Genomic DNA, 138,802 nt, shown 5'->3' with positions numbered 1-138,802 from the left:
TATCAAGTTCCAGATATCCTGATAGAGGAGTGATGTGCTGCGCTACTAATGCTGAAGGACAAGAATGCTCCCAGCTGTATGACTATGGTAATTAAATACTTAAACATATTAATTAAATACATCATTAATAAATGATTGCCAAAGTAAGCTGATTTGCTCAATTTTGGGCTTCAGCCACCTGCTAAGGTTGGAGGAAAAGCAGTTTACAGCCCAGGGACTATCTCTACTTACTCATGCCATTGTAAACTATTTAAATAGAAAAAAAGAACTGACTGTTATGTCTGTTGTGTGACTGAATGCCCTCCTGTGTGTTTTAGATCTAGAGAGTGAGTCAGTGGCAAAGGATGAGGTTTCTAATGTGACTGTGAAACCTGGTCAGCCTTTACTGCTTCGCTCCCGAATCACAGTCTCCAAACTGTCTCCGTCACCTGTGTGGGAGAAAGACGGCAAAACATTGGCTGCCACCTCACTAGTGTGCTCTTCTAAACCTGAGGAGAGGGTAGAGTCATTTTTTTTCATTTTCACAATGTCTTGTATTGACCGTCCCCATTCAAATAATAACTATATATTATTCCTCCAGATCTGCATTAAAAATGACTCACATGACCAAAGTTGGATGGCCTACCTGTTCATCAAATCAGTTAGTGTGGAGGACAGTGGAACATATACCTGCAGGAGTCCAAAAAACAAAACTAAGTCTGTCTACATTCAGGTCCAGGGTTAGTAGAGCTAATTTAATTTTATTCTGTATGTGTGTGCAACTCTGAATTATTCTTGCTTCTGTGTAGTATTTAGACTCAGTTGCACCACTTGTACATGTACTGATTTTATTCTTGTATTGCCTCAGCCGAAGGTTTCCTCTCTGTCCAGTTGGATAAGAGCAAGATTTTACCAGCTCAGGATGCACCCACATCCTGTTTGCAGGCCAGTGTTTCCTACCATCCTGTGCTACAGCACTGTTACTGGGAGACTCCTGATGGAAATAATACTAAATGCATAAGGGAGGAGTGGGTAACAAAACACAGGTAATTCCATGAAGTGTCTCTCAACTTTTATCAGTGGACGTCTAAAAATGTTGAGAAAAGGCTATCAGCATGTAGAAATGAAAAAAACACAAAGGTCTTTCATGAACAATGTTGGCAAACATACAATTAAAAAGGCATGACTTTTAACTATGACACGGTTTTCTCAGGACTGTGAAGCTATGTGTTCCACTCAAATCAGGAGATTACAAGTTACATTTGGAGGCTGGAGGACGAAAAGAAACAAAAACTATATCAGTGTGTGTTGCTGGTAAGAGAGATGTATTGTGTGTCTGATATATCTTTAATAATATAACCTCTGCATAATCATATCACTTTGAAAACATTTTTCTAAACATTATTTTTCAGTTATATTTTAAATGGTACAAAGCTTCTTATTCTGCTGATTTTGTTTCAGACACACCAAAGTTCTTTTTCATGGGTAACCCATTTAATGATACCCTCACCTTTGAGGCTGTGAGTCCTGTACCAGCAAATTATACCTGGATGTCTTGTTCTTTACCCAATGACAGGTATGATTACTGTCAGAGGTTCTCAGTTCAGAGAGAACTATAGCCCTGGTGTGCAAATACAGACACATGCTCAAATTCAGATGTTTTTTTCAAGTCCACATTCTTTGTCTCTTTGCAGCTGTGAAACAGATTCTTCCTGGAAAGAGATCCCAGACACCTTTCAAACAGACACAGATGTCTCCTGCAACAAAACAATCAAGAGTTTACTGAGAGGAAACCAAGTGGAGGGACACCATTTAAAGTTTTGCCTTGCAAACTCACTAGGCTCCTGGTGTCACCAAGTATACCACCAAGCTTCATACGAGTTCTCCAGAGGTAGCAAAATCTAGTTTACATTACAAAATTATTCAATGACATTTTCTTGTCTATTGATGACACTGATGTCATTAGAAACCATTCTTCATTCATCACTGTTTTTAGGTCTTCCAAATACTGACAACAACATCCCCATGCTGCTGAAAGTAGGCTGTTTTGTCTTGATTCTGGCTTTGGCAGTAGTCAGTCTGGTGCTCGTGCACTTTGTCAAAAAGAAGGTATGTATTAAATATTGGCGCACACACAAACAAAGGCATGCAAGCACAGACACATGAAAACATAACTGCAACCCCCTTTGCTTCCAATAGAAACCCCAGTATCAGCCCCAGCTTCAGATGATCCAGATGGTTGGACCCAATGACAATGATTACATCTACATCAACTTCAAGGACTTTGAATACGACCGGAAATGGGAGTTTCCCAGGGAGAACCTGGAACTGGGTATGAATTACACCAAAAATGAGACACGATTTTACAGTTCAGTGGTGGACAAACTAGTCAGATCCTTCACTTAAAAGTACCAGTAAAAGTTCCAACAATGTAAAAATAAGCCCTGTATTTAAAATCCCACTTGAATAAAAGTACAAAAGTCTTAGAAGCTGAATTTACTTTAAGTATAAAAAGTAAAGCTAGGTGGAGCTAGTTTTAACTGCTTTTTCTGTTACTGTTCTGAGTGTCATTATAATGTGCCAATAAAGTTACAAGAAAGGTCAATGTAAAAAAAAAAAAAAAAAAAAAAAATCAAAATAAAGTCATACTTGTGTCATTTGTGTCATCCACAGGTACAGAACTTGGCTCTGGGGCTTTTGGCATGGTGGTTCAAGCTACAGCCTATGGCATCAACAAGCCTGGAGTCTCCCAGCAGGTGGCTGTCAAAATGCTTAAAGGTATGTGTTTCATACAGTTACTCCAGGAGTGAAATGCAAAATGTTATGGACCCCACTTGAGAGGCTGATGTGGTGTTTGATCCTGCAGAGAAGCACCAGACGATGGAGAAGGAGGCGCTGATGTCAGAGCTCAAGATGCTGACTCACATCGGTCACCACACCAACATTGTTAACCTGCTTGGTGCATGCACAGACACAGGTACACTTGCTACTGCTAATTACACACATGCACAACTAACTGGGTTTTCTCAGAGAATTTGAATTGATACCTAATGCTAATTATTATTTGCTTTCCTCATACAGGACCTATATACCTGATTTTCCAGTACTGCTGTTATGGAGACATGCTGAACTACCTAAAAAACAACAGTGAGCGCTACCACAAGTCTGTGACCGATGCTTTCAGCAAGGACCGTTTCAGCAGCATTTACCACAACCTGCAGCCTCTGAAAAGCTCCAGGTGGGAACATGAACAAACAGCAGGAGCAGTATTGGGGATATTTTAGCAAAGAGCTCAACACGGGATAAATCAAACTTAAAAAATTTCTATATAGGTACAGATATATTTGTAAAATTATTCTGTTGGAAGTCTGGTTTAAGATTATAATATCACTCACATCATGTTTTTGTTTTCACAGTGAGCCAAAAACCATAGTGGACGATTATGTGCCCATGCATTGCGCTACCACCATGGGGCAGGAGGACATCGCCCTCCTCACCCTCAGCTCCATAGATATGGACAACTATGAAGGTCAGAAAATACTACCTAAAGATAAGGGAACATACATGCTGTCAACAGATAAACTGAAATATCTACATGAAGAGTTAATTGAAGTGAAAATGGGATCTGCTTGAGCAGGAGTAACAGATCCCACACATCTGTACTGATCCTGACTCAACTTGTTTTATCTGCAAACTCAGAGATCTATGACAACCTAGATGATCAGACTGAGGACCTGCAAGCCCTGACCTTTGATGACCTGCTGAGTTTTGCTTTCCAAGTGGCCAAGGGCATGGAGTTCCTCTCCTCCAAGAATGTAAGAAACAAACGGGCCACACAGTGGAAACTGTCAACAGTTAGATCTGTCAAGCCCTCAATTATTTGTGCTCAAGTTCATCATGTCCAACTACAGTTTTGGATTTGTGTGATGTGATAGAAGTAAACATATTGGTAACTGGTCCTGTGTATCTGCAGTGCATCCACCGAGACCTTGCAGCTCGAAACGTGTTGGTGACAAAGGGCAGACTGGTGAAAATCGGTGACTTTGGGCTGGCCCGGGACATCGACAACGACAGCAACTACGTTGTGAGAGGAAATGTATGTGAAATGTTGAGACTGCTGCTTGTTTTACATCATTCTGAATTCGGTCCTGTCTGTCTAGTATCACTTCCCTTACATTATGTGGGCAACATGGCTTTGCTGTGCTCCAGGTGCGTTTACCAGTAAAGTGGATGGCACCGGAGAGCATCTTTCAGGGGATGTACACCATGAAGAGTGACGTCTGGGCTTACGGCATTCTGCTCTGGGAGATCTTCTCACTTGGTAACTCTCACAGACAAGTACTCTGCACGAGCAGCACATTTAAAATCAGTCCCTCCACAATACGAAACATTAAATCTCCTTTGTGTTTTTTAGGTGTCACTCCCTATCCCGGAGTGAAGGTGGATCATGCATTCTATTCAATGATTGAGAGAGGATTTAAGATGGAGTGTCCATACTACGCCAACGAGTCTGTGTAGGTGTCCTCAGTCTGCATACAAGCCTCATGTTTATCCAGTAAATGGACATAGTATTTGGGACTAAAAAACAACATGAGATGGGATAAATATAAATCTTGATGGATGCTGATGTAGGTCTGTACTGCTATAGATTGTGCCTGCACTGAACAATTTCTAGGTACTTTTACTTTACCTCAGTATTATACTTTTATACTTCTACTTTACTACATTTCAAAAGGAAACTTTTTTTTATTTCGCTACCATTATTTAGTTATGTTAATACAAAAAAAGTTTTTTTTTGCAGTGCAGCCTGTTTTAAATGCAAATCAAACAGTATATTAAAATTAAGTTTTACATTTCACAATTACAACAATGCACCATTTTTCAAGATAAAACCATTATTTTAAACAGGTTCATCATCTGTCAGAGATTGAAATGTGAACTGTAAATTAACTAACTAAACTAGTTCCACCTTGACCAGATTACATCGGTAAAGTGCAACTTACACATTAATACATGAGCAACATTGATCACAACATACTTCAGTCAGCTTTGGTTGAGAATACTTTTATTTGTATTAAAGTATTTTTACACTGTTCTACTTTTATTTTTACCTAAGTAAAAAAATCTGCATATTTCCTCCACAACTGTCTTCCAGACCAAAGAAATACAGTAGCTTCCAGCTACATATCCAGCTGCCCTTAACTTCTAGATATGATGGATCTATGAATATCTTAAGTCTTTCTAACTATGACAGCTATGCATAAATATCCTTTTTGCTTGTCTTTCTGCTCCAGGTATGGGATGATGTGTAAGTGTTGGGCTCTGGATCCCTGCAATCGCCCTTCTTTCTCCAAACTGGTGTCCTTCATGTGTGAACAGCTGGCAGACAGAGAGGAGAAGGTAGGCCTGTAGAACGAGGTCAACATATTTTGTACAGAGCCCACTCAAACACTTATGTAGCAATACCAGTCTGTCAGAAGCACAGATTTAACCTTTCCCTTCCCTCACTGGACAAAGAATGTAAATACCATATCTGATCTCAAAGTGGCATTATTTCCAAATTTCCTTCCTTTTCCAAACCAACTTCCTTCCTCTTTCAGCTCTACCACAACATGCTTGACCAGACCTCCAGCGACTACCAAAATGCAGCAGCCATTTTGGACAGTTCTGCCTTGACAAAACAGGACGAGAACAAGACGCAGTCAGGCAACGACTACTGTCAAGCCCATGCAACTGAAGAAAGCAAAGCAGAAATGTGTGACTCGGATACTGTGGCGGCTGATGAGAAACTTCTGAAGCCAGCTGATCCAGAGTGATCACCTATCACTGAAAGCATTGTTGATGTGCAAACCATTTTATCTGTAAATGAAACATTTATGCAGCATTAGGATTTACAGGAGAATGTGCTTGTTTTATTTTATTTTTTTAAATGCAGGCATTTAACATAATAAAACATGTAGCATGTATTTAATATACTTAATGTGATGTTATAAGTAATATAACATGATTTTTCATTATGCATTAATCTCCAATTTCAGCAAAATACTATGATCATGTGGCCTGGATGTAAATACAATATTTTTGTATTCTGTCATTTTTCATTGTGCCACTGAAAATGAAAAACGGGTTTCATAGAAGGAGCCCAAATATTCTCAGGACTATTGTAAAGACATAAGCTGTGAGCTGTGAGTTGTTTATCTGCATTAGGTTTATTCACTGGTGCAACTGGCCATTTTTTGGTTTTAGATTGTATCATATATTACATTGGTACCATGTGGCAATATAAGCATTTCCCTTAAAATATTGTGTATCATCAGCAGTTCAGAGCGGTTTAAACACAGTTTTGGTACTTTATGTTTTTTTAACCAAGCTTTCTATATTTTTCTGTATTCTTTAACAGTGTAATGAGAAGTTTAAGCATTATATACCTGAAATAAAATATACTTTTATTAAATAAAACACTGGTGGACCCTATAATTCTAAAAATTATATTTCATAATGATTAGGATAAAGGAGATAATATGTTTGCAATTACACATTAACATGGACATGGTCAGACATTTTAATAAAAACATGAATAATATAAATAATAATTGTTAGCGCTATCCTCTTCCCCTCAATCACCTTGTGACCCTTTGGTGGGGTCCGGACCCCCAGGAACCACTGTTCTGAGACCACAGACCAGCATTCCTGGTAAGAATACGCCAGACCCGACAAACTGTGTAACAGCCAGTTACTGTCTTTAAGCGCCAGGTGACGCCAGAGATCAGGGTTTACACTTTGAAGAGGTCAACCCGCATCTTAAATTTGCATCACAGCTTTGCACTTGCTTGCAAACTCTTCAATAAACTCGTCTTTTCATCATCAGATGTTTGAAGGTTGATATGACAAATAAATGATTAACCACAGCCAGGCTTCGGGGCCTGGTTCTGGTTGTCCACAAGTGCGTTAACCCGTGTTGCAAAGTATTGTCCGAAGGTCAACAAACTCTGCCAGTGCAAAAACTAAAGACTGTCCCCAAATAGAGATGGACATCAACGCTGTAAATGCTCTTCCTTACGAGGATTTTGTGAATATTTTTGGCAATGTGGTGGAGAAATGTCCCATTATAACAGCTGCTGTGTGGTCAAGGCGTCCCTTTGCGAGCTTGCCCGCTTTGGAGGCCGCCATTAATGAGTTCATCGATGCTTTGCCAGAATCAGGTGAGACACCGACCCACATTTTATTAACTCTTTGTTATATTTTGTGTTTCAGCTCTGTTTGGTTTGGGAGCCTGTGTTTGCCCCTGCAAATGCCACTTACTCTGTGCACTGATGGACACTGAATAAGCAAAATCGTGTGTGTCCAGGTAAAGAGGGGATCCTCAGGTGTCACCCTGACCTCGCGGGTAGGGACCTCCAGAGAGGCACCTTGACCCGCGAGTCGCGCGAGGAGCAGGCACGAGCCGGACTGGACGAGCTGGATTCCGCGGAAGCCTCGCGCATGGCCTGGCTCAACGAGGACTACAAAGAGCGGTTTGGTTTCCCGTTTGTCATCTGCGCCCGGATGAACGACAAGGCGAACATCTTACGGCAGCTGTCCGAGCGGTGTCGGAACGAGCGCGCGGTGGAGAGGGCGCGCGGCATCGAGGAGGTGAAGAAGATATGCCACCTGCGTCTACAAGGTCTCGTGATCGCTGACGCTCCGAACAAGTTATGAACCACCTGGACGTAAAGACTGTCATAGCTATTAGACCTGTACAGGTTGTGAAATTTATTTTATTCCAAATTTATTATGTGTGCTATTCATCCATCATACTGTATAATTAATTTTTTAAACAATAAAATATGTGGACCATTGATTATAGTTTTTTTCTGTTTGCAAAATGTAAGCTTATATACACATGTGAGCACTGATAATATCGCAAATACATAATTCTGGCAGTCATAATATGTATATTTACATTTAGAAGCATGGTGGTAAACTACAGGCCTTTTCACATCTCTGAGGTGAGAAAACAAGGCGCTGCAAAGGTTGATTAGATCATGCAACAGTTTGTGCAACGGGTGGGAGGGAGGGCAAGGCTGGGGATGGGGGGTGTGGGGAGCATGGCATGCTGTTGTCTCAGCATGCCATCTGGTATCCAAAGAATCTCATAGCATGCATGTCGAAGTAAGACGAAGAAATGTCCCTTCAGTCCAGAAATGGTACACAGTGATATCCAATAAAGGGGCTTAGATGAGGTGCTAGAGAGAGTTCAAGGAGATCTCAGTAAAAAAAAAAAAAGGGGGGGGGGCGGGGGGGCATTAGTTTGAAAATGTCATCTCACATCCTACATTTAGGAGAGACTGCTTCACTCTGTCCACTGTTTGCAGCCTAATTATGAACCACACAGGCTGTCTAAAAATATAAATCCTCTCAAATAATACTGCCTTGAAATATGGGTCTTGTAGCCTATTTCTAACGGGTGTCCATCTTTTCGGGGGAAAAGGGTCCAATATTACTTTAGGTCGTAGTCTAGAGGATTAGTGGCTGCTTCTGCGGGCCTATGCGGGCTCTCTGGATCCAGATGCGGAGAGAGAGTGACCGTGCAGTGGTGAAACAGGCGGTGTAGTGGTGTGAGGTCCGTTTGTAGAGGAGACCCCTCCCGCGGCCTCCCCCTGGTCTCCAGAGGTGATGGAGGAGTCCTGGTCTGGGTCGACCCCCCTCGCCTTCCTCCGGTCCTCCTCCTTTTTCCACTTCATGCGCCGGTTCTGGAACCAGATCTTGATGTGGCGCTCGGTGAGGCTCAGGGTCAGCGCCAGCTCCACTCGGCGCGGCCTCGAGATGTAGCGGTTGAACAAGAACTCCTTCTCGAGCTCCAGCAGCTGGGCGCGCGTGTAGGCAGTCCTCGTGCGTTTGTTTTCCTCAGTCTCAGCCATCATGTATGGCCCTAGAGACAGACAAAGATTTAGTCCTAGTGTCTTTACTAATGAGATGTTGTTAAGGTATTTAAAAGGTTTATTATCAGCTGTTTGGACTAAAATGAGTTTTGTAATTTTTTTTTTTTTTTTAAATGTTTGTTTATTTACTGGAAATGACCTATGCGCCTTATTAAAAGTACATGGGTTTTTGACCAATCCGGCAGGCTCCAGCAGAAACCACAGTGCATATTTGTCTTATGATAGCCAGTAAGATCAACATTTATTCACTTGTAATGTTACGGGGAAATTACAGTCACTTGAGATTTACTCAAAATATACGTCTTTAGTCCGAGTTGAAATTTGGAAGTAACAGATGACATGGGGATATTCTAAAGCTGTAACATGTTCTTAGGAAAATTTGTTGTTTCTAAATCACAGAATTCACTTTTGATGTAGGTGTAGGGGGGAAAGATTATAGGGTAAATTATTTGGGAGATTAAGATTTAGGTGGAGGTCAGCCATAGGTCGCTGTTTCACTTTACTGCTGATTAAAGTAGTGATTAAAGTAATATTTCCCATCTTTGTGCATATGATAACCCAGACCTAAAATCCATCTCAGTGGTCAGATATTCAGAATAAAAGCGACAAGACGATAAAAGTGGTTTGAATTTAGAAATGAGTGCACTCTGTGATATCTGAGGGCATAAACAAAGAATCATTTTGATGTTGTTCAGTCACTTGCACGCTAAATTTGTTTTCTGTGGCTGATTTGCTGAACTCTGTTCTTAGAAGACAAAAAGTGAGACAATTTATATATAAATACACAGAACTACTCTGGACCTGGACCAGATGAGGACCACGGTTTGGTGAATCTCACCAAAATCTCACCTTAAACACATATCAAAATAAAAACAGTCATGGTGTTAAAAAAAAACAACAACAACAATGTATTCCACGATTATTAGTTGTGCACCACTTGCTTGAAAATGATGCCAGTTATCTTCTAATCATGCAATTTAACATTCTAATTGTAACTGTATTTTTTTTTCTGGATGCAAAAAAGATTCACATACTTATTTGTCATGGCACAAACAATGCGTCCTTTTCTTGCTTTGGACATGTAGTTGGTCTTTTTTAGAAACTTTTTGCAGTTTCCCAGTTTCCCCAGCATCTTTGGTATGACAGCCCATTTTAATGCCATCTTAACCCTTACAAAACTGCTTGCGCCGTATTTCTAAAATTATGTGAATTAATGTGTGAATGTTATGTGAACAATATATGCTATATTTATCACGGAATCCTATCACAAACGCTGTGCGTAAAAGTTAAACGTAGGCTACAATGTCACAGGAGCGGACTCTGTATGTGGCCTACACCGTTTTCAAAGGGAATGGGTCAGTGATAAAATGTCCCGTTTCTAAAATCACTGAAGCAAAATAAATGTTTCTTAATTTTAGTGAGAATTTTCTCTGATATGAGAAACCTCTGACAATTTTATCGCTCCATTTTAGCAGAAGAAACTCTCAGGACGCACTTTTCTCTTACGCAAACCCCCTCATAGGCTACAATTAAAGTTTAATTCTGATAAACTAAACGAGTCAGTAACTTCACTTAAGCTGCAAACTTTTGGCGAACAAGACACTGTTAGTGTAAAATCCCCGCAGGTTGTTTCTTCTCTTCATGTTGCCAGGCCTACATCAATCAAAAGCGACTGTGGTAGATTTGAGTGTTTTAACAGCTTATAATGCTCTGTAGTATCCAACCATTGATGGCTTAAGATATGGCGATTTGTGAAAATGTTTTGTACAGACAAAACACGATAAGACCTGATTTAAAAAAAAAAAAAGCAAGCGCTGACCTTCCGGGCCTTTTACGAATTGACTGACAAGGTAAACTGAAACACCCAGGATCATATTGTTGGCAGCATGATGTCATTATAGGCCTCAGAAAGACTCGGTTGAAACTCACTTGTTGGTGCTATGACTACAGAGTAATGTTGTAAACAGAACTGTCCGTGTATTTTACATTAAAGCCGTGTTTGATAAGCAATTACAATGTAATCAAAGACAAAACCTGCTCTGATAAATTCCCTATATTCAACCTCAGTTTGTCTCCATTTAGTTATTCTTCACAGGAATTAGGATTTGAATCAAATGTTATTAACTGATATGTTGGCGGCTTGAGTGTTTACCTGTCCACTGTCCCTTCCAGGTGTGTGAGTGGGATTTTGTGGTTTTCATCCAGGGGAAAGGGAGGTGATATCTGCTCTGTTCCCCCGCGTCTCCATAACCTGCGGCGGGCTGGAGAGCCTGCTGGTGGAGCCCCTGCGGGTGGTGGAGCTGAGGCACACCTGGATCCTCTCGCAAGTTTGGTAGACTGTAAGAGGGGGCAATATCAGGAAGACTGGCCTGCTCCAGGGCTCCCATAGACGGCGGTGTGTAAACGGAGTGGACCTGCCTGCTCATGTAGAGGCAGGGCGGCGGGCTGTGGCTGTAGTCCTCACCCTGTGATCTCTGATAGGCACAGGAGTCTTTAAAAACCTGCGAGGGGTAGTAATGATCTTCCCGATTCATGGCTGCCGAGGACCCGAGGCTGTGGGGCAGTTTGCGCGCACATGTACCGTACCTGCGCCCTGCCTCGGCGTGGACCTTCTGCTCTACCTGCCTCTGGCGCAACTGCGAGGCCCTTACGGCTCCACACAGGTGTGTCACTCTGTCACCATGTGACCCTGCAGCGCACAAGCCATTGGTTTCACTGTTTGCTTAAAACGGCAGAGTAGCCCCCCAGTTTCCAGGATATTCTGCAGCTTGTGGGGTTTTTTTCAGTAAATTGAAAGGCTGTCAGCGCGTAAATCAATGTCCCTCTGTGTACCGTAACGTTTACCTGGCATCCACCTGTGTTTGCCCCCTCCACAGCAGCAAATGAATCTGTGGGAGCCTGCCTCCACACAAAGAAGTTGGTTAAACAGGTCCTTTTCTTTAGTCTGGAGCGCACGACAGAAACATGTTTCTCATGTAGGATATGTGGGATTGTCCTCAAACACTGTCGCCATCGACAATTTATATGGATAGATCTCTTGTCTGCACACTGCGGCAGATAAATCGATACGGATGGGTGCAAACATTGGTTGACCTGCGAGATAAGAGACCTGGATGGAGAGTTGTCTTGGAAACTCGGGCGAAAAGCTCAAACACCACAGCCCATTTCCACACCCTCTTTTTTCCCCCTTCCTACCCTTTTGTCTACACCTTTCTGACTTTTAAAATGTACCCATTACACTTCTGGAACTGCATCATTTAACACCATTTAGCGCCTGTGGCCCCACAGTCCCAGCACGATGGGCCCTTGACGATAACAAACAGAGCTGCAGCGGCCGCTTTGCCCGCTTGCACTCTCGCCATGTTTGCCGGCCATTAGCCTTTAGCGGGCGCGTGTTCGCCCCATTAAACAACAGCTCTCGTGGTAAACCAATTAGGCTGGAGTGAACAACAGAACTCAATTAACCGGCGTGCACGTGGAGCGTGTCTCCACAAGCCGCGAGCTCACCTGCGCCTTTATGCAACACTTTTAGCCTCTGATACAAGATATGTGTCATTTGCCTATTTTTCAGGTAAACTGTACAGGACCACGGAGCTTTTACCTTGATAGCGTGTATCTATAGACTATTTACACTGAGTTCTTCAAAAGCAATTATGGCACTTTCCACGGTATCTTAATGGGGCACTCAGCGATGCAATAAAGTTCAAGTAAACCAATTCTATACAAATCACCCCCGTGCACTATGGCTTAATGGTGTTTATATTTGATCATTGTTTCAAAGAGGAAGGAAACAGTTAACCGAAGCTATTCCCCACTACAGTGGAGAAGGACAACGTGATTTATGATGCGTGAGCGGCGTTAAACGCATTTTAGCCTTTTTTACAGACACAGACTGTTTTGTGTGTGTGTGTGTGTGTGTGTGTGTGTGTGTAATGGCTTAAGCGAGGAGTAATGCTGCTTAACTTTGCTATAATAGACCTACGGGTAATCGTGAGAACAGGGACGGACAGATGCCACGTTTATAAACGCTCTGGATGTGGAACAATAAAAAAAAGTGTGTAACCTTAAACACATGGACGAAGGCCAAATGGAAAGATATAAACAGAATTAAAGCTGCAAGCAGCGATGACGGGCCCTCGCACCCCTTGCGACCCGCGGGAGTCGCAGCCGGCGCAGCCAAGTACCAGAGTCCCCCTACGTCCTCTCCTCTTCTCCCCAGTACACGTCATAGTACAAACAGGTTATTTCCTGTTACCAGCAGGGGGCGCCACGAGTAAGGCGGGAGTTTGACATATGGAGCTGTTCAGGGCAGAGCCCTCATCATGCTCATAAAGTTTGAAGATGTTTGGATAAAGTATGTGGACGTGAGAGCCATTCAAAATGTCATGGCAAATTCACCAAACGCCACCGAAATTTGGCGAGCCACAGAGGCCACACCCTTTAACTTAGAGAAAAGTCTGTTATAACTTTTGATCATCATGGTCTTGAGGTGAGGTCCACCAGATATGAAGTTGATCGTGTGAAATCCCTAGCACGAGTTCATCCGCATACCATTGGTGGAAAGCACTCAAATTTGGCCGCCAAAAACAAAATGGCTGACTTCCTGCTGGATTGAGGTCATGGTGTCAAGAGACTTTTTTGTGCGTCCCGAAGTGTTCTTTATGTGTACTGATTTTCATCTTTGTATTCCAAAAAAACCCATATGGAGAGGGGTATTTTAAATCTTCAAGGGGGCGCCGTTGAGCCATTTTGCCCCGCCCAATTACAAAAACCCCATCAGAGTCTAGGACCAGCCCCCAAGAACGTGTGTATGAATTTTTATGATCATAGGAGGTGGTTAAGGTCATTACAAATCCAAACGTAATTTCACGGCGAGGGATCGTCAGTTGCCGCGCCGCCACACAGATGCCATTGCACCCAGCTTCACGGCCTTTATAATGTAGCTTCACCAAGTAGTTGGGAAGGTTGTAGAGCAGAAACCAAGCCGATGGTGTCAACTATTAAGGAGCAGTACACTTCAGAGTAAAAATAGGTCATTTCCTGTTACCAGCAGGGGACGCCACGAGTAAGGCGGGAGTTTGACATATGGAGGCGTTCAGGGCAGAGCCCTGATCATGCTCATAAAGTTTGAAGATGTTTGGATAAAGTATGTGGACGTGAGAGCCATTCAAAATGTCATGGCAAATTCACCAAACGCCACCAAACTTTGGCGGGCCACAGAGGCCACGCCCTTTAACTTAGAGAAAACTCTGTGATAACTTTTGATCATCATGGTCTTGAGGTGAGGTCCACCAAATATGAAGTGGATCGGGTGAAATCCCTAGCACGAGTTCGTCCGCATACCAATGGTGTAATTCGCCAAAATCGCCAACTTCCGACCACAATGGCGGACTTCCTGTTGGGTTGAGGTCATGGTGTCAAGAGACTTTTTGGTGTGTCTCGGTATGATCAACATGTGTACCAATTTTCATGCACCTATGACAAACTAAGCCCAATGGGAGGGGGGTTTTGAAAATTTCAAGGGGGCGCTGCGGAGCCATTTTGCCCCCCCCATTTACAACGACCACAAAATATCAAATTTTTCACCAGACCTGATGACTGTGCAAAATTTCAGGCGTTTTAGAGCATGGGAAGGGGTTGAAAAATGCAGTTGTTTGGGAGGAATAATAATAATAATAATAATAATAATAATAATAATAATAATAATAATAATAATAATAATAATAATAATAATAATAAACATTACAAAAACAATAGGGCCTTCGCACCACTCGGTGCTCGGGCCCTAATTACAACACTTTCAACGCTTGAGCAAATGTCCATCAGTTTTCCTAAGACCCTGATAATCCCACTAAAACATGCATAAATAGAATTATTATTATTATCATTATTATAGTAATGGCAGCTATCGTTTCTGTTACAGCCTGATTAAAATACTATTATTCAATTTCACGCTGTAGACAACGTATTCCAGGACAGGGGCACCAGTAGGAGTGTCAGGAAAATATATATATTTTTTCTCCTTTGACAAACAAAACCGTTTCTGATAGGCGGTATATACATGTCAAAAAGTTGGACAGGCGATAAAAACATGCTTACCCAGTGGCGACAGCAGCATGGCTTATGTAAACATTATGACCGGTGAATAATGACAGAAGAATGGTAATGACATTATAATTGAAATCAAACCTCCTCTGCTGTAGGTGAAACAGAATTACGCCAACCCATGAGTCATGGGAGAGAGAGGGGAGGACATGGGAAGAAAAAAAAATGTTGTTTGTCCATATTTCCTGAGCTAAAATGTCCATTTGATTGTTTATTTACTTCAACTTCTGTGGACAATTTGGGAGGAAAAGAACATTACAACGATTTTATTACAACTACTGGATGTGTGAACCATTTAGGGAAATCAACTAAACCTATAATATGGTTTTAACTTCAGGAGTTAATTAACAGTTAACAGTTAATTAACTAACAGTTAATTAACTAACTGGGGGGGGGGGGGGGGTCTTTTTTTATTAGAGGAGACATAAAAGTTAAATCAAGTTTCTGGCTCCTTCTAACATGGCAGGCTGAACAGGACTGGGACAGCTCTATGAGGTCTGCTGGCTGGTCAGAGAACAGTTTCAGGAGTGTCCACCTCTGTGCTCACAAGAAAAGGAGTGGCCTCGGGAAAAGCACTGTTCCACCCCTAACCAAAAGTGCTTTATTCATGTAGTCTGTGTCTCTCCTGTCCACCTTCACCGTGTCTCCTGTCTCTGTTGTCTCTGTGTCTGTAACTCCCCTCTTTGTCTCTGTCCTCTTCCGTGTCCTTATTACTCCTGGTGTCCCTGTGATTATTTTTACTGTCTGTGTGGCCTCCTTTGCTCCTGCGATCTCTGGGAGGTGATCTGCTGCGGTCGCGGCGTCTGTCCGGGGTGTCGCTCCCCAGGCGCCCTCTTGTGGCGGAGTGTCCGGCTCTAGGCTCGCTGGTGCGCCGCTGTAGGCCGGTAGAGCGCAGGGTGTTGAGGAGGAAGCGCTTGTTGGTGCTCCGCAGGGGACACTTCAACCTGACAGAGGAGAGAAACCAAGGGATGTGATCACTAGCATCTAGAAGGCATCAGCATACATGTGTCTTCATTAATAAGCCATTGAGGACGCTTAAATCATGTCCCCTGCATGTTTTTAGAATCTGGGGATTAAAGACACCTAGAAATAGTTACACAATGAGCATTTCATAGGTCAAATTATTTAAGGCATATAGACACATAGTAATTCAAGTTGTAAAATTAAATATAAAGAAACTAAATTAAAAGTATTTTGATGGACAAAATTCTGCTTCTACTAAAATCTATATTTGCAATAATTTTGTGATTGCTTTTATGAGAGTCTCTGTGCACTGCTTTGTGCAACTGATGTATCTGGTTTGGAAGTTGCATATGTGTAATCTGTCCCCAGATCACTCTTATAAAAGAGATCTGGACGTCAAGGAGCGTTCTTGAATAAATAATGCTTGATAGAAAGCCATTTCATTTGGCTTGATTATTTTAAAATTACACAATCACCAAGACAAAATGAGTAACAAGGGTAAGTAAACAATGCATTTGGCTAGATATACTGGCAAAATAAAAACCTCACCATTTATCAGTATTGTTATGAGTATATTTTGGGGTATGGCCAATACTATCTAGAACCATGTAGTAGTATTAGAAAATGTATAGTATAACAAACCTTTTCCTGGCTCTGCGAAAGAGCTGAAACACAGTCATGTGATACAGTACTGACACACAGAGAAGTAAACACGGTTTAATAAAAAGTTAAGATTGTATTTATTTACACAAATAATTTGAGGGAATAATACTATATAGCCTATATATGGGTCTTATTCTGAGCATGTTCCATTTTCACAGAAATGTTCTAAATACAGAATATAGCATAGAAACAAGAAAAGCTGCGCACAGACTAAATCTAAACACTGTACTTAAGCTTTACACTCAAAAGACAAAAATTTCCTCCTGTGCATGTACAGCTAAGCTGATGAGCAGCAGTTAAATGCCCACAAATGACAGATATGTGATACAGATGGCATATCACACACAGTGCTCACCATCCTGCAGGGCCCATGGTCTCTGCTCTCACCCGAGCCCTGTCAGTCTCCCTGAGGAGCTCCTCTACCGCACGCCTAGGTGGATAAATAAAGAAAAGCATCAGAAGCCGAGGACAAAGATGGCACAAAACCTCAAGGGGGAGCCAAGGGGAGAACAATTTAATTAAGCGAGAGAAAACAGAGTGATGCAGAGTGTAGAGGAGAAAGTGAATCATTAGTGAGTGAATGAGGGACAGCGGCAGTGTCCTGGTTTGACCCGACCTGCTGAATCAGCAGAGCCTCAGCAGAGGAGACGCGCTAATTTAGCCGACCTTTAACCGCACAGCACGGGCAGCTAGTGCTGTCTGTTAGAGCGGCAGGGTTTCCTTACAACCACTACACACCCACACTCGTCTTACAACACAACAAATGCAACAGCTGTCGGCCAAAAATATCCCCTCTCTCCTGATGGACGGGCGTTAAGGGAAAATAGCTAGAATGTAAATATGTGCAGCTGGATACGTTCATTCCGATTAAACAGCAAAATTGTGACATACTTTTCCAGCTCGTTATCCTCTGCCATCGCGTCGCGATCAATTACACGATGCAACAAAGTTAATTCATCTAAAAATCGATGATTGCGGGTTAATTAACGCAACATCCTTTATGTTTACGTCTCCGTGAGGTCCTTCTGCCGAGGACCCTGTGCTTTTAGGTGTCCTGGATGATGCCTGACTGTTTCCAAAAGTCACCTAACTTGACAGTTAAGTGCCAGAAATATGTGATCAGAAATAGAATTGAACCATTCATACCTTTTGAGTTTTGAGTTCTGTTTGTTTGCACGGTCTAAATTCAACAAGTGACAAACTGTGGTGGAAGAAGTATTCATTTAGTAAAACGCAGCGCGCAAGACCTTTATCTTACTATTTTCAGCAACATGTGCTTAAAGTATCAAAACTAAATTGACTTATTATGCACTATGCACTATTCGTGATAGATGGTTAAGTACTTTCTACACAACACTATTTGGGCAGTTTAATCCGTCTCATCACTGTCTTATATTTTGAAGGTTGATTTCATTTGCAAGTATACAAATAATCTGACACCTCACAATTTAAAAGCTCTTAAGAGATGCCTCATGAAACAGCGTGTTACTGGCATAATCATACATTATAAACTTTAACCTCATTAAAATTTTCAACCCTTTATTGTACAACAGTTTCTGGCAGTACAAAATAACTTAATCTTGAGATGGCATAACCATTACAAAAAACAAAACAAAAAACAAACAAACAAAAAACTAATCCGCTAAATTAAATTTAGGGCTGGGAGTGGGGGAAAACAATGTAGCAGGACATGTATCTAAAACAATAGACACTAATATTTCTGTGCAGGCTATTTGAAAGCCACCGCTCATTTTGCTCAGGACTGACAGCCGCAGACCCCGCCCCTCCCCGTTGACGGACAGCTGTGGGCGGGGCCAGTGCCGCCAAAGGCACGGGGGCGTTTTCGTGCGGGTTTGCGGAGCGGTCCGTTGCGGTGAATGCGTGATTGAGGTCCCGCAGCTAATAATCGTCCCCCCTTTTTGGGGCCGGAGTGCGCGGCGCGGAGGAGCAGTAAGAATAGGTAATATTGCATCTGCATATATTCACTGCCTGCATGAACGGTGTCAGTGTGTGGCTGGCTTTGCATTGATATTGCCATTGTCGCTTCATCTGTCCTAGCTTTTCCGCTTGTGGAGGGTGGGATGGAGTCAGACAGATGGGAGCAATGATTTTAAAAAAGGCTCTTGTCTAATCAAATGTGTTCAACGCCTGCGGGTTGCTTATAGATCATGACACTGCAGTTGGTGCGTTGCCAGGGTAAATTAGGACTATGACAACTGGGGAAAAAAATATTGCAAATCTCAATTAAATCAGTGTTAGTTTTTGTTGTTATCTCTACATGTCTGTCTGGGTGTTGTGAAAAAAGCAGCCCTTTGCAACAGACCTTGCAGAACAGAAGCAGGCCTGTTCTTCCAAGTGGCTAACAGCCTTTCTGGATTTTTTTTTTTTTTTAAGATAAGAGACGACGAGATGGGGTTTTATGAAAATGTAGGCTAAGCCGACAGGACCTGAGATTTTAAATCTGTGGCCTAAAACATCATCTCATCTTATTTGAAAATGTCATCCCTGCATGTGAGGTAGTCTATGGCTTGTCCAGTGTGGTAAGATTAAATTGTCATCTCTAAAAAAAAAAAAAAAAAGAAAAAAATGAGCAGAGACAGGTGCAGGGGCCAAGACTGTTATTTATTAATATAGAAAGCAGTGCAATGACAGTAACAGCATGGCCTTGGACTCTCACACAGACACACACACACATACACACTGAGATTAAAAGAAAGATATTTCACAAGCATTTGCCAGTCTTCATATGACTTGTGTAGAGGAATCTGTTGCTACAGAGTCCAACTATGTTTAAAATAGATTTAAGTGCTTTTCAGCCTGGGCTCTAAACTGCTGCCACAGTGAAAACCTGAAGACTTTACTTATTGATAAAGACTATTCGGAGGATCTGGTACCTAAAAAGCTCTTGTGCATGATGTATGTGTGTGTGTGTTTGGTTTTGCTTGTGCAGACTTATACTTGCATGTCTACAAGTCTGTGCGTGTGAGTGTGTGTGTGATGTGGTGATGTCACAGCTTTGTTATAGGAACAGAGAAGCCTTGTGTCCTCATGATTAATTCATGTCCAGCTGCGGGATAGAGACAGAAGCAGCCAGTCACACACAGACAGGAGCACGTACTTAAAGGAGACTGAAATAAGTAACTACCGGTCCGGTAGCCAAGGAGACAGGAGAGACAGGTTGTCACAAGAAATGGGTAGCAACAGAGACAAGACAAAAAAAGCAGCAAAAAGGGAACCAAGGGGGCTCTCATCATCATCTGCGCTGTCTGACAAGCGTTCAAGCTGTACCAGGGAGGAGCTGAGCATCCTGCTGAGAGAAGTGCATCTGTTGTGTGGCTCCTCTGCATCCTTCGCCGGCTACACTCTGAATGTCAAGCCCCACTGAACAGAACAGGCTCCAGGTCGTCATGGAGACAGGAGCAGACCCTCACTGGAACAGAGGCAGGTAGTCACTGTGGCTTGGCTGGCCTGCTGTGTGCTGAGGCACGCCCTCTGCTGTCCGCTGATAGCACCAGGCCCACGGGGGCTCGGCTAATAAGAGGGGCTGAAGGTCTGAATGGCTTTGGATGTGAAACGCTGTGGAAATGATCAGCGCGCACAGAGTGCATTAGCTCTGGGGACTCAGGCTGCTCGGCGGAGTGCTATATTTCAAGACTTTGCTTTAGGCATGTTCTCTTTCTGTTGCAGAGGAGACTGAGTGCAGCAACTGTACATGGCCTGAACCAAAAATATCAAGCTTGCTGAGGGGAATGTTTAAAGAATTCCTATCTTCTTGTCTTTTTTGTTTTCTTTTCTTTTGTGGACTTCCCTACTATCCTCTCTCCTGGCTTATTTTCTTTTTCTTGTTTTATGCCTCTTTCAGATTGTTACATCCCATTAATTGCTTTCACCCCTCTTCCTTCCCCTTTCTCTTCTTCTTCGCTCTGTCTCTGCTCCTTTCTTCCTCTTTCTGGCAATATTCTCCCTCACTGTTGCTTTCCCAATCCTACTTCCTCTGATCTGTGTCCTCTCTCTGCCTCAATCCCAGATAATTCCCTCTCTGTGGAATTGGAAGATTGCAGCAGGCGAGAGCAAAAGAGAGATTATACTGCCAGATTAGTGGACAGGAGCAGCAATACATAATCTCAGCACACTCGCTGACACACACACACACACAGTGCCACTCTATCCCGTGTAGACACTGCGTGCCCATGTGCACAAAGCATTTGCCACATGAATAAATGCACGAGCACATAATCAGACACTTGTTGTTTTTCCGAAACAGCTGTTTAACCCTCTTGCTTTGCCCTATGACCTGCAGGGTGATGTGCCATCAGCCACTGGGGGGCATCTGTCCTCTGCAGCCTGTTCATCCTCTGAAGCTTATGGGATAGGAGTGTGTGTGCCCCTTCCCAACACTGCAGCCCCACTGGAGTCATTTGTGCCAAAGCTGAGTTGTGTTGAAGGAGCAGAGATGGGCAGCCCAGGCTGTGAGGTGGGTCTAGCTGGGCCGGTGGAGCCAGCGCTGGAGGCTCTGTGCCCTGAGTGTGGCCAGATCCACCGCAGCTGGGAGAACCACCTTTACAACTACCGTCTGGAAGTGGACGACGACCTGGTGTGCCACATCTGCCTGCAGCCGCTGGTGCAGCCACTCGATACGCCATGCGGACACACCTTCTGCGCGCGCTGCCTGCGTAGCTTCCTGCAGGAGAGGGACTTCTGCCCTCTGGACAGGACGCGGCTGCAGCTCCAGGCATGCCGTAGATCCAGCATACTGGTTCACAAGCTGCTGGACAAGCTGTCTGTGTCCTGCCCTTTGACCCCCGTCTGCTCCCTCAGCATGCCACGATGTGACTTGGAGGCGCACCTCAAACACAGGTAATAAACTCTACATGTAGACATAATGGATGCATGCAGGGTCTGGGCCTGAGACACACCCCCACACACACACATTCACAGATCAAGCACTATACATTCATGACTGGCAGATTCCCAAGCTTTAAACAGGTAATCCAGCTTTACTGTACTTGTTGTGTTGGAGTCAGTCAGATGATTAGCAAGCACACCAGCTAGTTACTTACAAGTATGTTAATCATTAAAATAATTTTTTTTAAAGCAAAAACCACATAAAGTTGCTGTTTGGGGGACGTCATTAATCCGAGTCCAGGTCAGTTAGACTTTCCTGCCATCCTTGACCTTAAAGGTTTCCCGCCGTCCACATGCTTTGGCTTTTGGCCCATCTGGACCAGGTGCTGCGAGACCCTGAGGGGATTATTGGGCTGTAGGTCATGTGACGGGGGATTAGTGGTTCCCTACCGCAGTCATGGGTTGGCTGACCAGGAGCTCCATGTTCTCATTCTGCAAACATGCTGAGCAACTTCAACACCAGAGACCTTTTCAACCATTTCTTCTGTGAGACAGCCAAGGGCAACCCTGGCCTGTGGTGAGTCGAACACAGTGGGATGTGAGGTCGGCGTGACTTGGGATGACAAAATAATGTTTCCCCTCCACGTTTTTTCCTCTGTCTTTCCTTTGGTCTCTCTCTTAATTTACTTTCTTTCTTGCTTTCTTTGTTGACCTGTCTGGTACAGAAACAGGAGGTGTTGTGTGTTTGTGTATTTGTTAACATCAAAAAAGGATGTTGCTGCTGGTTTTTCCATGAATGGAGGTAGTGTAAGTTCAGTAAATTTGGATTTTGACACAACACATAGATATTTTACTTTTCTTTGGTTGAGATACTTTACAAAACAGGCTTTAAATGTGCAAAAACGTAGCTAAAGTTTAGGGGAGCAAGACTATTATCAGTGTTATTGATTTAGGAGCAGGGATCTGTAGGTCTCAAGATGGTGACTGTTGCTAAGGAACCATCCAGTGGTGTTTTGACAATAACGTATTGACTGGTTATCCAGTGACTACCTAACACCTTGTTTAAGTCGAGGAGATTTTCCTTAACAAGCTCACACTAACAAGCTACTGCTAACAAGCAGTTAAAAGCTTTTCTGAGTCAGATGTTTTTACAGGAGACCCCTGTGGTAGGCTGCTGTAGGGTTTACATCTTTAAAATGAGACCATGTAACTTTTGCTTAGCGACAACCACATTTATGTAAACACTAATGACAACTACAGGACAATGATGAATGGTAGAATGTAATGTAATAGTAGCACAAATAGAGAGGAGTCATAAAGTGTGTGTTTTATTGCTTGTAAATTCAATTTTTCATTTGCGTAATAAAAAAAACTGTTCATCAGCTTTCAAAAGTTACATAGTCGCACTTTAAAGTGTATCCAAGTCTGAAAATAGTCCAAAAAAAGGGAAACACAGAAAGCTCCTGAACTCTTTGGTAGTCTTTCTTTGTTATTTCATAGCTGCAGCCCATTTAAACTTTTTTTGCCAACGGTCTTTTAATCAGTCCCATCAGCAGATGGGTACATCACAGCAAAGTTTACACACATTGTGTCGTGTCAGGAACATGGGGAAAGATGATTTAGTGAGATCAAACGAGGCCACTGTGAGAACTATCGTGACATTCTTTAGTAAAGATTAAACCACGGTCCCACGTGGGCTCGCCGTGCCCCTGCCCTGCAGACTTAGGTCTAAGATAGTAACAGGAGCCTGAAGTCTGCTGTCGCTGTGTGACTTTGTCAGTCAACATTGTTTATGGTGAAGATTAGGGACGGGACACTGGACATTAGATTAAAAGGTGAGAGTGCCAAGCCATGGTGGTCAAGGTGGTCTGGTTGATCTTATTACTGATGGTGTGTATGCGTATGTGTGAGAGCTCAGCTACTTTAACTGTTCCTTAACTGAAGTAAAGCTTCTATATGAGCTTAACCTGTTCAAGTGTTAAGTATTTATTTAGAAAAGTTTACCCTTTTTCCTCTCAAAGTTCTTCTTGCTCTTGATGGAAAAGGCTGTGTGTCAAAGAAAGAAAGATACCCATAATGAGCAAGATATTACAGTTGGCCACAACACTGGATGCTGAGTGTTTTCTGTTTTGAATATTGCAAGAGCAAAGAATCATCGTGGGGCGGCAATCTGTTTTCCAGGGTCCTGTTTTTCTTGGGAGAGAGGAAAGGAAGAACAGGAAGCAGAACGTAAATTATTCAACCACCTCATAGCTGCCACTTACAGTAAATACCTAAGAGTCAGTTAAGGGTGAGACCACATTGATCCCTTGAGTCTGTCCATGTGTTTATTTTTAATAGTTCTTCAGTTAAGAGTCTCTATTTGTGGGACAGGATAGAAGCTCCCACCTCCAACATGTTTGTTCTGATGGAAAGAACACCTTGAACTGGAGTGAACCTTTTGGTGCAGACTTATATGTTATTATCTAATCATCTAAGTCATTTGTCGGGAAAAAAAAGCTTAATTTTCCTTTCCCACCTCTTCAAATGTGATTACTTGCTGAGTTTCTCTGCTTTGTATCATGGCTGAAATTGAATTTTTGTGTCTTTTGGCTTTGACCTGTTTGTGAAAACAAGCAAACTCAAGAGCCACTGTGGATTTTGGGACGTTGTGATGGATGCGATGTGATGATGCAGCAGAGATAGCGGCCTGCCCTGTTTAGTGGATGGTGTTACATGAAAATAGTGAGACCTGAGCTTATTTGTCTGTGCTGAGGCCGTTGGAGATTCATGAAGAAGCTTGATCCATGAAATAAATGTGGAGCCAAAACCAAACCTCGACACGGGTGAGAAGAGATAATCCCTTTTAACCCTGTCAAAAACCTTTTCTGCACCTAAGGATAGAGTAAGAACTTGAGTTAGATGAGTATGTAATATCAAATAATCTGTGAAAATTAGAAACCTTTTGTATATTTTTAATAAATCCTGTCTGATCTCAGCTGAAGTTTTAGCGTCTACATTTAGCAGACTGACTAGTCTATGTGACGCTGGATCAAGTGGGTCTTTAAATTTTTGATGCCTCATAAATTGTCGCTGGAAGACATATATAATCTTTAGAGCTGACCCACATTAAAAGAAAAAAAAAAACAGCACTGAATCCCTCCCAGCTACTCGTGACCCTGCATCCTGACCTCCTTTAAGGAGGGGACAAACAAAAAGAGAAATTCCCCATCGGGATCATCTGCGTCACTTTAAAGCAACTGATGCTGAACCTGATTTTCTTTACACGTCAGATGGACTAACAAACTGACGCCTGTTGCTTGGTGAAAGGTGTCCCGGGACGCGGTGTCAGCAGACCAGCGTGGACGGTCCGAGATGCGAGAGTGGGGATGAGCGAGCGATGGTGACCAGCCCTCCCAGGTCCCCCCACTCCCCACAGACAGACCTGAGGGACCGCACACCCTCTCCGCCCTCTGCACCTAATAACGCCTGCGGCAACGGGCCCGTGTGGACAGATGACGCTGGCCTCGACAACCCTGCCTTTGAGGAGAGCACGGAGGAAGACAGTGAGTCAATCCACTGTTTTTTTTTCCTATATTAAGAGATTAAGATTCAGCGCAGTCAATAAAGTTTATATTGATAAGAAAAAGAACTGATGGGGGAAAAAAATAATCTTTCCTTGTCTTCAGGTGTGGTAGGGTTAGAGTGTGTGGTCCCCAGGGTGAAGCGGCCCCTCAGTAATCCCTGCATCCACCTCCTTCGCTCTGTCAGCTCCACATCCTCGGGCTGGGACTGCCCCGAGTCCCCGCCCCTCTCTGCTGAAGAGGGTATGACATCACTTCCTCAATTTTACTGAGCATCTTCTCAGAGGGCTTAGTGCCACAGATCTGAGATATGAAATATTGCAGCTCATCTTCCTTTCCAGTGTAATCTTAGACAACAGGATAATCACATTCAGGGAATATTATGATAAAGATGTGGAAATGCAGCTGTGTAATGTGATTTGCGTGTCCATTAGGCTGTGTGAAGTTGCCCTCACTTCCTGAAGGGGAGATAACTGCCATAGAGGTCCATCGGGCCAACCCGTATGTCGAGCTGGGCATCAGCATCGTTGGAGGAAACGAGACGCCTCTCATCAACATCGTGATCCAGGAAGTGTACAGAGACGGGGTCATTGCACGAGACGGGAGGCTCCTGGCCGGGGATCAGATACTGCAGGTGAGAGACTTTTAAATTTTCAGTGTTTTCAGGGAAGAATAAGTGGATGAGTTCACTAAACACCAGTTTAATTCAAAATATTTTTTAGCCACTTTGGAGCTTGTCCAGTTTTTTCTAAATCAGCTTTAGCAACATTATAATGTCTGTGTCAAAACCTGCTAATTTCCTCTACTGTCTCTGTCCTAAGGTGAACAATGTGGACATCAGTAACGTGCCCCACAGTTTTGCTCGTTCAACGCTGGCACGCCCCTGCACCACCCTGCAGCTGACTGTGCTCAGGGAGCGTCGCTGTGCCTCCCGGGCGCCTCCCTCCTCTTCCTCCTCCACTCCGGCTGTGCCCCACGCGCCCTGCTCCACTCCCGAGGGCACCCCCTCCAGCCCCGCCACACTGAGAATCACCCTACACAAGCGGGACTCAACAGAGCAGCTCGGCATCAAGCTGGTACGGCGAACGGATGAGTCAGGAGTGTTTGTGTTGGACCTGTTGGAGGGAGGCCTGGCAGCAAAGGATGGCAGACTGCGGAGTAATGACCGTGTTTTGGCAGTCAACGACCAGGACCTACGCCACGGTACCCCGGAGCAGGCTGCGCAGATTATACAGGTTCATTTGTGCTAGATTTCTTTCGAAAATATTGAAATTTGAGTGAGGAAATAAGAAAGAGAAAATACTTCAGATTTGATTCTAAAGAACTGACTCTGATGACTCTCTAGGCCAGTGGAGAGCGAGTCCACCTGCTCATTGGCCGACCCAGCAAACCAACTCCTCCCCCACCGCCAAAATCAAGCTCCACCAGAGACCTCTACTGCCTTGATCACTTCCTGCCTAACCACAGCTCCACCCCGAGTCCTGTGCCCATACACCTGTCCCGCACCAGCACCCACAGAGTAAGGAGAGATCTTACATATGTGTGTGTGTGTGTGTGTGTGTGACACATTTCGTGTTCAGGTGTGTGTGTTACCTCTGTATGATTATATTCCCAGGACCTTTCCCAGTGTGTGACCTGTAAGGAGAAACACATCACTGTGAAAAAGGAACCGCACGAGTCTCTGGGCATGACTGTGGCAGGAGGGAGGGGCAGCAAGAGCGGGGAGCTGCCCATCTTCGTGACCAGCGTGCAACCACATGGCTGCTTATCGAGGGATGGACGAATCAAACGAGGTGAGCGTTTCAGCTACGTCACGTGTGCATTATATTGCATTGAAAACAATTTGCCTGTTGCTTAAGCGAAGCAGTGTTATTTTATATAAAGTTCATCAATCGCAGGAGTGTCTCCTTGCTCCTTCAGGTGATGTTCTGCTGAGTATCAACGGGCAGGACTTAACGTACCTGAGCCACAGTGAGGCCGTGGGCACCTTGAAGGCCAGCGCTGCCTCGCCCTCGGTCCAGCTGCGAGTGCTGGAGGTCAGCATGGTGGAAGAGCACGACCATGACGAGCTGCTGCCTCACACTCATGACAGCGACTTTGATGCCAACTGGTCGCCCTCGTGGGTCATGTGGCTGGGCCTGCCCAGGTAAACAGACAAAGAGGAAGAATCACACAGGGAAATATCATAACTCTGTATATGAATTTAACTGATGTACCGCTCAGATGCAGAGCTGTGACCGGATGTGTGAATACATCTGCAGACCTTACAGAATAAATCTGTAGCTCTTCTCAGTCAATTTGTATGGGATTATTTCCACTAATTGATTAATTAATTAATTGCAACATGAGTAAACTAAGATCAGTCAGAGGTTTGTAAGGTCGGTGATTCACATTGTCCAGTCATACTTTTTCTCCTTCATTTCCTCTTCGCTTGTCTCTCCAGACTAACTTTACTCCTCAAAACAATCCCAGAAAAATACATTTAAGATTCACAACAGATATTTTTAGAGATATCATCTTTCCTCAGCGGAGGATAAAGTCATTCCCTATATCGACCTATCTGTCCAGCCCTCCTTCACTCCACTCTTTCGTCTTTTCTTGCAGCTACCTGCACAGTAGTCATGAGATCGTGCTGCGGAGGAGCCATCCCGGCAGCTGGGGCTTCAGCATTGTAGGGGGATACGAGGAGAGCCACGGCAACCAGGCATTCTTTATCAAGACCATCGTCCTTGGCACACCTGCGTACTACGACGGCCGCCTCAAGTGAGTGATTAGTTGTTCTTGCACATGACTGTGGCTTATGTTAGCAGTGATATAGTGGTGAATTACAAGGCAGATAAACTGTGATCTCCAGTTGGTGATTGATAAGAGTGGTGTGATGATAGGCCACTCCTTCAGAGTACAAGATTTAAAAAAAAAAAAAAAAACAGCTTCACTTACTTTTAATTTTTTGTTAATGGTTTATTTTAGAAATATATGAATGTAGTTAATTTTCCATACGAGCAAGTCTGTTCGGTATATACTGTGCTCTGTTTGTCTCTCCTCATTTTTATATTGAACGTCATAGGCGTGGCCTTTTTGCTGTGTCATCAGCGTCTTATCTATTGTCATAATGAAACCAACTACCAATAAATCAGATTTCATTCTGTTTGACCCCATCGTCATACACATATGATATAAATAAAAGTAAAAAAAAAAAAACATCTATTGTAGGTTGAAAAAAAACAGTCAAGTAGTTCAAAAGAAAAGGTGGGACGTTTTTGTTTAATGGGCACCTCTGCTCTCTGGGGTATCCAGTAATTAACTTGTTAACGTTTCAGAACGTGTTCCAAAGATATAATTTCTGTTCAATTACATTGCCCACAAATGAACTGGGGTTAAACTCTATTAGGATTTTCTGTTTTCTGCCCCCTCGGCTCTCTTTCTCTCTACCTTCTCTGTCCCTGCAGTCAAAAGAAAATAATGTTGAGGTCATTCTCTACTGAAAGAATTAAAGGATAAGCCTGGTGATATTCTATATTCTTCATAAAGTCAACAAATCCCATAAAAAAAACAAACAATAGGTTAATCCTACTAACAAAGCCAGAAATAGCTCATTCCTCTGTGCCGTAGAGCTCCATTGCCGTCCTAATACAGTACTATTAAAAACAAATCTGTGAGACACACCAATTATTTTCTTGATTAACTGAATAATGATTTGGTTTGTAAAATGTCATAAATAGTGAAATATGTCCATCACAATTTCCCAGAGCCCAAGGTGAAGTCTACAGATTGTGTTTTTGTCCAATTAATTGTCCAAAACTCAAAGATATTCCATTTAATGCTGTAGAAGAAAATCATAAAGTTGTCTAAATTGTATCTGATAAATTTTCTGTTGATCAATCATTTCAGCTATAGTTGTATAGTTTTGTTCTTTCCATGGGAACTGTTGATGGTAAGAAACATTTGTTCCAGCATTTTAACCACATTATCAAACTTCCTGTGTGAGCCACTGTCTCATCTCAAATGAACTGTCTTCCCATGATGCTCTATAACATAGTGCTGTTTGAATGGCACATAAGTCCAGCTGTCAGGTCCTATTTATATTCCACACTGACTTGTCTCTTGGTGTCATCCTAGGTGTGGTGATATGATCGTGGCAGTCAACGGCCTGTCGACAGCAGGAATGAGCCACTCTGCTCTGGTGCCCATGCTGAAGGAGCAGCGCAGCCGGGTGGCGCTTACTGTGGTCTCCTGGCCCGGCAGCCTGGTATAGCTGGGTCGGATCAGAAGCAGGCTGCGCACCACGCTGAGTCCACCCAGAATGTTCTATATTGGGAACGACCTTGGCCAAAGTGAACTGGTACACGCTACTGTACATCGCTCCATACCAGGCTTAATCCAGGACCAAATGCATTCAGAACTGTAGTAGACCCAGCAGGACTAAGCCTCTCCTGACCAAGTGGGAACTGATCCAGATCGTGCCACGTCACTCGACAGACTGCACTCACAAACACACTGCTGTGTTCATATGGTCATGTTGTCTTCACTCCTGCGGGGAGAATGGTACTGCAACTGTTAACAGGCGATCTGTGCTGTATTCACCTCACCAGGCAGTTGTAGAATCCAGGGCTGTATTCAGGTGGATGCATCGTTGCAGGTAAAGATAGAAAATTAAAATAAATAAATAAATAAATGAAAGTAGTCTGTGATCCTCTGTCATCTAGGATAATGACTTATAATCACTTTAATCGAGATGTTCTGCAACACCAGCGCTGTATCCAGCTGAATAAGCCTCAGGCCTTATTAGAAAACCTGCCGCACTCTGGGGGTTGAGGGGGGGAGGGGGCTCAGCTACCCTTAGGACTCATCACCATGACAACCAGCTGTCCCATTAGCTGGAGTTTTATACATGTGTGTGAATGTGTGTTCCGTTTGTTTAATAAATATTTCCTTCAAAAGGATTAAATGCTCTATAGCCTTATTTTTCCACTAATGCAAATTGACCATTAGAAGGCAGTTTAACATGACTTATATGAGCAAGAAGCAGTTACTCATATTTAGACACAGGCATAGAACAGGCACTAGTATAGTGCTGTATTAATGAGGCTTTATTTTATATTTGAATAAAGAAAGTAATCAAACAGAAATATTTCATGATCTGCTTCACCACTAATAAACACTTCCAAGCAGATATTTATATAATGCAGCCTCAAGATTTGTTATCCTTTAAAGTTGTTTTGCGCAGCTTTGCAGCAAGCTTGTTGGCATCTGCTTGATTGGCTGCAGCTGCCGGTCTGACCTGCTGCGCCATACGCCAGGGCTGATTCTTTTTAGGATGCAGTTTCTGGAAGGAAGAAAAGAAAATAAATAAAATTAAAAAAAAAAAAAAAAAAAAACCCAAACAAGGACAAGATGGAGGAGAGAAAAGTTTTCCGATCCAAGAAAGCAGGGGAAAAATAAAAAATAAGAGTTGACAAGGACACATTACCTTCAGCTTTTTCTTTGCTGGGTCATGCACCACTCCATGTCGCCACAGGCTTTCCTAATTAACAATGAGACCAGTTAACAGCCGCACTGTATCAGCATTTCATGGAACAAGTCTACCCAAAAAAGAAAAAAAAAAAAATCTCAAAATCATCTCACTTCCAGTGGTGTGTGTCCAGCTGTGTATATTGTTTGTTTTTAATATACTCTTTTTTTTGCCACTACTGCCAAAGAGACTTGCCACAGACCAAGTATAATAAATGGTACTGGAACAGAGTTTGTGCAGCTCAAAATACATTTGAAAACTTCACAGGATTCATTCTGCTCAGATTCCACTGTGACCATTTCCTCTATAAGGAAAAAAAAAAAACACTCCAGATGAAACTTATCATCCATACATCAAGGTCTAGATTTTCTGTAGCAACTCATACATTGATACAAGAAACATCATTTGCTTTTTCTGCTCTGAGCAGTGCAAACAAAACCAAAGTGAAGGTTTACCTTCATGGCGAAGCTCTTCCCACAGCCAGCGTAGGCACAGCTGAAAGGCTTCTTGCCCTCATGGTCACCCAGTACATGACTCTCCAAGTTGAAGCGACGAGTGAATTTTTTGTCACAACCTTTTCTGGGGCACGGCAGCGTCTTCTTCTCCCCGGAGTGGACACGCAGCTCGTGCTGGTGCAAGAACCAGGGGTTGTTGAACAGCTTTTTGCACTCTCCACACGGCACCTTGACTGAGAACACAGAGGTCATTAAAACACATTTGCCATTTGTGACTCAGCAGCTCATCAGTAACAAGGTATGCAGTGGACCAAAACAGACATTAACACCTTCCACAGTATGACATTCATACCTTTATGTTCTTTTCTGTGCTTCAGATATTCTGTCCACGTCTTTCCCTGGAAAGGACACGCTTCAGCCTCACAGGGGTAACCTGCGGCAGAGAGATAGTCTTTTTTTTTTTTTTTTTTTTTAACTTAAACACACTCATCAAAAGACAAACAGTACTGCAGTTACCAACAAACCTTCATGCACTTTCTCATGATGCTTCAGTTTTCCACGAGAGGGAAATTCTTTTGCACAGCCACTGAACGTACAACTATATCAAAAGACATTTAAAAAGTTAAGATTTGACCAAGGAGAGATAAACGTTCCACTTATTCTTGCATCAGATTTGTAGCCACTTACTGAAAAGGCAGTATCTGTTGATGCTCACATTTGTGGCCTTTAAGTTGATTCCTCTTGTTGAAATCCTTTCCACAGCCGTCATGGTTGCACTAAAAAGAAAAACAACAAGAGAGAGCAAAAGAAAAAGCAACCCAGGAAAATCCCAACATGCTCACAACAAAACAAAAGGAAAACAAGACATTTCTGAAGGTTGTTGTACTCGATATCGGTTCTCCTGGTGCTGGTGAACTCGAGCCATGTGGTTCTTCTTGCCGGTATTTGTGACAAAGGCCTCAGAGCACCCTTCAGCCGAACACCTGGAGAACACAACAGGTAGCAGCTCAGAACGACAAAAGGCAACTTGAGAAACACCACGAAGGTAATGTTTTAGTTTTCCGAATAATTTCAAATACGGACATAGTGGCTTACTTGTGTGGTTTTTCCCCACTGTGGCTGAGCTCATGTCTGGTGAGCTGATAGCGAGTGCAAAAGCTCTTGTCACAGCTCTCACAGGAGAATGGTTTCTGAGGTTAAGGAAACATTTGACATACACTCAACAACATTTACTGGTCATTGATAGAAAAAAAAAAACAGCAACAAAACATCATAAGATAAACTGTTTTAATATGCCACCTGATCCTGAGCTTGATCATGTTAACTGTTTGCATCTATTCATTTTGGCTCCTTGCAGTTCAGAGCCACTTACCAATCCTGTGTGTTTGCAAAGATGAGCCTCTAGCTTCCACGACTTACTGAATGTAGCTTTGCAATCAAAAAATGAGCAAACATAGAGTTTTTGACTTTGTAACCTCTCCCCCATCTTTAATAAGAGATGTTAGATGTGGTGTTGTGGTCACAGACAAAACTAGCAGTAAAGAGGCAGGACACTGAGTGACCTACAACTAGCAGCTCACCTGTGCTTAATTTATCCCATTGGGATGTACCAATTGGAGGAGGAAAGGGGGTGTCCTACATCAACGAAACTGAAAAATATGAAACACTTTCACAGCAATAAATCAAACTTTTTTTTTTAAATGAACCATTTTACTCACTTAGAAATTCTCCTGCTGCTTAAATGGCGACGTTCAGCAGTCACAACACACTCAGCTGTGCAGGATTGCATCACAGGTGATTCAACAGATGCTGGAAAATAATCTAAGCCCCCAAGTTTAATAATGATCCCATTGATACTCAAACATTATAAACGTCCGTGACTCTTCCCCTCATGTTGATTGATTCAGGCTTTAAAAGTGTCACCTAAGGCTCCTTGCAGTATGTGTCCCTATCTGCTGGTCTGCTGTGTGTGTGTGTGTGTGTGTGGCGCGCAAAGCATGGAGAGAGGCGACTGTCTGTCTCCATTAATCACGCACACACACACAGAGAATTCACTGCCCTAATCTTGATCTTATCAACCCTCCAATATTGCTTTCTGATAGGTGTGATTTATTGTTGTCAGAAATTAGTCTTCATTGAGGTCCTTTGTAACCCACAAACCAGAAACTAAAGCAACCTTTCACGGCCTTTAATGGACTTTAAAAGACTAGTTTAGAGACAAGAAATGTCACACAAGTGGAAAAATTAAATCCTAAGCAATAAAATACAACAAAGTTCATTGTTCAGTAGCCACTTTAGCAAAGAAAGCTAACTCACAACTGACTCTTTTACACATCGGGTGAGTCTGAAGGAGCAAAATTTCCTAATTGTATTTAACTGAGCCATGGTGAACTGTATGATTGTGAACTCAACTTTTCAATTGTCAGCCAATGCAAATGTTAAAACGATCATATGTGGAAGCAGAAATTAAAGTATTACAGCTCATGATTAACTGCTGCAAGTCAGGCTATGTAACTTTTTTATTTTTTTATTTTTTACTGGTAAATACTAAAACGCTGTGTAGCAGTAGCACAACAAGAGAGGAGTCATAAAGTCAAGAAAACAAACAAACTGCTTTGTCTGTTATTTAGCAGTATCAATTTAAAGTTTTCTAACCTTGGCCAACGTCAGTCACCATGAGTTAGTGCTTATACTAGACCCTAACGAAGCCTGTGGCAGCAACACCCCTGGGAGTAATGAACTGAGCAAGGGTGCGTTTGTTTGTTTATGAATTCAGCTTTTCATTTCAAAGATAACGTAGATTACATAGTAATGCTTTAAAAAAAAAAAAAGAAAAAAGACAAAATTTTTAAGGCTTAAAAAAACAAAGTCAGAGCCAATAACAATCCAGTAACACTATCTGCTTGTCTAAACATGGGAGATGACCCTCTGTGCCCATGCCATGCTCTCATGTGAAACCTTTGACTGACTTTTGTGAATAAGGCCTATTGAGAGCCTGTCGGGCGTTAACTCAGTGCCCTCCCATGCTTCAGGTGAGCATGCCTGGGTCAGTTGACACCGTTATCAGCCTCCTCCTCTTCTCATCCGGTCCCCCTTGCCTCCCCCTCCTTCTGCTGTCAGGGCCGGGATCAATACAGCTGGCCCAATATCCACATATATGACCATGCCCCCCCCCCCCCCCCCCCCCCCCCCCCCCCCGCCCCCATCTCTGATAACCACACAGACTCTATCACCCCGCCTATCACACACAGAGATACAGCATGCACTCTGTTTGGCCTGAGGTGGGATTTCCTTGTGCCTTTGTGAAAACCTCAGGCCTATCCCAAACACACACAAAGATCATGTGAACACACGCTGTCACACCCTAGAACACTTGCACCACAGTCACAAATATTATTGAAGGAGAGCAGAGTTTAAGGGGTTGGATTTTCATTCACTCCCTGAAAGTTTTTTTTTTTTTTTTTTAAAGACTTCACCCCAGTACAATGGAAATGAATGGAATTTCATATGTGCTCACAGCACAATGGTGGAAGTAACTGATTATATTTACTCACGTCCTGTACTTTAGCAGAATTTTTAAAAAATCTCTCCACTAGTGTCACAACACTGAACAATTATAATTTTAATCTTAAAGAACAACAATATCTCTTTAGAAAATCAGTGAAAATTCAGAAATTTCATGGACACGTTAATCCCTGGTCACGAAAGAAACCAAAAATATCCATGTGACTAGATAACACTAGTGATAAGCGTGAGAAAATACTTTTAGTTATTTGGATGAATCTGCCCTTTAAATGAAGTGTGATCCAGGTGCAGTGTGAAGGTTGATAATTGTGAAATTGAATATCATGCAACATTTTCACACACAACCCTTCTTGCATCAGTGGTGCGAGCCTGTCAGTGTCCATATCCAATTATCTACTGTTGTGTATGTGTGCGCGTGTGGTTAATATGTAACACACCGAGTCGATACAGCTGCTCAGAGCTGCTGGCTGAGCTGACAGACTCAATCTGTGTGTGTCAAACATGTGTGATTAAGGAGTTCATAGTGCTCCGCGGCTTTTATCCGCAAGCCTCGTCTTTCTGCCCTCCTCCCTCTCGCTTGCTTTCTCTCTCTCCCTCTCTGTTTACTTTTTTGTTCCTTCAATCAGTAACTTCCATGAGTCAGTGCCACACATGACACTGCGGTGTATCTGTGAGAACACACACAAAGGACCTACTGTAGATGAATAGGCAGGATTTGAATAACATGCAGAATATATATTCTGAAAAAATGATCAGAAGAGGTCAGATACATGAGGATTTTATTTTTCATCTTTCATGGTTAAGATGTTAAATAACTTTCTCATAGGACAAAGTGGAAGAAATACACATCCACTATGTTCAGTTAACATAGTCAGTGTGTTGGATCAGTGCTAAAAGCTGTGGGAATATACAAAAATGCATAGATACAATTTCCCTTATCTAAATACTCAGAGCGAAATCCAGACCTCGCCGATCAATACCAAGGGCTTTGGCTGCCAACCAGCTCATTGATTGATTGCATTTTATTTTTCCATCTGTTTTTCCTGGTTTTATCTCTTCAGGTTGTTGGATACTTATTACTCTGCCCTGATAAGACCCGTGTCTGAATTCCCTGACCTCAGGCCTACAGGGTTATAAGGGTGAAGACAGACAATGTCCACAGCCTGAGCTCTGAACCAGTGTCCATGCTGGGATTTTTTATACCTGATTCCATCCTCAGCTTTACTCTTTCAAGAAAATTCAAGTGATTCACTCACAGAAATGAAATCTAATCCTCAGACTGATTCACTGTTGGCTTCCTCTCTCCTGATTTCTCTCTCTCTCTCTCTCACACACACACACACACACACACACACACACACACACATTCACACTTCATCCTGTCAGCTGCTGGCCCTATCTCTGTAAACTGGTCCTAATTCGTGTAAATATTGGGTAAAGTACTGAGGTGGGATGAGATAACCTATTTGTCACATAACCAGCCAGCCATTCAGCCTCCACTGATTAAACAGCACACATCAAGTGCTCCACACATACACACACACACAACACACATAATGCTGCAACACCATGGCACGCAGTTCACACACACACAGAGGTTTGACTATAATGGCTATATATTTTTATTTTTCACACAAAGGACAATGCAAAAATCAAAAGACGGATTTTAAAAAAAACAGTAATTCTATATATGCCACCTGTTGAATGCCAAACATATATCAATACTTTGACTAGTTATAAGTGAATATAATCAGAATAAATTACCATTCTCAATGTTCAAAACCTTAGACTGGTAATACTGAAAATGATTTTACAGATAAAATCTTGTCAAAATTGTAGATTTACCTTAACAAATGTTTCTATCAGTACTTACAAACTGTTTTTATTTTCTTTATTACCCCTGGAAAGCAAATTTTGCTCCTCATTTAGAAAGTACAATGCAGTTAAAATTATTAGTATTACTGTATTATCATCATTGTAAGATGTGAAGTTTTTAAACCATTATCAAATAGCTACTCAACCACTGACGTCAATGCAGTGCAAGTCTTTATATCTACATCCCTTCCTTAGAGACATAATGAAATAGCAACAGAACTTCTCTACCTCAGTAAGTAAATGTTCTTGTGAGAAAATGTCCTTATCTGCAGGTGAGAAGGGGAAGTCAAGATCATAGTGGTTAAGTTAGGCAGTGTTTAAGGGAACTGCTGAATCATGGTCCGTCTTAAAGCTTAGCACCCAAACACATAACTAAAATTTTGACTACATAGGTAACACTATCTGTGGTTACAATAGAATTGGTCAGAAAGAATAAAAAAATTATGACAATTAAATGAAGTACAATAATACATATGAACCCCATATATTAAATTAACTGCTATATTTTATGGTCTTCCAGTAGATTAGAAAAAAAAGAAAAACCTGATGCTTGTTCTACAAAGCTCAGCACATATGCTGGTGCATACTGCCACCTACTGCACCAACAGAGTAGGAACTCTAACCGTAGAGGCATCCACTGCAAGAATGGGACGAGCTGCACAGCACCACTTTGTAGGAACTCTCCTATGGACAGGACAGTGACTTTCAAGGAAGAGGTTTCCCTATATGCTGATTGTCTTTTTGAATTGGACTAACAAAAACGTAACTGGACTGGGTTCCTCCCAAAGACCCTGCACAGCCTCATGTGTTTCCAATTTTTGTATCTGAGGGCTACACAAACTGTAGATGGGCAAAGCAATTCTGGCATTTACACATAATGAAACTCTGTACCAAACTTCAATGATAAGCAAGTAAGTTAACCTACTTTAACAGAAACAACTGGAGGGATCATGTTAAATAATCCCACAGAGGCATTTATACTCTCAAGAAAGCTTGAGACCTAATGTATGTACTCTGGTGTTCTTTCATATTCTCGCTCATTTTAGTGCAGTGGTTCTGTGTCTCAAAAGTCTTGACTGAGTTTGTCCTTGTCAAATCAGTCTAAGGACAACACCCACACATGGTCTAATCAGTAAAATTAAGTGGGAACACTTGGGTACATGATGGATGTGTAGAGGCCTTTCATTGCTGCCAACCAGGGACCAATCAGCCCAGGTGACAAACAAACATCACACCAGACATTTGACTTGTTACAGAGGATAAAATAAAGGCGATATTAATACCATTAACGATGTCTCTGTTCTGTTCAAGTGGCCCAATAAGCCATGACAGTGATACAGCATGCACAATACCAGGACCCTAAACCTTAAGCAGTTACATGCAATTCAGCTCTAATTTGTACACTTATTTTGTCTACTGTACATAAACTATCCTCTGAGAAAATGGTTTAATTTACAATTAGCAAACTGGCCAACTTTAACAGGTGCAACAGGAGTAAGTATTGTGTACACCCTCTTTCCAGGTCTAAGAAATCCTGCACACACACAAAACACTTGTGTAGGACATTTGATTGCTGGTATTCAGTGAGACTGTTGACACAGATCACTGACAGTGCAAATGGGATAAACCTCAGCTGATCTGTCAGGTGTGGTGTACAGGTGGGATGCTTGTGACATGTGTGACAGTCGCTCTCAGATCGCCGGTGAAATGAAAAGTGCTTTTGATTTCATTTTAAGCAATCAAAAGAGGCGAATCATCACTGAGTGACAGCACATTATGACACTTCGACATGGATCCACGTGTGTGAAAAGACGACAACATGACAAGTGGTGTGTGTGTGTACAAATATTTTTATTCTGGTGAGCACTTTATGCCATGAACTCGTAGGGGATGGGCTCCAGCAGCTGTGGCTCGTTCTTCTTGGTGCTGACGAAGTGAGCATCACGGGGAGGAGCCGGCTGTCGAGATGAGAAAGTGGGAAAATCAGATGAAACATGAAAAATGTGCAGACAAATCCTGCTGGAAATACAATTACAACTTTGTTTCCTGTGATAGCTTAAAAAATCCCAGCCTATTAGAACCAATTCATTTACAGCATATACTAAATTATAATTTATTTTCCCATTTAAAAATTCTGGACGTCAAATGTAATGATTAAAAGTTTGGAGCGTTTTAAATGTTTTCACCAACACATTCCACTTTTAGTCTGAAAATCACTTAAAGTAAACAAATCATTTTCAGTTGGTTTGTACCTGGCGTTTCAGTTCCACCCAGCTGCCTTTCTGCTTGGCCTCCAGCTTCTTGCTCTCGTTCTCTTTGACGCGCTGCAGGAAACTGTCTCTGCTCTTTGAGTGCTTCACGTGCTCAATGCGCACATTGATCCTCTTGGCCAGGATCTTGCCCCTTTGAGAGCCCAAAGGATAAACATGTTCATATCCAACACATAAATCAAAAACATTTATGCAACTTGCCAGGCAGCTTTTGCTCAAAATTTAAAAAGCAATGCTGCTTCAATATCTCAACTCCTCTGCTGTCTCCTCAATACAACCCCAGGGCAAACAGGAGTTAGCCTGGGGTGCTTAAGGATGAAATGCTTTTCCCCACATGAATGACCACTGAGGACATAACGAATCCTGGTGGCAAAGTGAAGATGGGGTCACAGCCCTGCTATTATATAAAGCATATGAGCAAACGCACACAACAAAGATGAACGCCAAAAGGATTCCCAATGTGCACTCCACCTGACAAACATCGGTCAGTGCAGACACTTCTTTCTAATCAATCTTAAACTAGCCGAAACTCAGGTAAACACCTGTCAATTTCATGTGATGGAACATGTACATACTTTTGTGGGTTTCACAACCGACAAACTTGTTGAAGGATCAACAAGTAGACGCTTTTAGTTTGTAGGAGTTTTAAGTTGTTTGGTGTGTGCCAGCTCAAAGATACATAAGCATACACATTTAAACATAAAGCCACAAAGACATTATTTTAAATGAATGCCTCTTCCTACTTACTTGACCTGCTTGTTGACAATAATGCCAACAGCATGTTGGGTTACGTTGTAGACACGGCCTGTCTTGCCATGGTAGCACTTGTGAGGCATACCTTTCTGAATGGTACCTGTGCCCTAGAAAGAAATTGCATGTAACAATATATTATATGACAAAAACTAAGTTAACCCAAGAATTTAAACATTGCCAGGTCACCTTTTAACTTTTCACTGTGCCAGCTGACAAAATTTTGGAAGATGACTTAATGAACATCATAAAAGCATAAGATTAACATTCTTGTATGAAATTATTGTTGTTTTTTGTGAGTGGACAATAATTTCAACAGTTTAACTTCCTGATCACACAAACAAGGATATTTGTCAACACATATGCTAAGTCTTACCTTGATGTCAACAATGTCACCTTTCTTGTAGATGCGCATGTATGTGGACAGGGGGATTGGGCCTGTAAAGTAAATACAGCCATTTAAATCAAGTTATTTTTCAAAGCTTTGACAGTGATTTGAGGCTGGATGAAACCAACTTTCCTCCACAGCATTAACAATATTTGAAATGCACTTTAAGTGTGACCTGATGTTTAAAAGGTGCACTTTAAATTTGTACTCACCATGCTTGCGGAATGGCCTGCTGAACATGTACCTGGTCCCCCTCCTCTTGCCTCTGGTGTTCGTCATGATGCCTGATTACTAAGAGGAGAAAAAAAACCCCCAAACACTCAAGTTAGACTTGATAGAGCCTGAGAGTTTTTTTTTTTTCTTCCTTAGTAAATATATTTCACATCAGTTTTAATGACGGAAATGGTACGTCAATAACAGAATATTGATTATTATTTAATATTGACTTTATTTTCATCTCACTGTGACACATGATAATAGGAATTGGCTAAATACAGTGCGGTTTTCAGTATCACAAAACTTACAATAAGATTCATTATAATGAGACAAAGACACGCTATAGTTGCAATGGCAGCCCATATACGTCAATAACCTGTCCAGACACTGCAAGCTAGAAATGAGCTAGTCCTGTCTAAAACATCTGATCCAAGTGAATGACAACAAAAAAGGCGACATATATTATTCTCACTTTATATATGTATATAGATAAGGACAAACTATAATGGTTTCTGATGAATGTGAGTTAACGGAATATAAATTGGGAGCTCATTACACCGACTGTTCTGAGGAATATGCTCAACTGCGGGATTTCAAGAACATAGGTAACACTGCGTTAGGCAGAACCGATAAAAAACCACTGAATATCCACGCCAAATGCCGCGTTGATCTGCATTTTAGCAGGGACAACGGGATGTCACAAAAAAATAGTATTTCTACTAATCATGTCTCTGCCTGCGAAGCCCACATGGGGAGCCACGCTACTGCTCCTACTCACATTACACGGACAATGTCCATCTGTGGAACGCCTTTTAACACTATATTAACCAAATGGCGTGTAAAGGTAGAGCTGCGATGCATATATACATGTAATTGTGCTGGGATGCCAAGTAAATAGATTTAAAAATATGATTTAACACGGAGAGGATCTTACCCCCGGTCTCTACAAGATGGCGGGTACGGCGGAAAGGGAGATCCCAGGCCCCAAAACTCCGCCTTGTAAAACACAGTTCAGGCAGTCCGCGATATTGCCTGAACTAAATTACTGTGAGACTAAAGAAGTGAGGGGACAACAGACTTTGGCACATTTTTGGAACTATAGATTAACTGCTCCTAAATCGGGTATAGTCAATACCATCTATGTGGCGTGTTTGACACCATTTTACACCTGGAACAATTGATATTTTAGGCGATGGTGCAAATACATAACACGGCTATTGTAGTGATGAAGATACGCATGCGCAAAACTTGGACAAGCTGGCTAGCCTGAGATTTCTGTAACTACATGAACACCTTATTAAAGGTTTCGCCATTAATTTGGCTTTTAGAGATTATCCTTTTTTCATAAGGCTGAAGGTGTCTGGATTGTGACACTCAATCGTAGTAAAAACGAAGCAATCCGATTTGTCGAGCGTGATTAAGCGAAGACGGAAGTAGCACGCAGTGAACGCTCTCGTTTTCTTGAGCTTATTGGACCTTCCGTCGCGAGCCCAGCAGAATCGCCTGCCTGCCTGCGCCTGCCCTCACGAGGGGAGTCAGCCCAGTCGTGTCAGCGCGCGGCGGTGTGGTGGAAGATGGCGCTAGCCGAATGGAAATCCTAATGACAGTCTCCAAATTTGCCTCTTTTTGTACCATGGTGAGTGCACGGCGGTCTCTTACTGACATCAGACAAAGTATAGGGTGATACGGAAATCGCGGCTGCACTGTTATTGGCTTTGTAAAGCGTGGATGTTTAAATAAAAGCAGTTAAACGGGTCTCTGTGCTAGCCAAGCAGTTTTCCGACCATGGCAAAGCAAGCAGCCACCCACTGCCTTCTCCGCTCTGCTCTTTTTGCTAACGGCAGTACACGTACATTCCTGTGTTGACTGTTTTTGACACACATCTTGCCGATTTTTTAGATTATTATTTATCGCAGCTTCTTTAAGCACAATGACAGTGCACCTGCTCCTGCTAGGATTCACTGCTAACTAGCTAATGTGAAGGTAACTAAAGCTAAACCAGCGTCACAGCTTTGCCAACAACTGGAGCACAGCTGGATAATGGGTGACTTCCGACTGAGAGACGACTAATCTGCAGTATGTGTAGGGAAACCGTGAAAAGGGGCTAAGTTGGCGTGTTGGCCTTTGACAAACTACCAGACATTATTAACGCAGGCAATGACGACATGGTTTAACATTAGCTACGCAGTTGTGGACCCGTTCCAAGTCCATGTCCACTCTGCACAGTTTGTTGCTGTCTGCACATCGTGCTATAGCCTATTAAGCCTTACAGAATCTTACGAGAGGTATGTGCATTTCCCTAAACAGCAACCCAGCCCAGTGCTTACTTCAAAAACATCGGAGCTTGAACATGTTCTGTTTTGACTCATGCGATTTTGCCATCTCAGCCGAGTTTTGCGTTTAAAAGCTTTTTGTGATGAGAGTCAGCCCTGGCCAGGGTCAACCCAACTTTACTGTCAGTTATAAGCGATGCAAGCTTTTAACTCTAATGGCATAAAAAGGCAGAGTGAAGGTAGTATGGGGGAAGTGCCTAGTCTTGGAGATTTTAAGCACCCATTAGTTTTTTTCTGTTTTTTCGTTTTATCCCAGCAACAAATGACCTTGAAAATGCCAAGCAGCTGCCTTCTTATTTGGCAGTTGCTTACGGATTTAGAGGTAGTATTTATGAGTTTCTGTCATTGCTCTGTTTGGAATAATAGCTGAAATTACAGTGTCTCTTGTTTAAATAAAGTAACAGATTTTCTTGGCTCTGTGCATATACAGGGCGCCAATGCCTCTGCTCTGGAGAAAGAGATTGGATCTGAGCAGTTTCCGGTCAATGAGCACTACTTTGGTCTGGTCAATGTAAGTGGACACTGTATACACTGTGTGGATTCGGTATTTTGTATACATTGCCACCCAACTCTCACCCACACTGATTTTACTGTATGTTGTATTTGATTATAGTTTGGAAACACCTGCTACTGCAACTCGGTGCTGCAGGCTCTGTACTTCTGCCGGCCATTCCGGGAAAAGATTTTGGCGTACCGCAGTCAGCCTCGGCGGAAGGAGAACCTGCTCACCTGCCTGGCTGACCTTTTCCACAGTATTGCCAACCAGAAGAGGAAAGTGGGCGTCATACCACCCAAGAAGTTCATCACACGACTACGCAAGGAGAATGGTGAGATGAAAAATGATTAACTGAGAAAGATGGGTGTTTTAGCACAGTCATGACTTAAACAGATGATTCAAAAACTCTTATCCTCTTGGCCTACTGACTCCCACTGAGTTGGCAAAGGACATGATACTCAGAATATCCTGAAGTGCTTGCTGAACACGTAGAACGGCTGAATTCCAACTCTAAAGTCTCTCTCTCTATATATATTTTCTCCCTCAGAGCTGTTTGACAACTACATGCAGCAGGATGCCCACGAGTTCTTGAACTACCTGCTGAACACCATTGCTGATCTGCTACAAGAAGAGAGGAAGCAGGACAAGACCAATGGCCGCCTTGCCAACGGCACGTTGGACTCCCAGAACAACAACAGCAATGCCACGCCCGCTCCCACCTGGGTCCATGAGATCTTCCAAGGCACTCTGACCAACGAGACACGGTGCCTCACCTGTGAAACGGTAAGACGTCTCACTGCGTTTTCTTCTGAGGGGGAAATTTGACATGTGGTCTACCGTGTTGTTTAAACAAGTTTTTATTTAAGTCAGATAACGTCATATGGGCGCAGCTCGTAGTTTGATATTAAGACATTTAATTAGTATGACTGACTGATCAAGACGATGTATTTGTCTAGTATTCGGGTTTAGTTGCTGTTAATCTATTCTGATGTCCTCTTCCTCTTTTCAGATAAGCAGCAAAGATGAGGACTTTCTGGACCTTTCTGTGGATGTAGAACAGAATACCTCCATCACACACTGCCTCAGGTAAAACAACCTCATGCAGAAGCAGAGTTAGTATTTTCAACACAACACAACGTTAAACATTTTGATAATTTACGAAAAATGGTTTCGAGCAAAAATGTAAAACATTTGAACTTTCCATGTTTTTTTGAAAATGCTGGTTTGAGCCTGCGGCCTTCATCGGTGCAGGACTTTAACAGATCTGTTTGAGTCAAAAGCTTTAAACAACTTTTTTTGTGCAATTAGTAAAGATGAAAATTACACTCTGTGCCGTGTCCTTCACCACCCCGCATTCATTGGCAGATGTGGACTAAAGACTGACCAACTTTCCTCTTTATTCCTCCTCTCAGAGGTTTCAGTAACACAGAGACACTGTGCAGTGAGTACAAATACTACTGTGAAGAATGTAGAAGCAAGCAGGAGGCACACAAGAGGTCAGTTCCCACGTTCATTCTTTATATATGAATTTCAGGATTTTTTTCAGTGCATTCCTGTATGTGGTTGAGCGTTTAAATCCTGTATGTGTCACTGGGATATCTGCGATTTAGGATGCGTGTAAAGAAGCTGCCGATGATCTTGGCTCTGCACCTGAAGCGCTTTAAGTACATGGAGCAGCTGCAGCGCTACACCAAGCTGTCCTATCGCGTCGTCTTCCCCCTGGAGCTCCGCCTCTTCAACACCTCCGGGGACGCCACCAATCCCGAGAGGCTCTACGACCTGGTCGCTGTGGTGGTGCATTGTGGGAGGTGCGTAGGTGAACGCACAGCCAGAACACAACACCTTATAACCGTCTCTACAGCAACCGGAGACGTGTCCCAAGAAATTGTTGTTCTAATAATAAAACGCATATGAACCCACTGGCCCAAGAATAAAGGTACATTAGAATCTAAATCACACCTCACAGGAGAAAACACATACCCTCATCTATCATTGTTCAGTCGTGCCGTGCTTTTCCTCAGCGCCAGTTTTGACCCAGAGCGAGTGGGAGTTAGACTGTCTGTGTTTATGCAGGGTGTTTCCCTGCCTTTCGCACAGTGCATGCTGGAACAGACTCCAGGCTGATAGGAATAACAGACTGAGGAAAATGAATTTAAAGGTCAGACTTATCTGGAGCTGAGTTCGTTAAGACTCTTACACATGTAAATTATCCATCTGAGTGTCTGAGTCTTCTCTTCTGCCTTTAAGCTGAACTCCCATTTCAGCTCCTCTTTGCCAGGGTTATTTTCAGAGCAGGGAGATGTATCATGGAATTGATTGCCATGGTATGAGGCTATATTGGAGTTAGGTGGAGCAAGGCAGGAATTACATAAACCCACCAAACTTCACAAACAAAAATAAAAAAAAAAGACGGTAAATGTGCAACTTCTCCCCCTCAAACAGGTGCACTGAAACTAAGAAGTGTTAACATGAAAATCCTTCCCATCTCAACCATCCACGGCCTTTAAAGGCAGGACAACAAGATTGTCTAGGCCAAACTTTATTTTGTAGAGCTAATACAGTGTTTGGTTTCTTTTCAGTGGTCCAAACCGGGGTCACTACATTGCCATTGTGAAAAGTCACGACTTCTGGTTGCTGTTTGATGATGATATTGTAGAGGTGAGTGAGTTTATTTTTTCTACTTTGATTTAGTCTTGATAGTTGCAGGACTATTTTTCTAACCCTGCTGTATGTCACCTGTTTTTTTGTAGAAAATTGATGCGCAGGCCATAGAAGAATTCTACGGTCTCACTTCTGAAATCTCCAAGAACTCTGAGTCGGGCTACATCCTCTTTTACCAGTCCAGAGACTAAACGTGGATTTTGAGTGTTTTGCCACAGAAACCAGGAGAAACGCTCAGTTCCCTCCGTGTGGGGCGCAGCAGACCATAAACACACCACAGCAGCCTGCACGGTGTCACACCTGCTCGCACAGCTGTAATTCATACCTGTGCTTTCACACACTCGGCGCTGCAGCTCAGCCATGGAAGTTCCGCCTATGTACCAGCTGTCCCTCCTGGCCTCCGTGTCTTTCCTGTCCCAATCATCCCCTTCACTCTGGCTGGACACTGCTGCTGATGCTGCTGCTGCTGCTGCTGCAGGGACAATGAGACAATAATGAATGAAAACTGTGTCAAGACTGTTTTTAAAAAAGACATTGAATGAGGGGTTGTACAGATGTCGGTTGGTCGTATGAGTGGCGTATTAGTTTTTGCCTTGGGTGTGGGGTTGAATGGGTATTTAATAATTCATATGATCTAATATTGGCCTGGTGTCTTCATCTCCCCCCCACACTCACATTCTGCACTGGGATTTACTGTGAGTGGATCATGTTTTTGATCATGGATGGGAAAGAGGATGTGTGTGTGTGTAGGGGGGGGTGGGCGTCCCACCTATGGGGCACACCAGGTTGTGTATTTCTACAGTGTACAGAATGGTATTTGTATAAATATCACAAGATAATATTATCATTGGAAAATGTTAGACCTTGAGAAGATGTATTAACACTATGGTGCACTTTTGATACCGTTTTGTAGGTGTTGGCAAGTTTAATGTGAGGGTTTGCTTGAAAAGGCCTGTTGTGAAGCGATCATTTTCTGTTTTAAAGAAAAAGAAATAAAGCCGGTAAGATTGAGGCGGGGTGTGATCTCGTGTCTGTGTCCCACAGGTGCGCACTGATGACTCATACGAGCTCAACGTCGCCCCTCAGCGGTGTTATCCGGTAGCTCTGCTTTCCCCCCACTGCAACAGGAGCTATTTTTAAAAAACCCTTTCAGACTCAAAGGGCAGGTGCTTTGGAATAACACCCACGCACACAGTCGACTTAACGCTCGGTCAGCTCAGTGCGATCAAGATAACATGCGCATCAACAACCCGCCCCGCTGGCTGCTCATCAGCTGAGGTGTCTTGAAGACAGCGCCGCAAGGATGGAGAGATGAGGCAGAGAAGATGGAGGACAGAGAAGGAGGGAGGGAGGGAGGGGAGGAGGTTTGGGTGACACACATCAGGCCGTTAATAGCACAGACAGGACCAGAATAGCAGGGCGTCGCGGGAGGAGAGCGAGTCCCCGCATCCAGCATCTTCATATCTGAAACTCGAGTCAGGCAACACACACAAAAAAAAACACTGGAACTAACAAAACACTGCAGGTGAAGTGCACAGTGCAGAGAGAGCATGAACTTTACTGGCTGAAGAGCAAATGTTGCAGCATCTATCTATATGGCCGAAACAATAAAATACGGGAAAATACAGACACCTGGACACTACACACACACACATGCACACACCTGTCTTTGTCCTCCAGACAGGAGAGACCAGACATTTGGCTTTTTAATGGAGTTCAACCGGTCTCTGAGAGTCTGGCCCATTTGGGACTCCTCCTTCATCAACGACCCCCTCCTCCCCATCACACACACACACACACACACACACACACACACAAACTTCCCCCTCCTCCTCCCTCTCCTCTCTTCCGCCGCTGCTCCGCTCGCTGCTCCCTGCACAGCCGCAGTCCACGGCGATGCGCCGTTAACGGCAGAGCCGCTCCGCGCTCTTTTCTTCTTCTTCTTCTTCTTCTTCTTCTTCTTCTTCTCCTCCTTCTTCCACCATCCCCGCTTTCAGGCAGAAGAGGACCAGCATCCCACCTCCCCGGGCTGCGTCTCTGTCCGCCGGCGCTGCACCGTCCTTATCAATAACATGGAAACACAAAGCTGCCGTTTCTCCATCTAGACGGGAAGTCTCACCTCACAGAGTCACGGTAGGCGCAATGGGATTGTTGAGCATCCCTTTACATGCATGGGGGGGGAAAATGCAGGCTTTTTTTTTTTTTTTTTTTTTACCTTCAGCATCCTTTCGCTGACGTGGAGCAGCCACTGTGTTGTTCAGATGCAAGGTGCACAGGGTAAAGCAGCACCATATGGCCACCAGTGTGAGGTGCATGTATGGCGCTGGAGACAGAAAGACAGAGGCTGTATTTCCATGACGGGTGCGGTATCTTCTGCTGTGGAGAGCGGGACTTGGTCTCAGACAGCTGCGTGCATTAGAGCCGGTGCAGCCGGCAGAGGGTTATCGATATCCGCTGTTAGGAAATGTGGCCTGAAATGTGCTGCACTGCCTGCTTTTGGTTTTAATCTTTGTCTTTGTATTATCCCCGATCCATACATTAATGAATAGCTTTTCGCGAGTGGTCAAACCCATGTAGGCTGCAGGCCTCTGATCTAACAGACTTAAAAGTCACTAGGTTGAATACTGAGAGGAAAACACATCACGTTAACTGTCCGGAACAACTCAAATTTACATTTTTATTGCTGCGCAGTTTTAGTATTATTATTATTACTATTAGACTCGGGTTTTTTTTAAGTAGCTCGAGGTTTTCATTCCTAATTGTACTACAGCAGCATTAAGGTTAGTGTGTGCTCTTGCATAATGTGCGCTCACAAGCCCACAAACACACTGAGGATATAACCTTGGCTGTGCCCATTTCTGTGTTGTGGCATGAGTAACACAGGTGTCTCAAATCAACACGAATCAAGCGGCAGTGGCGTGCACGGAGGTGGGGGTTGGTGGTGGCAGGAGGACAACAACAACTGTTTTTGTCATCAGCCCATTAGAGTTTAAAACTACAAGGACAAACCAAAAAAAAAAAGAAAGAAACACGCAAAAATAATTATTTTTTTTACCTGAGAGTGTATTCATGTCACCGGTGTTGCTGACTTTGTGTATCAAAATTTAACTCAGATATCATTACAGTCTGTGTGGTTGTGTGTCTGTGTTTCGATTTCAGACGGGGGGCACAATGAGTGAAGAGCCACCGGTCACCCCCAGCTGGCTGACCCCTGACCCCACAGCATGGGCCAGTGGAGGCGGGGGACCGATGGACAACAGCACCAGCCTGGGGACGTTTCCACCTGAAGACTCCCTCCCACCCAGCCAGCTGCCCCTGCTGGTCAACCCTTGGGACATTGTGCTGTGCTCATCTGGGACTCTGATAGCCTGTGAGAATGCCCTGGTGGTGCTGGTGATCTGGCAGAACCCGGCGCTCAGAGCCCCCATGTTCCTGCTGATCGGGAGCCTGGCGCTGGCTGACCTTCTGGCCGGCCTGGGCCTGGTGCTTCACTTCACCTGTGCCTACTTGCTGCGCTCCGACTCGGCCCAGCTGCTGACCGTGGGCCTAGTGGTGGCATCCTTTTCCGCCTCCGTCTTCAGCCTGCTGGCAATCACTATCGACCGCTACCTGTCGCTGTACTACGCCCTCACGTACAACTCGGAGCGGACGGCGGCCTTCACCTACACCATGCTCGTTCTGCTGTGGGGCCTCTCCCTGTGTCTGGGCCTGCTGCCGGTCACAGGGGTCAACTGCCTGGCAGAGGAGGCTACGTGCAGTGTGGTGCGGCCGCTGACGAAGAACAACATTGCTGTGCTCTCCGTCTCCTTCCTGCTGCTCTTCGGCCTCATGCTGCAACTCTACGTCCAGATCTGCAAGATTGTGATGCGCCACGCTCATCAGATCGCCCTCCAGCACCACTTCCTGGCTGCCACACCCCACTACGTCACAACACGGAAGGGCGTGTCGACGCTGGCCATCATCCTGGGTACCTTTGCTGCCTGCTGGATGCCATTCACTGTCTACTCCCTTATTGCTGACTACACCTACCCTCCACTCTACACCTACGCCACGCTGGTGCCTGCCACCTATAACTCCGTCATCAACCCGGTCATCTATGCCTTCAGGAACCAGGAGATCCAGAAGGCGCTGTGGCTGGTGTGCTGTGGCTGTGTGCCTGCCAGCGTGGCCCAGCGTGCAAGGACCCCTAGTGACGTCTGACCAAGCAGACCCAGGTGGGAAGAGAGAGGCGTCCTGGGTCAGCTCTGCTCCTCACGGGCTCTGTCCGGTGACACAGAGAGCAGCAGCAGCAGCAGGGGAGGTCAGGGGAAGTGGCAGAGGGCTGTGGCTTCAGTTCTGGATGGAGATGTCACTGGCAGAGGCAGTTTGGTTAGTTATCCACAGTCCACCTGGATGGATAGCGTTTTTTATTTTTTTTTGTTACAATCACCATAGGGCAAGGTCTCACTGTCTTCCCCAGTAAAGTCAGCCACTGCACAGGCTGCATTTCGCCCCCACCCCTCCCGTTCAAACCCTGCCACGCCCTTCCTCTGTTCTGCAGAGAGCGCTAAGTGCATCACATGTTACAGGCAGCAGCTGTATATAGAATGTGCATATAGTTAACAGCACGAGCCTTTTGGTTGACACGTGCTTGTTTTTGTTCAAATAGGGAGGGATTATTGGTTTGCGCCTCTGTGCGTGCGTAAAAGCGCACGGCAGATTAACAAAGCGGTGCGTGCGGCGAGGAGAGGAAAGGAGGGGAGAGAGCGGCCGCGGTTGAATACGCAGGCATTTCCACAGTAAAGTCCGTCTGGAGCAGCATCCCGGCGCTCTGCTGCTGCACTCTGAACGTGCGTCGAAAGCTAAACAGCCGCGGAGAGCTATAAATAGACCCGGCGCTCTCTGATCCGCGCCCTGCGTCCTCCACAGACGCCGAGAAAGAAAATCAAGCCGCTTCTTCTTCGTCCTCTTCTCCTCGCCTTTCCCATCTTCTGTCTTCTTTTCTTTCTGGATTGTGCGCCAACGGGTTTTAGGTGGGCTCGCGTCTGGGAGGCTCAAGACAAAGCCCCAGGAGACCCCCACCATTAACCCCCTCTCCTCCATTTTTTATTAGTATGGAGGCACCAAACCGAGTATAGGCCTGTTATGTAACCACCTTATATCCCTCCTCTTTCACCTTTTGAATCGAAATTGCTCTTTGAATGTCTGGAGGGTTCTGTATATGTTTTACTGCTGTTGATGTGATAAACCCCACAAATTAGGGTGATAGAGATCTTAAAGTCATTTTAAAATCATAACCCTAACATCAAATATATTGACTCTAAAGGAATCCTACAACAAATAAAGTGGACATGGTGGAACCACTACAAACCTATAAACAAAATCTCACATAGCAAAAGCATATAGATGAGTTTTCTCTGCAAAATCTGAAAGTAATTCAATTTATTTGATCTTTCTCGGCCCTCAAAGAGCCTCACACCAACCACATGATATCTGATCTGCATGCTAGACTTCAGTGTTATTTGCATGCAACAAGCACAGATAACCCTATTTTTTTCCTGCTGAGTTCAGTGTGGTAGGTCACATAGGCCACCGGAGGCGATGTGTCATGGTACCCTGATGTCATCATGACCCTAAAAATTTTGTATCAGTGTACCACCGTGCTGCAGTGGTTAGCAGCACTGTGGCCTCACAGAGAGAAGGTCCTGGGTTTGGACCTGCAGTTGAATAGTTTAATGTCTCTATGTCTCAAAAAAACAAAAAAAAGAAAGAAAGAAAAAAGTCTGCAAGCCCCCAAAACCGTGTCTGCTGATTCCTCATTCATACAGATCATGTCAGCAATAACTAGCCTATGAATGGTAGTTATTTATTTATTATTGTTTTTAAGATGCGAAGCAATACTCAGACAGCAATAACATCCACGTCCCACCGCGACTTCTTCCTGCAGAGTGAGGTACCTTAACGGCCGCTCGGGTGGGGATGTGTTGTAGTGGACAGGCTCAAGTGATGCTTCAGCGATACGTCTTCAGATGGGTGGTAGGATAATCACTCCTGGGCTGGGAAAAGTGGAATGAGATCGAACGACTCATTTGTCTCAGTGACACAGCTGCCTCATTCCTCCACAGTGTTTTTTTTTTCCAACCCCAAATCAGGCTACGATCATCTGTCACACTGGGATGAAAAGATTTTTTTTGTTTAGTTTTGTTGCCTCTGCCTTTTGTGAACATATGAACTGTCCTGAGTGTTGTAACCTCAAGTGTCAGTGCGTGATCCGGCACTGTGTTTTCGTGCATACGGTATGAGTTGCATGGCCTCTGGGTGTGTGCATGTGTGTGTCCGTGTGTGTGTTTGTGATCCAGCAGCTCGGCAAACCATAATCTGTTGGAAAAAGGGGGGCGGGGGTTGTAAAACAGGTCTGAGGAATACAAATTCCTGTTGACCCCCTGACCTTAGAGGATAATGCTGCCAGTCTTCCTGTCAATTCTGAGAGAAGTGGCCTCCTTACGTGTTTGTAGAGCTTTTTTTGAAGGGAGATAGGACTAGGATGTGGATGCTCCAGCACTTCAAGCCAAAGTGAGAGGGACTCTGAATGAACTGGGATCCTAGTCCTGCTGTGTTTTTGTGTCTCCTCTATATCACTAATATTCTATACTCTACTTTAAATCAATCTAGTCTGGTCGAGGCAGGTGTCCGTTAAGTGACCTCTGAATGATCCTATGAGCTAAAACTGGCCACTTCCAAATACAAAGATAATGCTTTTTCTTTCCTTCCTTGCTGCCTCCCCTCTCTGTAAACCTGTTAGAGGTATTTAAGGAGCTCCCAGTCTTCATCTTTCTGGCCTCAGATCAGGTGCAAAGCGTTAAAAAAAAGAGGGAGGGCATGAGTAAGGAAAGCTAAAGAATAGCATTTCTAGGTATTGGAACGTAGCCTGTGTATGTGAACTTGTGCACAGTGTCAGACTGAACCCTGTAGTTATTCGATGAGCACCAACAGGTCAGGCTGGCACATCACAAACCATCACAAACTCTTATTCCTTTACCTTTGCAGAAAAGTCTATTTTGTTATATTCATTGAAAAGTTCTATTTTTTTCCACTGTAGTCTGGCCTGAATTCTTTCAGATTCTGATGTTGTATGATAACAATGGCGCTGTAAAGCCTTTTTCTGAATGTAGTAATAATCAAATTGTTTAACTGAGACCCCCTCCTCTTGACCCATTTGTTTCTGTAAATAAAGCATGCATAAGAGGAGGGACTTTATACCACCATGCATGGTGCTACCAAAGCCAGTCAAACTAGGGGATGAGTTGGGTCGCACCATTTTTTTTTTTTTTGACTGACATTTCTCCACATCAGCTATTAATGTAGAATTTGTCCTGTTAGGTTTCACTTTCCTCGCTTCAATATGCACCAGTTTGTAAAGGCTGGTTAATGGACGATTGAGCAGGTTTGGCTACACAGATGGGGGATGTTTGAAGGAAAAAAATTGGTGTGCGACTTCCTCTGATTGGTGAATGTTTTCCTCTCGTGCAGCCAACAGTATTGTTGAGATTTTCATGGTTGAGCAGGTGTGAACAAGGGCTTTGTATCCAAGAATAGTTAAAGACTGTGATGTTGGATGTAATACTTCTCTGTATACACACACCTGTTTATCTACTGAATGGTTTCACAGTGTAACAGTACACAAAGATGTACAAAGCGACTGGGGTTCTTGAGAAAATGCATTGCCAGTGATGGGCTATTCAAGGGAGGAGGTGGTTTTCTGGTGGTTAATAATCTAGAGCTAAATATCAAAACACTCAAGGGCCTGAGAATGTGTGTGTGTCTTTGTGATGACGGTTGGACATCGTGGGGAGGGGGACACTACAGTAACAGCATCTTGTGTAGACGTATGCGTAGTTTTCAATGTGAAATGCACTTTATTTTTTGGATTGAAAATGGCACAACAAATTAAGTATCTGCAAAATGAAACGTATTAACGATAATCAACATGCACTAACTGAGATATTGTAAAAACATTTGTGTGAACGTGGTGTCTATTTTTCCAAGGTGTTAGTTGTACTTTTTATTGCTTTGGTTAGTTCACTCAATTGAGAGATCTTGTTAATTTTGTATTAAAAACAAACATGTGCTCTGCATAAAACTCCTGCCTTGACTAATTTGTTCATCCTCACCCTGGCTCTGTGCCCCCCCCTTTTTTTGCACTCTTCTGTTTCCCTGGCAACTCCCTTCTTAGCTGTACTGTTACCATGGAAACTGAAGTCTTAGAGCCAGGTATGCGTCGTCTCTATGCCGACAGTGGAAGAGTAAAGAGACATGGCAGCCCAACCATGATCCTTCAGTCATCATTTTATTTTTCTCTGGGTCAAAGGTTACACAGCTCACACTAGCATATACATGAACCCCCCCCCGCCCCCACCCCAAACACACACACTCTCACATCCGTCCCCTCCCACACAGCAGTGAGCGACTGCAGATGGCTTAATCAATTATCATAATTATAATCAATAACACTTTTTAACATATCGCCCTCTCAGCCGTCTTCGCCACAGCATTTCGAACGTTCCTCCCAGTCACTCGCTCAGTGGCCTGAATCCATCATATTACTGACTGCTGCTGCTGCCGCCGCTGAGCTCCTCCATTACTTCTTCACTTCCAGTTATTGTCATCTACATGTTAAAAACCTGCCTCATGATCTATGGCATACGCACGTGTTTGAGTAAAAACATTAAAAAAAGACAAGAACATTGGTTAAGCTCAAGAGGAAAGTTTCTAATTCTTCTATAACTCTCTCAAGCTCGGACTATACATGAAATAAGCACCTTCACACGGTGTCTATAGTGTTAAAACAGGTAGAGAAACATCCACTGGGGTGTATTCACAATGCTTTGAAATATAATCATCAAACTGAGCGTTAATGTTTCACAGAGTGGTCAGCATTGCAGTATATTACTAGTCTCTTTACAGTGTTTATGCATCTTGAATACACCCCCAGATTTCCAGTTTTGAACCATTCAGCTTATATCAACCTACAGCATGTGATTATGTGTAGGTGTGGTAGCGTGTGTGTTTTCAGCAACAAAGTGTGTGATAACCCGTGTGTGTGGTACAGTGGGCATTCCTTCAAGTGAGTGTGAGATCGACTGATTGTGTGTCTTTTTGTTGTGTGTGCATCTCCAGTGGTTATCCCATTTTTCATGTGCGTTAATCCGACCAGTCGTTCTCCTCCAGCTCGGAGTCGTCCTCCGAGTCGGAGTATTCCACAGCGATGCGCCGCGACAGGATGGTGGCCACGTCGTTTCCAACTGGCTCCCTCTTCGCCTGCTGCTCCTGTTGCTCCTGCACCTTCTTCAGCTGGATGCCTGCCGGAAAATGTGGAGCTTAAATCCATGTTTTTAACTTATATCAACGTAACTTTTAATGTAGTTTCATTTCTTGATAAAGGAAGTATCTTTTGACAAAGCTGTGTATCAAAACACCCTATATTTTCTTTAATATCAAACACGCTAACTATACATTTGTGGTAAATACCCTAAAATCTTTATACACATACACATACACTCTACAGCTCTTACCCATACGTATAGCAGCCAGCAGATCACTGCGGGCATCATTGACTACTGTGGTCTCAGCAGGTGCTGAGGAGGACATCTTGTGGCTTGTGGAGTGGGAGGCACCAGCTGGAATGGGAGGAGGTGGAGGACCAGGGGGAGGTGGAGCTGTCTGGGCTCCAGATACAGGTGGTGGAGGCGGAGCGTAGCCGCCAACTCCGGCCATTGATCCGGGAGGCATCGGACCTCCAGGAGGTAAGGCAAAGGCAGTCTGGGCAGAAGGGATGAGAGGGGCTGGAGGAGGCGGAGGAGGACCAGTGTTGGCGTAGCCATCCATACTGCAAGACAAGACAGAATGACAGGGATTAAGTAGAGAGTTAACAAAAAAGTCATAGAGGTCTGTAAATGATATTACAAGCACAGTCATCAAGGTTAGACAGTAAAGCTTACAGATGCCAACCCACTAGGTGGCAGCATTACCTCAAAAGTTCAAGAATTACAGTAAATGCAGCTCATTTAATAGAGTAGCTCAACTTCTAAGACTAGAGCAAAGGAAAATAGAACAGTAATATGAATAGTGATATAGGTGACAGTAAGAAAAAGGCTTGCATTACAAGGTGGTTTGGCTTGTATGTTTACCTATAGTCCACTGGTGGGAGGGACACAGAACCACCATTCATAGCCTCAGTGGGTGGAGGGGGCAGCGGGACTTGGTGGTGGTGGGAACGGCCCAGTGTCCCACCCTGATAGGCCATCATAGTCCTGCCCCTGTTATCATGTTCACCTCCTCCACGAGCGGCGTGTCCTGCGGCCATCTGGGCAGCCAGGATGCTGGGCGGAGGGCCGGAGTAGGTGTGGGCGTGGCCAGCGTGGTTCATGGTGTTGGGGTAGTGGTGCTGATCGGGACCGTGACCCCTGATAAGAGACAGTAGGGAGGAGGTGGAGGAGAGGGTGGAAGGTGAAATAGAAGAAGACTTGTGAGTTTGTTTCCAGACTAAAAGACTGAGAAAAATAAAACTTCATACCAGACAGTGTGTTTTCGCCTACCTGTTCTCTGGCGACATTGAGCCCTCAGAAGAAGCCCCTCTGTCGCGGTGTATGGTGTGTCGATGGTCTGGCCTCAGCTCCTTATCCAGAGCCATCATGTTCCACTCCTGCCGACGGTTCCTCGCCTTGCGAACCTTCTTCACCTCCCTCTGTAATGTCCCATCCACACAACGCCGCTGCTCCTAGAAGAAAGAGAAAAAAAACGAGTTTTTAGGCTATTGAATTTAACTAGCCTCAAACTAGAAACAGCGGCACTAGTAACTGGCTGGTGGGAAAGTACAGTCTTCACAAATTCAACCACAATAAACCTTATTGTACCTTCTGCTTCCTCTTCTCTTTCCTCTTGTCCTCTGTGTCTTGCAGCATCTTTTCTTTCCACAGGTCAAAGAAGTACGAGGGATCGGTGTAGAACTTAAGTGCTTCCTTGTGGTCATCCCTACAGAGACAGACGCCGAGAAGGTTAAAATGGTTTACTAATGTCTTTGTAGAGAAACCTGTATGAAGTAGAGTCAATTCACTCTTGCATTTTTTGGCTCTGTGTATCTCTGTGGGAAGACTAGGTTGGGGATCAAACATGTGAAGCTATGAATATTGGAAAAGTGGAGGAGGCCGATGGAAGAACAAAGGTGAAATTATGAGTGGGGATCCTGTGTTCTCATCACAGACAGCTTAACTGAAGATGACAAGATGAATCAGTGGAGAGGGAGAAAGAGAGAGAAAAGTGTGCTATGTTGTCAGGGTTAGGAGTTGGATTCCCACTGGAGCCAGCCATTCTAAATATGTAATGCAGCTTAAGTACTGGAAAGCACACTGCATGAAAGCAGCTACCAAGCAGCAGTAGGAAATCTGCTGCTTCACTGTGAATGTAGGTCAGAAACTAGTAAAAATCAAGAACTTTTAAAAAGGGTTCACCAAGTTAAATGTAAAACTTTTAAGACCTTTTTAATGTCACATAAACTGTTTACATAGACAGTTTAATACCTATTTTACAGTCAGACCAGTCAAAGTGTATAACAATATTTCTTAACTTATTAAATTAATGTGTCCTGGATAAACATCAGAAAACAGATGGATTAATCAATTAAAAATGGGTTCATTTAAGCTCATTGATTTTTTTTGCTAAAACTGGCAGGCGAGAGAACCTATTCCGATCGAATGTTTATTTTTTTATTTCCACATCATGAAGCTGCATTTTGCACAACCACATGCTTTATTTATTTCATGCAGTTAAAAGTGACCAACATTTACGGATGTGAGGAAAAAAGTAAAAGAAGCTGTTGACAAAAAAAGTGACTTCAAAAAAACGTGACTGTGATTATGCAGCAAAATCTCGCCAAAGGTCTTAGTGTTTGGTGAGTGTGTGTGTGCACCAACAACACCAACCTGTATGGTGAGAGGATGCTGAGTGGTGGAGGCTTGTCACTCAGGTTGTACATTTCTCTGACAGGATTGGGAACGCTGCTCTTGGACACCACCTGCTGGTCCTGAATGGTGGAGCTCTTGAAGGCTTTCCTCATGTTGATGTCTTGCAGGGAAACTGAGAGCATAAAAACAGGAGGAGAAAAAAAACAAATGATTGAGTGGTCTATGAGAAAAAGGAACAACTGAAAGACAAAAAAAAATAAATAATGGGAAAAAAGGAAAGTAACATTTGGTAGGTATCAAAAATAATCTCCATAACAGAGTGCAGGCTGGTCTCATCTGTTTTCAAATGTTATGGCTGAAAACCCCCTGTCATGCAACTGGGCAACTTCACTCAAAAAAAGCAGAAAACATAAGACTGGCAGCACTTCAACGATGAGTAGTGACCTGCTGCAACCTCTGCCCTCAGACCTCTAACCTCTGACCCACCTTCCTCCACGGTGGAGTCCAGCTGCGTGACCTTGACGGCCAGCCTGTCAATGCGGTCCTGGAGAGAGTTGGCACGCAGGTAGAAGGTGTTGGCCTCGTTAAACAGCTCGCCAAATATATCCTCTGCATGTTTACCTGGAAAGCAATAGAAAGAGACAAGGAAAAAAAAAAGAAAAAAAAAACACAGAAAGAGACAGGAAATTTGAGAGAAAGAACGAGACTTGTAATCATTATCTGGGGCCATGAAAATCCCCACAGAGACTGAAGACAATCAGTCAATACGCTGGTAATGTGACACAATGGGAAACTAGAGTCTTAAGAGTCTTTGCAGGAAATGGTGTCTCATACGCCTCCATATAGAACCATTCTTCATGAATAATTTAATATGAACTGACTACAAATTATCCAGATCATACTATGTGTATGTTTATGCCTTAAATCTTAAGCCTTCAGTTATCTGTAAAAACTACAGATAATACACACTCCTCTAACTCAACAGCTGCTGTTGATGATTCACCAACACATGGCTTCTCTGCATATGTTTAAATCTCTGAACCTCAATATGCACTCTACTGCTGCCTGTCAAGATGCAAAGATTCAAAAGTTTCCCAGCAGCACGTAGGGGAGTAGAAAATGTTTCAAATGGATGCAAAACCAGAAGCGCTTGTTTGGAGATTTCCAATCAAGCAAGATGACTGCCACCTGGGTCCTGCACATGTGCTCAAGCTGGTGCTGGTCCCAGCGCTGTTCAAAAAAAAAAAAAAAAAAAGGAAAAGGAAAAAAAGAAAATGCTATTGGTTGCTGTTCTAATAATACATGGTGGGAACCTGGAGGTACATTCTTAGATACACACATGAAAAGTGAAATCATCTTCAGGATGGCTCACAGCACTTTTTGACATTTGACTGGATAACAAATTTTTTGTTGTTTTGGTTCTAAACTCTAAAAAGAGTGGAGATAAGCCTGCTGTGAAACCAGCTTTAGTAAAGGGAGGTCTGGGCTGAACGAGGAAGTTACCAACAGTAAAAGTTGTAAGTGTGAAACGACTGTTAGCCCAGGGCTAATGGAGCTGTAAGCTCCAGGCTCCAGGAATCTTAGCCCATGCTAAATAAGAGCAGAGGACCTTTTACTACAAGATTCCAAATGCTGTTATGTAGGCCACACTGAAAACGAAGGGATAGGATAAAAAAAAAAAGCCTTCCTTGGGAGAACACAGAGTAAAACCCGGCCAAAGTAGTTTCAGCATGTGTCTAATAACATCGCTTAAGTATAGAACGCTGTGTGTAAATAATAAATGGTATGGCAAATACATACAAACACAAGCCAAGGGTTATTTCTGTCCTTCCTGCTGACAGGACGGGCAGCAAGAAAAATATTTAGAGGAAGGAAGAATCACAGATCCGGCATGCTGAGCCCCGCCAACTCTGACCTCTCTTGAGGATTCTTATGGTTCACTAACACACATACATGTGCACACGGACATACACAGTGTATGTTCTCTGTAGATATACCCCGCCAGGCCTGTGCGAGCATTTATATTTAACCCACACAGCTGCTGTTGAAAGGCCCACTCCCAACGCAGGAACTTGACACAATAACAGACAGACAGCGAGTGACTATGACTGGGCCTAAAAGTAGAGGGTTAACAGCATAAAAGACCGGTTTGAATTTTTGCTGTTGGGGCACGGAATGTACTCTCAACAAAGTTAGTGTGAGAGAAGGAAAATGGGTAGAGCTGAGGATAAATGGGCGAAGAGTAACTGTCACGACAACACGTAGCACAGTACTGATGGGTTATGAAACAAGGACATGGGCCCTGGAGATGGCTGTGAAGACAGACATCCTCGGTGGTGTAATATCTCAGTCTAATACATTTACAGACAGCATAACATTCAATATAAAACAGTTCTCCACAGTTAACACACATCTAGCTGTACATACGGAAAACACACTGACACAAACAGACAAATACACACTAACACGCATCGAGTATATCTGCACTGTCACATGCACACAGCTGTCCAGACAATTTCATTTCTGCAGAGCTATTTAAAAGGATTAGATTTCAACCCTCCATGCTCCAGCGCGAGGCTGCTGTAAGCCGGCTGCTAGCCCACTGACCCCAGGCCCTGTAACCATGACGATGTCCAAATCAATCACAGCTTCAGGATTAATGATGAAAGCATGTGATCTTCTCCTGCTACAATGAGGCTACACAGCGTGGACAGTCGTCATACAGAAGTGAGTGGGCTCATAGCCTGAGGAGGTAGAAAGTTTCTGCTTTAAATATTACACCAAAACCTCCCGTTGTGTTTTATTTTCTAAGTCTGAGACTTATAGCAGCTTCTTCTTGATACACTGAGTGCATGTGAGTGTGTGCGAGCCTTACTCAGGCTGCTGAGCTGACGGATGATGGCAGAGAGCGTGTTGTTCATCACGCACTCCAACTCGCTGCCGATGCCCTCGGGGAGTTCCCCTCGGCAGAGGTGACGGGGCTCAATGTTCCTCTTCACCAGCGGCATGGCGAGGCTTCACACCGACACAAACTGTGGGGAAAACACGGGGAATAATCACACACTGTTTTAGACACAGGTACCCTGGTTAGAGAGACTGGCTGTAATGGAGAAACCAGGTGTTGACAGGCATCTGCTCTGCTCTGTCCCCACCAGCTGTGGACATGTAGAGTTAGGAAAAATATATCAATATATAACATAAATTGTGATAAGAGGCTAGATGTTGTGTGTTAAGGTTGCAACTTATATATTTTTTCATTATCAATGAATTTGATAATCATTTTCTCAATTAACTGATGATTTTTTTTTTTTGGTCTATAAAATGTCAGAAAACTGTAAAACCCAAAGATGTTCAATTTTCTATGACAGAAGACAAAAAAGCAGAAAAAATAATTTGGAACTAGATCATTTTAAGCATTTTTGCTTAATAATTGATGAATAATTTAATTGATTAATAAACTAGTCGCTTATCATATTTCTGGTGATTGATTGGTTGACTAATAGTTTCAGCTGTAGTCACAATGCAATCTAATCTTGAACTTTACAACACTATTTTCTAAAATTATGATTGTTCTGACTGACTGAATAAAACAATGAAAGCTGGTTGCTTAGTCATCATATTCACAGAAACCATCTCACCAAACCCTAATTTATATTAAGTATTTTATAAAAGCACAGAAAAACACTCAAAATATAGTTACTTTAGACTGAACTGAAAAACAGTGAATATGAAGTCACAATTATATTTGAATGGAATACATATTACTTTCCTGTCTCAGCCCATGTCCTCTCTATAAATTCATTTCTAAGAACATAATTTTTGAGGACACAGTTTGCAGTAGTGCTAATGTATTGGTTAGTATTTTGTTGTATGGCGTTCCTATTATTCTGTCCACTTTCTGTATATTTACTGCATGTAAAAACAAATGAAGAATGGGTGAGCCTGTAGACCGAGAACCAACAGTAATGACCAACAGTGTCCCAAAGCCAGAAGACTTGTGGCGACCAGCAGAGAGATTAAAGCATTAGGGATAGGAAAATACAGTGTGCCAGCTAATCCCAGGCTGGCTTGTCACTGGCCCAGCTGGAATCCTGACACAAACAGAGATTCATGGATATGGTCAAAAGCAAAAACACAGACAAGTATGGGCCACGGTCACATGGGAATTTTGATGAATAACTGTTACTGAACAAGAATAAAGACCGGAAATGTCCCAAATGAAAAATACCTGCTTCATCACCTTCTCCAGGGAATACACAGACTTTACACACTTGCCCACGCCCACAAACAAAGCAACTCTGAACTTCACTGTCTAAAATTAAACCCTGGTTGGCTTTAATCAGACAACCCTGAAAACTCTGTAGTTCAAGGGACCACAGATAAATCGTCAAAGCAGGAGAGATCCCAGAGTTCATCGAAGCAGCCATCTTATCTTCCTGCTTCCTGTTTTCGTGGTCTCAGTCTGGCTCCTGTTTCCTGGTCCTCCCTGTGTCACATCTCTCCTTCCTGTCCAAACACTTGGCCAGAACAATACAGCTATGGCTCAAGAAGCAACCGGGAGGACAAAGAGAAAGACAGATGGAAACATGCACACACCCTTTTCCAATAAAAACATTCAACATGCAATTTTTAGACTCGCCAATCAAATGATTTTATGCTTAATTACAGTTCCAGAGCTTTTACTGTGCAGCTATGCCAAAAAAAAAAATCACTTCAGAGAAAAGCAGGTTGGAAAGACACAGGAGCTCTGGCAGTCTGACAGAGGGCTAATAATAGTTGACAGGTACTAGAAATACAACTCATATTTTGGGGGCTTTGCAGCTATTCATAAATGAGCACATGAAATTTAAAAATTGGGTTTTAAAACCTTGTTAACCCATCACAACTACAAAATATGGGCCTTCCACTTGGCTTAAATTGACAGCATCTTTTACATCTTCATTACAATAAATAACCAACAAAGCAAGTAGCAGTGCTGTGCTATCAGTGTCACAGCAGGAAACTACTGTAATTACAGGTCGTGTCATTACAGCTGTCCGTGACGGAAAAGAGACACTTCTGTTCAGCGAGGCCAGCTCACACCAGCGGAGTCCTCATCTGGCCTCGTTTTCTCAGCTAGCGACCCCCTGCAAACCCCAACAGCCTCACGCCAATGAGAGAAAACAAAAGGGTAAAATTACACCATCTTGTGCTGCCACAAAGGACACTGCATACAGTCAATAAGGTCTGGTTTGGAGCAAAACAGCTGCTTAGGTTTAGCGCTCTGCATAAACATTTTGGAAACATCGCGCTTCTTGTTGCACAGGAAGGAGGTGATGCAAATGAGAAGATTGCATGTTTTTGCTTTTACTGTCTGGCTGGCATGACAATCACATCAATGAGGCGAAATAATGAGCGGCTGGGGGCGAGCGGGAGGAGGGATGGGCCTGCTTGTGAGAAATGAGGGGAAAGAAGAAAAGGAGGGTGCATGAGAGAGACACCAAGTGGGACAAGAGTGTGTGACAGAAAGGAGACAGTGAATGAGACAGTGTGAGGGACAGCGAGAGAGGGTTGTGCGTTACATTAAGAAGTGGACAAAGTATATGTGTGTGTGTTTATGTGTGTATGAGGGAGAAAGAGTGTATTGGGTGGGGGGAGGGGTAGGAACAGGGACCTCGGGGAAGCCACTGAAAGGTTCCCGGGACAATAGAGCTCCGTTCACACGGCAACAGCACTAGCTCTCCCATGCATCCTCCCCCTCCTCTTCGACCTTCTTTATGGCCCCCCTCTACTCTTGCAATGAAAGCGTAGCAAGTGAGCGCTCCTCCTTCATCCACCACTCACTTAGGGAGAAAGGCCGGGGCAAGAAAGGGAGAGTGAAGCCTGAACATCTCACCCACAGCACCAGAGAAGAACACATTAGCCTATGCTTTTAAACACAGATTCTCACTCTTACACTTAGTGTTTCTTACTCTTCTTCCCTGACATGTGTTTGGATAAATTATTACAACCCGACACGCAAACGCAGGCATTCAAGCAAACAAACACACAAACACACTAGGTAGCCTCTCAAATGTCCCATTAGCAGCATTTTAACAGTCCCATCAGCAGCAAAAATGTCTTTGATCCTCGGAGAGGTCAGTTTCAGGCTGCATTCAGAGTAAAACCCACTTCCCCTGTGACTCCTGCAAGATGCCCACACCTCTTCACAGATACACGGTGATAGAAGAGGCCTTTACTACAGATGTGAGAACTCCATTAAGATCTCAAAAGGGGAGTCATTATCAATTTATGAGCCAAGTACAGCTTCTTGTGTTGCAGGCTGTTTTGCTTGTTCTGATGTTATGAATAATGCAGTTTGAATTACGTCAGGTCACACTGCCCTAAATATGATGTAAAAAGTTTCTGCTGTGACATTGCGCCTGTCCAGGAACGTCTCCTTGTCCAAGTATTACTCAGGGGCATCTGTGGTGAAACACTGATGGTACTGTGCCTGTGATGCATTCTGGGTAAAAGTGGCTACTGAAAAAGTGTATCCTCAAGGGTACAGAGTAGGCCAGGGAGCATGGCTGTAAGTTTAGCCTTCATTTTTTCTTCATTTTTTGTCCGAAAAGACAGATTATTTTTTAGGAGTGATAATTCAATTTAACAATATGTGATATAACCTAATCCTTCAAATTATTATTTTTTAATATGTGATTTTGCCCTACTGTAATATACAGTATTCATATCTAAAAAATGTTCAGTGTCTTCACACAGCACTAACATCTGTCCAGTAAATCTGCAGGATTATTCTGACTCATAAACCTGACTTTTTAATGCAGAGGGGATCCAAAGTTGTCATAATCCTCCTAATGTCATAATGGTGACACAATGGGCTTAACAGCTGATTCATCAAGTAGTAGATCAATTCATTGATGGAAATTTTGATAATCTATTAAGTAATAAAAACAGCATTTGCAGGTTTCAGCTTTGAAGTTGCAAAAAATGGATTTCTTGTCTCCTTGTGACACAAATTGAACGTTTAAAGCTTTTCTTGTTTAAGTAAGCAATTTTAATTGTAAGCATTTTTAACTTTGAGCTCCGTGTATTGAAAGGCTGCAGCCCGGCATGATGGTAATATCTCTGCTTTGAATATAGGTTAAGCTGTCATTATAGTATCAGTCTCTATAACCAATTTGCCATATTTCAATATTCAACTCGTAATTTAGATTTCAGGTTGACTGTTTTAATGTTATCACATGAATGTCACCCTTGAGTTATTACCATGTACTACTTTGATGTGTCATGCCTTAAAATTCCCCATTTATCCAGACACACACACACACACACACACACACACACACACTCTCCCTTTCTCCCTTCCCCACGGATGATAGACGCACAGTTCGAGAAACACACACACACATACACACAGGCGTGAACTAATGGCAACAGCGATCAATCACTGTTCCGCACCGTCGCTTCCCGTTACTGATGGATTGACCCACATCTGTTCATCTGCCTCGGTTTTCGTGAATTTCAGCCAGTTTCAATCTTCAATTTAACCAACCGTTTTCTGTCTAGGTGTCCAACAGCTGATTAACGCACCGGGATACAACCGACATCAATTACGTGGTAGAAAAAAAGCTTTAAAGTCACCCAGTAGATGGGGAAAATATTCACTGTTTTCGGCTACGGAGAGTCCGTTTATTATCCTCAACTGGGGGTCCGCTCCAACTGACCACTTGGTTAGCTAGCTTATGTCCAGTGGTCGACTTCTTAGTTTGGACAAATTAGACTACAGTCAACAAAAATAACCACACAATTTTCACCATAATGATAAAGAGTGTTGCTAGTCGCTGTAAAAAGTATCATAAGGCCCTCACCAGCACTTGAAATATTAGAAGAAATCAGCCCGTCCGCATGTCCCGTTAGGTACTCCTATTAGCTCTGCCATCCTGTGTCCCCCAACCCGTCTGGTTACTCCGGGGAAAAATCCTTTGAGGACGGGAACGCGCCCACCGGCCACATCCACCAATCACGTCTCAAATTAGGAGATTTAACACATGATGGGCGTTCGCATCAACCAATAGCGAGACCCAAAAAAAGAATGAGTGACAGGGAGACTCCCCAGCTCGAAAGCACTGTTGTAAATGGAAGGGGCGGGGCTACGATTGGGCGTTGCTGAGGGGCTTAACGTTTCTTTTTTTTACGCAACTGGGTCCCATACCTTGTCATAATTATAAGGGTTTTAAATAAATTTTGAGGCCCGTGGGGATTTTGTAGACACGAAGACCTATTTAAAAAACGAGTAATGGCAAAAAAAAAATACGAGGTAATGTTTTTTTATGGGGTTTGTTGCATGCTTCAGGCAGTGATGCTGAGAATGAGCTGGGATAGTATTGTGTAACTGACTGAAATAGCTGGGCCAGCATCCTGCAGGAAGAGGTTCAATGAGAGGATCTGCTATACATAGATCTGTGCTTTACTCTCCCAGGTGTGTTTGTAGACAAAAACAGTCTGAAGGAGATGAATCTCATCAAAGCAAAGGGAAAGGAGGCAGAGAATAGTCTCTGGACTGTAGATGAGGTTTAGTCCATCAGAAAGGGAGTTTCATTATTGAAAATGCACTTCTATTCCTGGACAAGGGGGAAAGCCAAGGCCTGCATTTGTTATACAGCTATCAGTTTAGCATATATAATTGATTTGAACATAAATATCAAAGCATGTATGTGACAACGTAATGAAGTGGGGCAGTAGGCATACTATGCAGCAAACAATCCCAGTTTAAGACCCTGTGAATGTGGCAGAAATATTGTAGATTTCATAAATATTTCTGCTCAAACAATTTGTTTAAAGAATGACAAATATTCTCAGGATCCAGATTCTCAAATGTAATGATTTGCTGCTTTTCTCTGTTTATGGTTGTAATTCAAATACAACATTTAAACAGGAAACCATTTCTCGTGAGAAATACCAACTCCAGCTGAATTATCCAAAAGAAAAGTTACTTGCCTAAATTAGCATCACATATCTGCAATATATCAACAATATCAATGTTTCCACTTTTATTGTCAGGATACTTGCTTCATGTAAAATATTTCAATACAATACAGTACAATGCATGTTCCATCTGCCATCCTCCATGCGATTGGTTGGTTTTGTCATCATGTTGTAAGGCTTGCCCACAGCATACAGCAGCTGAGCGCTCAGCTAGCGCAAGCTGCTTTGCCACTCTCGCCATGAAAACAAAACCATGAAAACCAATTAAATTATAAACTACTAAAATCTTTTTTGTCATCTTTTTTTGTCCTTTCTGAACAAAAACCCTCAACGCCACAGCTGTGGGGTCTCCACATCCTCCCAGCGTGCTTCACAGCAGCTCAGTTCAGTCCTCAGCTGAGGCCCTCACAGGGCCACGCACATAAAATAAACGGACAGACAGACAGACAGACAGACAGACAGACAGACAGGAGGACAGACGGACAGGGAATCTGTCAACGCTGGCAGTCACATAGCAGCTTTCAGTCTCATCCAAGCTTCAACAGGAAGAGGGTTACTGGCTGGGGTAGGGTGTAGGTAGAGGTGTGGGGACAGGTGAAGAAGAAGGGAGGAGATGACACAACAAATGAACATGTGTCCCCCTGATTACGTCTGAGTAACAGAAACAGGTTGGATATAACCATAGCATCCTTTCTTCTCGTCCTCCCACCTTGTGTTTCACCCGTCGGTTTTTGCTCTATAGCGTGTTTCTAATACTGGGGTTATGGTGTGCTATCTTGAAAAAGTGAAGATTGTTGTCACTCTGGCCTAACGGACTGCTGCAGAGAAGGTGCCCTCTGTGGGGTGGGGGGGGGGTTGTTGCCTTGGACATCCCCACATCCCTCAGTACATTCGTTCAGGTGGGCGTGGTGAGGGCTGTGTTTGTGTCATATGTGTGTATGTATGTTTGTGTGGGAAGGGTGTTTCAGTAGCGGTGGGTCTGGTGGGAGTACTGGGGTGGTTGTTGGGAGGTAGTGGAGTATCCCATGCTGCTTTGGGGCAGTGATGTGCTTGGTCCAGGGTTCTGGTAGGCAGCATGTGGATTGGAGCGCTGTGGAGACAAAAACAAACAAACAAGAAGATATTCATTAAATCACATTAATGTCTTAGCTTCTGCTAAAACTATTTCCCTCACTTTTTATGTTAGTGACCTCTTTTTGGAGGTTTTGACAGATATGACAAGTTCTCACAGACAGAAAGTCAGGAACTATATTTTCATCTATCTGTCAAGAAAATTTTGTTCAAATATTTATAATGGTGCAAAAAATGAATCATGGAGTGATCCAATTACTGGCCTGACTGCATACAGAAGGGCAAACATCACGTAGTGCACCATTACGTTGGATGTCATCTGCTTAATGACTTAAGACCACTACTGAAATAGTAGTGGTCCTAAACACACTATCTACAGAAAAATAATACATCAAGGCAATTCAGCAATGTCATACACAAGCCAAGTCTCACAGCTCTTTTTACATTAAGTTGCAGTTTTCATTGTTTGTGCTTTCTGGACACTGTGATATGTAAATAAAAAAGTAAAAACTGCAGAGCAGAAAAGAAGGATAAAAACCTACACTACCAGTCAAAGGTTTTAGAACATCCCCACTGATTACCTACAAACCCTCTGTACTAAGAAGATGTATGTACTCATTTGTAAATAAATACAACTCGAACAAACTGTGTACGCTGGCTTTGTACATGACATCTGGAAATTTCAAAATAGATTTATTACGTGTATCAAACATCTTGGGTGATTTGGTTTTCCTGGAAAGCACCAAGGAACAAACTCTGGCTGTGTTGTTTTGACCTCCTCTTCTTCTTCTCTTACTTTTCAGTGGACTAGGGACAGTAATTGCATTGATGCCTCCCGCTGGTAAAAAACAGCAATGCATTTGGTCTTTGCAAATGGAACTGATGTACGTGTTTAATTGCATGTAGAGCGGGGGAAGTGAGATCTGATCACAAGTGGCCACCTGAGACACATGGGGAGATACATTTTAATGCCAGGTGAGAACTGACGTACTCAGAGCTGTCCACTTGTGATTGGATCACCCAAGACACACGTTAAGACCAGGTGTGAACAGGGCCAGAGAGCTAGAGACCTACCTGGTATTCTGAGGTCATGATGTGGCCACCTGAGGTAGTGGTGGGCGGGACAACTCGCACTTTCTTCAGAGGCGGGCCCTGGGCGTGGCTGTTGTCAGGGTTGCCGGTGTGCCCCGCCCCATTCGTGTGGTTGTTTCCCTGTTGCTGCTGCTGGTTCTTCTACAAGCCAAAAAAATAGAAATAATTTGATTATTCCACATATTAATAGCCTCCTTTATATGATCATGAAATAAGCTCCTTGTATAACTTTATTTAGAAACTACACATGGCACATGGGTTTTTTACTTTGTCTGCCTTGTCCTCTGGCTCCTCCTCTGTCAGGAACTCTCTCTTGGGATAGGGAATCTGGCAGCCTGCAAACACACTGAACAAAAAAGGCAAAGAGGCTTGTCAACTTCAAACATTTATTCCCATGACTTAGAGCTAATTAGCTAAGGGACCTGTTCAACGCAGTAGACGTCCCAGGGTCATGTGACTCAGGCTAAAGGACTAGCACAAGATAGATAAACTGGATACAGACTGTATGTATGGGTCTGTGTGTGCTGTGACTCACTCAGATGTGGGCAGGGGTTCCTCCAAAAAGTAAGGGTCCTGCATAGCCTGCTCAGATGTGATTCTACGGATGGGGTCCATTGTTAACAGCTTCTGCAGCTTTAATGAATTTCACACAATGTTAGTCAAACAAGAAACCATTAATAGAAGTGGCACAATGACAAAGCATACAGAGAGAGATGCATTTAAGCTTACCAAGTGGAATGCTTTGCTGTCTGGTTTGACTTTATGTTTTTCCATGTACTTTATAAGGCTGCAGTTTGTATATCTGTGAGAAGATGGAGAAAATTATATTAATATGATGCCTTCAGCCCAATTACCCCATATAGGAACATGCTGAGGTATTATATGATTAACTATGAGTTGTGTACAACACTCAAAAATGTCTGTTTGCCTACAGACACAGCACTTTAACTGGCTCTGACTTTTGTTTCAGATTTTTAAGACAACATGACAGTGGTGCTCCGCAGACTCACGTGTTCCTTCTAAAGTCTTTCATCAGCGTGGAGTGTTCTGGCATCTTTTTGATGTCCTCCCAGTCTTTATCTGTCAAATGAGGGAAAGTCAGGATTACACCATGTAACACCCTCCCTCCCTTCAAGAGCAGATTATTTAGGTTGTAGGATCTGGATTACAATCTTTTTGAGCACAAAGTCTAATGAGTTCCCCAAAACAACCCCTTTAACAACAAGACCACACTGAGCTTTGGTTTTGGTTTCTTTCTCAAAATCTTTTTTTGATTCACACACACATATATAAATATATAAATATATAGAGCTCATCTGCAAGTTTTTATACACTCATACTATTTTATCTCTAAGCTTTTCAGTAAGAACCACCAACTCTTTAACAGGGGATTGTGAAATTTGCCCTGATGCAATATTGGTAGGGCTTGATTTCCTGCATAATCAAAACAAAATCCATCAGATAGACTGGTGAGTTACACAACTAGAGCAGCAGAGATGGTAGGAGGGAAAAAAAAAACAAAAGATCAGACGCAGCTTAAGTGAACTGGAAAATATAGGCCCAAATGTGGCCCTGCAAGTAAAAGTTTCTATGTTTGTGACTTGGCTTCATCTATCGTGTCAGTGGATTGATGTTCAGAGCCCACAGACCACATTACTGCCTAAAGAAAAGGAGCAAGAAAAGACCAAGGAAATAGACTCTGTTAGGAACAACCACAGCATTTTCCACTGAAAAGGGAACACAGTAGCACGATTAACACACATACATTGTTTGAGAAATCAGATGTATTTGTTTCCCTTAATATATTGAGTAATACATCCCAGTTCGGGTCAATTTAGGTAAATCATTAACAAAGTATTTAAGAGTAAATATTTAAATTGGAATGAATCATTTTTCTCTGAAAATGTTCCCCCAAAGTCTAGCAGCAATCGGAGTCTCACCAGCAGGGAAGCCCATGACGTTAAAGATGCGGTCCAGTTGGTCGTGGTGGTAAGGGTTACTAGTCTTGATGTCCTCCTGGCGACAGTGGAATATGGGCTCAGACGTCAGCAGCTCTGCAAAGATGCAGCCAATCGCCCAGATGTCTGAAAGAAGAGCACATACTAACTTAAGCTGTCAGTAAAGGCAGTGGAACTGGCTGCACAAGTTGGGACACGGGCAGCTGCAAGGACAGATTGTGTTGCACAGCTCTCACCGATGGCTTTGGTGTAGTGCCGAGCCCCCAGCAGTAGTTCAGGTGCTCTGTACCAGAAGGTGACCACCACAGGGTCGAGATCGGCTAAAGGCTTCAGTGGTGAATTGAAGAGACGGGCAAACCCCATGTCCGCTGAAAAATAGACACACTAGTCAGTAAAGTAACAAACTTCAACAATAAATAACATTATTAAAAAAAGAAGACATTATACGTACCAATTTTTACTCTACCCCTCTCTGGCCCTTCCCCCATCACTAAAATGTTAGCTGGTTTCTGAAGGAGAAAAAGAGACATGCACGGTTTTGAACATTCTTCTACAATACTTTTTTTTTTTCTCAAAAATGAAAGCATAAGTGCTGAGATTAATTCAGCTTTGTTTGGTTCAGTTGAACTACAGTCCAACATGTGGTGTGTTATCAAAACTCTATGTTGCTGCCCTCTACTGGACACATTATACCCCTTGCATCCCACAAGAGAAGGTGGCCTACCATTTCCATCTCACCACTGCCAGTCAGTAATGCACCTACCAAAAAAATCTGGCTTTGTTAAAAAGCCAGATATTATTGAGACTACTTATTATTATTGAGACAGCATTTTTGAATTGTTATTTCAAAGAACCAATTGCAATACTAGAAAAACTAAAGCCTTTAAAGGTCAACTAAAATTATATAAAATATAAATGTTTCTTTTAAAAATTTATCACTAAAGCAACTAGAACAAAGAATAATTTAGAATGAGTGTGTGCAGTTCACATAAGAATCAACAAATTGCTGCATGCTAATTTTGGTCAACTTAAATCTGTTTACAAATGTTATGAATCCTGACTAGACACACACAGACTGGCACAGCTTCACAGGCCTTCAACTGATTCTCTGCCCAATAACAATCCAGTCTTTCATCAACTGTTGCCTTGTTTTCCCTTCTACCTAAATATTTTCTCTCACCCCCTCCTCCCCTCCCATTCCCTCCCCCTCTCTGCCCTCCCCAATCCTCTTACAAGGTCTCTGTGGAGGACCCAGTTGGCATGGAGGTAATGGATGCCATCCAGGATCTGGTAGAGCAGAGACTTGACCATTCCTCTAGGCAGCTGAAGTGGCTTCTTGTTGGCCTTGGATGCTCTGTGGAACTTAATAATGTGCTACGGAAAGACAAGATAAAAAAAACTAACTGTGGTGTGTGCATACGTGAGAAGAGAAATGCATCATTTTATGTAATTTTCTACTTTTGCATGGTCACAAACACAAGTTTACTACAGGCAGGATGAGTGAGGCTGATGTTTGTGGCATGTGTTTCCACTTCTTTACAAGGGGAATGTGAGCAGAAAATGGCATTTTAACTCAGTTCTGATACCCTGCCAGCTGTAACTGCCAACTGTAAAGCAGCAGAGCTTTGAAAATCAAATGTTGAAGACTTCTTGGTGTATGTGTGTGCTCTAATGAGACTTAGCAGTGCATAATTAACACCATTTTGAGTCTACTTCCCTACAACTTCTGCTGGTGAATGTGAGTGTACATGCATCAGCAATATGACTAATTCTGCATTTGTCCCACATTCAGAAACGGGAAATGTTCGCATATGCGCAAAAACTAATTCTAAACAAAGAGTACTGTACAGAAAAATGCATACATGCAAAACATACATTCCTGCTCATATTGGCATTTTCAGTGGCCAAGAATGGAGTATGTTTGATAAATCCTGTCATGCAGCTTGAGAGTGTGTTGTGTGTAAATGTGTGTGTGTGTGTGCATTTTACCCAGAGATCATGTTCAGCGTAGTCAAAGAGCAGCCATACTTTACGGTCTGCATGTGACAGGAAAACCTTCTGCAGTGAGATGACATTGGGGTGCTTCAGCTCCCGCAGCAGCTGCAATATACAAACGCATTCAGAGAACCGACCACACACTCCTATGGCAGAAATCGTGACTGATAACAGCCAATTACTAGCTGCTGAATGTCCCACCATACTGGAGACTGTACACAAATTAGTAAACAAGAGGACATTTAAATGTAATTTGAGGAAATAGTCTTGCAACAAATGCTGCTTTTAAAAAGCTTTGTAAGTTTCATTTTTGTTGACAAACCAACAGTGAGTTCTAATTTAGTGTATGTTCCTGATATTTTGTACATTCAAGTCTGATTTCAAGGTCTTTGTCTGTGATTCTTCACAGCTTTTCTATGTTATGCCTGTTGTTGCTGACTTAACAAAAGCTACTTTGTGAAAGAAAGTGATTCGCATGTTACATAAACCATCTAGGAATGGCATGAAAGTGTTTAATAGAGACCAAACAAAAAAAGACAGAGTAAGCCAAGCAGTTCTTACTGCAATCTCTCTGCAGGCTGACATGGAGATGCCAGTGCCTTCAATCTGCTTGAGGGCGTAGTCCTTATCATCCTTCCTACAAACACAGAGAGAGGCAGAGCAACATCAACACCAGACCAGACTGCAGGCCCCCTGAGAGCTTTCTGCACAGAAACATAAAGGGGGGCACTTGGCAGCTGGCACAGGGACTCTGAGAAGAGGCCGAGTTGCATTACCTCCAGATTTGTGTAATCAAGCTCACCTCTGAGGCTCAAAACAATAGAAGGAGAGAGGAAACAGGCCCTGTCTGGTAGCTGGCGAGGGACAAACAGAGCACTGGGACTGGCTCTCACTTGAATGAATTGGTTACAACCCCTCCCTCCCCCTGGCCTAAATCATCTCATAAACCCATGCTTTGTGCCTCCTCAGGCCTCGTCCAACTGCTGCAGCACAAATTAGCTCACAGAGTCTCATAAACAGCAGCCTCCTAAAGTGAACACAAACATCTTTAAACACTTTGGGGCTCTTTTGTGTGGTTCCGGCTGCCAGTATGTCCGGGCTGTGATAATGGGCCTAGTATAGGCCTGGTAGCTCAAGATGCCTTGAGCTCTCACCAGCTCAGGTCCAGACACAGTTAAGGCTGTTACAGGGATTGCATAAGAAACAGTAGGTAGCGTGGTTCATAGTCTGTCTGAGGCCAAATGGACACCTTTGCTGCATGTCATTCCACATTTTTCTCATCCCTTTTCTCATGTCATCTCTCCACTGTTGACTCTCTCATATGGACAAAAAATGCACAAAAATACTTTTTTTTTTTTTTAAAAAGGAAATGAAGGTTGATTGAGATTAAAAGTAAAGGGACAAAAAATAGCAGCAGAACAACATAACCAACAATTTAGGCATATTGGATTGTTACATACACAATTAATCAGTGTTTTAGTACTAACAGAATAGTCTAGCTTTGCTAAACAATGCTGAAAAGTCAAGAACAAAATCCTCTTTCATATGGCATACTCTATATATTATCAGTTTTAAACATCTGAAGGGTGGCATCTCCATATAAGTTGATGTGGAGATATTTACCTCAAATATGATAAAAGCAACACCCCTCCCCTAAAAAAAAAGGACCACTGAGACCATCAACAAGTGCTAGCACATGCACCTGCTGCATCCTACATTCACCACATCACCTACAAAGGCTCTTAATTTTCCTAAATATAATAATGCATACTGCTGAGCACCAACATAGGTCAAAACAGGTGCCCCAGAAATGCTTTAACACAGCTTTTACAACATAAGCATCCCACCTACAAGACAGGAAAGACACAATCACGACGATAAACCATATGTCAGTGCTTTATTACACGATTGAAAGCTTCATCAGCCTCCAGGCAGTGTAGGCAATTTCAGTATATCCCCCTTCATATTGTTATTTCTCTCAATAAATCTCTAACAACATGCCTCCTCTGCCATTGGCCTTGAAGGGAAAAACATGAGAGAAGTAATTAAAATTTATTTGGGAGAGGGAGGGGGGGCCTGGCGCAGGGTTCACTGGCTAGAGGCCTTGCTGGTCATCAACTCACCCATCTTTTCTCTTCGCTTTGTATACATGACCGTAGGTGCCTCTTCCCACTTTGCATCCTTCGTACTCAAACAGGTCCTCGACACGCTCTCTTTCGCCGGTCAGCTTGACTTTAAAATCATAGTCCATTTTCACCACTGTTTGGGCTAAATGTATCCGCTCCTTCCTTTTTTAAAGCGTCGCTTGGGAGGCAACTAGGCTACTCCAACGAGCTCGGTTTGGTAATTCAGCTAGTTGCCTTCCCCAGCGTGGCCCTTTCTTCTTTCAGCCCAGCTTCCACATCGAGTTTTCGGGTCAAATTTAATGTACCGGTAGGGGTGCGCGGTACACGGAGATAGTCCAGGTGAAAAACGACCCCGAAATATATTCCTTTCTCTTGTTGCTGCGTTTCTCTCAGCCGGTATCTGCTCCAAAGAGACGCACTTCACTCGGTAACGACGGCGTATTGGTGCACGGCACTGTCGTAAAACGTCGCGAAGTCAGCCCTGCAGCAGAGAAAGAGCTCCAGAAAATGGGTAGACAGACTATACCACGTGGAAATTTACAGTCGTAGAAAATTAGAGCTGTTGTATAAGTTTATTTAGTCCTAAAAACGGAATGATGAAAATTATTTTTACCTATATCGTAACATTCTGTAATGTTATCATGCAGACGCTCAAAGAAATATCTCTTATCTATTTTTGTCAATCAATTCAGTTGTACAAAAATCGTATAACTGAGGTGAAAGGCATATTAATCCATTCGTTTTGAAATTAAGCGAATAAGATTATTAGATTTTGCTCCGAATAACGTAATAACTAGGTAATTCCTAAATGTGCGTTACTAATGTGAAATACTTGCATGTTTAAAGCACAAACGCAATGCAAAGTGGTTTATGGGGAAAATAAAAGCGCTGGAGCAACAACAAAAATCAAAACATCAATGAATATTTTTTTTTTTAATTAGGACATAATTATGGAATAGCCATATAATCAAGATGTTGCAAAAATATTTTAGCTGAATATGAGCATGGTGTGTGAGAAAACAAAACAACAGACAAGCCTTTAGAGGGAATGGTGAATATAACTGTGGTATGAGACAGGTACATGTACTTGAAATATTTGAAACAACAAGAATCCTAATCACTACCAAAAGCACTAGGACTACTTTTTAAGAAAAAAAGAAAGAAAATATGAATACTTGCTACATTTCTTTTTTTTTTTTTTTTTTTTTTTTTTGCGTTGGCTGAACTTTATTAATATATACAGTGACGCTCTGATGAAAGCCTACAAACTGTACAAAACTCTCTAATACTGATATGTTTTATATATTAAAATGTCACCTGATATTATGTGTGGCACATGTTAAGGTCAGTCGCAAGGCTGTTTTAAGATATGGTTTCAGACATGAGCTGATCAGTCTGGATGGTAAAGAGTCATTGCTTATGTAAAAACATAAATATTGTGCATTTAAAATTCTCCATACTGTAGCAGCAACATGTTTAAAACTGTAGAAATCAAAAACTGCACTATTTCACTAGGAAGTGCAGTCATTTTAAATGCAACGAATAATTTTGTCGATGTGATTTCTGGACAACAAATCTTGACCAATGATTTGCAAATGTCGTGTTATCTAGGAACCAATGTGGCCAGGGAAGTTGTTTTTGACGGACGATGTAATGTAGCACCACTGGTCCCATCTTGGTTTGAGAGAGAAGGGAGAGGAAAGCAAACCGTCCATATTACAGCTGCTTTGTCAGGTACTAAATTCCGTTTAATGTCATTGTCATCTCTTATAAAACTATGCTAGGGTTACGTGTTAAATTCCATGTACAGTGACTGCTTGATAAAACTGTCTGTCGTATTAATATCTGAGGAGTTATTCTGCCTTGTAGCTCGCTGGCGAGTGAGCTAACCCAGCTACACTAGTGTCGACTGGCTTCTCTTCGCTAACATTAGCGCACAGTTAGCAACTAAAGCGTTGCGCATTCAAAATGACACTTCGCATCCTTGAAAGGTCCTCAGAACTGACTGTTGTGTTTGAGGGGCAACGCAGTTAATCATTGCCGGGCATTAACCTCCCGATTATCTAATTTTTAAATAATGCTGACAAGATTCTTTGTCTTTCCTTCTGTGCCCTGCGTTTACACGGAGGAGACCTCCGTTTAGTTTGTCGTGTCCCGCCTCTGTTTGGTCCAGGATTGGATGCTTTGCGTGTCTGTCATCAACACTAGGCCGGTGATTGGTGGCTAACCAGGATGACAACGTCAGTTTTGTTGCATTATTCCCTTGCCTTCAACATGGCCTTCCGTAGCTACTGTTGTAACTTGGCTAGTATTAGCTCACATGAAGACTGCGTTTTTAATAGGATGTCTCTTGGCTGTTCCTTCCAGTGAATGAATAGAGCATTTATCCACGTTACATTAGGTGGATTTAGGTGCTAGTCTTAGAGCTAAACGTTAGCAACATTAGCAAGATTATGGTAGCCTTAGTCTCTTGTTAGTGGAGTCTTTCGATAGAAAATGGATGGCGTTGTCTTAACTGTCGCCCTTGGTTAGAATACTAAGGTAATCAAACAAGTCGAACTTGCATTGCATTTTCCTCTAGTATCTAATACAACCTACGTTTGTTCTTTATCGTTTTAAAGACAATCAAATGGCCATTCGCTTGTTTTGTTGTTGTGTAACATAATGACAAATGAGCACGTCCTCTTGTGCTGCAGAGGCTTTATGTGTGGCTTTAGCCTTTGATTTTTGTTTGCTGAATGTAAACCTGTAGTGGATAATTTTAGATGACATGTCCCCCCGTGATTGACACCCCTCACTCATTTGTCTGCCAGCACTTTCCACGGTGATGGACCCTCCTGGTGGGGGAGATGAACGGCGGAGGCAGGCAGAGCGTCTTCGACGGGAGGAGGCATACTATCACTTCATCAATGAATTGAGTGAAGAGGAGTACCGCCTAATGAGAGACAGCAACCTGCTGGGCACTCCTGGTGAGGAGGAATATATCTTGTTATGTTAATGCACTGATTGGGATTGCCAGTGTAGTCTTTCTTAACATGTATTCTAAGCGTGTTAAATTTACAACATATATATCATGCCACAGCCATAATGTATGATATTGATAATTGCTCACTCAGTGTTAGAGCAGAGACACTTTTCTTGACCCACTGCTGCTGACAGCACATAACATCCTCCATGTTCATATATTTCACAGGGGAGGTGACTGCTGAGGAGCTGCGGCAGCGTCTTGATGGAGCAAAAGAGCGCGTTTCATCTCAGCCTCGGACTGAGCAGCGCTCGCAGACTGCTGATTCTGGAGAACAGCAGAGCAGTAGTGGTGAGGGAGAGGAGAGAGGGGCTGGAGGGAGACGAGGGGCAGGTAGGGGGGAGTCGGAGGGACTTGTCTCTATCTGATTTTTCCAAATCTGGCTTTCACTTGTCACAGTATTGCATGGCTTGCAGTTAAATCACTATTGATTAATGAAATGAAAAGCCAAAAAAGCATTCCATAATAGCACGGCATAATGTTTTATGACTGGACTTTGAGAACAGTAACATAGATGACAAACGAACACCAGGTTTGGCAAGGTTTAAACAAGGTTGCAACAGTTGTGAATTCTGGTAATAAATACAGTGGAGGTGCTGGCTTTGAATAAGGTATGAAACAGCTTGCCTGCTTGTGCACCTGCTATAAGTGGATGCAGGAAAATGGCTGTGTTTTTCTCAGAGTTTTCCTGTACAGAAGAATAGGTTTTTAGGATGAACACGTTTACAGTCTTACCCATATTTGCTTTATGTTTTTTTACAGGGGGCACAGAGCCTGGAGCAGAATCTTCTAATGGTGACTCATTACTGGAGTGGCTGAACACTTTCAGACGTACTGGTAATGCTACTCGCAGTGGGCAGAGTGGCAACCAGACATGGCGTGCCGTCAGTCGGACCAATCCTAACAGTGGAGAATTCCGCTTTAGCCTGGAGATCAACATCAACCATGATCAGCCAGAGCCGGGGGAGCATAATGATACTGCGGACGCTGCAGAGCTGCCAGTGACTGCCCCAAATACAACTTCACCCTCTATACGCACTGCTTCCTCTTTCTCCAACCCTCGCCCTTCAGCCATGTCAAGGCCAGCTCCGTACCCCTCCCCCCGGCCAGCCCTTAGTAGAAGGATGCAGACACGGCGTACACGTAGCAGCACTACCACTCTTTCTATGAGCCCCCCTGCACTTCCTGCACCGGTGCCCCCCCCAGCTGCTGCTCAGAGGAGAGGTGCCACTTTGCACTCTTCAGCACCACCTCCCGCTGTTCCCAGTCCTCCTCTAGATCAAACTACACCTTCACAACATCAGGCCCTCAATGCAGAAGTAGAGCAGGTTCGTGATGATGTGTCTGCTGCTATAGACTGTCCCCGTGTGTCACCGCAGTCTGGGTCTCAGGCCCCAGCAGTGGGACATGAATCACGTGGTAGTAGGACTCGATCACGTGGTCGTGCACGCAGGGCTGCAGCAGGGGGTGGGGTGTCATCCCGCTTGTCTAGGCGAAGCCGTTCCCCCCTGCACAGAATACCTGTTGTCACTCCACCCTCCAGCAGTGGTATCAGTGGCTCTAGCATCCACACTGTTGAGCCAGGCAGTGGCACCAGCTCTGTTTCCATGGAGACAGGAGAGGCTGTGGCAGAACCTGCAGCTCTTACTGAGCCAGCTGTAGAGACAGCAGAACGTGAGAATGAATCACATGTAATAGGAGCAGGAAGTTCAGCGGTGCGAAGGCACCCAACCATCATGTTGGACCTCCAGGTAAGAAGGATTAGACCTGGTGAAAACCGTGATCGGGACAGCATTGCCAGCAGAACACGATCACGTGCGCGGGTTGCTGAGAATACCGTCACATTCGAAAGTGACAGTGGTGGATTTAGACGCACCATCTCCCGCTCTGAACGAGCTGGGATCCGCACCTATGTTAGCACTATCCGGATTCCACTGAGGCGCATCAGTGAGACAGGCCTGGGGGAACCCAATTCCACTGCCCTGCGTTCCATCTTGCGCCAGATTATGACTGGATTTGGGGAGCTGAGCTCCCTAATGGAGACAGAGGCTGATTCTGAAACTGTTGCACCTAGCCATACAGATGCTATTGGCACAAATAGTAACACTAGCCCAGCCAGTCGTCTGCATACAAATGAAAGTGCAGTTGGCCAGGTTGGTACAGGTGGGGTAGATCAGGAGAGGGTGGGGCTGGTTGGAAGTGAGGACGACCAGGGTGGACAGGCCAGACTCGGAGGAGGGGTAGTAAGCACCACAGAAGGACGGGCCACCAGCAGAGACACCAACAACTTGGTAGAAAATGGTACTCTGCCCATCCTGCGGCTGGCACATTTCTTCTTGCTCAACGATGAAGAGGATGACGAGCACCCTAGGGGCCTGACCAAAGAGCAGATTGACAATCTATCCACACGCACCTATGGTCAGGCCAGCCTGGAGGGCGAGATGGGCCGTGCATGCAGTGTCTGCATCAACGAGTATGCCCAGGGCAACAAGCTGCGGAGTCTACCCTGCTCTCATGAATTCCACATCCACTGCATCGACCGCTGGCTCTCCGAAAACAACACCTGCCCCATCTGCAGGCAGCCCATACTCGCAGCGCATCATGACTGACCTATATGCTCACAAACGCAACTGTCATGTTCCTGGCTGGCTGAACTGAGCAGACCCAAGTGGGCTTTGCATGTACATAGCGCTTTCATGGTTTCATTTCTTTGAAAATATCCATTGTGTTGAAGTTGAAGAAGGTTGAACCAAAAGTGTGGAAAAAGGAAACTATAAATGCAAAGAATTAACAAAACTTTATTTTTTTAGACTCCTTGTTTTCAGCAACTTATTGTTTTATTTTCTTCTTCCTGTGACCTGTTTTGCTGGTCTCTGTCACAAAGCTTCAGAGGCCCATGTCAGTGGATGGCATTAATGCTTAAGGAGCTCCTGTAGCCGCTGCTGACTAGTCTCACTTTAACTCTTTAATGTCGGATACACGTGACGTCTCTTTGTCACAACTGGACTACACAAATCACTTTTACACTTGATTTATTCAGTGTAAGCTGTAAATAACTCACCAGTGCTTGTGTTTAAAGGTTTTGAAGCGAGATGCTCTTCACATGCCATCTGTTTAGAATGGAAACAGGAAACCTTCACTTTTTTAACATTAACCATTTTAAAGCTTCAGTATCCATTTTAAAATGTCCCTTTACAGTTGGTTAAGAAATGTATGGTTTATTGGGATGTGTATGAGCAATGTATTTCATTTTGAAATAAGTTTCTTTTCCTCTATATCTGGTATTATTTGTTTCAGCCCTCTCCATAAACCTCTCACATACAATCCTAATACAGAATTCATCCATAAAAGTAACCCACTAAAAACAGCCACTTTAACATCACCATATGAGCAGTACAATTCAAATGAAATGCAAAAGGCATGTGATAATCAGGAATTCAGAGCTGTAATTTAGTATGACTTGTGCAATACAAAGAGAAAAGACAGTATTGTTTGTTTTGCTCTTCATTGTTGTTTACATTGCAATGCCTGATTATCATCTCCAGTTAAAAACAAAGACTTGCAAACCCCCGAAATCAATGTTTCCTCTTGGTTCCTGTTGCTTATTTGAATCCATTGCTGACAAACACCCTGGGACCCGTGTCATGATGTCGCACTGAGTAGTCATCGTAATACATCTGCTGAGCAACAAAAACATGGAACATTGATTTAAATAATAAAAACTAGATCTCTTAGAGTTTTTACAGTTCCAGCTAACCCAGAGTTTGTTTTTTTTTTTTTTTGCATAAGATAGGTGCTGGAAAATTGTTGATCTTTGGAGCATCTGCTGCAGCTCTGGCTCCAAAACTACATTCACTGCAAATGAGAACACATCTCTTCCTAAATGGCTCTGTGATAGTGCAATGTCCGCAGTCTGTTTCAGTTCCAGTAAAAGTACCACACCTGAATAAGGCAGTGTTAGTAATAAGATATTCACGTATGCTCTTCATGGTTTGTTTTTCCATTAAATCCACAGATATTGGCGTTTCTAGTGTAGCACAGGTGGATTATTTAGCTGAACCACCTAGTCCGTGTGTTCCCACCAGGGTCACTTTGTACATCAACAATAACAGTACACAGGAGCTACTACATCTCTGCAGTTAACATGTCACTAACAAAACTGCAGGAATGATGCAGTATATTATGTAAGAATGTGAGCGTGTGGGTTAAGTTCGTATGGGTTAATTGTGTGCGCTTGTGAGTGTGTGTGGGTACTGAAGGAAAGGTCCAGTGTCCCAATAAACCTGGTTCTCAGAAGGCTTCTGTTCAGTGAATGACCATCTTGGAGACTTGGAGAGGGTTTTGGCCACTGGGTGCAGAAGTGAATATTTATTCTGTTCGTATTTAATAAGATGGAAATCAACTTTTGAAATATGAATATGTATTATGTTATAATGTGTGAGAGTAAATAAAACAGTTATGATGAATATGTTACTATGTCATACAATGAATGAAGACATGGGTTTTCTTCTCTGCTCCTTAACAACGGAATAAAACCGCAGCTTTGTTATGCTCGAAGATCTGGTGTGTATGGATGTTTGTGTGCGCGATGTTTGTGAGACTCAGTGTGACTGCGCGTGTGGTTTTGAGCGACAGTTGTCAGCACCTAACCGCTAAATCAACCAACAAGCTAACTGTATGGAGCCATATTGTGGAAACAGACATATGTGCCTTGCAAAAACAGTCATACGAACAGAGAGAGGAGCAGTGGATTATGCCGCAGAATTGATTTTAAATGTTCCTGTGAACGTCCTGAAGGCTTTATTTCGAGTCGTCTTTGGGGTGAGTGTTTAATAATATCAAAGAAGAAATATCATTGTTCTTCAAATGAAAAGTTTAGTTTATAATTATTTACAAATAAAACGCACTTTTGCTAAATTCATTCTGAGAGGTTTAGGTTGCTGCTACATCATCTCTCGGTCTGTTATGACTGCTAGTTCGTAGTGGAGATAATGTTAGCTAAACTTATGGGTAAATATTGGTACATATTGACATTACTGAGTCAGTTTTGACTAATCGTCGTAGTGTTACACGTTTACTGTTATACTATAATTTTCATATGTGGCCGCTGGTTGACTGATGAAAGAACATGTTTATAAAGTTCTTATTGCGGGTTTGTTTTGTAATTTTACGTCCAGAGACCGAGGGCGCGCACGCATGTCATCGAACAGCGCGCGCTCCCGTGGGGACGGGGAATGGGGATACGAGCAGACATCCGCCCTTCAAAATAAAGGTTTACAAGTAATTGCCTCAACTAGGGATTTGTATTTTTACTTTCATGTAGGCTGTTTTGTTAAACTATTAAATGGTTAGAAAAAATAAACTATGGCGCTAATTAAAGGTTTTCGTAATTACGTGGTTGAGGATGTTATGATCACTGGAAGCCATAATAAATTAACCTGATGGATTCATCATATTATGCTGGTAGTAGTATGTAGTCTGAAGTCTGTATCTTTGATTAGTCTGTATGTTTAATTTTTAGCGTGGCTACAAATAATGGTACCTAACTGTGTCATTGTATGATTAAACTCGGGTAAAAAGAGCAGTTTGATGAATTACATCTGAAATTTATCAGATTCACCTTTATTCGAATGTACATTATTTTGAAAGCAGTAGCCGGAAGTCGCGCTTTTTTTTATTCCGTGTGACTTGGCGCTGGCTGAATCCGACCTCTACAACGTCGTCGCCGCCGAGCAGCCGAGAAAATATGATTCGTGAGCAGCAGCAGCAGCAGGAGCGGCCGCAGCCCGGGCCCGGAGCAGCATCCCCCTGCTCTGTTGGTGACCCATGAGCATGCCACCGCTCCGGCCTCCTCGCTCCAGCGTCACCGACACTCGTTCACCACCAGCAAGATGTATTTCAACCGGAGAGCCAAGAAGATACACAGTGAGGGAGGTAAGTTTAAAAAAAAACCAAACACCTTAATTAATCTATGCTCGACCAAGGTTCCGCCCGCCGCTTAATTCGTGACCTGTCAGTGTAAAGTCGTGTATATCGCATTGTAAGAAATAGGCCTGACGGGGGCCTGTATATAATCGTGCGTATTTTAGTATGTGCTTCGCATAATAACGGCAGTCGGTATTGCCCGGGACTGCGGCATGCATGTGGGGTGACTCGCTGTACCGGTATTTATCCTCCAGCCTCATTCATTTTTTTTTGGCACCGGTTGGGGATGCAAGGACAAGCACACTGCAGGTGTCTGCTTCAGGTAGCACAGTCTGCCCTTTTGCATGAGCAGGATTTTCTCTTTTTAAATACAGCCTATCGAATATCATTCTAAGTGTAGGGATGCGTGCTGTATCTTAACATCGGGAAAAGATAACGACATATTTATTCTTTGCAGGATGAATGTGAATGCGTTTGACTTTATCAGTATTTAGGGAATGTACCTAATTTACCGTGGCATCCTTATGGTATTATGTAATTCTGTTGCAACAGTATATTGACCTCCTCAATGGCATCATATGGAATATGTTGGTATGGGTTGACTCGACTAAATACGAACATGTATCAATATGCTTTTACGTTACACAATATCTAAATATTAGTTTATAATGCAAGCTGTTTTTCAGTTCAAACGTCCAACCCGAGCCCCTATAGATCAGCCTTAGAACAGCCTATTACCTCGCCGACTTAATAACCACGTGACTGTCTAAAGCGCGCTCCTTATTTTGAGCCGTCCGGAATTGAATATCGCCTCACCATCCACATCCATGGCCTGGAAAGGGGTGGTTCACGTTCTTGTGCTCAGGACTCGTGTCTGCTGATTGCTTCAACCACAGCTGTATTGTTTACAAAAAAATCACATGACAACCTGTATGGTGTTGACTAAAGTCAAAATGCCTCATCTTGTCCCCCCGAGTTGGAAAGAGGATGGGATGTTTAAACAACAGACTGCAGTGGATGATTTCACACAGACATTGGATTAAATTGTCCTGGAAGAGATGTGGCTGGCTCATCCAGTGGCTTATAATAGTGACTGGCACATATTGTCAGGCTGCATTGCTGTTGTGTGTGTGTGTGTGTGTGTGTGTTTCTTGCAGCTTCCAGAAATAGAAAGCAGGGCACACTGCGAGCAGAGATGAGCTCCCACTGGGTCACATTGTCTTCAGGCCAGAGGTCCCCAGATATTTATTTGTTGTTAAAGAAGATAAACAACTGGATATTTTGACACTGAGACAGCACATTTCTGCCGGAGGAAAGATCAGAGGTTAAAAGCATTCAGCATCAGTTTCAAAAGGTAGAAAAATCTCTCTCTACAGTGAAAAAGAGTGCAGTGACTCTCATTTTTACCCATCATATTTGTGTTTTTTGTTTAAGTAGAATATCAGATGGCCTCACAATGAGTTACAGCGCTGTTGTCAGTTGTTTGTTTTACTCGTCTGTTGTGATACTGATCTAGTCATGTGGCAGAACTTCACTTATGGGATGTACTAGTTTTCTTCTTGTTAATATCAAAGCAATTAATGTGAGACTTTCAGGTACATTAATGGATACTTTTTTGGTTTGTAAAACAGTGTTTACCGTATTTAAAGCATAGAAGGGAAATGGAGTGGTACTCCAGTGTTAGCATCAGTCGATATGAACATGTGTTCCCTCCTGGATTCTCCATGTTGCCTTTACTGTAATCTCTTGGAGCTTGACCTCTTGATTCTTTGCTCCAATTAGCGAGCGGCAACATCCCTGGTGATGACGTTTGCAGCTACCAATCTGTCACATTTACTCACACACTCTCAAACACGTTCTCACAAAGAGGAAATTCTGACCGTTTTTCTAAGAGCATTTTTTACACATACTCACAAACTCATGAACACGTAAAGCACTCCTCATATTGGTTTCAGAAAGCACAGTAAACTGTAGGGTAAAAAAATATTTTAGAATTTTGTCACAATATTGAGCAAAACAAACTGTTTTTAAGATGCCTTCGATAGTCTACGATAGTCTGATTTATATTTAAATGTAAGGAGACATCTTGTCACGGTGTTGGTGGGTCTAGTTGATGAGAGTCATGCAGCTCAGCCGATTGTCAACACTACGTCTGTTTTGGGAAGATAATGACCGGTCGTCATGGCCGCCAAGCAACTGAAGATGTCATCTGGGAGATAGAGGGAGGCCTTAAAAAATTTCAGCAATGAGGTATTTACCTGAGTTGGACACAGGGGGGCACTCCTGGGCAAGCTACAAGTGTTTTGGTCAAGTCCACTTCTATGTGTAGCTATCAGACCTACATCTTTCATGTGCAGGCATGAAGCTTAATCTTGCTATCAATGCTTGCGGTTACAGGCACATACAAACACATTTACTGTTCAGTTACTGACATATAGATGTGTTGTGTGTGGTATGTGTATATTGACTTGTTGTCTTGTGTGTGTTGTTTTCTCCTGCCGCGGCCTCTCTGGTGCCCGCAGAGCAGTTAGTGTTGACCACCATTAGGCAGGAGGCTTCTGAGCAGCAGGACCCAGGCCAAGGTGCCGGCGCTACCATGCGCGCCCGCCTCACAGACAGGTTTGACAAAAGTGAGTTTGCTCGAATTAGACTGGATGACGCCCAATTTGTGTCCCGAGTCCCAAGGTGCATGTGGCCATGCCATGCGCAACGGCGAGGGGCAGCTGTCTCCCAACCCCCGGCCCTCAAGAGCTACAATGTCTAGTTACTGAATGTCACTGGTTCCTGTCTGAAACGGTTAAAACATAATATTACTGCTGTGGACCCTGAAGAATCTGTAGCTCCTTGGGGCCTGGAGTGATGAATGCTGAACAGGAATTAGCCCTCTCACTGCATGTGCTTGTAGGTGACCACTCATGTCAGACCATGATGATGAAGACAGATCAATATGCATTGGGGTCTTTGTGCAAAACATTCAATATGAACAATTATGCATGCTGTAGAACACGACACATGCATGTATGGACATGGCATGCCTGAATAGACATGTACATGAACACTGCTGCATGCATGTATCACACATAAACAACTGTCAGCTGGGTTTAGAGAGGGGACAGGGAAGTAGCTGCATGTGGGGGCCTTGCATGCTTTTTCCATAAAAAGATGTATGTTCGTGTGTGTGTATGAGAGAGTGCAAGTGTGTCCATAATGTCAGTGTGTATGTGTGTGTATGTATCCGTGCATATGCATACATTAGTGTAATGTGTGTTCGTGTGCGTGTTATAGTCTCACCTGTAGGATTATCAGGTTGTGGATTAGCAGCAGGTGAAGTTGCAGAGCAGACACAGAGAGGATTATCATGATCGCTCACTTGGCCCGTAAGAGGCTTTCTTGCCTTACTTCCTACTTCGTTACGAAGGCAAATGGACCCACTGGGAACGCTTGGGACCAGGTCAATCAGGACCTACAAATAGGGGGCTGCAGGTCACCTCAGAAAGGAGGACAGCCATGGGACGTAGGGGTCGCCCAGGCAGACGACGTTCTGTTGGTAATGCTTTCCTGACCACACAGCTGGATTGTGGGCTGCACATAGGTGTACAGGGAAAGATGTTTTTATTTCCTTAAATTAATTGAAGTTAATGAGATAAGTGAAGTGGTTTTGCATTTAGCTCAAGTACACTTTGACAGGGGCTGTGGCTGTGGCAGCGGCTGAGGATTAAAACCTGAGACTTTGCTGTAAAGGGGCGTTGACTCCAAAAACTTTGCAGCCATGTTGCCAAGACAGAGAAACAAAATGTGCTGGGATAAAATATGCATACTTTGATTTGCCATGTACATTCAGCTGTCCAAGTGCATCTAAAATGTTTTAAGAACGTTTCAGATCATAAAAACATAGGAATAATCGGAGTATCTGTCCTCAGTGTGCCTTGTTGGAGTGGGGGTGCTTCTACAGCTGGGGATAATTGTAGTTATTCAACTATAATTGTTATGATTAGTAGCTTTTTTCTTTCTGGCTCATTTCATCTCTGGGCTGCGTGTTTGAAAGATGCATTTCTGTTAGACATGATTGGATTATATGTGGGAGCATCTCAAAATCTACGTTTGTGCCATTTAAAACACAATTCTGGCAGTCACGCTGTTGACACAGCCGCTGAGGGAGACTCTGTGATATGTGGTGGTTGATATGTGAGTCGTTTATTGAGCGAAGGCTGGGGCACAGCACCAAGGCAGAGTGTCTGGTGAAATATGCTCTGCCATACTGGAAAATGTAGATGAATTATACAGCCTGTCTCAATTCATTATTCAGTAGCCTCGCCTGCTTTTTAACTGTGGAAGTTTGGCACCAGGCCAGGGCAACTTGGGTTCAGCCCAAAACACAAAGTTAATACTCCATTATAAGCCAATATGGAGCTTGCGATAAGTGGCATCTTCAAATTATACATATGATGGATTTAATTATCTGCATTTATTTTCAGGCCATTGTCCATGTTATGCTTATTGGAACAGGTCATTTTATCTAACCACTGTGTAAAATGTGTTTGGTTTCATAGGCTTCTAAAAACATAGGCATAGGGCTTTTAAGTTTCTCTGCATCGGATGGAAATTTAGATAATTAATGCATATGGTTGTTTATAAGTAAGGGAGACGTGTCTCTTTTAAGTCTCAGCAACCAGATGGGTAGCTGGTAGTATCTTGCTTGCAGGGTATGAGATCAGGGTGTTTGTTAAGGTAAGATCAGTCTAGTCTTACCTCTTTTGGCTGTGGGTTATCGGACTTATGGTACCTGCTCGTCTAGCCTGTGCGCTTCAAGTGTAATTGACCTGGCTGTGCTCCGCTGGGGTTGGCTGCTGAGTCATCAGCGGCCCATCAGTAATGAGTTACGGAGGTGACCGCGCCTCTACTCCATCAGAGATGAGTAACCAAGGCATTGATCTCCTCAGAAATGAATCAGAGCCGAAGTGGGCTGCTGAGAAAGCTGTTATTGATCTGCTTTGATTCTACAGGGGTTAAAAGGTGGAGGTAAGGGCGGGGGGGGGGCCTCTGTAGATGAACAACAAGATATGGAAAAAGAAGATAATGCATGATGAAGAGGAGAGAAAGGTGTTTAAGAAACATAGGGTTTCTTGGTGAGAGGAAAAAAGATGACATTATAGTTAATGTGCTTTGCCCATCACTACCTTTGACCTCGTATCATCCTTAATCATTTCCTAACAATCACTCGCTCTCTTGAACCCAGTGCCATTTGCAGTGTGGAGTGACTTATAGCTCTGTTAGGTCCAGAGGTAATAGCCTGGTCAGAGATAGAGAGATGAGAGATAGAGTGCTTATTATCATTTTGCTTGGATAGACTTTGACCCTTGCTCTATGCCCTGTGCAGACACAGGCTGGTGTGAAACAGCACTATACAAAGGCTGGAGTTTTCAAACATTGTTTAAGCTCTGAAAGCCTCAAGCAGGTTTCTTTTGCAGAGGTAAAACAGCAGTGATGTATATTACAATAAAAAACTAAAGGTTTGGTCTCTGATAAATTAATCAATAAATTAATCACATTAATAAAAAAATAATGTAAAAAATAACACCCATTTGCACTCAAAAAAAGCTGTTTCCTGTAAACACATGCAACGTAATGTCTCTTTCACTGGAAAAGTGGAAATCTGATGTGTAAGTAGTGATGATAGCACACCCAGCAGATAAGCCTGGCTGCCTTACGTCTAGGTCATTTTGCTGTTCCTTGTCTACTTTAGAACAACAAGCACAAGTGGATGTAATGATATTAACCTAACTGATTGATGAGGGGAGAGAACAACCTGTCTGTTGTGGGATTGTAGTGCTGCAGAAAGAGAGTTTCAGGACTGCAGAAATTCAATCTGCTGAACCCTGCCAGTGCTTATTCTTTTCTAAATTATTTACGCAGTTAGTCCGTAGTTGTTTAAACTCACAGACTCGCCCACAGACAGATGCACACAGCGCACAGATCCCAAGAAATGATACAACTAATACCATACAAATAAGAATTACAGTAATCACATTATAAATCTTAAGAGAAAATTAATGCTTGACTGAAAAATGTTTAGAGATGCACAAGAGCCCAATGTGTACTAATAGTTGCACACTACAGTTACACTAAAAGACTTCTGGAAATAAATATAATGATATGAGAATGTCAGGATTTTGGGAGTAGCTTACCTGGTTTACCAAATAAATGCCCTCTAGATAATAATATGTTTTGTATTACTGGAGATGCAGAATGCCACATGGTCGATCTGGAAAGAGGAAAGATGTGGAGAGCAAGAAACCTGTTGTTTGCTCACTGCGCTGTCGCGGGGGAATCAAAAATGGAAGAGGTAGCGACATGAAGTGATCTCCTGATGAATGGCTTCTGCCTCAGGGACTCATGTCATTTGACCCATCTGTGCCCGACTACGAGACCTTAAGGGGATATTAGGCGTCTGGCCCTTTAAAAGCAGAGTCCCGGCGTTGCCCCTCCGCAGCACTGAAGGAGCTCCATATGGCTTCCTCTTGTAGTTTGAGTTGATATCGGTGAGCAGCTCAGCATCCAATGTGAAGGAGGAGATCGTACAAACTGCGCCAGATAAAGGCTTTCCCAAGGCGGCAGGTGGCCAGATGACACGGCGGCGGAGCTCGGTGGACCAGTATCTTTCACCAGAGCCGGGAGCTTACTCTTCAGCAAGGCCGAAGGAGGAGAGGAGAAGCACGGCGGTGCCGCTGCATCTGTCGTCGCCCAGGTTCGCCGTTGTTGTACCAGCTGAGTAAACTGTGCCGTCCAGACCTGTTTGCATGGCTCTCACTTCCCCGCACCGTCCTTGCAGAACCACACACACACACACACACTCAGCCGTTCATCAAGCGCACTCGAGGATGAATAATGTCCCGCTCCTGGAGCTCATGCGGGGGTGAATGAGCGGAGATCACGACGCTTTAAAATGGTTGGAGATGACAACAAAGCCAGGCGGGCGGGGAGGCAGGGAGTCTGCAGGATAAGAAGCGCGTTGCATCCTCCTCTGTCACTTCTTCTTCTTTTTTGGGGGGGATAATTTGTGTCTGTAGCTTCATGACAGCCGCGATGTGCGCCGGGTCCTCTCTGTGTTGCGTATGGACAAGTTGACGCGCTGATAAAACAGGCAAACCCAGTGTGTTTGTTCGCCATTGTGCATCACTCAGCACATCCATTATACGCGGGGGGTCCCGTGGGCGTCGCGAAACGCGCTCGTGTGCATTGACGGTACCTGCATTATAATACTGAAAGACAAGGGGGCTGTTTATAACGGGAAACGTCACTGAATCGATCCCGCCGGCTTCAGCATACAAGAGCGTACAGTAGCCTCTAGTACTAATTGGTCGCCTTCGCTTTTGAACTGTAAACCACGTCTCCCGTCTATGTCTCTGTCGCTCTCTCTCCCTCCTTCTGTCTATCTCTGTTTCCCTGTCTCTCACCCGCACTCACTCAGTCTTGCCTCTCTCCCATCAATCCAACGGTGCAGGACCTGCTTGCTCCTCCGCCGGTTACCGCAAGGCAGATGATGAGATGTCCGGGACCACTTCCCAGGCGGATCCCGTAGACGCCACGGCGCGGACGGTGCTGCTCAACCGGCCACAGAATACCAAGTTCTGCGACAACCACGTCAGGTAGGTGTCACTCTGGGCTTTTATCAGCTGCACCTTTTGCTGTGATGCATGTTGCGTGACTTTATATGCACTGTTTTTTTCCCACCCGCTGATTGTACGTGATGAGCTGCCAGCAAAAGAGTGATAATTTTTCCCCAACTCATTTAATATTTTGATTGTTTCCCAGAAATCTTAATCAGCATTTAACAAACCACAGCAAAGTATACATGTGACCAGACTTGAGAAACCTCAGGTTATGTTTACTTTGTGTTTATTCAAAGGTTTATAAGTTCTTCCTGACTACACTCATTGTAATATAAATTACTTTTTCACCTGCAGCCTTTTACAGAGTAGGTCAGAAAACAGGGTCTGCTTATAGGGTTTCTTGCTGAAGGACACTGGCAGTGTGGATATTTGCTCAGAAGGGCTTTAAACCCAAGTTACCCGGTTGAAGGACATTTCAGCTTATTTGTATGTTTTTCTTCCTGGCATACCATGTGCCACATATAGACTTTGGACCACTGAGGTTTTGTTTTTCTCTCTCTCTCTCTTAAACATTTCGCTTTGTCTTAGTTTCACCTTAAAACTCAATAACATAAAAAATACCGTTTTGCTTCTACAATTAATAGAGTTTAACTGGATAAACTCTATTGATAAGGCTTTTTAATAACTCACCTATTAAGTGATTATTTACAACTCTTCAGTGATCCCAGAGGCCCCTGCCTGAAGTCCACTTGAGAATCTCATTTGAAAAAGCGCTTGCCTTATCAACTTAACATGACCGGGTTGCTTAATCAATACATCCTCATGTATATTTAAGGTGGGCAATATAAGTAAACTGTCTACATTAACATAAATTACAGAAGGTGTCTTAGCTGTGCCTGTTTGGTTCAAAGGTGTATTCTGTGTTTGTGTTGTTTGAGAAGTTGCGAGGGAGGCATTGTAGAATAAATGGCCGTGAATCTCACTGTGGACAAAACGCTGTCCGCTCTGATTTTTCAGGACTCGCTCAAATGGCTTGATGTGCGATTTTCTTAGTCATGACCTTCTGTGGTGTGAGCAGCTTAGGCAAGAAGAAGTGGACAACAAATCTCGGACCGCACTTCATGAGAGTATCATTGTTTCGCATATGGTGCTGGTGTCTCGTGGTGGTCCCCTGTAGTTCAACACTGAACTCTTGAGTGAATTTCCTGCTCGCATGCAGTTGTCTGTCATAGGCAGGGCCAAACAGCACGCATTGCAGTGAAGAATGTCATTTATCAACATCATCCCAGCTGTCGTTGGCATGTTTACGGGCTCGACTGTGCTCATAAATAGTAAGTTGCCGTCAGACACCCGTATTACAGTTTGATTCAGACAGATGCCAGCTTAATTTCTGCCCTGTCTTTACCTTTTTATTATTCCAATTTGTATGTACTAACTGTTGCTGGCGCCATATGGAGCACTGGGCTCGTGTACTGGTAGTGAAAAACTTGCTATTTGTCAGTTGACTCCGAGTAGTCTTGCCATTATTGTCGGGAGATTCAATTTCACTTTTAAAAGAGCCTATTTCATCTCTACAAATAAGATTAAGGCGGGTACTCCATGGCCCATCTGACTGGATCACGTGTAGTGTCCTGCTCCTGCTGCGTGCTGATTGGAGACTCAGGGGCATTCTGCCCAAGAGGTGTGCCCTTTGATGTCTCTGTGTTCCTGTAACTCTTTAGTTTATGTTTTAAAGGTTCAATAGCCTTATTGATTTTCTTCTGAGATTAAAGCCTTGTAGCTTTTATCTGTGTCCGCAACTCACCTCCTCTCTTTTTCCTGTGTCTACCACTTCCATGTTTCATTGCATGTATTGGTCTGTTACACCACAAGCATTAGTGCTGCTCTACTGTACACAAATGCAGCAAAGTATCTTGCACTCGTGTCTTAAATGCAGATCTACCTGCATTTGCCCTTCCACTTAGGGGAATAACTCCTCTCTGACTTCAGCCCAGTGATTTCTTTGGGCCTTAAGTGTATGAACAACTCTGACCCCTTTTTTTTTTTTAATTTTATAAAAACACGACAAAGCCACGCAGCAGCAGGAGAGCATCACCCCTGCAGCTAACAGCTGCTAACACCACCAGCAAGCTGGACATCTATAGTATGAAAAATAACACAGCCAGATGTTTTTGACTTGTGTTTTTTTTTCCTTGTCCAGTGGAAACACGCTTGTGTGTCATTGCTGTGTGCGTGGAGTCTGGTATCACTTGACTTTGATTAGATTAAGGAAGCTTTATCTGTTGGATCACAGGTGTAGTATCACAGGCTCTGAGGTATCCAGATCAGCAGAGTCAGGGTACTGTGTGTGGATGTGTGTGTGTGTGTGTGACAGACTAACAGCTGTTGTGATTCTGTTTTGTGTGTAATGTCCTGCTCTTTGTAGTTTTGTAACCGTGTTAGCGAGGCGGATGGAAAAAACGGTTATGGGTTCATCTCCTAGGAGATTGTGATCTGTGATGGAAGTGTGCTTTTTGCCATTCAGTGCATGCATTTGTTGCACTCATGTACACAAGCACACACACACATACACACTACAACATGCACTATCCATTAAACAAAAGCCATTGCAGAAGCTCTTACTTTTCACTCAAGCCACACAGGAAAAAACAAGACAGGCCTTGACTTGAAGGTTGACATTTTTATTTTTAGCCTCTCTAAAAGCTCTTACCGTAGCTCCTGGCTATAACAAGGCTAATCAATACAGTTGTCTGATCAATAGAGTTGATTGACTGACAGGTTGAGGTTGCCATGGTTTCTTGCACCTGTTTTCTGGGTCTTTGGGTCTAAATTTAGATTGTTAGGTTAAAAGTATTTGCCTATTTATAGGTGTGATGTGTGTGCAACCCATAATGGCTCAGTTTGCCCTCTCTGAGAGCAATTGAGTGTTTCTAATAGATTTTCAAGTGCTGCAATATTAAAACCAGAATGGAGTCCGTTGTTATTCAGCCTTTTAGATAATGTTGTTCAAGAGTATCCGGTTAAAAAGGCACACAATTTATGCTTGAATTCCAACTTTTACTAATGCATTACCTGGCCATGCCTTCTTCTGCCTGAATGTAAACAGCATGTAAAGTTTTCTTTCTCCTTGTCTTCCTCTGCAGTACCACCAAGTATGGGGTTCTCACCTTTCTGCCCCGGTTCCTCTATGAGCAGATCAGGCGGGCTGCCAATGCCTTCTTCTTGTTCATCGCACTCATGCAGGTAAATCCCACACACAGAACGGTAACGACAAATGTCAGCGCAGTTGCCTCAGAGTGCTGTTTGTTTGGTTTCAGTTTGAGTCTGTGGCCCACACAGGCTTTCAGATGATAGATGCTGAAAAGTGTGTTTTTAAAGCATTCCAGGATTCCCACAGGCTCAGCTATTTCTGAAATACTGTATTATGGATTTTTGAGAGATGTTCTCTTGATGGCAAAAGTTAAGAGTTGGCCAAAAGGAACATAATAAAAGTATCGTTCAAGTCATGATTCATATAAGATATCATCAGAAGATAGTAAGTAATAAGAAAGTTAATCTAAAAAGTGCTAATATGTTCTCACTTGGTTATTTGTTTTTCTTTCTTCTGTGATCCTCGCGGAAAGTTGCACTAGCTTCCTTTGTACTAACATGGCTCGACCCTCTGCCTTGTGTGATTTGAACTAAACAGACTTTGGGATGTTGAAAACAATATCTGTCTCAATAGCTTTGTTGTCATTATTAGTCTGCAAGCTGAGCCGGTTATTCTGAAAGGCCAGCGTGCATCTGCCTAATGCAGTAACAACAATATGTCATCAATGTGATGGTCTCCTATGGGTGCTTCAAGCTACTCAACACTCTCTGTCAACAATGATTTCTAAGTGTTGCCACTCTTGACTCTCATCAGCAAATCCCTGATGTATCACCCACCGGTCGCTACACCACACTGGTCCCACTCATCTTCATCCTCACCGTGGCCGGGATCAAAGAGATCATAGAGGACTATGTGAGTACAGCAGCAGCCCCTGCAACATGGTCAGAAATTAGGTTAGGCTTTTAACTCGTTTTTAAATGTTTGAAAAAGGAGAGAGAGAGACATCTAATGGTTTTCTTGAAAGCTAATGCATCTCCATTTGTGTCTTTATAGAAAAGACACAAAGCAGACAACACAGTCAACAAGAAGAAGACAACAGGTATCATGTGTGTGTTTGTTAGTGTGCATTAACTGTCTGCACACTTTTCCATGAGTGTGCTTGTATCTATTTGTGTGGTTTGGTTTTCCTTTCATGGCTGAATGAATGGCTCTTGCGTGTCACTCGCTATAGCGCAGGCCACGTTGCCCCAGACAAAAGTTTAGTCGCTATGAATACTGTATGAGAGCAGCTCTATAGGCTGACTGATGGCTGTGTTGTCCTTGTCTCTCAGTGCTGCGGAACGGAGCCTGGCAGACTGTCATCTGGAAAGAGGTATCACTAACATCACAGATTTCATCTCTGTTGCTTTCTCACTCATCACTCCTTTCTCTTTCTCTCTACCCCGCTCCGTTCGACAAGTCAGTTTAAAGTGTCTTTACAGCAAAACTATATTAGACTGTTTAAAACTGGGGATTAACATATCAAATTTCTTAGTTGATTATTTAATGTTTACATTTGTCTTAGAGGAGCTGAGTCTGCGTTTCGGTCTCAGTCTTCCCTGCTGCACAGTTATCACATAAGTTCTCTTTTGATTTCCAGGTTTTCTTACTTTTTTTGTATGCAAACTGTAGCCACTCAGTCTGTGTTGAGTCAGTGTCTGCTCTGTGCTTTGGATCCTTGATATTAAAATGAATCTCCAATCAGTACCAATGTTTTAGGGCCAGGTAACAAGCCAGTTTGCATGTATGTTCAATGTATGTCCTTAAAGGCTGAATAATTTCTGGAATGTACTCATTAACTGAGTCCAGCTGTGCAAAGTCTTGCTCCAGCAGATCAAATCAAATCAAATTTGAGTCCTTTTTAATGTAGGTGGCAACAATGGAGAAAAGGAATTAAGCACCCATTCTTATTCAGGGTCACTACAGGTGAAGGAATTTGGTCCAGCTGCTAATTGTTGATAGGTAGTTTCCCTGAAATGCTCAGCTTCCTTCTTTACCTTCATTGCTACATATTTTGGTTTTGTTATGTCATAAACTGTGGGTAGAGTTTATGATTTTCAAAAATGTTGTATTTTCCTAATTTCAAACAAAACGTGCAAAAATGATAATTAATTACATGGTGGAGAATCAGTACAGTGGTGCTTTTCGTAGAAATCTATAAGGATCCTACCAGGAAGAGCTGTGTTTAGACATCGATAGTGCTATCATTACCCATCGTAATTTGTCGGAGTCAAGCTTATCTCCCCTCCTGAGATTTTCTGCAGGTCTCAGGAAAACAAGCAACCTGAAGAACGAGTTTAGACTATGCCTTATGTAGAATACTGGATGCGTTTAAGCTTGTCTGTTTGTTGTGATGATGGCATCTCCAGTTTTCAGTTTCAAACTTATACTTTGTTCTTTAGAATTGAGTAATCCAGAGAATGGGCTTGGCCTTAAAAGGTTTTTTACTTTTTCACTCAGACTTGCTTTTGTTCAGACAATGCGTCTCACACATAGTGTCTCCCAGTTTTTGAAAATGACATGCTTCAGTTTTGTAATGTGATGTTTTTTTTTTTACACTGGCTGCAGCTCTGTGCCGAGTCTCCTTCAAATGAGCTGAACTGTGAAGTCCTCATTTTCTCTTCTTTTCTCTTCCTCTTCTCTCTTTCTTATCTACATGCTTGTAGTTTTAGTCTGCCTCAGTTGCAGTCTAATCAAAACAGTTAAGGCTATGCACTGCTGTGCTCACCATCACTTTATCTCATGTCTCTCTCTCTCTCTCTCTCTCTCTCTCTCTCTCTCTCTCTCTCTCTCTCTCTCTCTCTCTCTCTCTCTCTCTCTATTGGCTGCCTCTTGGCTGGTCACTAATTAACCTGTCTGTTGTTTCCCCTCTCTGTCTTCCTCCTTTGCCCCCTCTTATTGCCCCTTACCCTCTTTCTTAACACCCCTCTTTATCTTTCTCCTCACTTTTTTTTTTCTCCTTCACACTGTTGCATGGCCATGTCCTGGCCACAAGGTGGCAGTAGGAGACATAGTGAAGGTGACCAATGGCCAGCACCTTCCAGCTGACATGGTTATAGTGTCCTCCAGGTCAGACTTTAGAGTGTATGAGTGTGTGTGTGTATGTTTGTGTGCATTTGTGTATGTTTGTTCATCATTAATGTATTTTAATTGTTTGTTAATAAATTAATTGTTAAGTCATGTAAAAATACTGATGAATTTCTCGCTTAAATTACTGGAACTAGTGTATTGTCCTAAAATTGATCAACAATTTAAAAAAAACTCAAAAGTAACTTCAAATAAAACTTCAAATAAAAACTGCGTGAAATTATGTAAAGGAAGCAAATAATCACATCTCATCAGCTTTAACCAGCAAATGTGTGATCAATGAATCAATTTTTCAATATTCAGAATTGTAATTGATTGATTTTCTGTCGAATGATTAAACCAGGGGTGTCCACACTGTTCCACAAAGGGCTGTGTGGCTGCAGGTTTTTGTTCCAACTAATGAAGAGCACACAGTTTGACCAATCAACTGTCTGAAGACTGAGATCAGTTGATTAAATGAGTCAAGTCTGTTGTGCTCCACGTTCTTTGTGGAACAGTTTGGACACCTCTGGATTAAACACTACAGTATATTGATGCAGCCCTGCCTCGTCTCCACAGTGAGCCACAAGCCATGTGTTACACTGAGACCTCAAACCTGGATGGAGAAACCAACCTAAAGATCAGACAGGTACGACATCAGTCAGTTTATCAGATTTCGCAGTGCCCACCTGAATGGAGGTAATTAATTAGTGGTAATTAATTAGTGGAGAATGTGTGTTGTTTAGGAACATCTAGTACTTATTACTGCAAGTAGATGCAAGTGAACACTTTAATTAAAGATGTTAGAAAGCCTTGGCTTCAACTTTCAGGACTCTGTATCAAATGAAGCTTTACTTCCTCACAGTCCTCACATTTACATCTATGTGAGTCACACACAAGATGCGATAGTGTTTCTGGTTGTTCTTCTCTTTCTGTCTCCTGTTTGTTATTGTTTGACCAGTTTTTGTTTTTATGTAACTTGCTTCTGTGTAATGTAATTTGTGATAATCCTGCTTGGCAAAAGCGTCCCTCAGTAAACTTGCTTTGATTTGATTTGTCATGTTTTTTTTCTTTTTTTTTTTTTGGTTTCCAGGGTCTCCCGCTCACAGCTGGTTTTCAGACCCTGGAGGATTTAATGGGCCTGTCTGGTCGTTTGGAGTGTGAAGGCCCCAACCGACACCTGTATGACTTCACTGGCACACTGCGGCTGGAGAACCAGAAGTGAGACCTACACAAACACTTATTTTCCTGATCAGATATTGATTGACAACATGAATTGTACTGTGTTATATGCATTTTTTTTAGTGTACAGTTGCTTAGACAGCAAGATAAAACTGCACTGCACTCAAAAAAATTAAAGGAACACTTTTTAATCAGAGTATAGCATCAAGTCAGTTAAAGTTCTGGGATATTGATCTGGTTAGTTAAGTAGCAGAGAGGGGGTTGTTAATCAGTTTCAGCTGCTTTGGTGTCAATGAAATTAACAACAGGTGCACTAGAGGGGCAGCAACGAGACAACCCCCAAAATAGGAATGGGTTTACAGGTGGAGGCCACTGACATTTTTTCCCTCCTCATCTTTTCTGACTGTTTTTCACCAGTTTTGCATTAGGCCAGGGTCAGTGTCACTACTGGTAGCATGAGGCGATACCTGGACCCTACAGAAGTTGCACAGACAGTCCAACTCTTCCACAATGGCACATCAATATGTGCCATTGTCAAAAGGTTAGCTGTGTCTCCCAGCACAGTCTCAAGAGCATTGAGGAGATTCCAGGAGATAGGCAGTTACTCTAGGAGAGCTGCTCTAGTGTACTGCCCGGCACCATGGAGCTTGATTGGCATTTGCCATAGAACACCAGAATTGGTCGCCTTAAATCTGCATTCATTTATCATGTTTTGTGTCTCTTTTTCTCCTCAGTCCAGCTCCCCTGGGCCCAGACCAGGTGTTGCTGCGCGGTGCCCAGCTCAGGAACACGCAGTGGGTTGTGGGAATTGTTGTCTACACTGGCCATGACTCCAAACTGATGCAGGTAAACCCATCATCCTGTCTGCATTCAGGAAATTGTCTGAGCATGATGTGTGGAAAAACCCTTTCTTTGAAATAAGAATTTTGGAGTTTAATTTAATATTTTTTTTTAATAATTAGAATCTTCCCTCCTTGTGAACTTCATGGCACTGCTTTAGAGCTTTTAATTAACTGTGTGACGCATTCATAACTGGGAGCACGTCCAAGCCAAGAAGTACTTTTAATCTTCAGTTCCAGCGTTTTTGCTCACACATTCTTCTGCAAAAAAAAAAAAACTTTCAATATCAGTTTCATGTTGGTATTTATTCATGACAAATTAAATTGTGACAAATAATTTCTCACTTGTTGTATTCATTGACCCGTCTGCCTCCCAGAACTCCACCAAGGCACCACTGAAGCGCTCTAATGTGGAGCGGGTGACCAACATGCAGATCCTGGTCCTGTTTGGTATCCTGTTGGTCATGGCTCTGGTCAGTTCTGTTGGTGCTGCCATCTGGAACAGAGAACACACCGAAGAAGCCTGCTGGTACCTGTCCCGGCCTGGTGAGAACATGCACACAAACATGGCACACTTCACAGCCTGTAACTTAAGTCTCCTGACAGTAATGTAGAATTAGGATTAATACACACATGAAGGGTCAGTCAACGAGGGAATATTGTGTGTTTGTGCAGGTGACATCTCCGCAAACTTTGCATATAACCTGCTAACGTTCATCATCTTGTACAACAACCTGATCCCCATCAGCCTGCTGGTCACCCTGGAGGTGGTCAAGTTCACACAGGCCCTCTTCATCAACTGGGTACAAACTATTTGTGTTTTGTAATGCATGTTGTCAAATATATTACCTCTAAGTATTCCAGATAACTTTGTTTGTTTTTGATTTTTCCTCAGGATGTGGAGATGTATTATTCAGAGACAGACACACCGGCCATGGCTCGAACATCCAATCTTAATGAGGAACTGGGGCAGGTCAGTTCCTCCCCCCCTCTTGATCATCAGTGGCTAAAGGATAGAATTACCTTTTCACATGTACTCTCGCTTAATACGAGCCTGTGAAAACATGCCCCGTTTGCTTTCATTACCTGTCCTCTGTTTTGTCTTTTTCAGGTGAAGTATCTCTTTTCCGACAAGACGGGAACTCTGACCTGTAATGTCATGCACTTTAAGAAGTGTACCATTGCAGGAATAACGTATGGGTCAGTCATCTTTCTCTTTTTTAAAAAAAAAAAAAAAAACAACAACAAAAAACTGTCCTGCCTCTTAGCAAAAGGAGCCTCCAACTAAAAGAAAATGAGCTCCCAGTGCCTCTAAATACACTTTTTCTTCTTTTAATCTCTAATTGTGTAACTAATTCATGTCTCAGACTAACCTGTAGTAAAGAATGAACTTTAATGTTTGCATGCAAGCACAAATGAACTAATCAACTCATCAACTGATTCTGAACTTATTCCTTTTGCAATGCAACGTCATTCATCACTGCAGCCACTTTCCTGATCTTGACTGTGATCGTTCAATGGAGGACTTCAGGTTAGTGACCTTCTCCTCTGCCTGTCTCACCTATCTTCCCTTTCTAATATTCTTTTCTTCATTTTAGGCTCTGCTTGCTTTTAGAAATGAATGTAGTGTCTACGCTTTGATCAGAACAATAGACAAAGGGTTTGTTTATTTTTGCTTGCAATGACATTTAAATGCTATGAATATAATTTTGTTTCTACACTGAAAATAACTCTTTTCATGCATTTTTTGTCTCACAGCAATCTCCCGTCCAACAGCCATAATTCTACAGAGTTTGACGATCCAACTCTCATCCAAAACATTGAGAAGAACCATGTAGGTGTCCCTGAAGTTTTTCTCATATTTCTTTATCTGAAGCTGATTCTGTCCAAAAATGACTAGTCTGGTGTTAATAACTGTGTCTGCTCTGGTTGTGAATGTGTTCAGCCAACATCGCCTCACATCTGTGAGTTCTTGACGATGATGGCAGTGTGCCACACGGTGGTCCCAGAGAGAGAAGACGACCAGATCATCTACCAGGCCTCTTCGCCAGATGAAGGAGCGTTGGTCAAAGGGGCCAAAGGACTCGGCTTTGTATTCACTGCAAGGACGCCTCATTCAGTCATCATTGAAGCTGTAAGTGTGTACTGTACAAGAGCGAGAGTTGTTCTCTGAAACTGCACGAACTGACATTTTGGTGTGTATTTCAGAGAGGGAAAGAGCTGAGCTATGAGCTGCTGAATGTGCTGGAGTTTTCCAGGTAATATTCCCATAAATGTTCCTCGCAGTCAGTAAATAATTCTGTGATATAAGACTGCAGCGTGTTTTGAAACTAAACCCACTATTTCCTTTACAGTAACCGCAAACGCATGTCTGTGGTGGTCAGGACACCCCACGGGAGGCTACGGCTGTACTGCAAAGGAGCTGTATGTTTATTTCATTAACATTGTCATTCAGTACTCCAAATGTTTCCAAACTATTTTTCATAAAGCATTGCATTTCAGTTCTGAGTCAGTTATTTTGTGTTTTATTTCCAGGATAATGTAATTTTTGATCGTCTGACTGAGTCGTCACAGTACAAAGAATTAACTATTGCTCATCTGGAACAGTTTGCTACTGAAGGTAAGAAGTAAAAAAAAAAAAAAGAGTTAAGGCCTTAAATTTAGTGCAGAGTATGTTGTGGCAACTCTGTGCTCAGTTGTTGATCTGATGTTGAATATTATTCAGAGTTTTAAGACTTGACATTGAAGTTACATCAGAACTATGGGACCTGAGTTTCTTCCATTCTGCCAGCTTCTCAGCTTTCAGCTTTCCAACGGAAAAACACCGGACTCCTCACTCCCACTTTAAAACATGATCTATTTCTTTTCCATGCCCACACTGATTGATCGGCTCACTCTCCTCTCATCCACCAGGCCTGAGGACTCTGTGTTTTGCCTATGTGGACCTGGAGGAAGGCGCCTACCAGGAGTGGCTGAAGGAATACAATCGGGTCAGCACCATACTCAAAGACCGCGCTCAGAAACTAGAGGAGTGTTATGAACTACTGGAAAAGGTAAACAGACCTTCTCTTCCTCTGTGGTGATGTGTATTTTTGGGCTCCGACCTTATTCAAGATGTCTCTGTGAAAACAGAGCATATGCAAATCTTTAAAAAAAAAAACTTTTCAGATCTTAAAAAGTAACTACACTTAAACATGTAACTTGCCCTTAGACAAACTCACACTTCATATTTGCCAGCAGGTGGCAGAGTGGCTTCATTTTTTTCCACACTTAAACTGCTATGGTGCCACTTTAGTACTTACTGCTAGTGCTTACCTTGCAATACACACTCAGAATTTGGTTAAACTGTGTCTTTTCTTTAATCACATTATAAAGACCATTACTAATCTTTGCAAAAAGGTTCACCACTGCGGAAGTTGTTTGTTGGTTTATCAGAAAGGTAACACTGATGTAGTGAAAAGCAGATTTCAGCTGCGAGTACATTCAGTAGAGTTCAGCTCATAGGTAGGAAAACCAAGGATTTAGAGGAGCGAGCCGAGGTGAGAAAAGTAAGTGACGACCCAAAAAAAAAAGAGGAAGCAGGAGGAGGAGGGGGGGCTCAGACTGGGAGACCACAAGGGTAATTACCTGCGCCGGCCTGCCAAAAGCCCCATAAAACTGGAGTCAACAACACAGTAGTGTTAACTTCTGTGTCTGTGCGAGTGTTTGTGTGTGTGTTCAAGTGTGTCTAATGAGGGTACACGTGCATTTAAATACTGAACAAATTAAAGCAAGGGGGGGAAAGGTAATGGGTTACATCTTGGCATGAAGACACAGAGTTGGTACAGAGGTCCAAAATGAGCTGCCTTACCGACTGAACTGACCTGCCTGGCATCGTTCTCGTCCTTAAATTAGATATGGATGATGTTCTCTGGTAAGAAAGAACCCTCACATACAGGCTGGTGATGTCTGGCTGAATTTGGTAGCCTAAATATGATTTTATTTTAACCCCCCTTTCTCCTTTGTGCCATATTTATCCTTGATTTTTTTTTTTTTAATCTTACATCTTAAATTCTGTCTTTCAGTCTTTTTCTCTGTCACGCTCTTATGTTCCACTAACAGAACTTAATGCTGTTGGGCGCCACAGCCATAGAGGACCGTCTCCAGGCTGGTGTGCCAGAGACCATCGCCACTCTGATGAGGGCTGACATCAAGATCTGGGTCCTCACTGGAGACAAACAGGAGACTGCCATTAACATAGGTGAGAGGAAGGCAGCTAAAAGTAACACTATAGACATAATCAGAGTTTTAGATCCTGATGACAGTGATTTATACAAATGCAGCGATAGCGTGGAAGCTGCAGGATGAAGTGCAGCGATGTAGTAAACTGTATGTATTGTGGAGTTAATTCAATTATAGCTAGAAGAATAGCGGGCATTATGTGGGCTGTGAAATGCCAGACGTGTCTCTAATCTCTAAGTGAAATGTGCCAGCGGCCAGTGTTCCAGTGGTCAAGGGGACTGCGATGACATTAGTGTGCTTGGTTTCACTTGGCAGTCGTTTACGAAGTTGGTGGCAGATGTCCAGCAAAACAGGACTTGAAAACAAAATCCTCTGTGCAGACACTTGTTACTCTTCATTTAAAAGTTCCGACTGTCTACTAAACAAATCCTCTTTTATTTTTCACACACTTGTGTATGATTGAAGTGACATCTTCATCTGCCAGTATCATGATTGTCTCCTATTTTCACCTGTATTATCATTAAAGATATTTTGCCATGTTTAATTGGAGCATGATGTAGTTGATCTGTGCGCAGTAGAAGACTACAGGGTGATAGATGCGGGTGGGATCAGACAGCTGTGTGTGAAACAGGATTTTTTAAATTCAGTTTTCCCACCTGTGTTTTGGGTTTGAGCAAATCTAATCCCCCGCCCCCCCCCTCCTCTACCTTCCACTATCTGTTTCTCAGGTTACTCCTGTCGTCTGGTGACACACGGCATGTCCCTCATCATTGTCAACGAGGACTCTCTGGATGTGAGTACATCCTCCTCTTCCTCATGCTGACCTCCTTTGGTCACCTCTGTGTACACTTTGTGCAGTATTGGGAATCTTTGTGTGTGTTTATGTGTTTACAGTAGCAGTGTGTGAGGGGGGGTAGGAATGTTACCGTGGGAACCAGGGTGTGGTCCACAGGCAGATTGGTGGGTGGGGCTCATTGTGTGCTCACAGGTGCAGGTAATTAAAGTCTCTGGTGTCCCTTTGGAGAAAGGGATGAAAAGAGACAAGGACCAAACTGTCACTTCTTTCCCTCTTCTTCTGTCTCTTTCATAAATATCCACAGACAGGACCTGGCTTTCAGCAAGTGCACAGTGTTCTCACACTATTTGTGGGTCTTAGTCTAACCTATATCCAGCTAAATGCCAGCAGAATGTCTTAAGTCTATTTGTGTTCCTATTAGTGTCAGATCTGAGGCATTCGTTATCTCTAGATTAGATTTATACGCCGGTTGTGTGTTTTTTTGCATTCAGGTTACATGTGTGACTTAACTTAAGTGGCTTGATTGCTGTCATGTGTCTCTCTTTTTCACACACAGTCCCATGTGTGGTCACACTTAAACATGTGTACGCACGCGCACAATCACAGTGTGCTCACTTTTACAGAGTTTGTTTATATGTGAGATGGGGGAAGATTATGGCTCATAAATGTTGAGCGTAGGCACCGTGTGTGCGTTCTTGTGTGCATTTGTTTGTGGGTTTGTGGGCCCAAAGTGTACGTTAAACCTTGATCCAGAGACATCTGTGTTTACATTCATAATTTTCTTGCTTCATGTAAGTCGTTGCACAAACGGTGGGTGTCTTAGACTGTGGGTTTGGAGAGTGATTTATTTATTTATTTATTTTTTTATTGGTCTAAAGCATGATCAGCATGACATTAGAGACCCCTGTGTGGTTAACACATAGCGTCAAGTTCGAATTCTGCATAAAAGCGCAACTTCACACCTATGATCATTTTGTTTTCCTGTATTATGCCAACTTCTACTAAAAGAAACTTGTGAAATTTTACCCTTTCACATGTGTCAAAGTGGTGTCTGGAAGCTCCCAGACTTTGGGAACTGCTGGTCAAAAGCCAGACAGCGTGCAAGGCCACTTAGACGCTGAGTAAATTGAATTATATAAGGGTACTTTTATAATAAGGGGGCTTTAGCCTGAAAATTGCCTATGCAATTAGCACGAGAGGGTGGAAGCCAATACAGTTAGCACTGTAAGTGGATCATTCTTAATATGGTTTGTAAGATTTTATTAGCAGCCTGTCTACCATATTTGATCACATGCTGTACTATTCCAGTAAACATTTCGAAGTCTCATTGCTGTGTGGTGAGTGTAGTCTGGGTCATAGGAAACATTTGGTTTTAACAGGTGATTACATATAAAATATATAATATAAAAAGTTTTTTTTTTTTCTCTGTCATTTTGCCCGCATTGTTTATGGCTTCCACATATTTGAAATTCTTCTTTATAAGTTTAAATTGCAGCCAGTGGGAGCATAATGCCTGTCATCCCTGGGACATAAGACAAGAAGTTTTTGTTATCATAAGGTCTGGGTATTTATTTTTTTTTTTTTTTTGCGTCTACACACCAGAAAAGAAAACTTTGTAATCGCTTTCATAAGAAATATTTTCAGGCTGAAAACAAATCTCCTCTATAGCTGAGTGACTTGTAATGAGGTTATATATATATATTAAAATCCAATAAAAATAAATGGCAATTAGAATTAAGGGGAAAAAAGTCACACAAAAGCTTTTTCACTGATAATAACGTTTTAAAACATCCGCAGGATATGTTTAGGAAGGAAAAGATGCACTACAAAACACTCGCTATAACTGGAATTATCCTTAAGATGATTTTGGGTGAAGTTGTTTTAGAGTTTCCTAATGCCAAATGCAGACAAAGACTTTCCGCTCATTAAGCAGCAAGTTCAAACAACATGGTTGAGTAGGGATTTCATTTTTCATCTTGAAGGTCTGGCTTAAGTCCACTGCAGTGGCAAGGGTCCACCCTGCTGATGTGTCCTTGAGCAAGTTTTTGAATGCTCACCAGCTCCCGGGGGTGTGGGGGGGGGGGGTCCTGTCCTCTAGCTGACCCAGACCCCTGACTTTCCTGTGGAGAAGTCCAATCAAAAGAAGAAATGTCCCGTTTTGGAGTGAATAAAGCACCACTCTGTTGTAGAACATGTTTAAGATAAACAAAAAGAGGGGTTCACAGGGTTCTTTTGGAAAGTGGCTGTTCTTACACATTTCTGTAAGGCTTCCAGAGCCAGAGGGACAGCTGGTTGACATGACACATAAACCACGGGTCATGAGTGGAATTCTTCATGTGACAAATACATGATCTAAAGTGTGCATTTGTAGCACCCACTTTCAATTGAGTGTGACAGCAACGCAACAAACACGAGACAGAATAAACAACATGACAAATTGCTCTGACAAAGCAAAACGTTAAAAGAGGGAAGAAGTAAATGCTGGTTCACATCGCTTTATACACAAAATACAATAATGACACCCCACAGATAATCACATATTACTCCGGTGACATCCTCACCTCCGTAAAGTTCATATTAGCAACTTTATCGAAATTTACATTTAGACTTATGGATGTAAGAGAAGAAACGTTCTTTCTCATGTGCATCAGTGTGTCGTGCACGCTGTGTCACAGTCATGTCTGGCGATCAGGACAACTTCAGAGAGCTTTGGCTGTGACTGGTGGTCGGCGTAGATGAAAGCAACACTGTCTTCAGTATCTGGCACTTAAAATAGCTATCGCCGGCTCTACTTCTTCATACATGTGGGCCCGTTTGAAAGTGTAACCTGCACGTGAGTGAAAACAGAAGCTGCTTATCAAAATCTCACCTCAGAGTCGACCTCTTGCCCCCACGTTTTTTTTTTTTTTGTTTTTTTTTAAACGTCCCACACATATCGCACCCTCTCTCTGCTGTTAGCAGTGTGAAGGCTGATCTGTGCTGTAGATTTTGCAGTTGCCAGTCATGCCAGGAGACACAACCCCGCCTGTCCTCTTCCCAGCCAAGCCCATTCTCCGCTCCATGTCTCCTTCACACCACTACCTCCACATCTGTCAGCACCCTCTCTGTGCACAGGAAGCGACTACACAGCATCTGTGGTGTGTGGCGGGAAAAATGTGTGTGTCAGAGGGAGAGCAGGAACAAGCAACAAAATATGGTGTTTATCTTTGTGGAAGTGCAGGAGTGTGTTTGTGAATAAAGCAGGGGGCGGAGTGTTTATTGTACTTCATGTATGAGACAGACAATCTGGATGGAGAAAGAAAGGGGGAGAAGCAGGGGGAGATTTGGCCGAGCCATGTGGGGGCGATGAGTGAGTGGTAACGCGATCTCCTTTTGGTGCTCCTCAGCATCAAAACAAACCCTGTGAGCAATGCCTCCTGGGTAAACGGTTTGTGACCACTGAAGCTGTGACAAGCGCCATCTGTCACCTTCAGAGCACATGCCACACACAGACTGACAGAATTTTTTTGCCCTGTCTCCTTCTGTTTAGTCAACACTTGAGAATAAGAGCATACGAATGTAAAGTCTCCTTTTTACATTCCTCTTTCTGTCTCTGAGTCTGACACACACACAAACACAGACACACACAGTGTTTATTCTAGATGCAGTGGCATATGATCACCCTGATCTGCTTGATAATTCAGAATATACATTACATCTAACTTTCCCACAATCCCCCTCTCCCTGTCACGCTGCCCGCAGTACAACTCTTAAACAAACAGCATCTCTCTTCTGCTCATTAATCATCTTTATGCACACATACACATATACACATACACACACATTTTGTAGTGCCTCAACTTGCATGCACTATTGTTCTGGTATTTTTCAATATATAATAGTTTTTTGTACACCAGGCCTCCCACTGTTAAAGACCACATGTGTGTCTGTCTCTGCTTTTTTTTTCTGTCAGCAGTGTGTGTGTGTGTGTGCGTGTGTGTGTGTGTGTGTGTGTGTGTGTGTGTTTCTGGCTCAGGCTGCAAAGGATGTGGGTGTTTGCACAGATGCACAGTCTGATAATTAAACGGTATATTAAATCTCACTGGTGACAGAATCTGCACCTCAGATATGAGCTTGTCTTTCTCCACCTTCTTTTCACTCAGCAGGTCTCTCTCTCTCTCTCTCTCTCTCTCTCTCTCTCTCTCTCTCTCTCTCTCTCTCTCTCTCTCTCTCTCTCTCTCTCTCTCTCTCTCTCTCTCTCTCTCCTCCCTCTCTCTCTCTCCCTTTCAGCCAGTCTCACTCACGCTCCTTGTCCTTCGTTGTTCTCCCTTTCTTTGTACCTTGTCCCATTTATCTTGCTTAGTCATTTTTTGTATATTTTATACTCTGCCTGTGTACATTTGTTATAATGGCTCTAGCGATTGAGGTCTCTTTGAATGGAGCGGATGGCCTGGAACGGATCAACATTTGGCTTTCCCCATCCTTACTGTGTTCATTTATATATATTTAGAGAGAAAGGTGTGTGCGTTTCTGTGTGTGTGTTTGTTCTTATGCATTTCATGGTAAAGTATGCGATGAGAGAAGGTGACCTGTGATATCTCAAACTGCCTCCATGCCCTGCCCATTTAGTGATCCAAATATAACCCCGATAAAATTCCATGCAGAAGGGCCGGTGACTGTGGTTTACAAAGCGTGTGTGTCTGTGCGTGTTAGAGTTTCCGCCCTCTTCGAGCTTAGATGCACACGAAAAACAAACATTTACTTTGGAACTTAAAAATGCTTGCTAATGAGATCTGTCATAATCAAACTGGCGCAATCAAAGAATTAAGCTTGTATTTTTTTTTTCCATCTCAAGTTTCCAAAAATAGAAGGTAATTTAGCGTGAGAACGAGGGAAAGTACATAGCAATGCATTTTTCTTTTGCCTCATGTTTGTTCTCTTTGAGAAAGTGTTAACAGATCATAGTGGACCCTTGTGAGCTGTTTCTTTTCATGTTAAGACAGCGGCCTTTTATCAGAAGCATACAGTTAGGTCTGGACTTGCTGTATTTAGTAGGTGGCTGAAAGAGCTAACTAGTGTTTGTACCTTGGTTACCTTTTTTAATCTTCTATAGCTCCCTGCAGACTTAGCCTGGTTATTATCCCAGGTTATCTTAGCCGCCGCTAAAGCTTCGACTGGACCTGCTGTGACAAGTCACTGTGGTGTATTAGCACCTCAGTTCTAAGCTGGTGAATGTTTGCATTCACGTAGGCGTTGACCCATGTATGTGACCCCTCTCTCTGTGGCTTTATGACCCGACCATCACGCATATATTATGGGGATTGTCAAGACAGCTAATTATTGAACTATCATTATATTTCTCTAATTAAACTGAAAGGTAGATGTGGAGTTTGCATTTGTCCCCCTAACACTCCAGCTTATATCATGTTGGGAAGAGCTTCATGGCTTCAAAGCCCACATAGAAAGTCTGTGCAAGACTTCAAGCATCAACACCCTCCGCCCCAAACATGTGTCACCTACAGTGGTCTCATACAATCATTTTTCACCTATGTGCTGTTTACTTTGCATTATGCTGCTGAGGCTTTTTGTGTCCATTCCTCTGTGATAGGGTGAGGACAGGCAGTGGAGAGATTTTGTCAGACTCTCATCTCTCACACATGCACTATGTGTACACATACACACACAGCCCCTGTGCACTTCCATGCAAACAGACACACACACACATACATGCATACACGTGTTTTACTCCTCTATAAAAACACGTGCACTTCACACACACACACAGCCCATTTGAGTTTCAGAACTCTGACAACCTGTAATCTCCTTTAATCCTTTCATTATGTTTTTGTTTTCCTTTCCCCTGTTTGGGGGAAAAAGGTGAATGCAAACAGGAATTCCGGCATACAAAAGAAAACACACAGCCTCAGGCTGAGAAAACAAGAGCAGGGAATTTTTGGGGAGAGGAGGGATACTTATGTGTAGAGGGAACGCATGTGTGCATTGCTATTTGGCAAGAAGAAGAGAGGCTACATTGTCAATTTGATTGTATATATATATGAGTGTGTTTGTTTGTGCTTGCTGTGTTGTCTCCTACACATGTTGATGGTTTGACAGTGGGGTCACATCTCTGTGGGTCAGTGGACTCTCCCTGGTCTGATGGCCGCCCATAACCCACTGTGAGAGACTATGTAAATTCTTAACGGCGCCAAATTTTCAAATGTTTATGCGCTTTTTTTGTCTAGAGTTTAGTCTTGTGTAGCTGATTGCTATCTATTTAGTTGTGTTGTCTATCTTTCCACAAGCAGTTCCTGTTATGGGGCATTTCATTTTGCATCACTCCCTGTTTATTATGTATATAAGCTGAATTCCACATGTACAACCAACAGAACTGTCCCTGTATAAAGAGTAAGTGAGCTGTTAGCGACAGTACTGGATAATAATAGATGGATAAAACATTCTCATGTTCCGACTGTTTAGTGTTGGAGTGTTTTAATAGGCTTTAACCTGAATTCACCTGGTGATCTTCTTAATGTGAAGAGTTCTTCGTAAACAAACAGACCTGGAGCTGTTGAGTAAGTTTTAGTTGGTCAGACATTCTTTTTAATTTTCAGTTTTTTATTGGTTAACAACTATGTAACTTAGTTTTTGTTTAGCGTTTAAAAGGTACAGATGGATCCCAAAAGTCAAGGTTGATATATATCACAAATGTTGTTATTAGACTACATTTATGGTCTATAACATTGGGATCCCATGGAAATCATAATTTAAGTCAGTGGTAATAAAGAATTTGTGTGTGTATGGGGGGGGGGGGCTTGCTGGTAGCTTGTAGCGTGCCTGCTCCTCCACATGGAATTCATTACATCTCTGTGGGATGTTTATTTTCTCTATTAATCCCTGTTCCTCTATTATCAAGAGCTCCATCAAAACTGCCCCAAACTACTGCCCTGCAGGCGAGCTGGCATTCGCACAAACACACACAGTCTCACACACTTACACTGACTTATGCACTTATAAACGAACGACACATTTGCTGAGACATTAGTCCAGCTCATCTGTCTTTTTAACTTTTCTCCTCTGGCTCTGTGTTTGTCAGTCTCTCTTTTCTGCCACTTTTTCTGCTCACTGTGGTGTGTTACTGCTCAGCGAAAGGAAAGATTTAAGATTTGATTGCATGGTTGAACGTGCCTTCAGGACCTCGTAACATCAGCGTGTTGTGATGATGTCTAGAACAACTGTGAACTTTATATTGGCGTTCTTAATTGTTTAGTGTACACAGAAGCAAATTCTTTCCCCAGATGAAAGGAGTCCGTGCAACCTGTAGCATGTGTCTTCCATTTACTGCCAGCGGTTTTGACCTTTCAACAAATTGGTCTATGTGTTTTGATGTGTGTGATTTGTATTTTCACCGCTATAGAGGCCACAGTATCCCCACAAAAACATATAACATAAAAATGCGGTCGCTTGAAAAGGGGCCACTTCCAGATCGGATAAGAAAGAGTCACTTTTAGGGTGAGATTTAGACTATGATTGGTGATTAGGATTTAAGATGGTTGGCAGGATTAGAGGTTAGGTTTTCACTGGAAGCCAACAGCATTTCATCAAACATCCTTGTAAGCACTAAAGTGTCTTTGTCTCCTTGTAGGCTACTCGTGCCACGCTGACAGCTCACTGTTCGTCGCTGGGTGACTCTCTGAGGAAGGAAAATGAGCTGGCTCTGATCATCGATGGTCAGACACTGAAATATGCGCTGTCCTTCGAGCTCCGCCAGGCCTTCCTCGACTTGGCATTGTCCTGCAAGGCTGTCATCTGCTGCCGGTAGGGAAGATTCATTAATTACACATACACATACAAAAGCAAACTTTTGGGTTTATTACAGGGTGTCTGCACAGGTCTGGAAAGTTTGGAAAAGTATGGAATTCTTAGTTGGCAAAATAGAATTAAGTGCTTTACCTTGTTAGCTTTCAAATCATCTTTTGTGCTGATATTTCAGTTTTCAATCTGATAATGCCTGGAGGATATCAATCAAAATCTATCCACAGAGCAGCAAATGGAATCATTCAAAACGAAAAGGAAGTTGCAATTTGTCTTGGTCATCTCAGATGAAATTTCATTCTGTTAAAACAGAATGTGGAAAAATAGGACAGAGTTTTCTAAATCGGCGGGGCATGAAAGTTAAAAACCCTATGAAAAAACGCGCACAAACTTTGTAAAAAAAAATGACAATGTGGACAAAGTTTACATCTTGTGACCAATTAAAAAAAGTCAAACAAATCTGTCTGCAAGAAGTCTAGACAAGGACTGGAATTTTAATCTGTCAGGAGGACAAGACATTTTTACAGAGACACAGCATCATTGTGCCGTTGTGGGAAAACCCCTATATCCAAAGAAAAAGAAGAGGTTATACTGAAATTTGAAAGGTACCAAAAGGATTTTGTAAATGCAGCATTTTGACCTACGGTCCTTGTTAGATAAACCCTTGTTTGCTAGCAGCGTTTTGTCCTGCAACTATACTAAACTGGGGATAGATGTGTAAACTATCCACCTTTTATAAAAAAAAAAAAAACAAACACCTGCATGTTAAAAGACGAAAATATACCTGCACACTGCTTTCGTTACCAGTTTTATTATCGCAGCACAGACATGACTGTGGTTTGACCAAGAAAGGTCTCCTTCAGGTAAAGGTAAAGCTTTGTTTTATAAAGACACATTAGGTAACATCATGAAATGAATCTCGTTAAATGCCAACATGCCTATTTAAAAGTCTAACTTGAGTGTTGGCAGGAGAAGGTGGGTGAGAGTGGGTTTCATTGGGTTTTAAATCCCTAAACTGCTCCTTTTTTTTAATAAAGTAACTGTCTGGGAGAATCTGTCTGAGAAAAAACGCACACAAACACTTCCAAAGATCCATTGTGTCTCACCACAGACAGATTATTCTCACTCTGTTATGTACATGAAAGAGAGAGAGCAAGAGAGAAATTGTGAGTGTGTGCGTCCACGCACAGGCCTGCATACCTGCATGTGCATGTGTTTGTAAAGGTTGCCGGTTGCCCACGGTCAGCAAATGAATGAGGATGATAAAAGGCTGTCCCGCTCCACAGCAGGAGTAATGTAATACACTACAGTTGCATGGAAATGTCAAAGTCATGACTCACTTAGTGCTGGTACCCCAGGACTGGGTACCGGTGCACACGGCATTGCCATTATACATTTCCATTGATACAAAGTGCACTCTGTTCATAGAATGTTTACTGCGTGTTCCCTTTTTTGGTCATGTTCCACTCAGCGCCAGCTGTGATGTTTAATAAAAGAGTTTCCACTCATCGTTTGTGTGTGTGCGCGTGTGTGCATGTGTGTGTGCTGCCAGGAGGGAAGTAATTGACTCTCTTGCATATCCAGCCCATATCCGGACTCAGGTCTCACAGGCCTTGCAAACAGCCTCCAGCTTCCTTTCCTCTATCCTTCACTCCATCCCTCTCTCCATGCACCTCTTTCCCTCCGTTTCTCTATCTCTCCCTACCCTGGTTAGAGCTTGGTACCAAACATCAATTCTGTTTTTTCATGCAGACTAAAATGTGCCCATAGAATCATGTGAAGTGTTGAAAGTGGGCATCCGACGTCTGGTCAGATGAATCATTAGTTCCAGCTTTGAATCAAAATTTTACCAGTTTTAGAGCCTGTGCAGAAATTTAGCGGATTTACCCAGTTTATTCTTGTACAGCTGCTTGTGTTTAGACATTATCATCATTTGAGAAACGTGTTTCCTTTTTTAAATAAAAGAGGGCTCTCATAGAAAAAAATGTCTATATTTAGAATCGGAAAAGAATTAGAAAAAACATATTGACTTGACTCTGGCAGATATTGGTATTTTGCACTGTAAGTTCTCAGCTCTTTTGGGCATGTGACCTCTTAATGCAAAGCAATATCTCATAAGTTGAACTCTGAGCACTTGAGAGAAGGAGAGGAGCTTCTCAGAATCTTTAATTTCTATAATTATTGGAGTCCTCATGACATGAATTTACAGAGGGTAGAAAGGTTTTCTTCTTGTAGAATTAGTTTTGTATTGGTTCCTTCCCCAGTAATCATCTCAAAATGCTTTAGATTTATCTTGCGACCCCTTGGGAGGTCCCGACCCCCATGCTGGGAGCCAGTGCTTTAGGTGTCTCCTGTAATGAGTGTGTTTGCACATCTAGGGCACTGTACTGATAATAATGTGCCTCTCCATAATGAGCTATAGCTTCAAATTTTAAGTATTAAGGTGTCTGTGAGATAATGTCTCATCTGCTGTTTGTGCGTGATGGTTCACAGTTTGGGAATGTGTGCGTGTGTGGGTGTGTGTCTTGTTGGGCGGCGGGGTCGAGTGCACTCGTACGCATGGGTTCCTGACTTCACTGTGCGTTTGTTTACAGGAGGACTTAGCGGCTGCTTATTTTCTGCTCAGTTCCACCGTGGAGAGCACCGGGAGCCTTTCATCTCTCCACTGCCACTTTACACAATCCCAGACACTGTTAGCAGTGTTTAGAGGAAAGGTAGAGCGAGACAGAGAGAGATAAAGAGAGATTTGTGGTCAGAGGCCGAGAGACGCACAGGCAGACACGCTCACACACACTTCAGATGCAGAAACAGGAAAAACAAAGAGCAGAGGTTGATCCCATCCTTCAGCTACAACTTCAGAGGCCAAGGCTCTCTGAGGTTTTCCCCCTGGAAATATCCTCTGGTGTGTGGCGTGGGAGCAGGGGCCGGAGGTGTATATGTGTGTGTGTGTGTCTGTGCATGTGTGTGTAAATTTGTGTGTTTTTGCACACACCAATGTATGAATGTTAAGCAGACCACCCAGCTCTGTGATTTCAGTCTGACCGGGACATGATCCTGCTTACATATTCATAGAAGATAGACCATCTTTATAACCTGTGGGCTCCGGTCGGATGTGTGTGCGTGCGTGCGTGCGTACATGCGTGTGTGTATGAGGGGTCACACATCTGCTCATAATTTCATTTTGTCAAATCTTTATCGGAGCATCATATTGTATGCAATGGCTGATGCAGCTGCACATAATTTAATTTTGCAATATCGTTATTGGAACATTGACAAATATGGTTGAGACTGGGAGCTAAACCTTAGAGCTGTACCTGATACACACACACACACACACACACACAGAAACGGTCATTGTGAAAGTGACTCCTCCTCTTTCTAGGAACCGTTTGAAGTATTGGCCACACTTTAGGTGGATAGCCCACCGTTGATACTCATATTACTATCACCTAATACATCACTGAGGCTCAAGTAATTACTGTAATCACGGGAATGTAATATAAATATTTAATATGTGGATTTGGGTTAATCTTTATAAATGCAGCAAATAGGTAACAGCGGCACATTGTTGAGTATCTACTTTCTGCTACCACATAGTTAACTGTTAAAGCTACAGTAGGGGACTTTGAAGAGAAGAACCCGAACACACATTAAAAAAAAATCTGTTTCCTTCTGTTCCTTCCTGTTCTTTCATTGAAAACACACATTTAATCTATTGTAAATTATACTAAGAACATTTGCCACTAACATTTCTGTCACTCGTGCTGCTCATGAGCCACTGCAGTTGCAAGTCCTGTACTGCCTGAAATATAAGTTCTTTTGTCGTGCAAGTTTAATCCCAGTTCCAGTATCAGTTTTCTCCTACGTCTCCTCCTTTGTAGATGTACTCGTTTTCACTGTACAGGTTGCAGTTAGTGAGAGCAAGACTCACTCAACCTGCACGCATGTGAATGACAGTGAACTGGCAGCAGGAACGCCTCCTCATTCAAAGCATGTTTTGGAAACAGAGATGAAGACAAATTCAATCTTAGTCCCTGGATCCAGAATGCGGCATTTAAGAATGTAAACACCATGTGTGGCTGGATTTTTTCTCACACATCTTTCTAAGATCACTACCTGTTACCAGTTAAGCTTGATCGTTCCTTGATATATCTCACTAAAAGGAGCCAGTTTTCCAAAGCTGAATTATGAACTATACAAATAAAAAGCTAGATATAAATGAACATAAATAGCAGGGTAATATAAATGTCTTGGTTTGGCAAAATAGAAACCACTCTTTCTTATGTTACTGCCACACAAAAATAGCAATGTGATCCTATCAGAATCTCCAGAGGAGCTACTAAATGGACTTTGTGTTACTATTTCCAAGGTGAAAAATGAACTTGTCAACTTTTAAGCCACCATGGAGAAGTCCTTGAAGTACTCTGGGAAAAAAAAAAAAGTTTTTCTGACAACTGGGCAAGAAATACAGGATTAATGGGAAAAACCACATCCAAAACCACTTCATTAAAACCAAACAGAAAACCAAGACAGGAGAGGGAGCGGCATGGGGTGGAGGCCGTCACAGATGCAACACATGACTCCATACAATGAAAAAAAAAACAACATCCATAGTACTTAAGAAAATGCAGGATAACACCTCACCATCGTCTCTCAGTGGCCCCTGAGGGGAAGCGTCTGTAATTGAGCCTCCCTGGGTCCTCCATTGTCAGTGCAGACACAGAACCGGTTATAGACAGAGGATCAGTGATACAGGTCAAGAGGGTGGAGTACCACTGGAAGCTCCCTCAACACAAACACACTCTGAGGCATACTCAGACGTATGCAGGCATGCAGACACGCAGACACAGACATATATGAACACATCAAACGTGAGCTACGCAGAGTCTTATTAGCAGAACAGTGAATCATTGTTTCTTTAAGACCTGGTGAAGAGCAGTAAACAGAGCCGTGCCAGCCTCTCATCCATCTCTTTCTTCTTTCCCTTTCAACTGTTTCCCACTCATAGTTTCCCAGGCTTTATTCCCTCTTTCCTAATGGCTGTTTTTTCGTCCCTCTATCTCTAAATTTATTTCTTCTCTTCTTTCTTTCTTACAGTATTCTCTAATTTTCCTGTATCTCCACCTTCATCCCCTGAAACGCACAGCTGTACACATTTAATATGAACCGTCTCCGTCTATCTCTTCTTGCTTTTTCTTCAGAGTGTCTCCGCTGCAGAAGTCAGAGATTGTGGATATGGTGAAGAAGCATGTGAAGGCCATCACGCTGGCGATAGGCGACGGCGCGAATGACGTGGGCATGATACAGACGGCTCACGTTGGAGTGGGGATCAGCGGCAACGAGGGCATGCAGGCCACCAACTCTTCTGACTACTCCATAGCACAGGTGGGGGGTGCAGGCATCGCATGGAGACACACAGAAGACAGAAGTCATTCATGCATTGTTAGAGTCATACAGATATGTTAGAGGCTTTATAGGGACATAGATATTGGATCCATGTTTGGCTGCCTTTAGGCAAGACACTGAATCCTTATCTGCTCACTGTTCAGCTGATCCTGATCTTTGACCTTCCTTCGGGGGGGGGGGGCAACTGAAAGGAGAATTTACTTACAGGGGTCACTCAAGTATCATGTTTTCAATGCAAACACGCAGCTCTTCGCAAGTGTTTATATTCTTAGACTAACAGAAAGTCTGCAAGCAAATGCATGTTTGTCCTGCTCAGCTTGGTGGGAGATTTTCACTATTTTCAGACATTTGATGCACTAAACTAAAACACACTTATTTGTTATTTATCGTCCACGTAGAACACAGTGACAGCTCAGTGGAAATGTGAGTGGGATGAAATGCAACCAGAGGGGTCTCCTAACTAAACAGGAGTCTTGTCTTTTCTGAGTCTGTCTCTCACACAAATACACTCCGTCACTTTCACCCTTTGAGTTGTTTATCACACTGCCCCTGGGCGTCTTGCACAACTCGTCTTTATCAGTGAGCCTCGACTCTCTCTCCTCTCCCAGTAACATTCTTGACATCTTCTGTTTTCTGCTAGTTCTCCTACCTAGAGAAGCTGCTATTGGTCCATGGGGCGTGGAGCTACAACCGTGTCACCAAGTGCATCCTCTACTGTTTCTATAAGAATGTGGTCCTCTACATTATAGAGGTAAGAGCTTTGCCACCACACCCTGTCACACACACAGTTACATTAACAGAGACGTTTTGCAGCTGTTTGTCGACATGGCTGACAGTGATGGACGAGGTGCCCTTCTGGTGTCTGCTTTCTGTCCCTTTTGCACACACACATATACACACACTTGCATAGAAAAAAACGTGTGTTTAGATCAGCAGCGACGAGACCTTGGCTCCAGGGGTCGACCGCTTTGTGTGCATGTTTGTGTGTGTGTGTGATGAAGGGGCACACCACAGTCCTGGCCTGCCTGTTATGAGGGGTATTTGTCAGCTGTGCTCCACCCCCTCTCACCCTCTGTCTGACATTAAGGATGCCAGCAGGTGCAGGTCCTCTTGGGAGCTGCAGCTTGTAGCCTACTGTCCCACTCACAACACCATTCTGTGCCTCTGTGTGTGTGTGTGTGTGTGTGTGTGTATTTATGTGTGGTTTCCATGATTATCTCACATGATTGGCTTCCTGCAGAGCGCTGTAGGCCAAAGGTTAGAGACTGTCTCTGTCCACTTAGTGGAGACAGAATAAGGGGGATGGGTGTGTGTGTGTGTGTTTGAGTGAGTGTTTTTTTGTGTATCTGACCTCACCCCCAGGCTGTATGCTCCACTGTGTGCCCCAGGAATGCCACAACTCCCACCAGCGGCCCCAAACATTTTCTCTATCTGCTCTCAGATCAGCCTGTGTCTGCTCCATGGCTCTGTGTGTGTGTGTGTGTATATGAACAAGGCGTTAATGAAGGTCTCCCCTGAGCCACAGTCACATTTAGGCACTGTGTTTCGGTAAATTAACTTCTATAAAGTCAGGCAGTGGTTTCAGGGCCAGCCACAACTCGAGTGAGGAATGCTTTTAAAACTTCATGCCAAATGACTTAATGGAGCCACAGGAAGTGCAGCTTCTATACTGACATATTTTATATTCAAAAATCCATATGGCATTGCCAGATGAATCATGATACGTCGGAATAATTTCTATAAACAAATGGGACCGTCGTCTGCTTCTGCCTCTATCTCAGCCAGCTAGTCAGCGAGTTCCAGCATTTTCCAAAACTAGAACCACAATTCCTGTAAACGCTGCTGCTTTCTGATGCAGGGCTGATAGCTGCTTCTTTTACTCAAAGTGTTCCCCGATGAGGATGAAATGAATTTCCCCTTAAGCTTCTATGGGTCGTTGAGAAAGAAAATCTGAAAGCTGTAGCTCTGTTTGTGCTCACAGCGACTTCTGTTTTTTTTGTACTTGTATTAAAGCATCACTGTGTGGGTTTTTTCAAACTTAGAAAGGACTGAGACATCCTGTCAGGTACCAGAATCTTACATAATGAAGGTGAACTAATCAAAATTACTGAACAAGTGAGTACATGTGACCAACAGTGAGTAGGGTTTCTGTTTTCTTCGCGCATTAACATTTATACGTTTTTCTTTTTTATGTGTAATGTGAACAGAGACTTTAAATTTGGCCATCTCTGCCCACTGTTTCCACTATCAGTACCTCCCTAAGGCAGATTTACCCTCCACTATTGTTCCTCTCATCCCCTCTCATCCCTCTCTTTGTGTCCCAGCTCTGGTTTGCCTTTGTGAACGGGTTCTCGGGCCAGATCCTTTTTGAGCGCTGGTGTATAGGCCTCTACAACGTGGTGAGTATCCTCCCCCACTCCCTCTCAAACCGTCTCACTCTTTTCCATTTCTCCGTTCTATCTCTCAGGCTCACCCCCCACCCCCCCACCCCCCCACCCCTCCCTGTTTTACTTAGTTGATGTTAATTGCCCTCTCTTGCTTTCCACCTATCTCTCAATCAATCTCACTCTGTTTTGTCTTCTTATCGCTACCCTTTCTGCATGCCGGAGACATTTGTATGCATATGTGTGAGAGTGTGTTTCTAAGTGTTTTGGTGACTGCTGTGTGTGCTAATACGTCTGACTGCAGAGGCCCTCGGGCTCCCCATTTTTAAAAGATTATGGAATTCCTTTTAGTCTGATCTGAACTTTGATTGTCCAGCTCGTGGAAGTGTACGTGTATGTGTACACACGCTGCTCTGTCATCACGTGAATTAATGGCTGCATGTGTGTCTTGTGTGTGATCCAGATATTTACTGCACTGCCTCCGTTCACTCTGGGGATATTCGACAGGCCGTGCAGCCAGCAGAACATGCTCAGGTTCCCGCAGCTCTACCGAATCACCCAGAATGCTGAGGGCTTCAACACCAAGGTACATGAGCACACATTTTCAGTCTGCATTTGCCTACGCACACAAACAAACGCGCAAACCACGTGCTGCATCTGAAATCAAAGCTAAATCTGTCACTTTTTGCACCCTGCATTCAACTCGTCACACCTTGTGGCTCGTCTGTGGGATTGACGAGTGATGCCTGCTGTTAGTTTGGGACGCCGGCGAGTAAACAAGAGTGGCATGGAGACTGGGATGTTTCCATGGCAACCCCTAATGAGATTCATAGGGCCAGAATAAGGAAGTCTTTCATTTTAGAGGGTACACCAGCAACCCAGCCTACTGTATATGTGTGTATGTGTGTGTGTGTGTGTGTACAGTACAGGAGGGCTTTTTTGATGGCAAGAACACAGTGAAGTTGTGTGCTACTGTGAGGAATTGCTGTTTTTGTATGTTTTTATGTGTGTGGGAGTGTGGGGGCATAAATGTGCTTTGGCATTAGTTTGCACTGACTTGTTTTCTACTCTTTTCTCCCCGCTCTCTCTTTCTCTCTCTGCCTTTCAGGTGTTCTGGGGACACTGTATCAATGCACTGATTCATTCAATTATTCTCTTTTGGTTTCCGCTCAAAATGTTAGATCACGGTAAGTGACCCGCCAAAGTAATTCCTTTACATTCCCATGATTGTAGATGGTAACACCTTGTCATGAGGCATCTGTGTGCGTGTTCCCCACAGACTCTCCCTTCAGTAACGGTCAGGGAAATGACTACCTGTTTGCAGGAAACATGGTCTACACAGTAAGTATCTTCCTTGCTTTTCTGTGTGTGTTTTTGTTTGCATCATGTTTTTATTTCTGTGTCTTTTTGCATACAGATGTGTTCATATTTTTGCATCTGCACAGTATTTTGTGTACACACCAGGACTGTGCAGCTTCCTAAGAGCTATTACGAGTCTCCAGTCAATCTTGTCTCGTCTAGCCGGTCTGTCTCCTCTCTTCTTCATCCATCTCTTCTCTCTGTTCACTCCTCCATCTCACAGTCTCGCCATCCTTTCACTCCCTACAGTCTCATGAGAATTTCAGTGGTGTTTATTTGTTGTGTTGTGCGTGTGTAGACTACAGGGGGTTGTGGGGGTCCTGAGTATTTTTGCAGACATTGCAGAGTTTATTATATGACATTAACGTTTATTATCTGCACAGTCGCCAGTGAGCTAATCCTCTTTCTCTGTGTTTTTATTTGCCTTCCTTCTCCCCTTTGTGTGTGTGTGTCTAGTATGTGGTAGTTACAGTGTGTCTGAAAGCTGGAATGGAGACCACCGCTTGGACCAGGGTAGGAACATTAACATACTCTAATATGCCACACCACATGTGCTGTATTTTACTGAACCGTCGATAAATAAAGAGGAGGAGGGGGCCCACTCTGTAAGGATCTCAGTGTGAGGATTTCATATAACCTGGTCTAAATGCTTCATAGTCAGGAAAGATTTGGGAAAAGATGTGGCTTACCTTGATCTTGTGGCAGAGGTTTGAGGTTTCTCAAACTGCAGTTGCTTGCACTCACGTGGAGCTGCAAAATTATTTTTTTTCCACTTCCCCTGTGCAACATTTCAAACTTACCCACTGATAATAAAACTTGGAAAAAAAAATTGAACAGATGAAACTTGTAAGGTATGAATGGATGTCATTACAGCTCAGACGAAGCACAGCAAAGGAGAAAAACAGATCAGAAAACAGTGAGATTACCATCTGTTAGATGGAATACTAAATACACAGACATAAGAGCGAAACAGATTTAATTTAACATACTTAATATACTTCCTCTCAAAGAGTACTCCCAAGTCATGAGAAGTATTTTTACACTCGTCTATATGGTTACTATCAAAAGTTGACATTATATAGGTTATTGAACATACTGTTAGGCAGGCTTTCTGTAGACAGGTTACAGACACTCAAGGATTTGGGACCCACAGTGTCATAGTTTTTTTTATGTACTGAAATTGTCACCACTGAAATTTAAAAAAAAAAACTTCCAGTAAACCATTAAAATCACGTTTTAAAGGTAAATTTGTATGAGCAACATGTTTCTTAGCTAGCCGACATGGAGCATGGAATTCCAGCAAGAAATGGCAGCTGCTGGCAGTGATAATGCTGAATGCAGATGCCTGCAGAGTGTATTAGTAATTTTTCTTCAGTGAAATAGTTTATAGTATTATGTTTTAAACATGGAAACATCTGATCTGCAGATAATAAAACAAAACTAAGAATCTGACTGAACATTTGAGAAACACTTTGTGCTTTGCGGTCAGGTCAGCAGTATGTTTGTAGAGTTCAAAACGACAGTTACTCGGGTCCTGACATGATTTGGCTCACTGCTACTGCAAAAAGAGAGAGAGATTGGCAGGATGGACAGAAGAGCGCTGACACCTTTGTCCGTTCAGCTGTCCACACAACAGCCTGGCAGTAATGAAGCAGGGTCCCGCTGGAATTCACACAGTGTCCACTTACACCAGATCACAGAGAGCAGGATGAAGACGGGGGAAGGAGGGAGGGAAAGGTTGTCTATATTCGGATCAGGTGTATGTAAACTATTTGACCTCACACTGTCTCTCTTTTCTGTCTCTTAATCTCCATCCTCTCCTGCTCTCCTCCCTGCCTTTGGCTCTTCTTCTTCTTCTTTCTGTCCCTATTTCTTTCTTTTGTAGTTTTCCCACCTGGCGGTATGGGGAAGCATGGTGCTCTGGATGGTCTTCTTCGCTGTCTACTCAGCCATCTGGCCCACCATCCCCATCGCCCCCGACATGCTGGGCCAGGCAAGTCCACTCTCTGTAAACATGTGTCACTCATTTCAGTAACAGGGGGTGATAGGGGTTAAAATAGCCTTACCCTCTACATCTCTTTTTCTGCAACCTCCATCACCTGCCCCTCCCGTCTTCTTAGTTGCCAATACATGGCGCCTTTGAGACTCACCTCTTGGGTGTTCCACGTCGGCACTGCTGGGACCCCGGGGGAGATTTATACCCCTCCAGCCCCTCTCACCAAGCTTCCCGCACCTGCTGCATGTCACCCGAGCCCCAGTCTTTTACTGCCCTCTGTGGAGGTGTTGACTCAAGAGGGTGGGCTGCTGCTGTTGCTGCCGGTGGTGATGAGGGTCCAGTGGGGGTGAGGGAAGCGTACATGGGGATCCCTTGATTGAGAGACTCATTTTAGAGTTTGGGGTTAAAGGCGGGGGGTTGAGGTGGGCTGCCCCACTGAGTGGGTAAGGGAAGGGAATAGGGCCGTCTCAGCTCCCCTCAGCCCATTAATTCAATTTGTGTCAGAAATCAGGAATGCGGTCAAATATCTCTGCAGCTGCTCAGTCTAACTGGGGAATGGTCAGAGACACTCAACCAAAACCCCCCATCATCCCCCTAACTACCCTATTACCTCTCTTATTTCCTGCTCTTGCTATCTATATTTCCATGTGTCCATGGGGGACCCAGGTTATGGAAGAGAGCTGTATATTTCGTCTCAGAATAACTGTGTAAATTTGTGCACGTCAGAATTAATGTGCTGTGTGTGTCCAGGTATGTGTGATTTGTGTTGATTGGAAAGTGTGGGAGACCAGCAGTCTGTTTCTATGGACATAGCAAAGCAGAGAAAATCAATGAGCATGCTTCCATCCTCACAGAGTATTAAGAGCGTGTGATATACTGTGTGTCCAAAGAAGAACGGTGTGCCTCTGTGAGTAGGTGTTTGTCACAAACAGAAAGACATAGAGTGTCTGTGAGTCCAGTTGGATCGTCTGCGCTGTGGTTGTGATTCCAGCTGCTGCAGGGGATATTTTATAATGGTTTTCCGATTCATTTTCCCTGTTGTCTTTTCCTCTGGGAACCAAATGGCCTCTGTATCTCTGGATCCCAACACAGGACACAGGAAATACATGATATGGGCAATAAAGTAGTAGAAGTTAAGGACGTCACGGTGCATAAAGTGTATGCGACTGTTGACTTAGAGGTTCACGCCTAGAGACAAAGAGTTAGGCTTGTGAAACACCGCAGACTTTTGCAGATAACCGAAGGGGAGATATTGGGTAATAAAGAGAAAACGAAGGGATTTATAGGAACAGGCGAGGACAAGCAACAGAAGATAGAGTCACTAATAATGAAAAGAAGTTGTGAAAGAGTGAGATTGGAGGGAACCACAGGAGAAAGAGATGTGTGGGAGTAATAGGCAGCGAGAGAGACAGACGGACAAATTGAGACAGTGGTTAGATGCATGATTAATCCTTGGAGACAGACTGAGGATGAGGGTCAGAGGTCAGTGAGGCTGGCTGCAGCTGGACCGCAGAAACAGGTAGGGGGGATCTGAAGTTATTTGCTAGCATTTTTATCTTTTGGCATCATAGAAGCATTGAATTTCAGCTGTGGGAATACTGTGCTGAATCCAGTTTGTGGTGTAGATGCGGGGTGTGAGAAAGCTGTTAAATATGTTTCGCTAACATTAGGGCCATTCGACTTTGGCTAACTCTGATTCTTTATGCTCTGTACGGCTTTCACTGTGCTTTGTCTCAAATTTCTCTCTGCCTTTACCATGTGTTTCTCTGCGCTCGCTGCAGAGAAAAATGACTTAATACTCAATTTGAATTAATATAGGAGCCAAATAAATAGAGCCTGTGTGTTGTCATTGCAGGCTGGCAGGGTGATGCAGTGCTGGCACTTCTGGTTGGGCCTGGTCCTGGTGCCTACCGCGTGTTTACTCAAAGACTTTGCTTGGACGGCGTAAGTAGAACACATTTAATGTAAATACATAGGAAATCCATACAGAGACTATTTAACTTAACTGAAGCGTTTACATAACCCATACTGAGTCTGTGTCAACACTTACGCACGCTTTATGTTATGAATCACATGTGTCTGCAAAGTAAAACACTCAGACTTTCCTTCATGGGTCTGATGAGCGTATTCCTGCTTCGCAGCACTCGTCGCACTTTGAGGAAGTCTCTTCTAGAGGAGGTGCAGGAGCTGGAGGCTCGGGCCGTCGACCCAGGGGCAGCTGTACTTAGGGATGCCAGCGGGCGCAGGTATATAAAATACTCTCCAAAGCATCATGGGATCCCACTTACATTCATATCCAGTTTTATTGTGTCATCAACTTTTATTTGATTTATTTTACGATTTTGAAAATGATGACTTTATCCAAATGTTATTAAAGTAAAATGACCGCAGACAGTTCCATTTCCATTATTATTTATGTCATCACTCCATGTACATGTACAGGTTTGGTATATAGGTAATATGTTTTTGTGTGTATGAAATAAACGGTATATTTCTAATTCCCCCGTGGCACCGTTCATAGGGCCGAAGCCAAGGCTGAGGTCCCGTAGAGCCAGAGCTGTCACAAGCTCACAGAGGTAGTTTCTGGGTTTGCACTGTCCCACTGTGTGAACTGTGACCTCGAATGACCTGTGTGTCCCACTGCAAGCTGCTTTGGAGTGACTCTCTCCTGTTAACTGAGTTCACACCTCCCTCCCTCTATTCATCTTTTAATCACTCGTTCCCCTTTGTCCTCATTATCATTTTAAAATGTCTTATTTCTCTTCTCATGTCCATTTTTTTCCCCATTCCTCTTTCTGGATCACTTCATAGGTGGACCAATTTGAACTGCTGTACAGACCTGGTGTGTTTACTGGATTTGCCCATAGTATCTCTTGCTGTGACTTAGCCTTGTGTGCGTGCTGTCACTAGAGATGTGTTAGAACTGACTGCATTGTTTACTTCTTGGGGGAAATGTAGAGGTTTGACCATTTGCTTGCAGGTGGCAAGTAACTACCGTGTAGTGTTTCCATGTTATTTTCCTTTATGTTTCAACTCCACTACATTTCAAAGGGAAATCATTTTTACTCCACTACCTTTATTTGACCGCTTTAGTTTTACGTTTTACATCGCAGGTTCAGAGTTCAAACACAAGACATGACCCAAGTACTTTTTTCCACCACTGTTTCTTGTAAAGTTACAAAGAGCTGTATAATACTCTGATATTATGACTTGCCGTAAAAATGACTCAGATCTGTGAGTCAGATGTGAGGAAAGACAAGCTGCTTTCTCAGAGCAGCTTTGGTTCTAGAAAGGAGCTGAAGAGGCCTGAGGTATGTTTTCAGGTTGAGGAGGGAAGAGTGGATAACCACAGTGCTCCTCCTGACCCTTCCACAGGGCCCCGTCCTGGACTGACCCTGCATTTGAAACCAGGATCCTTGGGCCTTCTCCATTTAGAATAAGAGAAGTAAAAGTAAGGGTGGGCAGTGAGGCAATGGAGCAAAATGGAAAAAGAGCACATCTGTGTTTGTAGTTCGTGGGGAGGTCCTGGGGTAGGCAGGGGATCGGGGTGGAAAGGTAGAGTGCAGGAGTATCTCGAGGGAAGAGTTCAAACGGAGCACATCCTTGGACCGTTTTGAATCAGAAGGTAGCCAGAGTGAAACATCACAGGGGGGAGAAAGGACAACTTGAGTCGTACTGAGGCAAGAGCCTTTCGTTTATTTGTCCAGCCACCATTTAGTCTTTTATCATTCGCTCAGCGCACACATCTATCTAACAGACATCATTTCTTTTGGCCAAAGACTGCTTGAACAAACTTCAGAGCCCCTTGTGTTTTTGATTCTTTTTTTTCACACTCCAGTGAAGGTTCCCAACAGTCACAGAGTTAAGAATTTCCTAACTGCTTGCTCCAAACTTTAACCTTGGGAAGGCTGATTCTTTTTTCCCCATAACTGTTTCATTTGATTGTCATCACCCCTGTGTTATTGCCTGGGAAACCCCTCTTGTGTGGATTTAATGCTAAGTTGGCAGATAAGATGAAACTGGCAAAAGACAACTTCCTGACATGGCAATCAGTGATACAAGTGTCAAGTTTACACCCAGTGCCTTTGTCTAATGACTTTAATGGCTGCAATGATGGTGATGAGACTGGAGAGAACTATACAAACTTATTAAGTGTGTGTGCATGCGTGCATTTGTGCGCAATATCTGGAAAGGCTTAGTTATTTTTGGTCACGGGAGGAGAGGAGCCGTGACGGCGTGTGGTCTCAGAACAGAGGATCCAGTCTTCTTCTTGGAAAGGGGGGAGTTGAGAGGAGAGGAGAGAGGAGTGGGGAGCGAGGAATAGTTTACTATGGAAGTCCTGTTACGCTGCAGGCAGTTGGTGAATTACTGTTGGGTTAAATTGAATGTCAGAAGCAGTAAATATCAAATCCACCTCCTACCAACTTTCTGGTCTTAAGTCCACTTAGATTTTGTCGACTTATCGATTTGTGTGTTCCTACTGTATGTTGATCCCTGAGGGAGAAATTGACTTCTGCCTGGTGCACTGCAGTGTTTTGCTCAAGGACACCTGAAGGTTGAAGGGCTAGCTCCTTAATCACCATGCTGCCTTAGATGTGTGGATAGTTTCAGACACCAAGTACTGACAAAAAGCTAGGAATGTTCACACCGATTAAAAGATATTTCCCACGAGCTAGTAAAGGTGTTGTGTAGTCGTGTGAGTAGTGGAGAATCTCTCTCTCTCTCTCTCTCTCTCTCTCTCTCTCTCTCTCTCTCTCTCTCTCTCTCTCTCTCTCTCTCTCTCTCGTATAATTGCGTATTAACAAGTGGTTACGTGGGGTAACTGTTCTTTCTTTCCTTTCTCTGCAGTCTAAACGAACGAGCCCATCTGCTGACAAGAGTCTTTAGGAAAACACCTTCAAGTGTGGGACGCTCAAACTCGGTGCAGCAGACTGTGTCACGTGAGTGTCCTTTCCGAACACACATACTACAGTGCTGTCAAAGTCCTGCTCCAACACAAGGCTAACACAAGGCTGTCAAGGCTGATTTCTCATGCTTTGGTATAACCTTGGACTAATATGTATCTGAATTCTATTTTATTCTGGCAGTATCTTATTCTGCCAGTATAAATAGGATTCAGAAGAGGAAAGAAGAGCTTTATGCCGCTAATATTTGCAAATTCTGATTTGCTCCTGTTTGTTTGTGTACTCAGCTAAAACAAGATGTTTAATATCTGTGCCATTCATGGAGTGAATAGAGAGAGAAAGCAGTGCTATTCACTGTTTCTCCTGAAAATGCTGAGGGGGAATTGACTCCCTGTCTTCTGACAATATCTGACCAGAAACACATACACTTAGCGACCAGTGAAGTAGAAAGTAGCATCAACAGCATCCATCTTGTCTCTCTCTGCAGATGGCTACGCCTTCTCTCAGGAGGAGCACGGTGTGGTGTCCCAGTCCCAGGTAGTGCGCTCCTACGACACCACCCGCCAGCGCCCCAGCCTCTAGCCCCACCCCTGACCAAGGCTTTGGCTCACCGCTGCAGCGGTTGTCAAGGTGACAGCGGAGACAGACTTATGTGACACCCTCACGCTGGGTGACCGACCCCTGCTGTGGCCTTACTGGAACTATGACCTGACCCCTCGCCGTTGGGGCATGGGTGTCACGGTCAGGCGTGGAGGCCGTCGCTGGCGCATGGAGGACTGACTTGAGAGAAGGGACCAGGCCGAATATACGGAATAAACTTTCTTCTAACTCACACAAGCTGCACAGGCATGAGCAATCATATCCACGCACAGACATGACAAGTCAAACTCAGACTCCTACTCATATCTGTATACTCCTCTGACTGGGTTTGGGTCATGCCACTGTGTGTTAATGTTTTTGTATGTGTGTGTGTGTGTGTGCGCGCGTTCCAGTGCGTTTGGCGCTCCTGTGTTGGTGTGCATGTGTGTGTCGGTCTGCATGTGTTGGTGTGTTAGCTTCCACGGTTCCCTCTCATCTCGCTCTCGTGAGGTGGGTTTAGCTCGTCTGTCATCACATTCCGACGTGGCAGAGGAAGGGACGTCTAAATAAACACACACACACACACACATAAAAGTGCAGAGGAATTCCTTAAAAAGGGAGAGAGGGAAACATAAACTGAGGATTGCTGGGAGCCCTGCACCCCTACAGCTACAACTACAGCCCCCACTTCGTCCCATCGCAGCAACAAGCCTCACTGCCAAACACCACAGAGATGCTACTGAGGCAGAACGCTCGCCCTAAACTGGACCACCACCCTGCTGCAACCCCTCCTACCCCACTGGGACCTCCTCTTGCTTATCAGTTCCTTCATTTCTTCCTTCCTATCTCTCCATCTCCTTGCCACCCTGCAGCTTCCACGTCTCTCCTCCACTGCTGCACATCTCCTCGCCCTCCCAGTTAAAAAAAAAAAATCCACTTTGTCTTTTGTTCTTTTTTTTGATTCTGACCACTCCTGTGATTCCTGATGTCGTCTGTCAAGCATCGTCAGCTGACACAGAATCATCAAGCCTGGCATTAGCGCTTTCTTCTTCACTTCTTTTGGATTCCCACTCTTTACAGGACTGTTTTTTGTTTTTGTTTTTTTAATTAAAGTGAACATTAATATGTATGTGTTTATTTTTTTTCTCTTTTCATTAATGCCTGTTTTTGTACTCATGTCGAGATATGTCTTAGGGGGAATATTTTACTTGAACTAGAGCTAATAGGCATTCAGACAGAAGAGATTTCATCGAGACTCTCGCCTGGATCATGTGTTTTTCTGGCTCTGGGATTTGTCTGAATGTAGAGTCCACTGTCTGTGTGCTCTGTGTTGAGGACACTCTGGTTCAGGAATGCAAGACTAAAAGGGGTGGGAGAAGGGGGTTGTCCATCCGAGCCCTAATCATTAAATCTAATCAATCCATGGCCTGACAAAATGTCTCTGTCTGCTGACTGTAAGCTGTCTACTCATTCAATCAAGTGGGATTTTCTGAGTTAAACTGTGGCTACAGAGCAGTGGGAGGAGTTTGGTTTACATTTTATGCTTAAAATGTCAGAATCAAACCTCTCCCACGTTCACTGTCCAAGCTCAGGAGAGTTGGTGGAGATAGACCATTACCCGATTAATGCACACGCCAGCCCCTGGACACTGGAGTCCAACTGGAGATCCCTTTCCCACCCACCTTCCTGGATGTGGCCCAGCCCAAACCGACTACAGCTGCTCCAGTATGGAGAATCCATCGGGCCGCAGCAGAGCAGGAGCCAGAGAGCCATTTGTGCTTTTCAAATCCTCCCTAGTGACTCTCCAATGGCCCAGCCCGCTCCGCTTTCCACATTACTGTATCTGAGAATCTGGGAGAGCCTGCCAAAACGACACCTCCACAGTGTCAGGAGTTTTAAACTGTTCATTGTTGTGGTTTATTGTTCTTCCTCTCTGCGTGTCGACAGGTATTTCTTCTGTGCTCTGCGGGTGGTAGAGCTGTCTGTGAATGTGTGCAATTAGTGTTTCTAATAGCTTAAGGAAGAGAGTGTTTATGTTTCATAGGGATTAAGAATTTAAGGCAGTTCTGTGCAAACCCATTCACCACACAGGCTTGTTTTTTTGTTAACCAAGCCTTGTCTCCAGGTGTTGGTGTGTAAATATTACTCACTCAGAGGGGAAAGCAGCCACACACACAAAAAAAAAAATCCCTTCAGGGTTTTAAAACATAACACGTTGCTTGTTTAATATTTATGACAGTGATAAAATACTGAAACATAAGGTCTCAACAGGTTTAAAAGTTGTTTATTTTATTTTATTGTAATTTTTTTTTTTTTTTTTAGAATTCATATGAAAAGTGTCACTCCTGCATCATATTGCTGTGTTTCACAGAGGGGAGCAAACACATTGGACCAAATTTCATCCACCATTTTACAGATACTTTGTCACACACAAGCTGCCTAGTGTATCTTACAGACATTGTGCTTGGAGTACAGATGAGGTACACGGACATACTGGTTTCAGTACTACTGCATGGGGCATCTCAGGCTGCACACTCAATGGAGCAGCACATTCCTCAAGTTGCATATTACTGTTAATTGTGAGTTACCTGTGACCCAAGTGCACAACCGTACTCAGAACTCTTTTATTGTTTTTTTTTGTTTGTTTTTTTTTTTTAACAACTAATAACCGCCATTTCTGTGCCTTCCTCAAGTGGAAAATAATGACTCAAAGCTGCCCTGGAGCTGCCCATGCCCTCTACTAATGCACTGAACTGTGGGAGTGTTAAATACACACACACATGCGCACACACACACCTCTCACAGGAAAAAAGTGAAGGGGCATTTGGCAGAGTTTTGACTGTATAATTAACTCTGCAATCTTCAGAGAGCTGCCTCTCACTCCTTCTCTGTCACACACTCACACTACTCAGGAACATTAACTGCCAGCCTTGCATGAAACTTTTCTTTTGCGCCTGTGTGTTTCCGTTCAGGGCAGTTGGGGCAGATGTTTTTGTGTTTTTTTTTTTTTCTTTTTTGGGTGGCAGGAGGGAGGTTGTGTAGTAGGGTGGAGCGTCACAGTCTGTGTCTTGTGTTCACTTCATTAGAGTTTAAATGGTCTACAGGGAGATTGCAACTGCCTTTCACATCACACCACCTGCATTTCCCATTACACACAGTTCACTCACAGTTACTCATACGACCACATCCCCCCACACTTCGCGCACTCTCCCAAACTCACACACATACTGTACAAACATCTTTTCACATACTTTCTTTCCTCATACTTTCAACACAAACATATACTGTATTGTATAAACCACTCACAACCGCTGACAAGTGCAGATATGCACATGGCATAAACACAGCATGTGGTCATGACTTATTTTTTTTTTTTTTTTTTTTTTTGCTTGAATAGCCACTTTTCATACAGTGCACTGTTATAAATCATCCAGTCATCACTCATTCAAGCAGATACAAGCCAACAAACCTTTTCTCCACTCTCCCATACACATACATGCAAACACAAACACATGCACAGTCTTTATTTAAGCTGCAGGCTACAATTAGCTGTGCATTATCACCCATCTGGGCTGTGTAACTCTCCAATATGCAGTTTAATCTTTGCATCAAGACAGAAAATTGTTTATTCATCCATCTTACCCCATCATAGGCTGAGCTTAGCTCATTCCAGCTTGGCAAGAGATCATATGACACACTAAACAGACACACACCACACACAATAGTAGGGCAGGCCCTGCTGCCAGCAATGGCTTTATGAGTCCTTCATGTGAGTTTGACTCCCTGCCTTTTCTTTTTCCACTCTGGCAGCGTCCCCAAAAGGTCTCTGGCGCAGCCCTCACAGGTTACAAGTTAGTCTTCACAACAAAAAGAAAAAGTGGCAGAGTGGTCTGCATGTTGGCCCCTCATCACACTGTCACTGGAGGGTATTTCTGGTCACTGGTGACACTGGACCCTGCGGTGGGAGGAGGGCAGGGGGACTGGAGGGGTCTGTATCCTCCCTGGGTTGGGTCCAGGAAGGCTGGGGTAGGGGTCACAGGGTGAGCATAGCCGATGTACTGCGGGTGCAGGAACTGTCCCTGGTGAGGCATGATTTGAGTGGCCTGCTGGCAGTTGAGTACAGAGAAATTGGTGGGCATGTTGACAAAGACGCTGGCGTCAGGCGGCAGGCAGCAAGAGGCCTGAGCCCGCATGAGAGGAGGGGGAGCAGGGCGAGGAGCAGCGGGTGGGGCAGAGGAGCTGGATGAGGTGGCTGTGCTGGACTGGCGGGATGATGAGCCTCTGGACGTGCTGGCCATCATAGGGATGGTTTCCAAGAGGCGCCCGCTGCTGGCCCCGCCTCCCGTCGCACCTCCTGATGACAGTTCCTGTTTGGGTCGGAGGCAGCGGCAGCAGCACACGGCGACCACAGATCCCACCAGGATGAAAGCTACAAACACCGAGCCCACGATCAGGAAAGGCACATAGATGGGCACTATAGTGAGAGAGAAGAGAGAGAAGAAAATGCATTCACATTAAATAACAGCTAACACACCTGTTTTGACTTCTAAGTTGAACGTTAAACTTCAAAGCGATACCGCCTCACACACTCACAGGTCTTGCTTCCCTGCACAAGCAAAGCTCCTACATGTGAGTGGAGATTGGGTTAGACAGTTAAACAAAAGACTGAGCAGAGAGGAGTGTTTGGACTGGAGTGGAAGAATGAAAGGTACACTGGGATTGGATCCCCAGGGAGCCCGAGGCTCTCATTAGCAGTTATTAACTTTGTTTTGATCTGTTTTAATCCTGCGCACCCTGCTGTGTCGCCAGCCTCCTCGACCCTGCAGACCAGTGTGTGTGTGTGTGTGTGTGTGTGTGTGTGTGTATGTATGTATGTGTGTTTGCATGGGTGACATTCTTAAGCCGGGCTGCCAGCAGATATTTGTGACCCTTCTTTTTCTTCAGCTATTTACGGCCAAGCCTTTGAAAATAAGTTACTCAAGTCAAACTACAGTAGGCCCACTTGGCTTCTGCTTAAAGAAGGGTATTAAAGTTGACAGATTTAATGTAGCTGAATGTGAGGGCATTCAGCCCTTTAAATCAAAGCAGTGAGCCAGTTCCTTCTCACCGACCTTTTCTTTCTTTTCGCTTAAAACAGCAAATCAGACTCGCAACAAAATACTTGTTTAACTCACCATTCCACCGATCAGAGAGTCGTTTTCCAGGTCAAATAGAAGAGGTTTTATTAAACAGGTAAAAGTCTCGACATTTTTATATGAGAAGATCTCGATTTCAGTCTGTAAATTTGCTAAGCGAGCAGGAGATGCTCCAGCAACAACGCTGAAATGTGATCAACAATAACTTTCTTTTATAAATTCACATTGTTTTACGAACTTCACCTTTTCGCCAAAATAGGAAAGGCACAGAGCGAATGTATTTGGCAGAAACGGGGTGACAGGCAAGATGAGGTCACTCCTGAGGTGTTTTTCCTCAATCGTTCATTCCCATGCTCACTCACACAAACACCTTGCAAACACAATAACGAACATGTTACATTATAAGTGATTAGTTGTGTTTTATTGTTCCCACAGGGTGTACTTATTTTCCACTTTGAATGTGCCCATGTGTTATGAGGTGTAACTGTATGCCAGAGAGAAAGGTGGCAACTGGCTCCAGTTTCCCTTTGTCTCTGGGTTCTTTGAAATACATCCATACAGCCTTGAGAAACTTTTCAAAATGCTCATCAAAAGTAGAAGGGTATTAAAAGGATTACTGCATGAAACCTGTTAAGAGCTGGAGGACATTCATTGGCTGAGGCGTTAAGTCCGGGTGACAAAAGACACAGGCCAGCGGGAGAAGAGGCCGAGGCTGTGTGACATGAAACAAGCTAGGACCTTGACCCATTTCCCTTTGACAAGAAGCGGTGTCAACTTCAGAGGCTAATGTACCTCATAGCTACACACCTTCCAGTAAACAGGTTTTAACAGGAACTCTGTTATGGCAACACATATAAGTTACAAGAGCAGAAATGTCCCGGGGAGCCTTTCACTGCCCTCTTTTCCTGCACTTATATGGCCTCCACCTCAACATCTCTGTGGTTCCACTCCCTTTTTTTCTCTGCACGGCTGATGAGGATTAGTAATTGCAAAAACTTTCTTCTTGTGTTAGATCATCCCTTTCACTGTGGAGGTCTTTTCCAAAATGCAGTACAGTAAATCAGTGATGGAGGGGGGAAAAAAAGCACCATTTAAAGTTCTGCATGCATGAGTATTGGAAGAGGTGCTCAGATCCTCCAATACAACCATGTAAAAACAGTGGGTTACGAGCAAACATTTGCTACTTAGCAGCGCTAAACACAAAGTAGAACTGAGGCTGATGGGAATATCACTAGAGGACATTCAGTCATAAACCAAAGTACTGGACAAATTAATCTAGCGGCTCCCAAAAAGGAAAGGAGCCACTGATTTAATATTGATCAGTGCAATATCTTTTACAAGCATATAATTAATTTTTCTATGCAAGATGTTAATCAAACTTATTTTGCCATGTCCAACTATGATTTTCTTTTTATCTGCTGTACTCAGGCCTCTCTGGCAAAAGAATATCTTTCTCTCATTGAGACTTCCTGGTAACACTTTACAGCACAATATTTAAATGTAAAGCTGAACTATAAAGTGTCATAAAGGGAAAGAAAACCCAAAATTCAATCTGGTAACTTAAAACTGTCATCTTAAATTCAGCACCTGTCTATCTATTACAGTTTTTAAAAAAATGAATCGATTTCTTTGCTTCTTGCTATGTGTGATTTTCTGAGCACAGAAATCCCTTTTCGTGCACATGGTGGCTGAAACCCTCCTATTGTTCCCTGTCACTCCTCCACACCTGTTGCTGCAGTTGAGCTGTGGCAGCCATGCTGCAGTAACAGCAGCCCCCTCTCCCATAAGCCCTTGTTTTGGGCACAGTCTTTGTGGCTGGCTGGCTGGACTCTCCCTCGTCTCTCCCATGGTCCTTCTTTTGTTCCTCAGTACCATATGTTCCTTCATGTTGAGCACATTAATAATTTCCTGCCTGCTATCCATTGACATTACAGTGTGTATCTTTCCAGGATGATTAATAAGCTGCAAGCATATGAAAAATGAATGAAATGCACAAACTGAACTGGGCTGTGCATGAAAAAAAAAACACATTTCCTTTTACTTAGGGAGGAAAAAGCTGCTTTTCTTTAAGTTATTTTGACTGGAGGCCACTGACTGAAATGTATATACCTCTTCCTGCAATGATAAGGCATGATAGTCTTAGCAAATGATAGATTATAGCTGGAGGTCCAAAATACCCTCCGGAGAAAGATGGAAAAAAAGCCTGCGTTGTCTTTTTCTCTGATGTCCAGTTCATCTTTACGTCAAGATAGGATGCAGCTTTAAGGTAGACTAACATATAGGAATGAAAGCAATGATGAATGAGGGGCCAGGGTGGAGGAAGAAGTTTGTAGAGTCACCCAGTCCACCATATAAATTGGAGAACATGGGTTATATGTAGCCTTTTGGTAATGATGCTTCTCTTAAGTGTATTTTTATGTGTGTATATGTGTCTTGTTTAAGCAGCGCCCAGAGACACCAGTGCAGGGGGGTTACAGGAGCAGCTTGACGATGGGAACAGGACTCCACGAGCCTGGTAGGAAATGATACATAACGCGATTTGTGTGTTTTTTTTTTTTTTTATGAACAGAGCTGTCAGCACCTATGGTGAGCCACTGTCCAAGATCCGGTCAAGTCCAAACTTGATCCCCGTGGGGACTGCGTGATCTGAGCCCGGCCCCTCTTGCACTGTTACAGGCCAGAACAAACACGGCTATTTATAAAGTGCTGCAGCACGGCACAGTATGCCATTTGTGAGTGCAGTTAACTGGTTTTTGGAGGAGTCTGCTGTCTCCTGTGCAGCTGTCGTTGCCAGCCGGGACGAGCAGCAGATGAACCCCTTAACAGGGGGGTATACTGTGCGTCTGTGGGGTTTATGAGAGGAAGCTAAAGCTATAATAGGTCTGCAATTTACAATATCAAATTTAAGACATCCTGTGCATGGACATGGCGTCAACTCACTTAACGTTTTAATATGTGAAGTTGGTTTATAGATGACATTTTATTATATTTATGAAATCTGATTTAAAAACAAAGCTTTGGGTGAGACTAACAAACATTTTTAAGTGAATCACTCCACTGAAGTCAATTAGTTTGACTGCATTGTCTACAACATACCCAACAGGCTTTCTTTCTCATAAATCATAATGAATATTATGGGGATTATAGGCTTTTACTCTGACAGTCTCCATACTCGGAAACGACCCTCCAGCCCTTCATATTCAGGCCACCAGTTCATTAAATCACTTATTAAGTCTTATGTACATACATTTAAGCCTTGTTTTAAATAGTTTTTGCTTTTGACTTTTATTTGTTTATCTGTTGGAGTGATAATGATTATTAATATTTGCGGTAGAACCTGAAGTTGCAGCAGCTTAAGTTACGGGCTAATACCTGCACCGGAGTCCTTGTTCTCTTTGGTCTCTGTCCCGGGCTCCTGAGCCTGCCGGTCGTTGTCGCAGCTCCCCTGATCCAGCCGTGCGTCAGTGCTGGAGCAGCAGTAGCGCAGTTCGCATTTCCCGCAGCAGATGATCGCGTCCTCTCCGTCGATCTTCTCCGGGCACTGGAACCCTTCTTTCCACACTCCCTGGGAGTCGTGCCAGCCGTGGCAAAACTCCCCGCTAGCTTTCACGTCGATAATGACCAGGAGCAGAGTCACAATCACGGTGACAGACATCGGGAATCCTCCTCCCCACATCCTCGGCCAGGTGGCCCGCGGCCGCACGCTGGCTCACTGGAAGAGACAGCGAGGCTTTCACTCCCCGCGTCTAACCTGGTGAAGGGGGTGATACGGTTGATCACTGTGATAAAGGGAGCTGAGGGGATGAAGTGGGAGAGCAACAAACCACTTAGAAGCTGTCATTTGTTAGAGGAATTCCGTGCGTAATTCAGATCCAATGTCTCCAAAAAGTGACTTTCCAGCGTAGGTTATTATCCAATAATTGTTCAAACCACCTAGTTATGCTATTGAGGGCAAAACTGTCAGAAACTGTAAAGAACTGAACAGATTCCAGCTGTAAGCCTTCTGAGCTTTGGTAAATCCAACACTGACAGACTAATGGATCTCCTCTGGCACTGCGGCGAGGCTGCTCATGTCTCCTCCTGACTCTTCAAATGACTTTCCACAGGGATGCAAAGAAACCAACACTTGTAGCCTGACCCAGGGGCGCACAGCTGCTGTCGTTCCTGAGTCCCCTCACCGTGAGCCCCGTGCGTAAAGATAGTTTCTCTAACTTTTGTGGCGCGTTGTGCATTGTTGGGCGTCAGAAGTCAGTCAGCCGAGCCTGGGTCAGTCTAGCCAGATTGAACTGAAGCGCGCAGAGTCTATCCCACTTCAGTGTCAGAGTGAGAGGGGCGTGTAAAAAAAAAAAAAGTCAGATGCAAATACACACCTCTCCACAATACATCATTAACCAGTGTCAAGTCAAAATGAGTAACGTACAACTTCCTGTTCGAGTCTTTAATTCAAACCACGAAACGCACAGCACAATTTGCATGTTGCAACTTTTTAAATTAAGAAAATACCTCAAGGTTATAGTTTTCAAAATGAAAATGAAAAACACGAAGGAGATAAAGCTTACAGTTTGAGCTTGAGAGAATTTTAATCTCCATCTTTTGTCATTTCAGATCTGCCTCAGAGACATTTTGAATTGGTTCCACTGTCACTCATGCATGTAATTGTTGTAATTTACTACAATCATTGCTTTTTATCCCTGTCAGTGTGAGCCCTACTCATGCTCAACTTTTCTTTGAACCATTACCAGAAACATACGTGCTTTTATTTTGAAGGCAATGCACTTTTTATTCCGGT

At 43.3% G+C, this 138,802-nt stretch overlaps 14 protein-coding genes across 18 annotated transcripts in view; 7 read left to right on the top strand and 7 right to left on the bottom strand.

The window, feature by feature from the left end:
• The window catches only part of flt3 (fms related receptor tyrosine kinase 3), an 8,600-nt gene extending 2,145 nt beyond the window's left edge, over positions 1–6,455 (top strand). Inside the window, exons 6-24 of the mRNA XM_041066194.1 lie at positions 1–87; positions 318–499; positions 581–719; positions 848–1,025; positions 1,193–1,293; positions 1,441–1,555; positions 1,674–1,870; positions 1,976–2,088; positions 2,179–2,311; positions 2,653–2,757; positions 2,846–2,956; positions 3,061–3,217; positions 3,396–3,508; positions 3,679–3,794; positions 3,953–4,075; positions 4,189–4,300; positions 4,394–4,493; positions 5,274–5,379; positions 5,580–6,455. The exon at positions 1–87 is cut by the window's left edge and continues 20 nt beyond it. Coding sequence (XP_040922128.1) covers positions 1–87; positions 318–499; positions 581–719; positions 848–1,025; positions 1,193–1,293; positions 1,441–1,555; positions 1,674–1,870; positions 1,976–2,088; positions 2,179–2,311; positions 2,653–2,757; positions 2,846–2,956; positions 3,061–3,217; positions 3,396–3,508; positions 3,679–3,794; positions 3,953–4,075; positions 4,189–4,300; positions 4,394–4,493; positions 5,274–5,379; positions 5,580–5,795 — 2,504 coding nt within the window. The 3' untranslated portion in view covers positions 5,796–6,455. The remainder of the gene's footprint in view (positions 88–317; positions 500–580; positions 720–847; positions 1,026–1,192; positions 1,294–1,440; positions 1,556–1,673; positions 1,871–1,975; positions 2,089–2,178; positions 2,312–2,652; positions 2,758–2,845; positions 2,957–3,060; positions 3,218–3,395; positions 3,509–3,678; positions 3,795–3,952; positions 4,076–4,188; positions 4,301–4,393; positions 4,494–5,273; positions 5,380–5,579) is intronic.
• A 461-nt stretch (positions 6,456–6,916) lies between these two features.
• Positions 6,917–7,811, top strand: urad (ureidoimidazoline (2-oxo-4-hydroxy-4-carboxy-5-) decarboxylase). The gene is made up of 2 exons (XM_041066059.1): positions 6,917–7,181; positions 7,328–7,811. The coding sequence occupies exons 1-2, from the start codon at positions 7,007–7,009 to the stop codon at positions 7,675–7,677; spliced, it is 525 nt and encodes a 174-aa protein (XP_040921993.1). The 5' UTR covers positions 6,917–7,006; the 3' UTR covers positions 7,678–7,811.
• A 693-nt stretch (positions 7,812–8,504) lies between these two features.
• pdx1 (pancreatic and duodenal homeobox 1) lies at positions 8,505–11,477 on the bottom strand. The gene is given in 3 exon segments (XM_041066023.1): positions 8,505–8,890; positions 11,053–11,449; positions 11,451–11,477. Coding segments are annotated over 3 exon segments (810 nt in total).
• Positions 11,478–14,892: 3,415 nt separating this feature from the next.
• si:ch211-140b10.6 (protein POLR1D-like) lies at positions 14,893–17,653 on the bottom strand. 2 transcript variants are annotated; one of them, XM_041065914.1, is made up of 3 exons: positions 17,523–17,653; positions 16,987–17,061; positions 14,893–15,949 (listed from the first exon to the last, which is right to left on the bottom strand). In XM_041065914.1, the coding sequence occupies exons 1-3, from the start codon at positions 17,546–17,548 to the stop codon at positions 15,607–15,609; spliced, it is 444 nt and encodes a 147-aa protein (XP_040921848.1). In that variant the 5' UTR covers positions 17,549–17,653; the 3' UTR covers positions 14,893–15,606. The 2 variants fall into 2 exon arrangements, with proteins under 2 accessions (XP_040921848.1, XP_040921850.1); XM_041065916.1 differs by lacking the exons at positions 16,987–17,061; positions 17,523–17,653 and adding an exon at positions 16,611–16,869.
• An 814-nt stretch (positions 17,654–18,467) lies between these two features.
• lnx2a (ligand of numb-protein X 2a) lies at positions 18,468–29,855 on the top strand. Its single transcript, XM_041065794.1, has 11 exons — positions 18,468–18,591; positions 20,932–21,488; positions 24,786–25,021; positions 25,145–25,282; positions 25,474–25,673; positions 25,861–26,274; positions 26,385–26,558; positions 26,655–26,832; positions 26,960–27,185; positions 27,644–27,802; positions 29,159–29,855. Exons 2-11 carry the CDS (start codon positions 21,085–21,087, stop codon positions 29,292–29,294), a joined length of 2,265 nt encoding a protein of 754 aa, XP_040921728.1. The 5' UTR covers positions 18,468–18,591; positions 20,932–21,084; the 3' UTR covers positions 29,295–29,855.
• A 271-nt stretch (positions 29,856–30,126) lies between these two features.
• Positions 30,127–32,554, bottom strand: gtf3ab (general transcription factor IIIA, b). The gene is made up of 9 exons (XM_041065976.1): positions 32,379–32,554; positions 32,102–32,196; positions 31,893–31,989; positions 31,694–31,782; positions 31,531–31,604; positions 31,359–31,439; positions 31,007–31,239; positions 30,510–30,563; positions 30,127–30,365 (listed from the first exon to the last, which is right to left on the bottom strand). The coding sequence occupies exons 1-9, from the start codon at positions 32,490–32,492 to the stop codon at positions 30,231–30,233; spliced, it is 972 nt and encodes a 323-aa protein (XP_040921910.1). The 5' UTR covers positions 32,493–32,554; the 3' UTR covers positions 30,127–30,230.
• A 5,684-nt stretch (positions 32,555–38,238) lies between these two features.
• Positions 38,239–41,040, bottom strand: rpl21 (ribosomal protein L21). Its single transcript, XM_041066284.1, has 6 exons — positions 40,965–41,040; positions 40,027–40,105; positions 39,803–39,864; positions 39,424–39,536; positions 38,659–38,809; positions 38,239–38,364 (listed from the first exon to the last, which is right to left on the bottom strand). The coding sequence occupies exons 2-6, from the start codon at positions 40,091–40,093 to the stop codon at positions 38,275–38,277; spliced, it is 483 nt and encodes a 160-aa protein (XP_040922218.1). The 5' UTR covers positions 40,094–40,105; positions 40,965–41,040; the 3' UTR covers positions 38,239–38,274.
• A 248-nt stretch (positions 41,041–41,288) lies between these two features.
• Positions 41,289–46,520, top strand: usp12a (ubiquitin specific peptidase 12a). Its single transcript, XM_041066216.1, has 9 exons — positions 41,289–41,666; positions 42,794–42,874; positions 42,977–43,190; positions 43,407–43,642; positions 43,869–43,945; positions 44,272–44,355; positions 44,470–44,667; positions 45,439–45,517; positions 45,610–46,520. Exons 1-9 carry the CDS (start codon positions 41,619–41,621, stop codon positions 45,709–45,711), a joined length of 1,119 nt encoding a protein of 372 aa, XP_040922150.1. The 5' UTR covers positions 41,289–41,618; the 3' UTR covers positions 45,712–46,520.
• Positions 46,521–48,688: 2,168 nt separating this feature from the next.
• On the top strand, positions 48,689–49,720 carry gpr12 (G protein-coupled receptor 12). Its single transcript, XM_041066013.1, has one exon. The coding sequence runs from the start codon at positions 48,692–48,694 to the stop codon at positions 49,718–49,720; it is 1,029 nt and encodes a 342-aa protein (XP_040921947.1). The 5' UTR covers positions 48,689–48,691.
• A 4,296-nt stretch (positions 49,721–54,016) lies between these two features.
• wasf3b (WASP family member 3b) lies at positions 54,017–65,407 on the bottom strand. The gene is made up of 9 exons (XM_041066255.1): positions 65,307–65,407; positions 60,335–60,491; positions 57,946–58,080; positions 57,478–57,631; positions 56,413–56,530; positions 56,095–56,276; positions 55,687–55,962; positions 55,072–55,385; positions 54,017–54,858 (listed from the first exon to the last, which is right to left on the bottom strand). The coding sequence occupies exons 2-9, from the start codon at positions 60,465–60,467 to the stop codon at positions 54,701–54,703; spliced, it is 1,470 nt and encodes a 489-aa protein (XP_040922189.1). The 5' UTR covers positions 60,468–60,491; positions 65,307–65,407; the 3' UTR covers positions 54,017–54,700.
• Positions 65,408–66,473: 1,066 nt separating this feature from the next.
• Positions 66,474–75,091, bottom strand: cdk8 (cyclin-dependent kinase 8). The gene is made up of 13 exons (XM_041066236.1): positions 74,663–75,091; positions 73,101–73,176; positions 72,534–72,644; positions 71,778–71,918; positions 70,996–71,053; positions 70,781–70,912; positions 70,527–70,670; positions 69,597–69,666; positions 69,316–69,388; positions 69,122–69,219; positions 68,854–68,932; positions 68,569–68,727; positions 66,474–67,513 (listed from the first exon to the last, which is right to left on the bottom strand). Exons 1-13 carry the CDS (start codon positions 74,788–74,790, stop codon positions 67,388–67,390), a joined length of 1,395 nt encoding a protein of 464 aa, XP_040922170.1. The 5' UTR covers positions 74,791–75,091; the 3' UTR covers positions 66,474–67,387.
• A 1,228-nt stretch (positions 75,092–76,319) lies between these two features.
• Positions 76,320–82,210, top strand: rnf6 (ring finger protein (C3H2C3 type) 6). Of its 2 annotated transcripts, none has more exons than XM_041066112.1 (4): positions 76,320–76,399; positions 77,479–77,634; positions 77,859–77,981; positions 78,453–82,208. In XM_041066112.1, exons 2-4 carry the CDS (start codon positions 77,493–77,495, stop codon positions 80,297–80,299), a joined length of 2,112 nt encoding a protein of 703 aa, XP_040922046.1. In that variant the 5' UTR covers positions 76,320–76,399; positions 77,479–77,492; the 3' UTR covers positions 80,300–82,208. The 2 variants fall into 2 exon arrangements, with proteins under 2 accessions (XP_040922046.1, XP_040922045.1); XM_041066111.1 differs by having other exon boundaries at positions 76,322–76,399; positions 77,859–78,023; positions 78,453–82,210.
• Positions 82,211–83,434: 1,224 nt separating this feature from the next.
• atp8a2 (ATPase phospholipid transporting 8A2) lies at positions 83,435–130,314 on the top strand. Of its 3 annotated transcripts, none has more exons than XM_041065368.1 (36): positions 83,435–83,624; positions 91,117–91,261; positions 94,369–94,468; positions 95,130–95,228; positions 95,370–95,415; positions 95,648–95,688; positions 97,351–97,424; positions 98,001–98,070; positions 98,515–98,642; positions 99,338–99,449; positions 99,820–99,988; positions 100,118–100,245; positions 100,338–100,415; positions 100,554–100,642; positions 100,929–100,973; positions 101,201–101,276; positions 101,388–101,576; positions 101,651–101,700; positions 101,797–101,866; positions 101,978–102,062; positions 102,356–102,495; positions 103,544–103,682; positions 104,392–104,456; positions 112,081–112,253; positions 117,452–117,635; positions 118,297–118,407; positions 119,981–120,055; positions 120,504–120,626; positions 121,149–121,227; positions 121,320–121,381; positions 121,856–121,912; positions 123,285–123,392; positions 125,251–125,339; positions 125,537–125,641; positions 128,244–128,335; positions 128,787–130,314. In XM_041065368.1, exons 1-36 carry the CDS (start codon positions 83,582–83,584, stop codon positions 128,879–128,881), a joined length of 3,534 nt encoding a protein of 1,177 aa, XP_040921302.1. In that variant the 5' UTR covers positions 83,435–83,581; the 3' UTR covers positions 128,882–130,314. The 3 variants fall into 3 exon arrangements, with proteins under 3 accessions (XP_040921302.1, XP_040921303.1, XP_040921304.1); XM_041065370.1 differs by lacking the exon at positions 83,435–83,624 and adding an exon at positions 90,120–90,360; XM_041065369.1 differs by lacking the exon at positions 100,929–100,973.
• An 859-nt stretch (positions 130,315–131,173) lies between these two features.
• LOC121200224 (protein shisa-2) lies at positions 131,174–138,294 on the bottom strand. Its single transcript, XM_041065371.1, has 2 exons — positions 137,386–138,294; positions 131,174–133,352 (listed from the first exon to the last, which is right to left on the bottom strand). Exons 1-2 carry the CDS (start codon positions 137,687–137,689, stop codon positions 132,787–132,789), a joined length of 870 nt encoding a protein of 289 aa, XP_040921305.1. The 5' UTR covers positions 137,690–138,294; the 3' UTR covers positions 131,174–132,786.
• Between the last annotated feature and the right edge of the window lie 508 nt (positions 138,295–138,802).

Source organism: Toxotes jaculatrix, chromosome 20 (genome assembly GCF_017976425.1).
Source record: "Toxotes jaculatrix isolate fToxJac2 chromosome 20, fToxJac2.pri, whole genome shotgun sequence".
Classification (NCBI taxonomy): domain Eukaryota; kingdom Metazoa; phylum Chordata; class Actinopteri; family Toxotidae; genus Toxotes; species Toxotes jaculatrix.
Note: the sequence above shows the minus strand (reverse complement) of the source record. Positions and strands in the feature narration are given on the sequence as shown.

Coding starts and splice junctions, on each gene's coding strand:
- wasf3b (XM_041066255.1), bottom strand. CDS start 60,467: ATGCCGCTGGTGAAGAGGAACATTGAGCCCCGTCACCTCTGCCGAGGG. Junction 56,531..57,477: donor AGCATCCTCTCACCATACAG/GTTGGTGTTGTT, acceptor CTGTCTCTGTAG/GGATGACCACAAGGAAGCAC. Junction 56,277..56,412: donor AAGAGAAGAGGAAGCAGAAG/GTACAATAAGGT, acceptor TCTTTCTTCTAG/GAGCAGCGGCGTTGTGTGGA.
- cdk8 (XM_041066236.1), bottom strand. CDS start 74,790: ATGGACTATGATTTTAAAGTCAAGCTGACCGGCGAAAGAGAGCGTGTC. Junction 72,645..73,100: donor CAGCCTGCAGAGAGATTGCA/GTAAGAACTGCT, acceptor TGTATATTGCAG/CTGCTGCGGGAGCTGAAGCA. Junction 70,913..70,995: donor GAGGGGTAGAGTAAAAATTG/GTACGTATAATG, acceptor TCTATTTTTCAG/CGGACATGGGGTTTGCCCGT.
- gpr12 (XM_041066013.1), top strand. CDS start 48,692: ATGAGTGAAGAGCCACCGGTCACCCCCAGCTGGCTGACCCCTGACCCC.
- gtf3ab (XM_041065976.1), bottom strand. CDS start 32,492: ATGGGGGAGAGGTTACAAAGTCAAAAACTCTATGTTTGCTCATTTTTT. Junction 30,564..31,006: donor GGAAGAGCTTCGCCATGAAG/GTAAACCTTCAC, acceptor ATTGTTAATTAG/GAAAGCCTGTGGCGACATGG. Junction 30,366..30,509: donor CAGCAAAGAAAAAGCTGAAG/GTAATGTGTCCT, acceptor TCTTCCTTCCAG/AAACTGCATCCTAAAAAGAA.
- rnf6 (XM_041066111.1), top strand. CDS start 77,493: ATGGACCCTCCTGGTGGGGGAGATGAACGGCGGAGGCAGGCAGAGCGT. Junction 77,635..77,858: donor CAACCTGCTGGGCACTCCTG/GTGAGGAGGAAT, acceptor TATATTTCACAG/GGGAGGTGACTGCTGAGGAG. Junction 78,024..78,452: donor TGGAGGGAGACGAGGGGCAG/GTAGGGGGGAGT, acceptor GTTTTTTTACAG/GGGGCACAGAGCCTGGAGCA.
- LOC121200224 (XM_041065371.1), bottom strand. CDS start 137,689: ATGTGGGGAGGAGGATTCCCGATGTCTGTCACCGTGATTGTGACTCTG. Junction 133,353..137,385: donor GAACAAGGACTCCGGTGCAG/GTATTAGCCCGT, acceptor CTCTCACTATAG/TGCCCATCTATGTGCCTTTC.
- urad (XM_041066059.1), top strand. CDS start 7,007: ATGGACATCAACGCTGTAAATGCTCTTCCTTACGAGGATTTTGTGAAT. Junction 7,182..7,327: donor CGATGCTTTGCCAGAATCAG/GTGAGACACCGA, acceptor GTGTGTGTCCAG/GTAAAGAGGGGATCCTCAGG.
- atp8a2 (XM_041065368.1), top strand. CDS start 83,582: ATGTATTTCAACCGGAGAGCCAAGAAGATACACAGTGAGGGAG. Junction 95,416..95,647: donor CAACAAGAAGAAGACAACAG/GTATCATGTGTG, acceptor CTTGTCTCTCAG/TGCTGCGGAACGGAGCCTGG. Junction 104,457..112,080: donor TCAACGAGGACTCTCTGGAT/GTGAGTACATCC, acceptor GTCTCCTTGTAG/GCTACTCGTGCCACGCTGAC.
- lnx2a (XM_041065794.1), top strand. CDS start 21,085: ATGGGCAGCCCAGGCTGTGAGGTGGGTCTAGCTGGGCCGGTGGAGCCA. Junction 25,022..25,144: donor GGAGAGCACGGAGGAAGACA/GTGAGTCAATCC, acceptor CCTTGTCTTCAG/GTGTGGTAGGGTTAGAGTGT. Junction 25,283..25,473: donor GCCCCTCTCTGCTGAAGAGG/GTATGACATCAC, acceptor CGTGTCCATTAG/GCTGTGTGAAGTTGCCCTCA.
- usp12a (XM_041066216.1), top strand. CDS start 41,619: ATGGAAATCCTAATGACAGTCTCCAAATTTGCCTCTTTTTGTACCATG. Junction 43,191..43,406: donor ACGACTACGCAAGGAGAATG/GTGAGATGAAAA, acceptor TTTCTCCCTCAG/AGCTGTTTGACAACTACATG. Junction 43,643..43,868: donor GGTGCCTCACCTGTGAAACG/GTAAGACGTCTC, acceptor TCCTCTTTTCAG/ATAAGCAGCAAAGATGAGGA.
- rpl21 (XM_041066284.1), bottom strand. CDS start 40,093: ATGACGAACACCAGAGGCAAGAGGAGGGGGACCAGGTACATGTTCAGC. Junction 38,810..39,423: donor ATTGTCAACAAGCAGGTCAA/GTAAGTAGGAAG, acceptor GGGCTCTCAAAG/GGGCAAGATCCTGGCCAAGA. Junction 38,365..38,658: donor GGGTGGAACTGAAACGCCAG/GTACAAACCAAC, acceptor TCATCTCGACAG/CCGGCTCCTCCCCGTGATGC.
- si:ch211-140b10.6 (XM_041065914.1), bottom strand. CDS start 17,548: ATGGCAGAGGATAACGAGCTGGAAAA. Junction 17,062..17,522: donor GAGGATAACGAGCTGGAAAA/GTATGTCACAAT, acceptor TTATCCACCTAG/GCGTGCGGTAGAGGAGCTCC. Junction 15,950..16,986: donor ACCATGGGCCCTGCAGGATG/GTGAGCACTGTG, acceptor CTCCTCTGTCAG/GTTGAAGTGTCCCCTGCGGA.